The 144,179-nt window shown below is 41.9% G+C and overlaps 1 protein-coding gene across 3 annotated transcripts; it reads left to right on the top strand.

Moving 5' to 3' along the window:
* Positions 1–25,330: 25,330 nt before the first annotated feature.
* Positions 25,331–115,394, top strand: trpm2 (transient receptor potential cation channel, subfamily M, member 2). Of its 3 annotated transcripts, XM_036959447.1 has the most exons (33): positions 25,339–25,542; positions 48,305–48,473; positions 48,699–48,879; positions 69,452–69,618; positions 72,509–72,689; positions 73,052–73,113; positions 73,786–73,986; positions 74,103–74,205; positions 75,469–75,590; positions 77,418–77,789; positions 82,224–82,391; positions 82,858–82,990; positions 89,056–89,201; positions 89,639–89,751; positions 90,278–90,382; positions 90,619–90,700; positions 90,884–91,033; positions 91,215–91,333; positions 92,477–92,609; positions 98,099–98,270; positions 101,549–101,729; positions 102,963–103,144; positions 104,865–104,997; positions 108,221–108,308; positions 108,402–108,489; positions 108,615–108,781; positions 109,346–109,407; positions 109,650–109,679; positions 109,771–109,857; positions 110,640–110,718; positions 110,916–111,017; positions 111,718–111,834; positions 113,666–115,394. In XM_036959447.1, the coding sequence occupies exons 1-33, from the start codon at positions 25,376–25,378 to the stop codon at positions 113,789–113,791; spliced, it is 4,488 nt and encodes a 1,495-aa protein (XP_036815342.1). In that variant the 5' UTR covers positions 25,339–25,375; the 3' UTR covers positions 113,792–115,394. The 3 variants fall into 3 exon arrangements, with proteins under 3 accessions (XP_036815344.1, XP_036815342.1, XP_036815343.1); XM_036959448.1 differs by lacking the exon at positions 77,418–77,789 and having other exon boundaries at positions 25,340–25,542; XM_036959449.1 differs by lacking the exons at positions 108,221–108,308; positions 109,346–109,407; positions 109,650–109,679; ... (3 more) ...; positions 111,718–111,834; positions 113,666–115,394 and having other exon boundaries at positions 25,331–25,542; positions 108,615–108,752.
* The last annotated feature ends 28,785 nt before the right edge of the window (positions 115,395–144,179 follow it).

Here is a 144,179-nt window from a genome sequence, read left to right as displayed (position 1 = left end):
CTCTATTATATTATTACAGACCAGGTAGATCTACTGTCTCTATGTCTCTATTATATTATGACATACCAGCTAGATCTACTGTCTCTATTATATTATGAGAGACCAGCTAGATCTACCGTCTCTATTATATTATGACAGACCAGCTAAATCTACTGTCTCTATTATATTATGACAGACCAGCTAGATCTACTGTCTCTATTATATTATGACAGACCAGCTAGATCTACTGTCTCTATGTCTCTATTATATTATGACATACCAGCTAGATCTACTGTCTCTATTATATTATGACAGACAAGCTAGATCTACCGTCTCTATTATATTATGACAGACGAGCTAAATCTACTGTCTCTATGTCTCTATAATATTATGACATACCAACTAGATCTTCTGTCTCTATTATATTATGACATACCAGCTAGATCTACTGTCTCTATTATATTATGACAGACCAGCTAGATCTACTGTCTCTATTATATTATGACAGACAAGCTAGACCTACTGTCTCGATTGTATTATGACAGACCAGATAAATCTACTGTCTCTATTATATTTTGACATACCAGGTAGATCTACTGTCTCTATTGTATTATGACAGACCAGCTAGATCTACTGTCTCTATTATATTATGACAGACCAGCTAGAACTACTGTCTCGATTGTATTATGACAGACCAGCTAAATCTACTGTCTCTATTATATTTTGACAGACCAGCTAGATCTACTTTGTCTATTATATTATGACAGACCAGCTAAATCTACTGTCTCTGTGTCTCTATTATATTACGACAGACCAGCTAGATCTACTGTCTCGAGTGTATTATGACAGACCAGCTAGATCTACTGTCTCTATTATATTATGACAGACCAGCTAGATCTACTGTCTATATTATGTTAAGACAGACCAGCTAAATCTACTGTCTCTGTGTCTCTATTATATTACGACAGACCAGCTAGATCTACTGTCTCGAGTGTATTATGACAGACCAGCTAGATCTACTGTCTCTATTGTATTATGACAGACCAGCTAGATCTACTGTCTCTATTATATTATGGCAGACCAGCTAGATCTACTGTCTCGATTGTATTATGACAGACCAGCTAAATCTACTGTCTCTATTATATTTTGACAGACCAGCTAGATCTACTGTCTCTGTTATGTTAAGACAGACCAGCTAAATCTACTGTCTCTGTGTCTCTAATATATTACGACAGACCAGCTAGATCTACTGTCTCTATTGTATTATGACAGACCAGCTAGATCTACTGTCTCTATTATATTATGACAGACCAGCTAGATCTACTGTCTCTATTATGTTAAGACAGACCAGCTAAATCTACTGTCTCTGTGTCTCTTTTATATTACGACAGACCAGCTAGATCTACTGTCTCTATTGTATTTTGACAGACCAGCTAGATCTACTGTCTCTATTATATTATGGCAGAACAGCTAGATCTACTGTCTCTATTATGTTAAGACAGACCAGCTAAATCTACTGTCTCTATTATATTTTGACAGACCAGCTAGATCTACTTTGTCTATTATATTATGACAGACCAGCTAAATCTACTCTATCTACGTCTCTATGTCTCTATTATATTATGACAGACCAGCTAGATCTACTGTCTCTGTGTCTCTATTATATTACGACAGACCAGCTAGATCTACTGTCTCGAGTGTATTATGACAGACCAGCTAGATCTACTGTCTCTATTATATTATGACAGACCAGCTAGATCTACTGTCTATATCATGTTAAGACAGACCAGCTAAATCTACTGTCTCTGTGTCTCTATTATATTACGACAGACCAGCTAGATCTACTGTCTCGAGTGTATTATGACAGACCAGCTAGATCTACTGTCTCTATTATATTATGGCAGACCAGCTAGATCTACTGTCTCGATTGTATTATGACAGACCAGCTAAATCTACTGTCTCTATTATATTTTGACAGACCAGCTAGATCTACTGTCTCTGTTATGTTAAGACAGACCAGCTAAATCTACTGTCTCTGTGTCTCTAATATATTACGACAGACCAGCTAGATCTACTGTCTCTATTGTATTATGACAGACCAGCTAGATCTACTGTCTCTATTATATTATGACAGACCAGCTAGATCTACTGTCTCTATTATGTTAAGACAGACCAGCTAAATCTACTGTCTCTGTGTCTCTTTTATATTACGACAGACCAGCTAGATCTACTGTCTCTATTGTATTTTGACAGACCAGCTAGATCTACTGTCTCTATTATATTATGGCAGACCAGCTAGATCTACTGTCTCTATTATGTTAAGACAGACCAGCTAAATCTACTGTCTCTGTGTCTCTTTTATATTACGACAGACCAGCTAGATCTACTGTCTCTATTGTATTTTGACAGACCAGCTAGATCTACTGTCTCTATTATATTATGGCAGACCAGCTAGATCTACTGTCTCGATTGTATTATGACAGACCAGCTAGATCTACTGTCTCTGTTATGTTAAGACAGACCAGCTAAATCTACTGTCTCTGTGTCTCTTTTATATTACGACAGACCAGCTAGATCTACTGTCTCTATTGTATTTTGACAGACCAGCTAGATCTACTGTCTCTATTATATTATGGCAGACCAGCTAGATCTACTGTCTCGATTGTATTATGACAGACCGGCTAGATCTACTGTCTCTATTGTATTATGACAGACCAGCTAGATCTACTTTCTCTATTATATTATGGCAGACCAGCTAGATCTACTGTCTCGATTGTATTATGACAGACCAGCTAGATCTACTGTCTCTATTGTATTATGACAGACCAGCTAGATCTACTGTCTCTATTATATTATGACAGAGCAGCTAGATCTACTGTCTCTATTATGTTAAGACAGACCAGCTAAATCTACTGTCTCTGTGTCTCTTTTATATTACGACAGACCAGCTAGATCTACTGTCTCTATTGTATTTTGACAGACCAGCTAGATCTACTGTCTCTATTATATTATGGCAGACCAGCTAGATCTACTGTCTCGATTGTATTTTGACAGACCAGCTAGATCTACTGTCTCTATTGTATTATGACAGACCAGCTAGATCTACTTTCTCTATTATATTATGACAGACCAGCTAAATCTACTGTATCTATGTCTCTATGTCTCTATTATATTATGACAGACCAGCTAGATCTACTGTCTCTGTTGTATTATGACAGACCAGCTAGATCTACTGTCTCTATTATATTATGGCAGACCAGCTAGATCTACTGTCTCTATTATATTATGACATACCAGCTGGATCTACTGTCTTGATTGTATTATGACAGACCAGCTAGATCTACTGTCTCTATTATATTATGACAGACCAGCTAGATCTACTGTCTCTATTGTATTATGACAGACCAGCTAAATCTACTGTATCTATTTCTCTATGTCTCTATTATATTATGACAGACCAGCTGGATCTACTGTCTTGATTGTATTATGACAGACCAGCTAGATCTACTGTCTCTATTATATTATGACAGACCAGCTAGATCTACTGTCTCTATTGTATTATGACAGATCAGCTAGATCTTCTGTCTCTATTATAATATGGCAGACGAGCTAGATCTACTGTCTCTATTATATTATGACAGACCAGCTAATACTACTGTATCAATGTCTCTATGTCTCTATTATATTATGACAGACCAGCTAGATCTACTGTCTCTATTATATCATGACAGACCAGCTAAATCTACTGTCTCTATGTCTCTATTATATTATGACAGACCAGCTAGATCTGCTTTCTCGATTGTATTATGACAGACCAGCTAGATCTACTGTCTCTATTACATCATGACAGACCAGCTAGATCTACTGTCTCTATTATATTATGACAGACCAGCTAAATCTACTGTATCTATGTCTCTATGTCTCTATTATATTATGACACACCAGCTAGATCTACTGTCTCTATTATATTAAGACAGACCAGCTAAATCTACTTTCTCAATTATATTATGACAGACCAGCTAACTCTACTGTATCTATGTCTCTATGTCTCTATTGTATTATGACAGACCAGCTAGATCTAATGTCTCTATTATATTATGGCAGACCAGCTAGATCTACTGTCTCGAATGTATTATGACAGACCAGCTAGATCTACTGTCTCTATTAAATTATGACAGACCAGCTAGATCTACTGTCTCTATTATATTATGACAGACCAGCTAGATCTACTGTCTCTTTTATATTATGACAGACCAGCTAGACCTACTGTCTCGATTGTATTATGACAGACCAGCTAAATCTACTGTCTCTATTATATTATTACAGACCAGGTAGATCTACTGTCTCTATGTCTCTATTATATTATGACATACCAGCTAGATCTACTGTCTCTATTATATTATGAGAGACCAGCTAGATCTACCGTCTCTATTATATTATGACAGACCAGCTAAATCTACTGTCTCTATTATATTATGACAGACCAGCTAGATCTACTGTCTCTATTATATTATGACAGACCAGCTAGATCTACTGTCTCTATGTCTCTATTATATTATGACATACCAGCTAGATCTACTGTCTCTATTATATTATGACAGACAAGCTAGATCTACCGTCTCTATTATATTATGACAGACGAGCTAAATCTACTGTCTCTATGTCTCTATAATATTATGACATACCAACTAGATCTTCTGTCTCTATTATATTATGACATACCAGCTAGATCTACTGTCTCTATTATATTATGACAGACCAGCTAGATCTACTGTCTCTATTATATTATGACAGACAAGCTAGACCTACTGTCTCGATTGTATTATGACAGACCAGATAAATCTACTGTCTCTATTATATTTTGACATACCAGGTAGATCTACTGTCTCTATTGTATTATGACAGACCAGCTAGATCTACTGTCTCTATTATATTATGACAGACCAGCTAGACCTACTGTCTCGATTGTATTATGACAGACCAGCTAAATCTACTGTCTCTATTATATTTTGACAGACCAGCTAGATCTACTTTGTCTATTATATTATGACAGACCAGCTAAATCTACTGTCTCTGTGTCTCTATTATATTACGACAGACCAGCTAGATCTACTGTCTCGAGTGTATTATGACAGACCAGCTAGATCTACTGTCTCTATTATATTATGACAGACCAGCTAGATCTACTGTCTCTGTGTCTCTATTATATTACGACAGACCAGCTAGATCTACTGTCTCGAGTGTATTATGACAGACCAGCTAGATCTACTGTCTCTATTATATTATGACAGACCAGCTAGATCTACTGTCTATATTATGTTAAGACAGACCAGCTAAATCTACTGTCTCTGTGTCTCTATTATATTACGACAGACCAGCTAGATCTACTGTCTCGAGTGTATTATGACAGACCAGCTAGATCTACTGTCTCTATTGTATTATGACAGACCAGCTAGATCTACTGTCTCTATTATATTATGGCAGACCAGCTAGATCTACTGTCTCGAGTGTATTATGACAGACCAGCTAGATCTACTGTCTCGATTGTATTATGACAGACCAGCTAAATCTACTGTCTCTATTATATTTTGACAGACCAGCTAGATCTACTGTCTCTGTTATGTTAAGACAGACCAGCTAAATCTACTGTCTCTGTGTCTCTAATATATTACGACAGACCAGCTAGATCTACTGTCTCTATTGTATTATGACAGACCAGCTAAATCTACTGTCTCTATGTCTCTATTATATTATGACATACCAGCTAGATCTTCTGTCTCTATTATATTATGACATACCAGCTAGATCTACTGTCTCTATTATATTATGACAGACCAGCTAGATCTACTGTCTCTATTATATTATGACAGACAAGCTAGACCTACTGTCTCGATTGTATTATGACAGACCAGATAAATCTACTGTCTCGATTATATTTTGACATACCAGGTAGATCTACTGTCTCTATTGTATTATGACAGACCAGCTAGATCTACTGTCTCTATTATATTATGACAGACCAGCTAGACCTACTGTCTCGATTGTATTATGACAGACCAGCTAAATCTACTGTCTCTATTATATTTTGACAGACCAGCTAGATCTACTTTGTCTATTATATTATGACAGACCAGCTAAATCTACTGTCTCTGTGTCTCTATTATATTACGACAGACCAGCTAGATCTACTGTCTCGAGTGTATTATGACAGACCAGCTAGATCTACTGTCTCTATTATATTATGACAGACCAGCTAGATCTACTGTCTCTGTGTCTCTATTATATTACGACAGACCAGCTAGATCTACTGTCTCGAGTGTATTATGACAGACCAGCTAGATCTACTGTCTCTATTATATTATGACAGACCAGCTAGATCTACTGTCTCTGTGTCTCTATTATATTACGACAGACCAGCTAGATCTACTGTCTCGAGTGTATTATGACAGACCAGCTAGATCTACTGTCTCTATTGTATTATGACAGACCAGCTAGATCTACTGTCTCTATTATATTATGGCAGACCAGCTAGATCTACTGTCTCGAGTGTATTATGACAGACCAGCTAGATCTACTGTCTCGATTGTATTATGACAGACCAGCTAAATCTACTGTCTCTATTATATTTTGACAGACCAGCTAGATCTACTGTCTCTGTTATGTTAAGACAGACCAGCTAAATCTACTGTCTCTGTGTCTCTAATATATTACGACAGACCAGCTAGATCTACTGTCTCTATTGTATTATGACAGACCAGCTAAATCTACTGTCTCTATGTCTCTATTATATTATGACATACCAGCTAGATCTTCTGTCTCTATTATATTATGACATACCAGCTAGATCTACTGTCTCTATTATATTATGACAGACCAGCTAGATCTACTGTCTCTATTATATTATGACAGACAAGCTAGACCTACTGTCTCGATTGTATTATGACAGACCAGATAAATCTACTGTCTCGATTATATTTTGACATACCAGGTAGATCTACTGTCTCTATTGTATTATGACAGACCAGCTAGATCTACTGTCTCTATTATATTATGACAGACCAGCTAGACCTACTGTCTCGATTGTATTATGACAGACCAGCTAAATCTACTGTCTCTATTATATTTTGACAGACCAGCTAGATCTACTTTGTCTATTATATTATGACAGACCAGCTAAATCTACTGTCTCTGTGTCTCTATTATATTACGACAGACCAGCTAGATCTACTGTCTCGAGTGTATTATGACAGACCAGCTAGATCTACTGTCTCTATTATATTATGACAGACCAGCTAGATCTACTGTCTCTGTGTCTCTATTATATTACGACAGACCAGCTAGATCTACTGTCTCGAGTGTATTATGACAGACCAGCTAGATCTACTGTCTCTATTATATTATGACAGACCAGCTAGATCTACTGTCTCTGTGTCTCTATTATATTACGACAGACCAGCTAGATCTACTGTCTCGAGTGTATTATGACAGACCAGCTAGATCTACTGTCTCTATTGTATTATGACAGACCAGCTAGATCTACTGTCTCTATTATATTATGGCAGACCAGCTAGATCTACTGTCTCGAGTGTATTATGACAGACCAGCTAGATCTACTGTCTCGATTGTATTATGACAGACCAGCTAAATCTACTGTCTCTATTATATTTTGACAGACCAGCTAGATCTACTGTCTCTGTTATGTTAAGACAGACCAGCTAAATCTACTGTCTCTGTGTCTCTAATATATTACGACAGACCAGCTAGATCTACTGTCTCTATTGTATTATGACAGACCAGCTAAATCTACTGTCTCTATGTCTCTATTATATTATGACATACCAGCTAGATCTTCTGTCTCTATTATATTATGACATACCAGCTAGATCTACTGTCTCTATTATATTATGACAGACCAGCTAGATCTACTGTCTCTATTATATTATGACAGACAAGCTAGACCTACTGTCTCGATTGTATTATGACAGACCAGATAAATCTACTGTCTCGATTATATTTTGACATACCAGGTAGATCTACTGTCTCTATTGTATTATGACAGACCAGCTAGATCTATTGTCTCTATTATATTATGACAGACCAGCTAGACCTACTGTCTCGATTGTATTATGACAGACCAGCTAAATCTACTGTCTCTATTATATTTTGACAGACCAGCTAGATCTACTTTGTCTATTATATTATGACAGACCAGCTAAATCTACTGTCTCTGTGTCTCTATTATATTACGACAGACCAGCTAGATCTACTGTCTCGAGTGTATTATGACAGACCAGCTAGATCTACTGTCTCTATTATATTATGACAGACCAGCTAGATCTACTGTCTCTGGGTCTCTATTATATTACGACAGACCAGCTAGATCTACTGTCTCGAGTGTATTATGACAGACCAGCTAGATCTACTGTCTCTATTATATTATGACAGACCAGCTAGATCTACTGTCTATATTATGTTAAGACAGACCAGCTAAATCTACTGTCTCTGTGTCTCTATTATATTACGACAGACCAGCTAGATCTACTGTCTCGAGTGTATTATGACAGACCAGCTAGATCTACTGTCTCTATTGTATTATGACAGACCAGCTAGATCTACTGTCTCTATTATATTATGGCAGACCAGCTAGATCTACTGTCTCGAGTGTATTATGACAGACCAGCTAGATCTACTGTCTCGATTGTATTATGACAGACCAGCTAAATCTACTGTCTCTATTATATTTTGACAGACCAGCTAGATCTACTGTCTCTGTTATGTTAAGACAGACCAGCTAAATCTACTGTCTCTGTGTCTCTAATATATTACGACAGACCAGCTTGATCTACTGTCTCTATTGTATTATGACAGACCAGCTAGATCTACTGTCTCTATTATATTATGACAGACCAGCTAGATCTACTGTCTCTGTTATGTTAAGACAGACCAGCTAAATCTACTGTCTCTGTGTCTCTTTTATATTACGACAGACCAGCTAGATCTACTGTCTCTATTGTATTTTGACAGACCAGCTAGATCTACTGTCTCTATTATATTATGGCAGACCAGCTAGATCTACTGTCTCGATTGTATTATGACAGACCGGCTAGATCTACTGTCTCTATTGTATTATGACAGACCAGCTAGATCTACTTTCTCTATTATATTATGGCAGACCAGCTAGATCTACTGTCTCGATTGTATTATGACAGACCAGCTAGATCTACTGTCTCTATTGTATTATGACAGACCAGCTAGATCTACTGTCTCTATTATATTATGACAGAGCAGCTAGATCTACTGTCTCTATTATGTTAAGACAGACCAGCTAAATCTACTGTCTCTGTGTCTCTTTTATATTACGACAGACCAGCTAGATCTACTGTCTCTATTGTATTTTGACAGACCAGCTAGATCTACTGTCTCTATTATATTATGGCAAACCAGCTAGATCTACTGTCTCGATTGTATTATGACAGACCAGCTAGATCTACTGTCTCTATTATATTATGGCAGACCAGCTAGATCTACTGTCTCTATTGTATTATGACAGACCAGCTAAATCTACTGTATCTATGTCTCTATGTCTCTATTATATTATGACAGACCAGCTAGATCTACTGTCTCTGTTGTATTATGACAGACCAGCTAGATCTACTGTCTCTATTATATTATGGCAGACCAGCTAGATCTACTGTCTCTATTACATTATGACATACCAGCTGGATCTACTGTCTTGATTGTATTATGACAGACCAGCTAGATCTACTGTCTCTATTGTATTATGACAGACCAGCTAAATCTACTGTATCTATTTCTCTATGTCTCTATTATATTATGACAGACCAGCTAGATCTACTGTCTCTATTATATTATGGCATACCAGCTAGATCTTCTGTCTCTATTATATTATGACAGACCAGGTAGAGCTACTTTCTCTATTGTATTATGACAGACCAGCTAGATCTACTGTCTCTATTGTATTATGACAGACCAGCTAGATCTACTGTCTCTATTATATTATGGCAGACCAGCTAGATCTACTGTCTATATTATATTATGACAGACCAGCTAAATCTACTGTCTCTATGTCTCTATGTCTCTATTATATTATGACAGACCAGCTAGATCTACTTTCTCTATTATATTATGACAGACCAGCTAAATCTACTGTATCTATGTCTCTATGTCTCTATTATATTATGACAGACCAGCTAGATCTACTGTCTCTATTGTATTATGACAGACCAGCTAGATCTAATGTCGCTATTATATTATGGCAGACCAGCTAGATCTAATTTCTCTATTATATTATGGCAGACCAGCTAGATCTACTGTCTCTATTACATTATGACATACCAGCTGGATCTACTGTCTTGATTGTATTATGACAGACCAGCTAGATCTACTGTCTCTATTATATTATGACAGACCAGCTAGATCTACTGTCTCTATTGTATTATGACAGATCAGCTAGATCTTCTGTCTCTATTATATTATGGCAGACCAGCTAGATCTACTGTCTCTATTATATTATGGCAGACCAGCTAGATCTACTGTCTCGAGTGTATTATGACAGACCAGCTAGATCTACTGTCTCGATTGTATTATGACAGACCAGCTAAATCTACTGTCTCTATTATATTTTGACAGACCAGCTAGATCTACTGTCTCTGTTATGTTAAGACAGACCAGCTAAATCTACTGTCTCTGTGTCTCTAATATATTACGACAGACCAGCTAGATCTACTGTCTCTATTGTATTATGACAGACCAGCTAGATCTACTGTCTCTATTATATTATGACAGACCAGCTAGATCTACTGTCTCTGTTATGTTAAGACAGACCAGCTAAATCTACTGTCTCTGTGTCTCTTTTATATTACGACAGACCAGCTAGATCTACTGTCTCTATTGTATTTTGACAGACCAGCTAGATCTACTGTCTCTATTATATTATGGCAGACCAGCTAGATCTACTGTCTCGATTGTATTATGACAGACCGGCTAGATCTACTGTCTCTATTGTATTATGACAGACCAGCTAGATCTACTTTCTCTATTATATTATGGCAGACCAGCTAGATCTACTGTCTCGATTGTATTATGACAGACCAGCTAGATCTACTGTCTCTATTGTATTATGACAGACCAGCTAGATCTACTGTCTCTATTATATTATGACAGAGCAGCTAGATCTACTGTCTCTATTATGTTAAGACAGACCAGCTAAATCTACTGTCTCTGTGTCTCTTTTATATTACGACAGACCAGCTAGATCTACTGTCTCTATTGTATTTTGACAGACCAGCTAGATCTACTGTCTCTATTATATTATGGCAAACCAGCTAGATCTACTGTCTCGATTGTATTATGACAGACCAGCTAGATCTACTGTCTCTATTATATTATGGCAGACCAGCTAGATCTACTGTCTCTATTGTATTATGACAGACCAGCTAAATCTACTGTATCTATGTCTCTATGTCTCTATTATATTATGACAGACCAGCTAGATCTACTTTCTCTGTTGTATTATGACAGACCAGCTAGATCTACTGTCTCTATTATATTATGGCAGACCAGCTAGATCTACTGTCTCTATTACATTATGACAGACCAGCTAGATCTACTGTCTCTATTGTATTATGACAGACCAGCTAAATCTACTGTATCTATTTCTCTATGTCTCTATTATATTATGACAGACCAGCTAGATCTACTGTCTCTATTATATTATGGCATACCAGCAAGATCTTCTGTCTCTATTATATTATGACAGACCAGGTAGAGCTACTTTCTCTATTGTATTATGACAGACCAGCTAGATCTACTGTCTCTATTGTATTATGACAGACCAGCTAGATCTACTGTCTCTATTATATTATGGCAGACCAGCTAGATCTACTGTCTATATTATATTATGACAGACCAGCTAAATCTACTGTCTCTATGTCTCTATGTCTCTATTATATTATGACAGACCAGCTAGATCTACTTTCTCTATTATATTATGACAGACCAGCTAAATCTACTGTATCTATGTCTCTATGTCTCTATTATATTATGACAGACCAGCTAGATCTACTGTCTCTATTGTATTATGACAGACCAGCTAGATCTAATGTCTCTATTATATTATGGCAGACCAGCTAGATCTAATGTCTCTATTATATTATGGCAGACCAGCTAGATCTACTGTCTCTATTACATTATGACATACCAGCTGGATCTACTGTCTTGATTGTATTATGACAGACCAGCTAGATCTACTGTCTCTATTATATTATGACAGACCAGCTAGATCTACTGTCTCTATTGTATTATGACAGATCAGCTAGATCTTCTGTCTCTATTATATTATGGCAGACCAGCTAGATCTACTGTCTCTATTATATTATGACAGACCAGCTAATACTACTGTATCAATGTCTCTATGTCTCTATTATATTATGACAGACCAGCTAGATCTACTGTCTCTATTGTATTATGACAGACCAGCTAGATCTAATGTCTCTATTATATTATGGCAGACCAGCTAGATCTAATGTCTCTATTATATTATGGCAGACCAGCTAGATCTACTGTCTCTATTACATTATGACATACCAGCTGGATCTACTGTCTTGATTGTATTATGACAGACCAGCTAGATCTACTGTCTCTATTATATTATGACAGACCAGCTAGATCTACTGTCTCTATTGTATTATGACAGATCAGCTAGATCTTCTGTCTCTATTATATTATGGCAGACCAGCTAGATCTACTGTCTCTATCTTATTATGACAGACCAGCTAATACTACTGTATCAATGTCTCTATGTCTCTATTATATTATGACAGACAAGCTAGATCTACTGTCTCTATTATATTATGACAGACCAGCTAAATCTACTGTCTCTATTATATCATGACAGACCAGCTAGATCTACTGTCTCTATTATATTATGACAGACCAGCTAAATCTACTGTATCTATGTCTCTATTATATTATGACATACCAGCTAGATCTACTGTCTCTATTATATTATGACAGACCAGCTAGATCTACTGTCTCTATTGTATTATGACAGACCAGCTAGATCTACTGTCCTGGTTGTATTATGACAGACCAGCTAGATCTACTGTCTCTATTATATTATGACAGACCAGCTAAATCTACTGTATCTATGTCTCTATTATATTATGACATACCAGCTAGATCTACTGTCTCTATTATATTATGACAGACCAGCTAGATCTACTGTCTCTATTGTATTATGACAGACCAGCTAGATCTACTGTCCTGGTTGTATTATGACAGACCAGCTAGATCTACTTTCTCTATTATCTTATGACAGACCAGCTAAATCTACTGTATCTATGTCTCTATGTCTCTATTATATTATGACAGACCAGCTAGATCTACTGTCTCTATTATGTTAAGACAGACCAGCTAAATCTAATGTCTCTATGTCTCTATTATATTACGACAGACCAGCTAGATCTACTGTCTCTATTGTATCATGACAGACCAGCTAGATCTACTGTCTCTATTATATTATGGCAGACCAGCTAGATCTACTGTCTCGATTGTATTATGACAGACCAGCTAAATCTACTGTATCTATGTCTCTATGTCTCTATTATATTACGACAGACCAGCTAGATCTACTGTCTCTATTGTATTATGACAGACCAGCTAGATCTACTGTCTCTATTATATTATGGCAGACCAGCTAGATCTACTGTCTCTATTGTATTACGACAGACCAGCTAGATCTACTGTCCTGATTGTATTATGACAGACCAGCTAGATCTACTTTCTCTATTATATTATGACAGACCAGCTAAATCTACTGTATCTATGTCTCTATGTCTCAATTATATTATGACAGACCAGCTAGATCTACTGTCTCTATTATATTAAGACAGACCATCTAAATCTACTGTCTCTATGTCTCTATTATATTACGACAGACCAGCTAGATCTACTGTCTCTATTGTATTATGACAGACCAGCTAGATCTACTGTCTCTATTATATTATGGCAGACCAGCTAGATCTACTGTCTCGATTGTATTATGACAGACCAGCAAGATCTACTGTCTCTATTATATGTTGACAGACCAGCTAGATCTACTTTCTCTATTATATTATGACAGGCCAGCTAAATCTACTGTATCTATGTCTCTATGTCTCTATTATATTATGACAGACCAGCTAGATCTACTGTCTCTATTATATTATGACAGACCAGCTAGACCTACTGTCTCGATTGTATTATGATACACCAGCTAAATCTACTGTCTCTATTATATTTTGACAGACCAGGTAGATCTACTGTCTCTATTGTATTACGACAGACCAGCTAGATCTACTGTCCTGATTGTATTATGACAGACCAGCTAGATCTAATGTCTCTATTATATTATGGCAGACCAGCTAGATCTAATGTCTCTATTATATTATGGCAGACCAGCTAGATCTACTGTCTCTATTACATTATGACATACCAGCTGGATCTACTGTCTTGATTGTATTATGACAGACCAGCTAGATCTACTGTCTCTATTATATTATGACAGACCAGCTAGATCTACTGTCTCTATTGTATTATGACAGATCAGCTAGATCTTCTGTCTCTATTATATTATGGCAGACCAGCTAGATCTACTGTCTCTATTATATTATGGCAGACCAGCTAGATCTACTGTCTCGAGTGTATTATGACAGACCAGCTAGATCTACTGTCTCGATTGTATTATGACAGACCAGCTAAATCTACTGTCTCTATTATATTTTGACAGACCAGCTAGATCTACTGTCTCTGTTATGTTAAGACAGACCAGCTAAATCTACTGTCTCTGTGTCTCTAATATATTACGACAGACCAGCTAGATCTACTGTCTCTATTGTATTATGACAGACCAGCTAGATCTACTGTCTCTATTATATTATGACAGACCAGCTAGATCTACTGTCTCTGTTATGTTAAGACAGACCAGCTAAATCTACTGTCTCTGTGTCTCTTTTATATTACGACAGACCAGCTAGATCTACTGTCTCTATTGTATTTTGACAGACCAGCTAGATCTACTGTCTCTATTATATTATGGCAGACCAGCTAGATCTACTGTCTCGATTGTATTATGACAGACCGGCTAGATCTACTGTCTCTATTGTATTATGACAGACCAGCTAGATCTACTTTCTCTATTATATTATGGCAGACCAGCTAGATCTACTGTCTCGATTGTATTATGACAGACCAGCTAGATCTACTGTCTCTATTGTATTATGACAGACCAGCTAGATCTACTGTCTCTATTATATTATGACAGAGCAGCTAGATCTACTGTCTCTATTATGTTAAGACTGACCAGCTAAATCTACTGTCTCTGTGTCTCTTTTATATTACGACAGACCAGCTAGATCTACTGTCTCTATTGTATTTTGTATCTATGTCTCTATGTCTCTATTATATTATGACAGACCAGCTAGATCTACTGTCTCTGTTGTATTATGACAGACCAGCTAGATCTACTGTCTCTATTATATTATGGCAGACCAGCTAGATCTACTGTCTCTATTACATTATGACATACCAGCTGGATCTACTGTCTTGATTGTATTATGACAGACCAGCTAGATCTACTGTCTCTATTGTATTATGACAGACCAGCTAAATCTACTGTATCTATTTATCTATGTCTCTATTATATTATGACAGACCAGCTAGATCTACTGTCTCTATTATATTATGGCATACCAGCTAGATCTTCTGTCTCTATTATATTATGACAGACCAGGTAGAGCTACTTTCTCTATTGTATTATGACAGACCAGCTAGATCTACTGTCTCTATTGTATTATGACAGACCAGCTAGATCTACTGTCTCTATTATATTATGGCAGACCAGCTAGATCTACTGTCTATATTATATTATGACAGACCAGCTAAATCTACTGTCTCTATGTCTCTATGTCTCTATTATATTATGACAGACCAGCTAGATCTACTTTCTCTATTATATTATGACAGACCAGCTAAATCTACTGTATCTATGTCTCTATGTCTCTATTATATTATGACAGACCAGCTAGATCTACTGTCTCTATTGAATTATGACAGACCAGCTAGATCTAATGTCTCTATTATATTATGGCAGACCAGCTAGATCTAATGTCTCTATTATATTATGGCAGACCAGCTAGATCTACTGTCTCTATTACATTATGACATACCAGCTGGATCTACTGTCTTGATTGTATTATGACAGACCAGCTAGATCTACTGTCTCTATTATATTATGACAGACCAGCTAGATCTACTGTCTCTATTGTATTATGACAGATCAGCTAGATCTTCTGTCTCTATTATATTATGGCAGACCAGCTAGATCTACTGTCTCTATTATATTATGACAGACCAGCTAATACTACTGTATCAATGTCTCTATGTCTCTATTATATTATGACAGACCAGCTAGATCTACTGTCTCTATTGTATTATGACAGACCAGCTAGATCTAATGTCTCTATTATATTATGGCAGACCAGCTAGATCTAATGTCTCTATTATATTATGGCAGACCAGCTAGATCTACTGTCTCTATTACATTATGACATACCAGCTGGATCTACTGTCTTGATTGTATTATGACAGACCAGCTAGATCTACTGTCTCTATTATATTATGACAGACCAGCTAGATCTACTGTCTCTATTGTATTATGACAGATCAGCTAGATCTTCTGTCTCTATTATATTATGGCAGACCAGCTAGATCTACTGTCTCTATCTTATTATGACAGACCAGCTAATACTACTGTATCAATGTCTCTATGTCTCTATTATATTATGACAGACAAGCTAGATCTACTGTCTCTATTATATTATGACAGACCAGCTAAATCTACTGTCTCTATTATATCATGACAGACCAGCTAGATCTACTGTCTCTATTATATTATGACAGACCAGCTAAATCTACTGTATCTATGTCTCTATTATCTTATGACATACCAGCTAGATCTACTGTCTCTATTATATTATGACAGACCAGCTAGATCTACTGTCTCTATTGTATTATGACAGACCAGCTAGATCTACTGTCCTGGTTGTATTATGACAGACCAGCTAGATCTACTTTCTCTATTATCTTATGACAGACCAGCTAAATCTACTGTATCTATGTCTCTATGTCTCTATTATATTATGACAGACCAGCTAGATCTACTGTCTCTATTATGTTAAGACAGACCAGCTAAATCTACTGTCTCTATGTCTCTATTATATTACGACAGACCAGCTAGATCTACTGTCTCTATTGTATCATGACAGACCAGCTAGATCTACTGTCTCTATTATATTATGGCAGACCAGCTAGATCTACTGTCTCGATTGTATTATGACAGACCAGCTAAATCTACTGTATCTATGTCTCTATGTCTCTATTATATTACGACAGACCAGCTAGATCTACTGTCTCTATTGTATTATGACAGACCAGCTAGATCTACTGTCTCTATTATATTATGGCAGACCAGCTAGATCTACTGTCTCTATTGTATTACGACAGACCAGCTAGATCTACTGTCCTGATTGTATTATGACAGACCAGCTAGATCTACTTTCTCTATTATATTATGACAGACCAGCTAAATCTACTGTATCTATGTCTCTATGTCTCTATTATATTATGACAGACCAGCTAGATCTACTGTCTCTATTATATTAAGACAGACCATCTAAATCTACTGTCTCTATGTCTCTATTATATTACGACAGACCAGCTAGATCTACTGTCTCTATTGTATTATGACAGACCAGCTAGATCTACTGTCTCTATTATATTATGGCAGACCAGCTAGATCTACTGTCTCGATTGTATTATGACAGACCAGCTAGATCTACTGTCTCTATTATATGTTGACAGACCAGCTAGATCTACTTTCTCTATTATATTATGACAGGCCAGCTAAATCTACTGTATCTATGTCTCTATGTCTCTATTATATTATGACAGACCAGCTAGATCTACTGTCTCTATTATATTATGACAGACCAGCTAGACCTACTGTCTCGATTGTATTATGATACACCAGCTAAATCTACTGTCTCTATTATATTTTGACAGACCAGGTAGATCTACTGTCTCTATTGTATTACGACAGACCAGCTAGATCTACTGTCCTGATTGTATTATGACAGACCAGCTAGATCTAATGTCTCTATTATATTATGGCAGACCAGCTAGATCTAATGTCTCTATTATATTATGGCAGACCAGCTAGATCTACTGTCTCTATTACATTATGACATACCAGCTGGATCTACTGTCTTGATTGTATTATGACAGACCAGCTAGATCTACTGTCTCTATTATATTATGACAGACCAGCTAGATCTACTGTCTCTATTGTATTATGACAGATCAGCTAGATCTTCTGTCTCTATTATATTATGGCAGACCAGCTAGATCTACTGTCTCTATTATATTATGGCAGACCAGCTAGATCTACTGTCTCGAGTGTATTATGACAGACCAGCTAGATCTACTGTCTCGATTGTATTATGACAGACCAGCTAAATCTACTGTCTCTATTATATTTTGACAGACCAGCTAGATCTACTGTCTCTGTTATGTTAAGACAGACCAGCTAAATCTACTGTTTCTGTGTCTCTAATATATTACGACAGACCAGCTAGATCTACTGTCTCTATTGTATTATGACAGACCAGCTAGATCTACTGTCTCTATTATATTATGACAGACCAGCTAGATCTACTGTCTCTGTTATGTTAAGACAGACCAGCTAAATCTACTGTCTCTGTGTCTCTTTTATATTACGACAGACCAGCTAGATCTACTGTCTCTATTGTATTTTGACAGACCAGCTAGATCTACTGTCTCTATTATATTATGGCAGACCAGCTAGATCTACTGTCTCGATTGTATTATGACAGACCGGCTAGATCTACTGTCTCTATTGTATTATGACAGACCAGCTAGATCTACTTTCTCTATTATATTATGGCAGACCAGCTAGATCTAATGTCTCGATTGTATTATGACAGACCAGCTAGATCTACTGTCTCTATTGTATTATGACAGACCAGCTAGATCTACTGTCTCTATTATATTATGACAGAGCAGCTAGATCTACTGTCTCTATTATGTTAAGACAGACCAGCTAAATCTACTGTCTCTGTGTCTCTTTTATATTACGACAGACCAGCTAGATCTACTGTCTCTATTGTATTTTGACAGACCAGCTAGATCTACTGTCTCTATTATATTATGGCAAACCAGCTAGATCTACTGTCTCGATTGTATTATGACAGACCAGCTAGATCTACTTTTTCTATTATCTTATGACAGACCAGCTAAATCTACTGTATCTATGTCTCTATGTCTCTATTATATTATGACAGACCAGCTAGATCTACTGTCTCTATTATGTTAAGACAGACCAGCTAAATCTACTGTCTCTATGTCTCTATTATATTACGACAGACCAGCTAGATCTACTGTCTCTATTGTATCATGACAGACCAGCTAGATCTACTGTCTCTATTATATTATGGCAGACCAGCTAGATCTACTGTCTCGATTGTATTATGACAGACCAGCTAAATCTACTGTATCTATGTCTCTATGTCTCTATTATATTACGACAGACCAGCTAGATCTACTGTCTCTATTGTATTATGACAGACCAGCTAGATCTACTGTCTCTATTATATTATGGCAGACCAGCTAGATCTACTGTCTCTATTGTATTACGACAGACCAGCTAGATCTACTGTCCTGATTGTATTATGACAGACCAGCTAGATCTACTTTCTCTATTATATTATGACAGACCAGCTAAATCTACTGTATCTATGTCTCTATGTCTCTATTATATTATGACAGACCAGCTAGATCTACTGTCTCTATTATATTAAGACAGACCATCTAAATCTACTGTCTCTATGTCTCTATTATATTACGACAGACCAGCTAGATCTACTGTCTCTATTGTATTATGACAGACCAGCTAGATCTACTGTCTCTATTATATTATGGCAGACCAGCTAGATCTACTGTCTCGATTGTATTATGACAGACCAGCTAGATCTACTGTCTCTATTATATGTTGACAGACCAGCTAGATCTACTTTCTCTATTATATTATGACAGGCCAGCTAAATCTACTGTATCTATGTCTCTATGTCTCTATTATATTATGACAGACCAGCTAGATCTACTGTCTCTATTATATTATGACAGACCAGCTAGACCTACTGTCTCGATTGTATTATGATACACCAGCTAAATCTACTGTCTCTATTATATTTTGACAGACCAGGTAGATCTACTGTCTCTATTGTATTACGACAGACCAGCTAGATCTACTGTCCTGATTGTATTATGACAGACCAGCTAAATCTACTTTCTCTATTATATTATGACAGACCAGCTAAATCTACTGTATCTATGTCTCTATGTCTCTATTATATTATGACAGACCAGCTAGATCTACTGTCTCTATTATATTAAGACAGACCAGCTAAATCTACTGTCTCTATGTCTCTATTATATTACGACAGACCAGCTAGATTTACTGTCTCTATTGTATTATGACAGACCAGCTAGATCTACTGTCTCTATTGTATTATGACAGACCAGCTAGATCTACTGTTTCGATTGTATTATGACAGACCAGCTAGATCTACTGTCTCTATTGTATTATGACAGACCAGCTAGATCTACTGTCTCTATTGTATTATGACAGACCAGCTAGATCTACTGTCTCTATTATATTATGACAGACCAGCTAGATCTACTGTCTCGATTGTATTATGGCAGACCAGCTAGATCTACTGTCTCTATTGTATTATGACAGACCAGCTAGATCTACTGTCTCGATTAAATTATGACAGACCAGGTAAATCTACTCTCTATGTCTCGATTATATTTTGACAGACCAGGTAGATCAACTGTCTCTATTGTATTATGACAGACCAGCTAGATCTACTGTCCTGATTGTATTATGACAGACCAGCTAGATCTACTTTCTCTATTATATTATGACAGACCAGCTAGATCTTCTGTCTCTTTGTCTCTATTATATTTTGACAGACCAGGTAGATCAACTGTCTCTATTGTATTATGACAGACCAGCTAGATCTACTGTCTCGATTGTATTATGACAGACCAGCTAGATCTACTGTCTCTATTGTATTATGACAGACCAGCTAGATCTACTGTCTCGATTGTATTATGACAGACCAGCTAAATCTACTGTATCTATGTCTCTATGTCTCTATTATATTATGACAGACCAGCTAGATCTACTGTCTCTATTATGTTAAGACAGACCAGCTAAATATACTGTCTCTATTATATTATGACAGACCAGCTAGACCTACTGTCTCGATTGTATTATGACAGACCTGCTAAATCTACTGTCTCTATTATATTTTGACAGACCAGGTAGATCTACTGTCTCTATTGTATTATGACAGACCAGCTAGATCTACTTTCCTGATTGTATTATGACAGACCAGCTAGATCTACTTTCTCTATTATATTATGACAGACCAGCTAAATCTACTGTATCTATGTCTCTATGTCTCTATTATATTATGACAGACCAGCTAGATCTACTGTCTCTATTATATTAAGACAGACCAGCTAAATCTACTGTCTCTATTTCTCTATTATATTATGACAGACCAGCTAGATCTACTGTCTCTATTGTATTATGACAGACCAGCTAGATCTACTGTCTCTATTATATTATGGCAGACCAGCTAGATCTACTGTCTCGATTGTATTATGACAGACCAGCTAGATCTACTGTCTCTATTGTATTATGACAGACCAGCTAGATCTACTGTCTCTATTATATTATGACAGACTAGCTAGATCTTCTGTCTCTACTATATTATGACAGACCAGCTAGATCTACTGTCTCTATTATATTATGACAGACCAGCTAGATCTACTGTCTCTATTGTATTATGACAGACCAGCTAGATCTACTGTCCTGATTGTATTATGACAGACCAGCTAAATCTACTTTCTCTATTATATTATGACAGACCAGCTAAATCTACTGTATCTATGTCTCTATGTCTCTATTATATTATGACAGACCATCTAGATCTAATGTCTATTATGTTAAGACAGACCAGCTAAATCTACTGTCACTATGTCTCTATTATATTTCGAAAGACCAGCTAGATCTACTGTCTCTATTGTATCATGACAGACCAGCTAGATCTACTGTCTCTATTATATTATGGCAGACCAGCTAGATCTACTGTCTCGATTGTGTTATGACAGACCAGCTAGATCTACTGCCCTGATTGTAATATGACAGACCAGCTAGATCTACTGTCCTGATTGTATTATGACAGACCAGCTAGATCTACTGTCTCTATTGTATTATGACAGACCAGCTAGATCTACTGTCTCTATTATATCATGGCAGACAAGCTAGATCTACTGTCTCTGTTATATTATGACAGACCAGCTAAATCTGCTGTCCCTATGTCTCTATTATATTATGACATACCAGCTAGATCTACTGTCTCTATTATATTATGACATACCAGCTAGATCTACTGTCTCTATTATATTATGACAGACCAGCTAGATCTACTGTCTCTATTATACTATGAAAGACCAGCTAGACCTACTGTCTCGATTGTATTATTACAGACCAGCTAGATCTACTGTCTTTATTATGTTATGACAGACCAGCTAGATCTACTATATCTATTGTATTATGGCAGACCAGCTAGATCTACTGTCTCTATTGTATTATGACAGACCAGATAGATCTACTGTCTCTATTGTATTATGACAGACCAGCTAGATCTACTCTCTATGTCTCTATTCTATTTTGACAGACCAGGTAGATCTACTGTCTCTATGTCTCTATTATATTATGACATACCAGCTAGATCTACTGTCTCTATTATATTATGACAGACCAGCTAGATCTACTCTCTATGTCTCTATTCTATTTTGACAGACCAGGTAGATCTACTGTCTCTATGTCTCTATTATATTATGACATACCAGCTAGATCTACTGTCTCTATTTTTTTATGGCAGACCAGCTAGATCTACTGTCTCTATTGTATTATGACAGACCAGCTAGATCTACTGTCTCTATTGTATTATGGCAGACCAGCTAGATCTACTGTCTCTATTATATTATGACAGACCAGGTAGATCTACTGTCTCTACTGTATTATGGCAGACCAGCTAGATCTACTTTCTCTTTGTCTTTATTATATTATGACATACCAGCTAGATCTACTGTCTCTATTATATTATGACAGACCAGCTAGATCTACTGTCTCTATTATATTATTACACACCAGCTAAATCTACTGTCTCTATCTCTCTATTATATTATGACATACCAGCTAGATCTTCTGTCTCTATTATATTATGACATACCAGCTAGATCTACTGTCTCTATTATATTATGACAGACAAGCTAGATCTACTGTCTCTATTATATTATGACAGACGAGCTAGACCTTCTGTCTCGATTGTATTATGACAGACCAGCTAAATCTACTGGCTCTATTATATTTTGACAGACCAGATAGATCTACTGTCTCTATTGTATTATGACAGACCAGCTAGATCTACTGTCCTGATTGTATTATGACAGACCAGCTAGATCTACTTTAACTATTATATTATGACAGACCAGCTAAATCTACTGTATCTATGTCTCTATGTCTCTATTATATTATGACAGACCAGCTAGATCTACTGTCTCTATTATATTATTACATAACAGCTAGATCTACTGTCTCGATTGTATTATGACAGACCAGCTAGATCTACTGTATCTATGTCTCTATGTCTCTATTATATTATGACAGACCAGCTAGATCTACTGTCTCTATTATATTTTGACAGACCAGGTAGATCTACTGTCTCTATTGTATTATGACAGACCAACTAGATCTACTGTCCTGATTGTATTATGACAGACCAGCTAGATCTACTGTCTCTATTATATTATGGCAGACCAGCTAGATCTACTGTCTCTATTATATTATGACATACCAGCTAGATCTACTGTCTTGATTGTATTATGACAGACCAGCTAGATCTACTGTCTCTATTGTATTATGACTGACCAGCTAGATCTTCTGTCTCTATTATATTATGGCAGACCAGCTAGATCTACTGTCTCTATTATATTATGACAGACCAGCTAATACTACTGTATCTATGTCTCTATGTCTCTATTATATTATGACACACCAGCTAAATCTACTGTCTCTATGTCTCTATTATATTATGACATACCAGCTAGATCTTCTGTCTCTATTATAACCCGGAGAGGGAATTAAGGCCTTTAGGCCTGTATGTGTCCTCTCATGCCCAGAGAGAGGCCTGTAACCCGGAAATTCGAGTGATGACCTTTAGGCCTGTATGTGTCCTCTCATGCCCGGAGAGAGAGGCCTGTTCCCAGATAGGGAGTTAAGGCCTTTAGGCCTGTATGTGTCCTCTCATGCCCGGAGAGAGAGAGGCCTGTAACCTGGGTAGTGTGTGTGGGCCAATAGGCTTGTGTGTGTAAAGTCATGCCCAGATAGAGGCCTGTTCCTGGATATTGAGTGATGACCTTTAGGCCTGTATGTGTCCTCTAAAGGGTAGGGTTAGGGGTAAGGGTAAGGGTAGGGGTAGGGTAGGGGTAAGGGTAGGGTTAGCGGTAGGGGTGGGGTTATGGTTAGGGTAAGGGTAGGGGTAGGGTTATGGTTAGGGGTAGGGGTAGGGTTAGGGGTACTAAAATAAATATAATAAAACTATTCTACAGTAGCATACTGTAGCTGCCTCCTGTCCTGTATAGTAGCATATTGTACTTTAGCTGCTTGGTGTGATTTCAGCATTATCCTGTATAGTACTGTAGCTGCTTGGTGTGATTTTAGCATTATCCTCTATAGTACTGTGGCTGCTTGGTGTGATTCCAGCATTCTCCTGTATAGTACTGTAGCTTCTTGTTGTGATTCCAGCATTATCCTGTATAGTACTATAGCTGCTTGGTGTGAATCCAGCATTATCCTGTACAGTACTGTAGCTGCTTGGTGTGATTCCAGCATTATCCTGTACAGTACTGTATCTGCTTGGTGTGATTTTAGCATTATCCTCTATAGTACTGTGGCTGCTTGGTGTGATTCCAGCATTCTCCTGTATAGTACTGTAGCTGCTTGGTGTGAATCCAGCTTTATGCAGCATCACCACCACTATAGTCTAGCTGTAGTGACATCACTAATGCAGTGCTGAGAGCTAGGCTGGAGGCACAGTAGCGGACTGCAGAAGCTCTCTCCTCTCTCCCAGCCCCAGCCGACAGTGAGCTGTTTCCTTGCCTCGCTGTCTTCTCTCTCAGGATGGGGGAGTCTCTGCTGCTGGAGCCCAGCTTGGCTCAGACTCTGGCCGTCAGCGCAGCTAAAACCTCGAAGCTCTCTCTCTCTACATCCACCCAGCGCTCCCTTGCCGCCTGGATCAAAGACAACATCAGGAAGAAGGAGTGTTGCTTCTACGTCGACGATGACAGGTAAAGTAGGCTACGGTACAATGGGTTAGAGGAAAATACTGTACTGTACTATGCACTGGGTGATAGTGATAGGGGAAAAATCTATGCAGTTACGTATCAGGATATTATTTCTGACAATATATGGTATCGTATTGTTTGAGAATAATATTAGTTTTGAACTGGCTGGCTGTAGCTGCACCAAAACTCCAGTATTTTTCCTTCATAGCTTGTTCTCCATCTTATTTTTAAAAAGGGAGGCTTTTTACAATGTTATTTCCAATGACTGATGAAAACTAATGTGCTCATGGCTCGCTTGTCCCTCTGCAACAGACATGTGGTGAGCAATATGTTTGGAACTCCAAATTGCGATAAAATCACAGTATCGAGTCACAATACATATACAGGGGTTGTATGTACAGTGGCCATCAGTAGGTATTCACACCCTTTGACCTTATCCACATTCAGTTGTTAAAGCCTGTATTTAAATGGATTACATTTAGATGTTTTGTCACTGGCCTACACACAATACACCAAAATGTCGAAGTGGAATTATGTTTTTAGAAATATTTACAAATTAATAAAAAATGTGAAGTTTAAATGTCTTGAGTCAATCAGTTTTCAAGCCCTTTGTTACAGCAAGCCAAAATGAAGTAAGGAGTAAGCATTTGTTTAACAAGTCACATAATTGCATGGACTCACTCTGTGTGCAATAATAGTGTTTAGCATTATTTTTTAAATGACTACCTCATCTCTATATCCCACACATGCAATTATCTGTAAGGTCCCTCAGTCAAGCAGGGAATTTCAAACACAGATTCAACCACAAAGATGGGTCAACAACATGGTAGTTACTCCACAACCTAAATGACAGAGTGAAAAGAAAGACACCTGTACAGAATAATGTCACTAAAATAAAATTGCAAACAATGTGGCAAGCGATTAACTTTTTGTCCTGAATGCAAAGTGTTATGTTTGGGGCAAATTCAATACAACACATTACTGAATACCACTCTCCACTTTTGACTTAAATTTGCCTAAATATCTATGGCAAGACCTGAAAATGGTTGCCTAGCAATGATCAATAAACAATTTCACAGAGCTTGAAGAATTTAGAAAATAAAAACTTACCCAGAAAGACACAGCTATAAATCACTGCCAAGGGTGATTGTAACATATATTGACTCAGGAGGTTGAATACTTAAAGAAAATAGTGTTTATTTTTCATAAATGTTTTACAAATGTTAAAAATGTTCTTCCACTTTGACATTAGTCTTTTTTGTAAATTGTTAACAAAAATATAGATTTAAATCAATTTTTATCCCACTTTGTAACAAAACAAATACTTTTTGGAAAAGTCAATGGATGTGAATACTTTTTGAAGGCACAGTAGAATTGTGAGAATCGTATACATATCGTATCGTGGGTTAGAGTTAGAGGATTATACTGTACACTGGGTTAGAGGATTATACTGTACTGTACACTGGGTTAGAGGATTATACTGTAAACTGGGTTAGAGGATTATACTGTACACTGGGTTAGAGGTTTATAGTGTACACTGGGTTAGAGGATAATACTGTACACTGGGTTAGAGGTTTATAGTGTACACTGGGTTAGAGGATTATACTGTACACTGGGTTAGAGGATTATACTGTACACTGGGTTAGAGGATTATACTGTACACTGGGTTAGAGGATTATACTGTACACTGGGTCAGAGGACTATACTGTACACTGGGTCGGAGGATTATACTGTACACTGGGTTAGAGGATTATACTGTACACTGGGTTAGAGGATTATACTGTACACTGGGTTAGAGGATTATACTGTACACTGGATTAGAGGATTATACTGTACACTGGGTTAGAGGATTATACTGTACACTGGGTTAGAGGATTATACTGTACACTCGGTTGGAGGATTATACTGTACACTGGGTTAGAGGATTATAATGTACTGTACACTGGGTTAGAGGATTATACTGTACTGTACACTGGGTTAGAGGATTATACTGTACACTGGGTTAGAGGATAATACTGTACACTGGGTTAGAGGATTATAATGTACACTGGGTTAGAGGATTGTACTGTACACTGGGTTAGAGGATTATACTGTACACTGGGTTAGAGGATTATACTGTACACTGGGTTAGAGGATTACACTGTACACTGGGTCAGTGGATTATACTTTACACTGGGTTAAAGGATTATACTGTACACTGGGTCGGAGGATTATACTGTACACTGGGTTAGAGGATTATACTGTACACTGGGTTAGTGGATTATACTGTACACTGGGTTAGAGGATTATACTGTACACTGGGTTAGAAGATTATACTGTACACTGGGTTAGAGGATTATACTGTGCACTGGGTTAGAGGATTATACTGTACACTGTGTTAGAGGATTATACTGTACACTGGGTTAGAGGATTATACTGTACACTGGATTAGAGGATTGTACTGTGCACTGGGTTAGAGGATTGTACTGTACACTGGGTTAGAGGATTATACTGTACACTGGGTTAGAGGATTATACTGTTCACTGGGTCGGAGGAGTATACTGTATTGTACACTGGGTCAGAGTATTATACTGTACTGTACACTGGGTTAGAGGACTATACTGTACTGTACACCGGGTCGGAAGATTATACTGTACACTGGGTCGGAGGATTATACTGTAACCTGGGTTAGAGGATTATACTGTACACTGGGTTAGAGGATTATACTGTACACTGGGTTAGAGGATTATACTGTACTGTACACTGGGTTAGAGGATTATACTGTACACTGGGTTAGAGGATTATACTGTACACTGGGTTAGAGGATTATACTGTACACTGGGTTAGAGGATTATACTGTACACTGGGTTAGAGGATTATACTGTACACTGGGTTAGAGGATTATACTGTACACTGGGTTAGAGGATTATACTGTACACTGGGTAAAAGGATTATACTGTACACTGGGTTAGAGGATTATACTGTACTCTGGGTCGGAGGATTATACTGTACACTGGGTTAGAGGATTGTACTGTACACTGGGTTAGAGGATTGTACTGTACTGTACACTGGGTTAGAGGATTATACTGTACACTGGGTTAGAGTATTATACTGTACACTGGGTTAGAGGATTATACTGTACTGTACACTGGGTTAGAGGATTATACTGTACTGTACACTGGGTTAGAGGATTGTACTATACACTGGGTTAGAGGATTATACTGTACACTGGGTTAGAGGATTGTACTGTACACTGGGTTAGAGGATTGTACTGTACTGTACACTGGGTTAGAGGATTATACTGTACTGTACACTGGGTTAGAGGATTGTACTATACACTGGGTTAGAGGATTATACTGTACACTGGTTCGGAGGATTGTACTGTACACTGTGTTAGAGGATTGTACTGTGCACTGGGTTAGAGGATTATACTGTACACTGGGTTAGAGGATTATACTGTACACTGGGTTAGAGGATTGTACTGTACACTGGGTTAGAGGATTATACTACACACTGGGTTAGAGGATTATACTGTACACTGGTTCGGAGGATTGTACTGTACACTGTGTTAGAGGATTGTACTGTGCACTGGGTTAGAGGATTATACTGTACACTGGGTTAGAGGATTATACTGTACACTGGGTTAGAGGATTGTACTGTACACTGGGTTAGAGGATTATACTATACACTGGGTTAGAGGATTGTACTGTACACTGTGTTAGAGGATTGTACTGTACACTGGGTTAGAGGATTATACTGTACACTGGGTTAGAGGATTGTACTATACACTGGGTTAGAGGATTGTACTGTACACTGTGTTAGAGGATTGTACTGTGCACTGGGTTAGAGGATTGTACTGTACACTGGGTTAGAGGATTATACTGTACTATACACTGGGTTAGAGGATTGTACTGTACACTGGGTTAGAGGATTATACTGTACACTGGGTTAGAGGATTATACTGTACACTGGGTTAGAGGATTATACTGTACACTGGGTTAGAGGATTATACTGTACACTGGGTTAGAGAATTATACTGTACACTGGGTTAGAGGATTATACTGTACACTGGGTCAGTGGATTATACTTTACACTGGGTTAAAGGATTATACTGTACACTGGGTCGGAGGATTATACTGTACACTGGGTTAGAGGATTATACTGTACACTGGGTTAGTGGATTATACTGTACACTGGGTTAGAGGATTATACTGTACACTGGGTTAGAAGATTATACTGTACACTGGGTTAGAGGATTATACTGTGCACTGGGTTAGAGGATTATACTGTACACTGTGTTAGAGGATTATACTGTACACTGGGTTAGAGGATTATACTGTACACTGGATTAGAGGATTGTACTGTGCACTGGGTTAGAGGATTATACTGTACACTGGGTTAGAGGATTATACTGTACACTGGGTTAGAGGATTATACTGTTCACTGGGTCGGAGGAGTATACTGTATTGTACACTGGGTCAGAGTATTATACTGTACTGTACACTGGGTTAGAGGACTATACTGTACTGTACACCGGGTCGGAAGATTATACTGTACACTGGGTCGGAGGATTATACTGTAACCTGGGTTAGAGGATTATACTGTACACTGGGTTAGAGGATTATACTGTACACTGGGTTAGAGGATTATACTGTACTGTACACTGGGTTAGAGGATTATACTGTACACTGGGTTAGAGGATTATACTGTACACTGGGTTAGAGGATTATACTGTACACTGGGTTAGAGGATTATACTGTACACTGGGTTAGAGGATTATACTGTACACTGGGTTAGAGGATTATACTGTACACTGGGTTAGAGGATTATACTGTACACTGGGTAAAAGGATTATACTGTACACTGGGTTAGAGGATTATACTGTACTCTGGGTCGGAGGATTATACTGTACACTGGGTTAGAGGATTGTACTGTACACTGGGTTAGAGGATTGTACTGTACTGTACACTGGGTTAGAGGATTATACTGTACACTGGGTTAGAGTATTATACTGTACACTGGGTTAGAGGATTGTACTGTACTGTACACTGGGTTAGAGGATTATACTGTACTGTACACTGGGTTAGAGGATTATACTGTACACTGGGTTAGAGGATAATACTGTACACTGGGTTAGAGGATTATAATGTACACTGGGTTAGAGGATTGTACTGTACACTGGGTTAGAGGATTATACTGTACACTGGGTTAGAGGATTATACTGTACACTGGGTTAGAGGATTATACTGTACACTGGGTCAGTGGATTATACTTTACACTGGGTTAAAGGATTATACTGTACACTGGGTCGGAGGATTATACTGTACACTGGGTTAGAGGATTATACTGTACACTGGGTTAGTGGATTATACTGTACACTGGGTTAGAGGATTATACTGTACACTGGGTTAGAAGATTATACTGTACACTGGGTTAGAGGATTATACTGTACACTGGGTTAGAGGATTATACTGTACACTGTGTTAGAGGATTATACTGTACACTGGGTTAGAGGATTATACTGTACACTGGATTAGAGGATTGTACTGTGCACTGGGTTAGAGGATTGTACTGTACACTGGGTTAGAGGATTATACTGTACACTGGGTTAGAGGATTATACTGTTCACTGGGTCGGAGGAGTATACTGTATTGTACACTGGGTCAGAGTATTATACTGTACTGTACACTGGGTTAGAGGACTATACTGTACTGTACACCGGGTCGGAAGATTATACTGTACACTGGGTCGGAGGATTATACTGTAACCTGGGTTAGAGGATTATACTGTACACTGGGTTAGAGGATTATACTGTACACTGGGTTAGAGGATTATACTGTACTGTACACTGGGTTAGAGGATTATACTGTACACTGGGTTAGAGGATTATACTGTACACTGGGTTAGAGGATTATACTGTACACTGGGTTAGAGGATTATACTGTACACTGGGTTAGAGGATTATACTGTACACTGGGTTAGAGGATTATACTGTACACTGGGTTAGAGGATTATACTGTACACTGGGTAAAAGGATTATACTGTACACTGGGTTAGAGGATTATACTGTACTCTGGGTCGGAGGATTATACTCTACACTGGGTTAGAGGATTGTACTGTACACTGGGTTAGAGGATTGTACTGTACTGTGCACTGGGTTAGAGGATTATACTGTACACTGGGTTAGAGTATTATACTGTACACTGGGTTAGAGGATTATACTGTACTGTACACTGGGTTAGAGGATTATACTGTACTGTACACTGGGTTAGAGGATTGTACTATACACTGGGTTAGAGGATTATACTGTACACTGGGTTAGAGGATTGTACTGTACACTGGGTTAGAGGATTGTACTGTACTGTACACTGGGTTAGAGGATTATACTGTACTGTACACTGGGTTAGAGGATTGTACTATACACTGGGTTAGAGGATTATACTGTACACTGGTTCGGAGGATTGTACTGTACACTGTGTTAGAGGATTGTACTGTGCACTGGGTTAGAGGATTATACTGTACACTGGGTTAGAGGATTATACTGTACACTGGGTTAGAGGATTGTACTGTACACTGGGTTAGAGGATTATACTACACACTGGGTTAGAGGATTATACTGTACACTGGTTCGGAGGATTGTACTGTACACTGTGTTAGAGGATTGTACTGTGCACTGGGTTAGAGGATTATACTGTACACTGGGTTAGAGGATTATACTGTACACTGGGTTAGAGGATTGTACTGTACACTGGGTTAGAGGATTATACTATACACTGGGTTAGAGGATTGTACTGTACACTGTGTTAGAGGATTGTACTGTACACTGGGTTAGAGGATTATACTGTACACTGGGTTAGAGGATTGTACTATACACTGGGTTAGAGGATTGTACTGTACACTGTGTTAGAGGATTGTACTGTGCACTGGGTTAGAGGATTGTACTGTACACTGGGTTAGAGGATTATACTGTACTATACACTGGGTTAGAGGATTGTACTGTACACTGGGTTAGAGGATTATACTGTACACTGGGTTAGAGGATTATACTGTACACTGGGTTAGAGGATTATACTGTACACTGGGTTAGAGGATTATACTGTACACTGGGTTAGAGAATTATACTGTACACTGGGTTAGAGGATTATACTGTACACTGGGTTAGAGGATTATACTGTACACTGGGTTAGAGGATTATACTGTACACTGGGTTAGAGGATTATACTGTACACTGGGTTAGAGAATTATACTGTACACTGGGTTAGAGGATTGTACTGTACACTGGTTCGGAGGATTATACTGTACTGTACACTGTGTTAGTGGATTATACTGTACACTGGGTTAGAGGATTATACTGTACACTGGGTTAGAGGATTATACTGTACACTGTGTTAGAGGATTGTACTGTACACTGGGTTAGAGGATTATACTGTACTGTACACTGTGTTAGAGGATTGTACTGTACACTGGGTTAGAGGATTATACTGTACTGTACACTGGGTTAGAGGATTGTACTGTACACTGGGTTAGAGGATTATACTGTACACTGGGTTAGAGGATTATACTGTAAACTGGGTTAGAGGATTATACTGTACACTGGGTTAGAGGATTATACTGTACACTGGGTTAAATGATTATACTGTACACTGGGTTAGAGGAGTATACTGTACTGTACACTGTGTTAGAGGATTGTACTGTACACTGGGTTAGAGGATTATACTGTACACTGGGTTAGAGGATTATACTGTACACTGGGTTAGAGGATTGTACTGTACACTGGTTCGGAGGATTATACTGTACTGTACACTGTGTTAGAGGATTGTACTGTACACTGGGTTAGAGGATTATACTGTACACTGGGTTAGAGGAGTATACTGTACTGTACACTGTGTTAGAGGATTGTACTGTACACTGGGTTAGAGGATTATACTGTACACTGGGTTAGAGGATTATACTGTACACTGGGTTAGAGTATTATACTGTACACTGGGTTAGAGGATTATACTGTACACTGGGTTAGAGGATTATACTGTGCACTGGGTTAGAGGATTATACTGTACACTGGGTTAGAGGATTATACTGTACACTGGGTTAGAGGATTATACTGTACAGTGGGTTAGAGGATTGTACTGTACACTGGGTTAGAATATTATACTGTACACTGGGTTAGAGGATTATACTGTACACTGGGTTAGAGGATTATACTGTGCACTGGGTTAGAGGATTATACTGTACAGTGGGTTAGAGGATTATACTGTACTGTACACTGGGTTAGAGGATTGTACTGTACACTGGGTTAGAGGATTATACTGTACACTGGGTTAGAGGATTATACTGTAAACTGGGTTAGAGGATTATACTGTACACTGGGTTAGAGGATTATACTGTACACTGGGTTAAATGATTATACTGTACACTGGGTTAGAGGAGTATACTGTACTGTACACTGTGTTAGAGGATTGTACTGTACACTGGGTTAGAGGATTATACTGTAGACTGGGTTAGAGGATTATACTGTACACTGGGTTAGAGGATTGTACTGTACACTGGTTCGGAGGATTATACTGTACTGTACACTGTGTTAGAGGATTGTACTGTACACTGGGTTAGAGGATTATACTGTACACTGGGTTAGAGGAGTATACTGTACTGTACACTGTGTTAGAGGATTGTACTGTACACTGGGTTAGAGGATTATACTGTACACTGGGTTAGAGGATTATACTGTACACTGGGTTAGAGTATTATACTGTACACTGGGTTAGAGGATTATACTGTACACTGGGTTAGAGGATTATACTGTGCACTGGGTTAGAGGATTATACTGTACACTGGGTTAGAGGATTATACTGTACACTGGGTTAGAGGATTATACTGTACAGTGGGTTAGAGGATTGTACTGTACACTGGGTTAGAATATTATACTGTACACTGGGTTAGAGGATTATACTGTACACTGGGTTAGAGGATTATACTGTGCACTGGGTTAGAGGATTATACTGTACAGTGGGTTAGAGGATTGTACTGTACACTGGGTTAGAATATTATACTGTACACTGGGTTAGATGATTATACTGTACACTGGGTTAGAGGATTATACTGTACACTGGGTTAGAGGATTATACTGTGCAGTGGGTTAGAGGATTATACTGTACACTGGGTTAGAGGATTATACTGTACTGTACACTGGGTTAGAGGATTATACCTTACACTGGGTTAGAGGATTGTACTGTACACTGGATTAGAGGATTATACTGTACACTGGGTTAGAGGATTATACTTTACACTGGGTTAGAGGATTATACTGTACACTGGATTAGAGGATTATACTGTACACTGGATTAGAGGATTGTACTGTACACTGGGTTAGAGGATTATACTGTACACTGGGTTAGAGGATTATACTGTACACTGGGTTAGAGTATTATACTGTACACTGGGTTAGAGGATTATACTGTACACTGGGTTAAATGATTATACTGTACACTGGGTTAGAGGATTATACTGTACACTGGGTTAGAGGATTATACTGTACACTGGGTTAGAGGATTGTACTGTACACTGGGTTAGAGGATTGTACTGTACACTGGGTTAGAGGATTGTACTGTACACTGGGTTAGAGGATTATACTGTACACCGGGTTAGAGGATTGTACTGTACACTGCGTTAGAGGATTATACTGTACACTGGGTTAGAGGATTGTACTGTACACTGGGTTAGAGGATTATACTGTACTGTACACTGGGTTAGAGGATTATACTGTACACTGGGTTAGAGGATTATACTGTACACTGGGTTAGAGGATTGTACTGTACACTGGTTCGGAGGATTATACTGTACTGTACACTGTGTTAGTGGATTATACTGTACACTGGGTTAGAGGATTATACTGTACACTGGGTTAGAGGATTATACTGTACACTGTGTTAGAGGATTGTACTGTACACTGGGTTAGAGGATTATACTGTACTGTACACTGTGTTAGAGGATTGTACTGTACACTGGGTTAGAGGATTATACTGTACTGTACACTGGGTTAGAGGATTGTACTGTACACTGGGTTAGAGGATTATACTGTACACTGGGTTAGAGGATTATACTGTAAACTGGGTTAGAGGATTATACTGTACACTGGGTTAGAGGATTATACTGTACACTGGGTTAAATGATTATACTGTACACTGGGTTAGAGGAGTATACTGTACTGTACACTGTGTTAGAGGATTGTACTGTACACTGGGTTAGAGGATTATACTGTACACTGGGTTAGAGGATTATACTGTACACTGGGTTAGAGGATTGTACTGTACACTGGTTCGGAGGATTATACTGTACTGTACACTGTGTTAGAGGATTGTACTGTACACTGGGTTAGAGGATTATACTGTACACTGGGTTAGAGGAGTATACTGTACTGTACACTGTGTTAGAGGATTGTACTGTACACTGGGTTAGAGGATTATACTGTACACTGGGTTAGAGGATTATACTGTACACTGGGTTAGAGTATTATACTGTACACTGGGTTAGAGGATTATACTGTACACTGGGTTAGAGGATTATACTGTGCACTGGGTTAGAGGATTATACTGTACACTGGGTTAGAGGATTATACTGTACACTGGGTTAGAGGATTATACTGTACAGTGGGTTAGAGGATTGTACTGTACACTGGGTTAGAATATTATACTGTACACTGGGTTAGAGGATTATACTGTACACTGGGTTAGAGGATTGTACTGTACACTGGGTTAGAGGATTATACTGTACACTGGGTTAGAGGATTATACTGTACACTGGGTTAGAGGATTGTACTGTACACTGGGTTAGAGGATTGTACTGTCAACTGGGTTAGAGGATTGTACTGTACACTGGGTTAGAGGATTATACTGTACACTGGGTTAGAGGATTGTACTGTACACTGCGTTAGAGGATTATACTGTACACTGGGTTAGAGGATTGTACTGTACACTGGGTTAGAGGATTATACTGTACTGTACACTGGGTTAGAGGATTATACTGTACACTGGGTTAGAGGATTAGAACTTGTTTTGGAATAGTTTTACTGTGTACAGGCTTCCCTCTTTTCAGTCTGTCATTTGGGTCATTTAGACATTTCCACCTGACCTAATTAAAGTGTTCGGGCCCAGCTGTGCAAGTGGCCATGAATTAAAGATTCCACTAACTCCATGGGCCATTCTTCATGAATTAAAGGGTAATTCCACTAACTCCATGGGCCATTCTACATGAATTAAAGGGTGATTCCACTAACTCCATGGGCCATTCTTTTGCCAACCCGGAATGTGTTGAATTCCACACTCTTCAAAAGGCTCATCGCTCCATCTCAGGGAGAGGAATTAGTTAGTTAGTTACTTTACACTGGGTTAAAGGATTATACTGTACACTGGGTCGGAGGATTATACTGTGCACTGGGTTAGAGGATTATACTGTACACTGGGTCGGAGGATTATACTGTACACTGGGTTAGAGGATTATACTGTACACTGGGTTAGTGGATTATACTGTACACTGGGTTAGAGGATTATACTGTACACTGGGTTAGAAGATTATACTGTACACTGGGTTAGAGGATTTTACTGTACACTGGGTTAGAGGATTATACTGTACACTGGGTTAGAGGATTATACTGTACACTGGATTAGAGGATTGTACTGTGCACTGGGTTAGAGGATTGTACTGTACACTGGGTTAGAGGATTATACTGTACACTGGGTTAGAGGATTATACTGTTCACTGGGTCGGAGGAGTATACTGTATTGTACACTGGGTTAGAGGACTATACTGTACTGTACACCGGGTCGGAAGATTATACTGTACACTGGGTCGGAGGATTATACTGTAACCTGGGTTAGAGGATTATACTGTACACTGGGTTAGAGGATTATACTGTACACTGGGTTAGAGGATTATACTGTACACTGGGTTAGAGGATTATACTGTACACTGGGTTAGAGGATTATACTGTACACTGGGTAAAAGGATTATACTGTACACTGGGTTAGAGGATTATACTGTACACTGGGTTAGAGGATTATACTGTACTCTGGGTCGGAGGATTATACTGTACACTGGGTCGGAGGATTATACTGTACTGTACACTGGGTTAGAGGATTATACTGTACACTGGGTTAGAGGATTATACTGTACACTGGGTTAGAGGATTATACTGTACTGTACACTGGGTTAGAGGATTATACTGTACTGTACACTGGGTTAGAGGATTGTACTATACACAGGGTTAGAGGATTATACTGTACACTGGGTTAGAGGATTGTACTGTACTGTACACTGGGTTAGAGGATTGTACTGTACTGTACACTGGGTTAGAGGATTATACTGTACTGTACACTGGGTTAGAGGATTGTACTATACACTGGGTTAGAGGATTATACTGTACACTGGGTTAGAGGATTATACTGTACACTGGGTTAGAGGATTGTAATGTACACTGGTTCGGAGGATTGTACTGTACACTGTGTTAGAGGATTGTACTGTGCACTGGGTTAGAGGATTATACTGTACACTGGGTTAGAGGATTATACTGTACACTGGGTTAGAGGATTGTACTGTACACTGTGTTAGAGGATTGTACTGTGCACTGGGTTAGAGGATTGTACTGTACACTGGGTTAGAGGATTATACTGTACTATACACTGGGTTAGAGGATTATACTGTACACTGGGTTAGAGGATTATACTGTACACTGGGTTAGAGGATTATACTGCACACTGGGTTAGAGGATTATACTGTACACTGGGTTAGAGAATTTTACTGTACACTGGGTTAGAGGATTGTACTGTACACTGGGTTAGAGGATTATACTGTACACTGGGTTAGAGGATTATACTGTACTGTACACTGTGTTAGAGGATTGTACTGTACACTGGGTTAGAGGATTATACTGTACACTGGGTTAGAGGATTATACTGTACACTGGGTTAGAGGATTATACTGTACACTGGGTTAGAGGATTATACTGTACACTGGGTTAAAGGATTATACTGTACACTGGGTCAGAGGATTATACTGTACACTGGGTTAGAGGATTGTACTGTACACTGGGTTAGAGGATTATACTGTACACTGGGTTAGAGGATTATACTGTACACTGGGTTAGACGATTATACTGTACACTGGGTTAGTGGATTATACTGTACACTGGGTTAGAGTATTATGCTGTACACTGGGTTAGAGGATTATACTGTACAGTGGGTTAGAGGATTGTACTGTACACTGGGTTAGAATATTATACTGTACACTGGGTTAGAGGATTATACTGTACACTGGGTTAGAGGATTATACTGTGCACTGGGTTAGAGGATTATACTGTACACTGGGTTAGAGGATTATACTGTACTGTACACTGGGTTAGAGGATTATACTTTACACTGGGTTAGAGGATTGTACTGTACACTGGATTAGAGGATTATACTGTACACTGGGTTAGAGGATTGTACTGTACACTGGGTTAGAGGATTGTACTGTACACTGCGTTAGAGGATTATACTGTACACTGGGTTAGAGGATTGTACTGTACTGTACACTGGGTTAGAGGATTATACTGTACTGTACACTGGGTTAGAGGATTATACTGTACACTGGGTTAGAGGATTAGAACTTGTTTTGGAATAGTTTTACTGTGTACAGGCTTCCCTCTTTTCAGTCTGTCATTTAGGTCATTTAGACATTTCCACCTGACCTAATTAAAGTGTTCGGGCCCAGCTGTGCAAGTGGCCATGAATTAAAGATTCCACTAACTCCATGGGCCATTCTTCATGAATTAAAGGGTAATTCCACTAACTCCATGGGCCATTCTACATGAATTAAAGGGTGATTCCACTAACTCCATGGGCCATTCTTCATGAATTAAAGGGTGATTCCACTAACTCCATGGGCCGTTCTTCATGAATTAAAGGGTAATTCCACTAACTCCATGGGCCATTCTATAGCCAACCCGGAATGTGTTGAATTCCACACTCTTCAAAAGGCTCATCGCTCCATCTCAGGGAGAGGAATTAGTTAGGCAACTGGCCAGTTTCTTTACCTGGATCTCCACTGATTTCGCACGGCTGTCTGTCCCAGGCATGGTCTTGGTAATATGGCCCACCGCCAGGAAGCTTGAGGCAGTTAAGGGTCCACTATCATTACTACTTGGTCAGTGTCTAGGCTGGCCATTTCTCTCTGCCATTTCCCTCTGTGCTGTAGGCTTGGTAGGTAATCCCGAATGAATCGTGTCTAGAAATGGTCAGCCAAGATCTGGCTATGCCGCCACTGGCGTCTGCCTATGAGGTTAGTATCAGCATACATGGCTTGAGGAATTGAGGCGTCTCATCCAGAGCAGATTTGATCTGACTGGATCTGGGTCAGCGATGTCTGAAGAGAGATATCCCAAGGGTTTGGAGTTCAGTATCCCTTCCACCTTTATCAGGACAGTCTGCAAGACAGTTTCAGTGACAGTTTGATCCCTTGGGAAGACTCACAAGGCCGTCTCCCATGTTCCTCCAAAATGAGGAGCTCCTTGAGTGATGAATTTGAATGAGATTTTTGGTCCATCAGTTGATCCTGGAGGGTTGGTTCCATGGCTTAGAAGGCTTAATCCAACCTGGCATCTCCTGCCTTGAAGTTTGTGCCCCTGTCAGCCAGGATCTCCTAGGGTTTCCCCCATCAGGAGATAAACCGCCGTAGGGCCAAGAGGAAGGCTTCAGTATCCAAACTCTCCAGTAGGTCCGGGTGGACGCATCTAGTTGTCAAGCACTGGAAAAGAATGCCTCAGGTCTTCTCTACTTGACGACTTTGCTTGATCGTAAAAGGGCCTAAAGCAATCTACTCCTGTTGACCAGATGGGGGGTTTGAGGAAGCGCAAGCGAGCAGGGGTCAAATCTGCCATTTTGGGCACAGTTGCTCCAGCCGCCATCTCTGACATTCCATGCAGGCGTATTGGTGGGGGCTCCTCGTCCTCCAAATATCCAGTACTTCCGCCTCATCTCCCCATAACTCTTGATGAGGAGGTTGGTAATAGGGAGTCTGGAGTCAAGAATAATTGGATGGATAGCATCGGGATCCAAGATTCCTGCTTGGTGCAGCCTCCCTCTGACTCTGGTCACTTTGAATATTTGGTCATACTCTGAGACAAAAGAGAGAAGACGCATGTCCTTCGCCACTTCTTTACCTGCTTTCAGCGCTTTAAGCTCCTCAGGGAAGCTGACTGATTGTGCATGCTGTAGGAGTAGTGTCCCTGCAGCGAGGGAGGTGGGTATGGAAGCCACCCCATCTGAGGTCTGGGTGGCGGCGATCAGATCCTGCAGTGTTTGGGATTGTGCTAGTGCCCTTCATTATTACAGTATACTCCTCTTAGCCATTGTACAGTATAATTGTAGAAAAGGCCAATCTCAGCAACAGTCTCTGGCGTAAAGAAGGTGTGAACGCAAGGAGGGTCATTAAAGGCTGAATCCCACGACCATGTACTTAAATAGAGAAGCCGGGGAGGAAACCGGAAGGGAGGAACCCAGGAGGAAGATCTCTCTCAAGAGCAAGAACATCAAATTCCAGCCCTACTGCGCCTATTGCATAGTACATTGGTTTAGATTATTCTACTTTTCTGTACACTGGGTTAGAGGATTAAACTGTACTGTATTTGTATTTATTATGGATCCCCACCTGCCAAGGTAGCAGGTACTCTTCCTGGGGTTTATTATGGATCCCCATTAGTTCCTGCCAAGGCAGCAGCTACTCTTCCTGGGGTTTATTATGGATCCTCATTAGTTCCTGCCAAGGCAGCAGCTACTCTTCCTGGGGTTTATTATGGATCCCCATTAGTTCCTGCCAAGGTAGTAGCTACTCTTCCTGGGGTTTATTATGGATCCCCACCTGCCAAGGTATCAGCTACTCTTCCTGGGGTTTATTATGGATCCCCATTAGTTTCTGCCAAGGTAGCAGGTACTCTTCCTGGGGTTTATTATGGATCCCCATTAGTTCCTGCCAAGGTAGTAGCTACTCTTCCTGGGGTTTATTATGGATCCCCATTAGTTCCTGCCAAGGCAGCAGCTACTCTTCCTGGGGTCCGGCAAAATTAAGCCAGTTATACAATTTTAAAATCATTGCAATACATTATTTACAGAATTCACGACACACTAAGTGTGTGCCCTCAGGCCCATACTCCACTATCACATATCTATATCACAAAATCCATGTGTACGTGTGCGTATTGTCGTGGAAATCCTAATCAAGTAAGGGAGAAGAGTCTTTCAATTTCTTCAAACAATCAACCTTTAAGTATCAATTAATTATATTATTTCCAAGATGGCGTAGCAGTGCAGACGTGGTTTGTCGTCCTCTCTTTTACTTTTTGTATTTTTTCGTCTTTTTTGTATATATTTAAATTTATTTTCAATCTCTCACTATTTTAAATTAACCCTAACCCTCACTCAATGAGACATGGATCTGCTATTTCTTTTAGACCTTATAGCCAGAACCTCCATCAGAAGCTAACCAGCTAATTAGCTACTAGCTATTTAGTCATTGTTAGCCACTGCTAGTGGTCTTTACCTTCTGCACAGGCACCAACCCTTTTTTTTAGCCTGGATAATACCTAACAGCCTCGGACTGTTTTTCTCCACTATAACGCCGGATTCCTGCCGTAAACCCTGGACCATTACTCCTGATCATCACAGCTAGCTAGCTGCCACCGAGTGACCCAGCCCCTAAGCTAGCCCTGAGCCAGGCCCACCTCCCAGCCAACTCTGTGATCACCCGGCTACCCAGCCGATGCCTCCCGAACACGGCTACTCCACCGGATACTTGCCGTAAGCTCTGGACCTTTGCAACGCCTCATCGCTGCTAGCTAGCTGCTACCGAGTGGCTATAGTGGCTAATGCTCCTGCCCCGAAGCTAGCACCAGTTAGCCGTGAGCCAGGCGCATCTAGTAAACTAAATTACTACAACTACAATACCTCTTTCGTCATCTGGCCCGGCCCCTCTGTCAACACAACGCCCCGCCGTACCACCACGACTGGTCCGCAGACGTAAGTCCATCCATTGTGCCCTCAACCGGCCGTTGCCAGACATCGGAGCAGACGCTTCTAATTACCCCGGCCTGCTAACTTTAAACGCTGTGTCTCCCGCATGCTAGCGTAGTAACGAGTACGCCGCGGCTTCCCTGCTCCATCTATTGCTGTTCACTGGACCCTATGATCACTTGGCTACATAGCTGATGCCTACTGGACTGTTCATTAATCACGGTACTCCTTTCTGTTTATTCCTTGTTTATCTGTCGGCCCCAGCCGCGAACTCAGGCCCTGTGTGTAGTTAACCGACCCTCTCTGCCCATTCACTGCCATTTTACCTGTTGTTGTCTTAGCTGATTTAGCTGATGTTGTCTCACCTGTTGTTGTCTTAGCTAGCTCTCCCAATCAACACCTGTGATTACTTTATGCCTCGCTTTATGTCTCTCTGAAATGTCAATATGCCTTGTATACTGTTGTTTAGGATAGTTATCATTGTTTTAGTTCCCAGTGGAGCCCCTAGTCCCAGTCTACATGCTTCAGATTCCTCCTTTGTCCCACCCCACACATGTGGTGACCTCACTCAGTATAACCAGCATGTCCAGAGATGCAACCTCTCTTGTCATCACTCAGTGCCTGGGCTTACCTCCACTATACCCGCACCCCACCATACCCCTGTCTGCACATTATGCCCTAAATCTATTCTACCACGTCCAAAAAATCTGCTCCTTTTATTCTCTGTCCCCAACACATGAGACGACCAGTTTTGATAGCCTTTAGCCGTACCCTCATCCTACTCCTCCTCTGCTCCTCGGGTGATGTGGAGGTAAATCCAGGCCCTGTGTGTCCCCAGGTGCTCTCATTTGTTGAACCAAAAAGCCTTGGTTTCATACATGTCAACATCAGAAGCCTCCTCCCTAAGTTTGTTTTACTCACTGCTTTAGCACATTCTGCCAACCCTGATGTCCTTTCCATGTCTGAATCCTGGTTTAGGAAGGCCACCAAAAATCCTGAGATTTCCATACCCAACTACAACATTTTCATCAAGATAGAACTGCCAAAGGGGCAGGAGTTGCAATATACTGCAGAGATAGCTTGCACAGTTGCCGCCTGTTATAGACCCCCCTCAGGTCCCAGCTGTGCCCTGGTCACCATATGTGAATGGATTGCCTCTCATCTATCTTCAGAGTTTGTTCTGTTAGGTGACCTAAACTGGGATATGCTTAACACCCCGGCAGTCCTACAATCTAAGCTAGATGCCCTGAATCTCACACAAATCATCAAGGAACCCACCAGGTACAACCGTAATCTGTAAACATGGGCACCCTCATAGATATTATCCTGACCAACTTGCCCTCCAAATACACCTCTGCTGTTTTCAATCAGGATCTCAGCGATCACTGCCTCATTGCCTGTATCCCGTATGGGTCCATGGTCAAACGACCAGCCCTCATCACTGTCAAACGCTCCCTAAAACACTTCTGCGAGCAGGCCTTTCTAATCGACCTGGCCTGGGTATCCTGGAAGGATATTGACCTCATCCCGTCAGTTGAGGATGCCTAATCGTTCTTTAAAAGTAATTTCCTCACCATCTTAAATAAGCATGCACCTTTCAAGAAATGTAGAACTAAGAACAGATATAGCCCTTGGTTCACCCCAGAACTGACTGCCCTTGACCAGCACAAAAACATCCTGAGGTGGTCTACACTAGCATCGAATAGTCCCCGCAACATGCAACTGTTCAGCGAAGTCAGGAACCAACACAATCAGTATTGTAAAGCAAAGGCTAGCTTTTTCAAACAGAAATTTGCATCCAGTAGCTCTAACTCCAAAAAGTTTTGGGACACTAAAGTCCATGGAGAACAAGAGTATCTCCTCCCAGCTGTCCACTGCACTGAGGCTAGGTAACACTGCCGCCACTGATAAATCCATGATAATCGAAAATTTCAATAAGCATTTCTCTACGGCTGGCCATGCTTTCCTCCTGGCTACCCCAGCCCCGGCCAACAGCCCCCCCCCCCCCCCCCCCGCAGCTACTAGCAGAAGAATCTTAACCTAAGTGGTTGTTGGCTAAATATCAACCTACACATTCTCGCTGTTCTATAATGACTACTTCTCTAATGAATGGTTCTGTAATGACTGCTTCTATTATGAATGGTTCTATATTGACTGGTTCTTTAATGACTGGTTATATTTTGAATGGTTCTATGATGTCGGGTTCTATAATGACTGGTTCTATAATGACTGGTTCTTTAATGACTTGTTCTCTAATGACTTGTTCTCTAATGACATGTTCTGTAATCACTGGTTCTATAATGACTGCTTCTATAATGAATGGTTCTGTAATGACTGGTTCTATAAATACTGGATCTCAAATGACTGGTTCTATAATGACTGTTTCTGTAATGACTGCTTCTCTAATGAATGGTTCCATAATGAATGGTTCTATAATGACTGGTTCTATTATGAATGGTTCTATAGTGACTGGTTATTTAATGACTGGTTCTCTAATGAATGGTTGTGTAATGACTGGTTCTATAATGACGGGTTCTATAATCACTGGTTCTATAATGACTGGTTCTATAATCACTGGTTCTAAAATGACTGGTTCTATTATGAATGGTTCTATATTGACTGGTTCTTTAATGACTGGTTCTCTAATGAATGGTTCTATCATGACTGGTTCTATAATGAATGGTTCTATAATGACATGTTCTACAATGACTGGTTCTTTAATGACTGGTTCTCTAATGACTACTTCTATCATGACTGGTTCTATCATGATTGGTTCTATAATGACTGGTTCTATAATGACTGGTTTTTTAATGACTAGGTTCTATTATGAATGGTTCTATATTGACTGGTTCTTTAATGACTGGTTCTCTAATGAATGGTTGTGTAATGACTGGTTTTATAATGACTGGTTCTATAATCACTGGTTCTATAATGACTGGTTCTATAATGACTGGTTCTATTATGAATGGTTCTATAGTAACTGGTCATTTAATGACTGGTTCTCTAATGACTTGTTCTTTAATGAATGGTTCTATTATGAATGGTTCTATAATGACTGTTTCTATTATGAATGGTTCTATAGTGACTGGTTCTTTAATGACTGGTTCTCTAATGAATGGTTGTGTAATGACTGGTTCTATAATGACTGGTTCTATAATCACTGGTTCTATAATGACTGGTTCTATAATCACTGGTTCTAAAATGACTGGTTCTATTATGAATGGTTCTATATTGACTGGTTCTTTAATGACTGGTTCTCTAATGAATGGTTGTGTAATGACTGGTTCTATCATGACTGGTTCTATAATGAATGGTTCTATAATGACATGTTCTACAATGACTGGTTCTTTAAAGACTGGTTCTCTAATGACTACTTCTATCATGACTGGTTCTATCATGATTGGTTCTATAATGACTGGTTCTCTAATGAATGGTTGTGTAATGACTGGTTTTATAATGACTGGTTCTATAATCACTGGTTCTATAATGACTGGTTCTATAATGACTGGTTCTATAATGAGTTGTTCTATTATGACTGGTTCTATAATGACTTGTTCTCTAATGAATGGTTATATTTTGACTGGTTCTATTTTGACTGGTTCTTTAATGACTGTTTCTCTAATGAATGGTTGTGTAATGACTGGTTCTATAATGACTGGTTCTATAATGAGTTGTTGTATAATGACTGGTTCTATATTGACTGGTTCTGTAATGACTGGTTCTCTAATGAGTTGTTCTATAATGACTGGTTCTATATTGACTGGTTCTGTAATGACTGGTTCTCTAATGACATGTTCGCTAATGATGGGTTCTCTATTGACTGGTTCTATAATGAATGTTTGTGTAATGAATGGTTGTGTAATGACTGGTTCTATAATGAATGGTTCTATAATGACTAATTCTCTAATGAATGGTTCTGTAATGACTGGTTCTTTAATGACTGGTAATTTTTTTAATGGTTCTATAATGACGGGTTCTATAATGACTGGTTCTTTAATGACTTGTTCTCTAATGACTTGTTCTGTAATCACTGGTTCTATAATGACTGCTTCAATAATGAATGGTTCTGTAATGACTGGTTCTATAAATATTGGCTCTCAAATGACTGGTTCTATAATGACTGGTTCTGTAATGACTGGTTCTCTAATGACTGATTCTCTAATGACTGCTTCTCTAATGAATGATTCTATAGTGACTGGTTCTATAATGACTGGTTCTCTAATGACTTGTTCTTTAATGAATGGTTCTATTATGAATGGTTCTATAATGACTGTTTCTCTAATAAATGGTTGTGTAATCACTGGTTCTATAATGACTGCTTCAATAATGAATGGTTCTGTAATGACTGGTTCTATAAATATTGGCTCTCAAATGACTGGTTCTATAATGACTGGTTCTGTAATGACTGGTTCTCTAATGACTGATTCTCTAATGACTGCTTCTCTAATGAATGGTTCCATAATGAATGATTCTATAGTGACTGGTTCTATAATGACTGGTTCTCTAATGACTTGTTCTTTAATGACTGTTTCTAATATGAATGGTTCTATAGTGACTGGTTCTATAATGACTGGTTCTCTAATGACTTGTTCTTTAATGAATGGTTCTATTATGAATGGTTCAATAATGACTGGTTCTCTAATGACTTGTTCTTTAATGAATGGTTCTATTATGAATGATTCTTTAATGACTGTTTCTATTATGAATGGTTTTATAGTGACTGCTTCTCTAATGACATGTGCGCTAATGACTGGTTCTATAATGACTGGTTCTATAATGAGTTGTTCTATAATGACTGGTTCTGTAATGACTGGTTCTCTAATGAATGGTTTTATAATGACTGTTTCTATAATGAATGGTTCTATAATGACTGGTTCTATAATGAGTTGTTCTATAATGACTGGTTCTATAATGACTGGTTCTGCAATGACTGGTTCTCTAATGAATGGTTTTATAATGACTGTTTCTATAATGAATGGTTCTCTAATGACTGTTTCTATTATGAATGGTTCTATAGCGACTGGTTCTATAATGACTGTTTCTCTAATGAGTGGATGTGTAAAAACTGGTTCTCTAATGACTTGTTCTCTAATGACTGGTTCTATTATGAGTTTTTCTTTAATGAGTGGTTCTATAATGACTGGTTCTATAATGACTAGTTCTATAATGACTGTTTCTCTACTGACTAGTTCTATATTGACTGGTTCTATAATGACTGGTTCTATAATGACTGGTTCTCTAATTAATGGTTCGCGAATTATGGTTTCTATATTGACTATTTCTATAGTGACTGGCTCTTTAATGACGTGTTCTATAATGACTGGTTCTATAATGACTGGTTCTCTAATGACTGGTTCTCTAATGACTGTTTCTCTACTGACTGGTTCTATAGTGACGTGTTCTATAATGACTGGTTCTATAATGACTAGTTCTATAATGATGTGTTCTATAATGACTGGTTCTATAATGACAGTTTCTACGTTGACTGGTTCTATAATGACTGGTTCTATAATGACTAGTTCTATAATGATGTGTTCTATAATGACTGGTTCTATAATGACAGTTTCTACGTTGACTGGTTCTATAATGACTGGTTCTATATTGACTGGTTATCTAAGGAAATGTTCTCTAATGATTTGTTCTCTAATGAAATTTTCTCTAATGAAATGTTCTATAATAACCTGTTTTTTAATGAGAGTTTATCTAATGACTTGTTGTCAAATTATTTTTTTTGTACTGTTTGCCTGCCACAGTAAGGGGATCTGTAAGTGTGGTCACCAGAGGATCCACCATGTTGATGACTCTATCAAACCCGAGAACTACCTGGGAGAGACATGGGACAGACACAGACACGTACACGAGGTCCCTACTGACGCTTATGGAGACATCTGGTTCGGTGGCCTTGGACAGAAGATTGGCAAGGTATAAATATCTGAATTTCTGTCAATCCTTGTTAAGATTTATTCATTGTGTTATTTTGTGTGTTAATACATGGATGTGTCTGTCTGTCTGTCTGTCTGTCTGTCTGTGCCGTTCTGTGTCTGTCTGTCTCTCTGTCGGTCTGTCTGTTGTCTGTCTGCTGTCTGTGCCCTTCTGTGTGTGTCTGTGTGTCTGTCTGTCTTCTGTGCCGTTCTGTCTGTTCTCCAGTACGTGCGTGTCTCCTCAGACACTTCTCCAGACCTGCTGTACCAGCTGCTGACAGAACAGTGGAAGCTCCCTCCTCCCAATCTGCTCATCTCTGTCACCGGAGGGGCCAAGAACTTCTACATGAAACCTCACCTCACAGCACTGTTCCGCAGGGGCCTCATTAAAGTGGCACAGACTACAGGTACAGTACTGACCTGACTACAGGTAACAACAGACTCGCCTGACTGCCTGACTCTAAACTACAGGTACAAGATAGGTCCTGCAATATTTGATCGGAATTGTATTTAGTTTAGGCCACAGTAAGCCTCAAAGAAAATAAAAAACTTCACACTGCTCTTGCAAGTATCACTTACATGTTGACCTGTTGGCCTTATAGGTGCAGTAAGCCTGAACGTATTATCTTCCCGGTAGCAGACTTTTGGTTCTGTCTTCTGTTGGTTTTGGGTGGCGAGTGCTGTTGTGTGTAGAATGTCCCTGGTTCGAGCCCTGCTCTGGGCACACCTAGACAGAAGCTGTACTGTTGCAGAAGCTGCTTTAGTTTTTTGTCAGTACCTGTTGTCATGGCCTGTGGCCTGTTGTTGTGGTCTGTTGTTATGGCCTCTTTTAAGATCGCTGTCCCCATCTGACGTAGCATCTTTAATAAAGAGTCCTACCAGAGCCATGTCATCCACGTACTTAAAAAGGCTCACATTGTTTCCTCGGATATTAATCTCATTAGTGTAGATAGAGAACAACAGTGAAAGGACACAACCCCTGGGGGCCCCCTGTTTTCAGGGTCAGAGAGAGGACACGTCCCTGGGGGCCCCCTGTTTTCAGGGTCAGAGAGAGGACACGTCCCTGTGTTCAGGTCGGTTCATCAGAGAGAGGACACGTCCCCGGGGGGCCCCTGTGTTCAGGTCAGTTCATCAGAGAGAGGACACGTCCCCGGGGGGCCCCTGTGTTCAGGTCAGTTCATCAGAGAGAAGACACGTCCCCGGGGGGCCCCTGTGTTCAGGTCGGTTCATCAGAGAGAGGACACACCCCTGGGGGGCCCCTGTGTTCAGGTCAGTTCATCAGAGAGAGGACACACCCTCTGTGGGCTGTCAGTTATAAAGTCCTTGATCCAACCTGCCAGGCCTCCGTTGACATTCAGGTCTAGTAGTCGTTTCAGCAGTGTGTGGATTTGCATTGTATTGAAAGCTGAATAAAATGTGATGATATGATTTAGCACGTTGAAGGTGACTAGCCACCATGTTCACCAAGGTCAGGGTAGCATCCCGAGTCCCCCTCTGTGCCTTATAGGCCAACTGTAATGGGTCCAGATGATCTGCTATGGACAGGGTGAGGTGCTTACTAACAGATCACATATGTCACAGGCCGCCTCATAGCCTGTGGCAAAAATGAGGGGACACGAACAACAGGTATAGGCCAATCAAAAAGGTTATTTGTTATAAACCAAAAACTATTGACTTTAAACAAAAAAAAAGGTGTGAAAGTATCATAATGTAGGGTATATGTAAAGTGCAGGGATGCGTGAATCTGTGTGTGTGAATGACTGAGTGAAAACTATGTAAAACTACAAAGGAACAGACAAAACAGGATCATACCTGGAGGAGCAGAGAGAGAGAGACAAGAGTGTTGAGTGAAGCAGTTTAAATACCCTGAGCCCAGGTGGCTCCAATCACTAACGACCCTCCTCTGGGAACCGCCCCTGCACTGCAGAGGGGCCGTGACACCCCCCTCCTTAAAATGAGGGTCCCACCCTCAACCCAAATTCCAGCCCAACATATTCAAAACAATCCAAAGTTCCCCAAAAAGAAGAAGAAAAAAAGGATACCAGTCCCGGCTCCTAGCAGTAGCCCCGTGTCCCCCAGCTGACTGTCCGCCCCTCAAACTCGGCAGCCCTGTTACCTGGGGAGCAATTTAAGAGGAAAGAGGCGCAGACAGCCCATAGGGGTCAGCAGAGAGAAGATACAAACTAGGTTAAAGGAGCACGGGAAAGAGCATCAGCAATGATATTATCCTTACCACTAATGTGTCTAATATCAAGGTTGAATGGTTGCAAGAACAAAGCCCAACGCATCAGGCGCTGGTTGGGATTTTGCAAGGACCTCAGAAAAATAAGTAGGTTGTGGTCAGTGAACACAGTTAAAGGGGTCAAACCAGAACCAACAGACCTCGAAGTGCTGTAATGCCCAAATAAGACCTAAAGCCTCCTTTTCAATTACAGAATAGTTTTTCTGATAATTATTATATTTCCAGGAGAAGAAACTGACTGGACACTCAACATAGTTATCATTCTCCTGTAGAAGCACAGCCCCAGCACCGATTTGACTGGCGTCTACCTGCAATTTGAAAGGTTTCCCAAAATTTGGTGCTGCCAACACAGGTGCCAAACACAAGAGCCATAAAACCTCTTATGGATAGGGAGACGCTAGCGTCTCAACTAGCCAATAGCTGGGGGAAATGCAGAGCGCCAGATTCAAATAAAATGCTATAAAATTCAAACTTTCATTAAATCACACATGTAAGATACTCAATTAAAGCTACACTCGTTGTGAATCCAGCCAACATGTCAGATTTTAAAAATGCTTTTCGGCGAAAGCATAAGAAGCTATTATCTGATAGCATGCACCATCTGCACTAGCAGTAAACAAATGAACTAGCATAGCAGGCGCTAAACAAAATGCTGAAATAAAATATAAAACATGCATTACCTTTGACGCACTTGTTTTGTTGGCACTATATGTCCAATATATCTCCCATAAACATCAGAATTGGTACTTTTGTTTGATTAATTCCGTCCATATATATAGAAAATGTCCATTTATAAAGCGCGTTTGATCCAGAAAAAAACAGCTTACAAAAACGCAACGTCACTACAAAATATTTCAAAAGTTGCCTATAAACTTTGCCAAAATATTTCAAACTACTTTTGTAATCGATCAAATTGTAGACGGGGCAATCTGTATTCAATACAGGAAAGAAAAGAAACCAGCACTGCTTTTCACGTAGCAAATCACAAAAGTGTCCCCAGTTCCGAGTTGGCCTACTTCTACTACTTCATAGCACAAAGGAATAACCTCAACCATATTCCAAAGACTGGCGACATCCAGTGGAAGCGGTAGGAACTGAAAATAGGTTCCTATTAAATACTCAATGGCAAAGACAATATAGGGAACAGAGAGGGGCAAAAAATAAAATAAATTCTGAACAGTTAGTCCTCTGGGTTTTGCCTGCTACATAAGTTCTGTAATACTCACAGACATGATTCAAACAGTTTTATCAACTTCAGAGTGTTTTCTATCCAAATCTATGAATAATATGCATATCTTATATTCTTGGCATGAGTAGCAGGAAGTTGAAATTGGGCATGCTATTTATCCAAAAGTGAAAATTCTGTCCCCTAGCTTTAAGAGGTTTTAACTGCATCAAATGCCTCTTGACACTGGGTGGACCAGATACATTCAGCCTTGGCCTTCAACAGATTGGTCAGGGGGGGACACTACTACCGAAAAGTTTACAGAAAACACGGTAGTACCCTGCCATTCCCAGGAAGCGCATCAGTTCTTTCTTTGTGGAGGGCTGTGGGAACTGCTTCACAGCCTGGACCTTGGCTTCCACGGGACAGACAAAACCCTGACCAACAACCTTGCCTAGGTATGTGACTGTAGCTTTGGCAAACTCACATTTTGCCAAATTGATAGTCAACCTGGCCAACACCAGTCTTTCGAACAGGGCTTGCATTCTACAAACATGCTCCTCCCGATGACCACGTCGTCCAAATACACGACATAACCTTCCAGACCTGAGACCACCCGATTCATTAGCCTCTGGAAGGTGGCTGGAGCATTCCGCAAGCCGAAAGGCATCACTGTATAAGAGAACAAACCAGATGGAGTTATAAAGGCAGCAATCTCACAAGCTCTTTTGGTAAGGGGTACTTGCCAATATCCCTTTAAAATATCAAATTTGCTAACATACTTTGCTGACCCAATTTGATCAATACAGTCCTCCATCCTAGGAAGAGGGTAAAGGTCTGCTTTAGTAACTTTTCTATAATCAGTGCAAGGTCTGAAAGTGGAATCAGACTTTTTGACCAAAAGACCAGGTGAAGCCCAATTTGAACAACATGGCTCCGCAATACCATTGTCCAACATATACTGCACCTCTGTTTCCAGGTTCAATCTTTTCTCCTCAGATACACAATAAAATCTCTGTTTGATAGAATTAGCATCTCCGATGTCTATATCATGCTCGATTAAGTGGGTTTGCGATAGAGCGTCAGAAAACAAAACAGGGTAGTTTCTAATAAGAGCAACCAATTCCTCACGTTTCTCAGAGTCTAAATGATCTACCAAAACCCCAAGGTTTTGCAAAGCCTGGGAGTTTTTCAACCGACCTTGTAAGACCTCATCCGAAACCCTAACTTCCTCCTCTTCTCCCCCCTCCACCAAATTAAAGCCACAAGATGCAGTGACTGGAGCAGCAGTCAACGCTGACCTCACCGCTGGAGTGCCTTCTACTTTGCTTAGATCCCGGGAGTGATAACATTTTAACAGGCTCACATGGCATAATTTAGAGGACTTCCTATGACTAGGGGTTTCAAGAAGATAGTTCAAATCTGACACTTTACACAACACAGTGAAAGGACCACAGTATTTTGCCTGAAAATATGAACTTACAAGAGGCAGAAGAGCAAGTACCCGATCACCGGACGAAACTCACGCAGCTCAGCTTGTCCGTCATATTTCAGTTTCAGAGACTTAACTTTACGTTCATTCATGTATGTAGCAACCTGGTCAGACACAGAATTTTTTAACTGTTCTAACACAATCATATTAGACAGACCCTCAAAAGTACTAACTTCAGAAGCTGTACACCAACGATTAAATGCAGAAGTCAAATCACGAACAAACTAAGAATAGGTTTGTGAATCTATCTTTTTCCTGTAACGAAAACGTTGACAATATGCCTCTGGCACAAGCTCGTAGACCTTCCGAACTGCTGATTTAACTTTAGCAAAAACTTTACTGTCAGCTACAGTCAGTGCTGCAAAAGCCTCACTTGCTTTACCTGTAAGTACACATTGCTACAACATAGTCATGTCCAAATCTGACCAAGCTCTAGCTTCTGCAATATGCTCAAATAAAGCAAAGTATGTGTCTGGATCTGACTCATCAAATTTAGGCAACAAACGAAGATTCTGTGAAACATCAAACTGTAGTAGTCCTTCTGGTCTATTAGCATTTCTCAATCTCGCATTTGCAACAGCTCCCTCTGCTGCTCAAAAGTTAATGAAGGGCTAGACTGAAAACTTGCACCCTGACTACTAGCAGACTGACCCCAAAAAACACCCATTTCCCTAAGACCCTGCTTTAATCTAGTTTTAACAGTCTAGTCCTGGTCTTCGTGCAGTCACATGTGGTGGGGTGTTATGCTCACAAAACCAGTGGCGTGGAAAAGACAACCAGAAACAGGCGGCTCCCCCCATAACCACGGAGGTGCTCCCGAGCCGATGTAGGGGAAAAGGGAAAGGGATGCTCTACCCACGTTCACTGCCACCTAAAACAATAACACCACGAGCCTCCTATTGATACTCGCTGATAAGCCTGAACAGGAGAGGACTCCCACCTGAACAAAACCCAGAAAACCCCAGAGTGAATTGCTAACCAAATTTAGCTACCAAGCTAACTGAACCAAAAGAACACATGGCTCTCAACGCTCTCTTCAACAATATTGGCCAAACCAAAACATCCCCTCAAACAAAAAAATGTGGCAATCTGAATTAAACTAACCCAAGTTAACTACAAAACAATAATCAAATAAGCCAAATTACAAACAAACAAATCATATCAATAATAAGACAAAGACAATCTAGACAAAACCTTAACCAACTATAACAAAATGTTAAAGTAAACTAAAATACTAAAGTAAGACTAAAGTACAATTAACTTTAACTTACGGATGAGCCCCCACTTGTCACAGGCCGGCTCATAGCCTGTGGCAAAAATGAGGGGACACGAACAGGTATAGGCCAATCAAATAGGTTCTTTATTATAAACCAAAAACTATTGACTTTAAACAAAGAAAAAGGTGTGAAAGGTGTGAAAGTGTGAAAGTATCATAATGTAGGGTGTATGTAAAGTGCAGGGATGCGTGAATCTGCTGAGTGAAAACTACGTAAAACTACAAAGGAACAAACAAAACAGGATCATACCTGGAGGAGCAGAGAGAGAGAGATTAGTGAAGCAGTTTAAATACCCTGAGCCCAGGTGGCACCAATCACTAACGACCCTGCACTGCAGAGGGGCCGTGACACATACCATAGGTCATGATAACAGATCACAGGTCATGACCACAGACCACAGGCCATGACAACAGACCATAGGCCATGTCATTGTCTGTGGTCTGTTCTCATGGCATGTGGTCTGTTGTTATGGCCCGTGGCCTGTGTTCTGTTGTCATGGCCTGTGGTCTGTTGTCATGGTCTGTGTTCTGTTGTCATGGCCTGTGGTCTGCTGTCGTGGCCTGTGGTCTAAGGGGTTTTGTCGTGGTCTGTGGTCTACTGCCATTGCCTGTGGTCTGTTGTCATGGCCTGTGGTCTGTTGTCATGGTCTTTGGTTTGTTGTCATGGCCTGTGGCATGTGGTCTGTTGTCATGGCCTGTGGTCTGTTGTTATGGCTTGTGGTCTGTTGTCATGTCCTGTAGCCTGTGGTCTATTGTCGTGGCCTGTGGTCTGTTGTCATGGTATGTGGTCTGTTGTCATGGCCTGTGGTGTGTGGTCTGTTGTCATGGTCTGTGGTCTGTTGTCATGGCCTGTGATCTGTGGTCTGTTGTCATGGCCTCTTGTCTGTTGTCATGGTCTGTGGTCTGTTGTCGTGGCCTCTTGTCTAATGGCATGGTCTATGGTCTGTTGTCATGGCCTCTTGTCTGTTGTCATTGTCTGTGGTCTGTTTTCATGGCCTCTTGTCTGTTGTCATGGCAGGTGGTCTTTTGTCACAACCTGTGGTCTTTGGTTTGTTGTCATGGCCTGCGGTCTGTTTTCATGGCCTGTGGTCTGTTGTCATTGTCTTTGGTCTGTTGTCATTGCCTGTGTTCTGTTGTCATGGTCTGTGGTCTGTTGTCTTGGCCTCTTGTCTGTTGTCATATTCTGTGGTCTGTTTTCATGTCCTGTGGTCTGTTTTCATGGCCTGTGGTCTGTTTTCATGTCCTGGGGTCTGTTTTCATGTCCTGTGGTCTGTTTTCATGTCCTGTGGTCTGTTTTCATGTCCTGTGGTCTGTTTTCATGTCCTGTGGTCTGTTGTCATGGCCTGTGGCCTGTTTTCATGTCCTGGGGTCTGTTTTCATGTCCTGTGGTCTGTTTTCATGTCCTGTGGTCTGTTTTCATGGCCTGTGGTCTATGGTTTGTTGTCATGTCCTGTGGTCTGTTGTCATGGCCTGTGGCCTGTGGTCTGTTGTCATGGTCTGTGTTCTGTTGTCATGGTCTGGGTTCTGTTGTCATGGTCTGTGTTCTGTTGTCATGGTCTGTGTTCTGTTGACATGGTCTGTGTTCTGTTGTCATGGTCTGTGTTCTGTTGTCAGGGTCTGTGTTCTGTTGTTATGGCCTGTTGCCTGTGTTCTGTTTTCATGGTCTGTGGTGTGTTGTCATGGCCTGTGGTTTGTTGTCATGGTCTGTGGTTTGTTGTCATGGCCTGTGGTCTGTTGTCATTGCCTGTGGTCTGTTGTCATTGTCTGTGGTCTTTGGTTTGTTGTCATGATATATGGTCTGTTTTCATGTGTGGTGTGTTGTCATGGCCTGTGTTCTGTTGTCATGGCCTGTGTTCTGTTGTCATGGTCTGTGGTTTGTTGTCATGGCCTGTGGTCTGTTGTCATTGCCTGTGGTCTGTTGTCATTGTCTGTGGTCTTTGGTTTGTTGTCATGTCCTGTGGTCTGCGGTCTGTTGTCATGGCCTGTGGCCTGTGGTCTGTGGTCTGTGGTCTGTGGTCTGTTGTCATGGCCTGTGTTCTGTTGTCATGATCTTTGTTTGTTGTCATGGCCTGTGGCCTGTGTTCTGTTGTCATGGCCTGTAGTCTGTTGTCATTGTCTGTGGTCCTTGGTCTGTTGTCATGGCCTGTGGTCCTTGGTCTGTTGTCATGGCCTGTGGCCTGTGGTCTGTTGTCATGGCCTGTTGTCTGTTGTAATGGCTTGTGGTCTGTTGTCATGGCCTGTAGCCGGTGGTCTATTGTTGTGGCCTGTGGTCTGTTGTCATGGCCTGTGGTTTGTTGTCATGGCCTGTGGTCTGTTGTCTGTTGTCATGGCCTGTGGTCTGTTGTCTGTTGTCATGGCCTGTGCTATGTTGTCATTGTCTTTGGTATGTTGTCTGTTGTCATGGTCTCTGGTCTATTGTCATGTCCTGTGGTCTGTTGTCATGTCCTGTGGTCTGTGGTCTGTTGTCATGGCCTGTGGTCTGCTGTCATGGCCTGTGGTCTGTTGTTATGGCCTGTGGCCTGTGTTCTGTTGTCATGGTCTGTGGTTTGTTGTCATGGCCTGTGGTCTGTTGTCATGGCCTGTGGTCTGTTGTCATTGTCTGTGGTCTTTGGTTTGTTGTCATGTCCTGTGGTCTGTGGTCTGTGGTCAGTTGTCATGGCCTGTGGTCTGTTGTCATGGCCTGTGGCCTGTGGTCTGTTGTCATGGCCTGTTGTCTGTTGTAATGGCTTGTGGTCTGTTGTCATGGCCTGTAGCCGGCGGTCTATTGTTGTGGCCTGTGATCTGTTGTCATGGTCTGTGGTTTGTTGTCATGGCCTGTGGCATGTGTTCTGTCTGTTGTCTGTTGTCGTGGCCTGTAGTCTGTTGTCATAGCCTGTGGTCTGTTGTCATTGTCTGTGGTCTTTGGTTTGTTGTCATGTCCTGTGGTCTGTTGTCATGGCCTCTTGTCTGTTGTCATGGTCTGTGATCTGTTGTCATGGCCTCTTGTCTGTTGTCATGGCCTGTGGTCTGTTGTCATGGCCTCTTGTTTCTGGTCTATTGTCATGTCCTGTGGTCTGTTGTCATTGTCTTTGGTATGTTGTCTGTTGTCAAGGCCTGTGCTCTGTTGTCATTGTCTTTGGTATGTTGTCTGTTGTCATGGCCTGTGGCCTGTGTTCTGTTGTCATGGTCTGTGGTTTGTTTTCATTGCGTGTGGCATGTGGTCTGTTTTCATGGCCTCTTGACTGTTGTCATGGTCTGTGATCTGTTGTCATGGCCTCTTGTCTGTTGTCATGGCCTGTGGTCTGTTGTCATTGTCTTTGGTATGTTGTCTGTTGTCAAGGCCTGTGCTCTTTTGTCATTGTCTTTGGTATGTTGTCTGTTGTCATGGTCTCTGGTCTATTGTCATGTCCTGTGGTCTGTTCTCATGTCCTGTGGTCTGTGGTCTATTGTCATGCCCTGTTGTCTGCTGTCATGGCCTTTGGTCTGTTGTCGTGGCCTGTGCTCTGTTGTTATGGCCTGTGACCTGTGTTTTGTTGTCATGGCCTGTTGCCATGTTCTGTGGTCTGTTGTCATGGTATGTGGTCTGTTGTCATGTCCTGTGGCGTGTGGTATGTGGTCTGTTGTCATGGTCTTTGGCATGTGTTCTGTTGTCATGGTCTGTTGTCTGTTGTCGTGGCCTGTAGTCTGTTGTCATAGCCTGTGGTCTGTTGTCATTGTCTGTGGTCTTTGGTTTGTTGTCATGTCCTGTGGTCTGTGGTCTGTGGTCTGTGGTCTGTTGTCATGGCCCGTGGTCTGTGGTCTGTTGTCATGGTCTGTTGCCTGTGGTCTGTTGTCTTGGCCTGTTGTCTGTTGTAATGGCTTGTGGTCTGTTGTCATAGCCTGTAGCCAGCGGTCTATTGTTGTGGCCTGTGGTCTGTTGTCATGGTCTGTGATTTGTTGTCATGGCCTGTGGCATGTGGTCTGTTTTCATAGCCTCTTGTCTGTTATCATGGTCTATGGTTTGTTGTCATGGCCTGTGGCCTGTTGTCATGGACTGTGTTCTGTTGTCATGGTATGTGGTCTGTTTTCATGGTCTGTGGTGTGTTGTCATGGCCTGTGTTCTGTTGTCATGGTATGTGGTTTGTTTTCATGGTCTGTGGTGTGTTGTCATGGCCTGTGTTCTGTTGTCATGGCCTGTGGTCTGTGGTCTATTGTCATGTCCTGTGGTCTGCTGTCATGGCCTTTGGTCTGTTGTCGTGGCCTGTGATCTGTTGTTATGGCCTGTGAACTGTGTTTTGTTGTCATGGCCTGTTGCCATGTTCTGTGGTCTGTTGTCATGGTATGTGGTCTGTTGTCATGTCCTGTGGCGTGTGGTATGTGGTCTGTTGTCATGGTCTGTGGCATGTGTTCTGTTGTCATGGTCTGTTGTCTGTTGTCGTGGCCTGTGGCATGTGGTCTGTTTTCATGGTCTGTGGCATGTGGTCTGTTGTCATGGCCTTTGGTCTGTTGTCGTGGCCTGTGATCTTTTGTTATGGCCTGTGACCTGTGTTTTGTTGTCATGGCCTGTTGCCATGTTCTGTGGTCTGTTGTCATTGTCTGTGGTCTGTGGTCTGTCATGGCCCGTGGTCTGTGGTCTGTTGTCATGGTCTGTGGCATGTGGTCTGTTTTCATGGCCTCTTGTCTGTTGTCATGGTCTGTGATCTGTTGTCATGGCCTCTTGTCTGTTATCATGGTCTATGGTTTGTTGTCATGGCCTGTGGCCTGTTGTCATGGTCTGTGTTCTGTTGTCATGGTATGTGGTCTGTTTTCATGGTCTGTGGTGTGTTGTCATGGCCTGTGTTCTGTTGTCATGGTATGTGGTTTGTTTTCATGGTCTGTGGTGTGTTCTCATGGCCTGTGTTCTGTTGTCATGGCCTGTGTTCTGTTGTCATGGTATGGGGTTTGTTTTCATGGTCTGTGGTGTGTTGTCATGGCCTGTGTTCTGTTGTCATGGCCTGTGGTCTGTTGTCATTGTCTGTGGTCTGTGGTCTGTTGTCATGGCCTGTGGCCTGTGGCCTGTGGTCTGTTGTCATTGCCTGTAGCCGGCGGTCTATTGTTGTGGCCTGTGGTCTGTTGTCATGGTCTGTGGTTTGTTGTCATGGCCTGTGGCATGTGGTCTGTTTTCATGGCCTCTTGTCTGTTGTCATGGTCTGTGATCTGTTGTCATGGCCTCTTGTCTGTTGTCATGGCCTGTGGTCTGTTGTCATGGCCTGTGGTCTGTTGTCATGGCCTCTTGTCTGTTGTCATGGTCTGTGATCTGTTGTCATGGCCTCTTGTCTGTTGTCATGGCCTGTGGTCTGTTGTCATGGCCTCTTGTTTGTGGTCTATTGTCATGTCCTGTGGTCTGTTGTCATTGTCTTTGGCATGTTGTCTGTTGTCAAGGCCTGTGCTCTGTTGTCATTGTCTTTGGTATGTTGTCTGTTGTCATGGCCTGTGGCCTGTGTTTTGTTGTCATGGCCTGTTGCCATGTTCTGTGGTCTGTTGTCATGGTATGTGGTCTGTTGTCATGGCCTGTGGCCTGTGTTCTGTTGTCATGATCTGTGGTTTGTTGTCATGGCCTGTGGTCTGTTGTCATGGCCTGTGGTCTGTTGTCATTGCCAGTGGTCTTTGGTTTGTTGTCATGTCCTGTGGTCTGTGGTCTGTGGTCTGTTGTCATGGCCTGTGGCATGTGGTCTGTTGTCATGGCCTGTTGTCTGTTGTCATTGTCTTTGGTATTTTGTCTGTTGTCATGGTCTCCGGTCTGTTGTCATGTCCTGTGGTCTGTTGTCATGGCCTGTGGTCTGTGGTCTATTGTCATGTCCTGTGGTCTGTTGTCATGTCCTGTGGTCTGTGGTATGTTGTCATGTCCTGTGGTCTGTTGTCATGTCCTGTGGTCTGTTGTCATGGCCTGTGGTCTGTGGTCTATTGTCATGTCCTCTGGTCTGTTGTCATGGCCTGTGGTCTGTGGTCTATTGTCATGTCCTGTGGTCTGTTGTCATGGCCTGTGGTCTGTTGTCATGGCCTCTTGTTTGTGGTCTATTGTCATGTCCTGTGGTCTGTTGTCATTGTCTTTGGTATGTTGTCTGTTGTCAAGGCCTGTGCTCTGTTGTCATTGTCTTTGGTATGTTGTCTGTTGTCATGGCCTGTGGCCTGTGTTCTGTTGTCATGGTCTGTGGTTTGTTTTCATTGCGTGTGGCATGTGGTCTGTTTTCATGGCCTCTTGACTGTTGTCATGGTCTGTGATCTGTTGTCATGGCCTCTTGTCTGTTGTCATGGCCTGTGGTCTGTTGTCATTGTCTTTGGTATGTTGTCTGTTGTCAAGGCCTGTGCTCTTTTGTCATTGTCTTTGGTATGTTGTCTGTTGTCATGGTCTCTGGTCTATTGTCATGTCCTGTGGTCTGTTGTCATGTCCTGTGGTCTGTGGTCTATTGTCATGCCCTGTTGTCTGCTGTCATGGCCTTTGGTCTGTTGTCGTGGCCTGTGCTCTGTTGTTATGGCCTGTGACCTGTGTTTTGTTGTCATGGCCTGTTGCCATGTTCTGTGGTCTGTTGTCATGGTATGTGGTCTGTTGTCATGTCCTGTGGCGTGTGGTATGTGGTCTGTTGTCATGGTCTTTGGCATGTGTTCTGTTGTCATGGTCTGTTGTCTGTTGTCGTGGCCTGTAGTCTGTTGTCATAGCCTGTGGTCTGTTGTCATTGTCTGTGGTCTTTGGTTTGTTGTCATGTCCTGTGGTCTGTGGTCTGTGGTCTGTGGTCTGTTGTCATGGCCCGTGGTCTGTGGTCTGTTGTCATGGTCTGTTGCCTGTGGTCTGTTGTCTTGGCCTGTTGTCTGTTGTAATGGCTTGTGGTCTGTTGTCATAGCCTGTAGCCAGCGGTCTATTGTTGTGGCCTGTGGTCTGTTGTCATGGTCTGTGATTTGTTGTCATGGCCTGTGGCATGTGGTCTGTTTTCATAGCCTCTTGTCTGTTATCATGGTCTATGGTTTGTTGTCATGGCCTGTGGCCTGTTGTCATGGACTGTGTTCTGTTGTCATGGTATGTGGTCTGTTTTCATGGTCTGTGGTGTGTTGTCATGGCCTGTGTTCTGTTGTCATGGTATGTGGTTTGTTTTCATGGTCTGTGGTGTGTTGTCATGGCCTGTGTTCTGTTGTCATGGCCTGTGGTCTGTGGTCTATTGTCATGTCCTGTGGTCTGCTGTCATGGCCTTTGGTCTGTTGTCGTGGCCTGTGATCTGTTGTTATGGCCTGTGAACTGTGTTTTGTTGTCATGGCCTGTTGCCATGTTCTGTGGTCTGTTGTCATGGTATGTGGTCTGTTGTCATGTCCTGTGGCGTGTGGTATGTGGTCTGTTGTCATGGTCTGTGGCATGTGTTCTGTTGTCATGGTCTGTTGTCTGTTGTCGTGGCCTGTGGCATGTGGTCTGTTTTCATGGTCTGTGGCATGTGGTCTGTTGTCATGGCCTTTGGTCTGTTGTCGTGGCCTGTGATCTTTTGTTATGGCCTGTGACCTGTGTTTTGTTGTCATGGCCTGTTGCCATGTTCTGTGGTCTGTTGTCATTGTCTGTGGTCTGTGGTCTGTCATGGCCCGTGGTCTGTGGTCTGTTGTCATGGTCTGTGGCATGTGGTCTGTTTTCATGGCCTCTTGTCTGTTGTCATGGTCTGTGATCTGTTGTCATGGCCTCTTGTCTGTTATCATGGTCTATGGTTTGTTGTCATGGCCTGTGGCCTGTTGTCATGGTCTGTGTTCTGTTGTCATGGTATGTGGTCTGTTTTCATGGTCTGTGGTGTGTTGTCATGGCCTGTGTTCTGTTGTCATGGTATGTGGTTTGTTTTCATGGTCTGTGGTGTGTTCTCATGGCCTGTGTTCTGTTGTCATGGCCTGTGTTCTGTTGTCATGGTATGGGGTTTGTTTTCATGGTCTGTGGTGTGTTGTCATGGCCTGTGTTCTGTTGTCATGGCCTGTGGTCTGTTGTCATTGTCTGTGGTCTGTGGTCTGTTGTCATGGCCTGTGGCCTGTGGCCTGTGGTCTGTTGTCATTGCCTGTAGCCGGCGGTCTATTGTTGTGGCCTGTGGTCTGTTGTCATGGTCTGTGGTTTGTTGTCATGGCCTGTGGCATGTGGTCTGTTTTCATGGCCTCTTGTCTGTTGTCATGGTCTGTGATCTGTTGTCATGGCCTCTTGTCTGTTGTCATGGCCTGTGGTCTGTTGTCATGGCCTGTGGTCTGTTGTCATGGCCTCTTGTCTGTTGTCATGGTCTGTGATCTGTTGTCATGGCCTCTTGTCTGTTGTCATGGCCTGTGGTCTGTTGTCATGGCCTCTTGTTTGTGGTCTATTGTCATGTCCTGTGGTCTGTTGTCATTGTCTTTGGCATGTTGTCTGTTGTCAAGGCCTGTGCTCTGTTGTCATTGTCTTTGGTATGTTGTCTGTTGTCATGGCCTGTGGCCTGTGTTTTGTTGTCATGGCCTGTTGCCATGTTCTGTGGTCTGTTGTCATGGTATGTGGTCTGTTGTCATGGCCTGTGGCCTGTGTTCTGTTGTCATGATCTGTGGTTTGTTGTCATGGCCTGTGGTCTGTTGTCATGGCCTGTGGTCTGTTGTCATTGCCAGTGGTCTTTGGTTTGTTGTCATGTCCTGTGGTCTGTGGTCTGTGGTCTGTTGTCATGGCCTGTGGCATGTGGTCTGTTGTCATGGCCTGTTGTCTGTTGTCATTGTCTTTGGTATTTTGTCTGTTGTCATGGTCTCCGGTCTGTTGTCATGTCCTGTGGTCTGTTGTCATGGCCTGTGGTCTGTGGTCTATTGTCATGTCCTGTGGTCTGTTGTCATGTCCTGTGGTCTGTGGTATGTTGTCATGTCCTGTGGTCTGTTGTCATGTCCTGTGGTCTGTTGTCATGGCCTGTGGTCTGTGGTCTATTGTCATGTCCTCTGGTCTGTTGTCATGGCCTGTGGTCTGTGGTCTATTGTCATGTCCTGTGGTCTGTTGTCATGGCCTGTGGTCTGTTGTCATGGCCTCTTGTTTGTGGTCTATTGTCATGGCCTCTGCTCTGTTGTCATTGTCTTTGGTATGTTGTCTGTTGTCAAGGCCTGTGCTCTGTTGTCATTGTCTTTGGTATGTTGCCTGTTGTCATGGTCTCTGGTCTGTTGTCATGTCCTGTGGTCTGTTGTCATGGCCTGTGGTCTGTGGTCTATTGTCATGTCCTGTGGTCTGTTGTCATGGCCTCTTGTTTGTGGTCTATTGTCATGGCCTCTGCTCTGTTGTCATTGTCTTTGGTATGTTGTCTGTTGTCAAGGCCTGTGCTCTGTTGTCATTGTCTTTGGTATCTTGTCTGTTGTCATGGTCTCTGGTCTGTTGTCATGTCCTGTGGTCTGTTGTCATGGCCTGTGGTCTGTGGTCTATTGTCATGTCCTGTGGTCTGTTGTCATGTCCTGTGGTCTGTGGTATGTTGTCATGGCCTGTGGTCTGCTGACATGGCCTGTGGTCTGTTGTCTTGGCCTGTGGTCTGTTGTTATGGCCTGTGACCTGTGTTCTCTTGTCATGGTCTGTTGCCATGTTCTGTGGTCTGTTGTCATGGTATGTGGTATGTTGTCATGTCCTGTGGCGTGTGGTATGTGGTCTGTTGTCATGGCCTGTGGTCTGTGGTCTATTGGCATGGCGTGTGGTCTGTCGTCATGGCCTGTGGCATGTGGTATTTGGTATGTTGCCATGGCCTGTGGTCTGCAGTCATGGCATGTGGTCTGTTGTCGTGACCTGTGGTCAGTTGTTATGGCCTGTGACCTGTGTTCTGTTGACATGGCCTGTTGCCATGTTCTGTGGTCTGTTGTCATGGTATGTGGTCTGTTGTCATGGCCTGTGGTCTGTGGTCTATTGGCATGGCGTGTGGTCTGTCGTCATGGTCTGTGGTCTGTTGTCATGGCCTGTGGCATGTGGTATTTGGTATGTTGCCATGGCCATTGGTCTGCTGTCATGGCCTGTGGTCTGTTGTCGTGGCCTGTGGTCAGTTGTTATGGCCTGTGACCTATGTTCTGTTGACATGGCCTGTTGCCATGTTCTGTGGTCTGTTGTCATGGTATGTGGTCTGCTGTCATGGCCTGTGGTCTGTGGTCTATTGGCATGGCGTGTGGTCTGTCGTCATGGTCTGTGGTCTGTTGTCATGGCCTGTGGCATGTGGTATTTGGTATGTTGCCATGGCCTGTGGTCTGCTGTCATGGCCTGTGGTCTGTTGTCGTGGCCTGTGGTCAGTTGTTATGGCCTGTGACCTGTGTTCTGTTGTCATGGCCTGTGGCATGTGGTATTTGGTATGTTGCCATGGCCTGTGGTCTGCTGTCATGGCCTGTGGTCTGTTGTCGTGGCCTGTGGTCAGTTGTTATGGCCTGTGACCTGTGTTCTGTTGTCATGGCCTGTAGCCTGTGGTCTGCTGTCGTGGCCTGTGGTCAGTTGTTATGGCTGGTGACCTGTGTTCTGTTGTCATGGCCTGTTGCCATGTTCTGTGGTCTGTTGTCATGGTATGTGGTCTGTTGTCATGTCTTGTGGCATGTGGTCTGTTGTCATGGCCTGTGGTCTGTGGTCTATTGGCATGGCGTGTGGTCTGTTGTCATGGCCTGTGGCATGTGGTATTTGGTATGTTTGCATGGCCTGCGGTCTGTTGTCATGGCCTGTGGTCTGTTGTCATGGCCTGTGGCATGTGGTCTGTTGTCATGGCTTGTGGTCTGTTGTCACGGCATGTGGTCTGTTGTCGTGGCCTGTGGTCTGTTGTCATGGCATGTGGTCTGTCGTCTATTGTCATGGCCAGTGGTCTGTTGTCATGGCCTGTGGCATGTGGTCTGTTGTCATGGCCTGTGTTCTGTTTGTCATGGTCTGTGGTTTGTTTTCATGGCCTGTGGTCTGTTGTCATGGCCTGTGGTCTGTTGTCATTGCCAATTGTCTGTTGTCATGGCCTGTGACCTGTGGTTTGTTGTCATGGCGTCTTGTCTGTTGTTATAGCTTGTGGTCTGTTGTCATGGCCTGTAGTCTGCGTTCTATTGTCGTGGCCTGTGGTCTGTTGTCGTGGCCTGTGGTCTGTTGTCATGGTCTGTGGTTTGTTGTCATGGCCTGTGGCCTTTGTCCTGTTGTCATGGTTTGTGGTTTGTTTTCATTGCCTGTGGCATGTGGTCTGTTTTCATGGCCTCTTGTCTGTTGTCATGGCCTCTTGTCTCTTGTTATGGCCTGTGGTCTGTTGTCACTGCATGTGGTTTGTTGTCGTGGCCTCTTGTCTATTGTCATGGCCTGTGTTCTGTGGTCTGTTGTCATGACCTGAGGTCTGTTGTCATGGCCTGTGGTCTGTTGTCATGGTCTGTGGTCTTTTGTCATGGCCGGTGGCATGTGGTATTTTTTCTGTTGTCATGGAATGTAATCTGTTGTCATGGTCTGTGGTTTGTTGACATGGCATGTGGCCTGTGGTCTGTTGTCATGGTATGTGGTCTGTTGTCATGACCTGTGGTCTGTTGTCATGGCCTGTGGTCTGTTGTAATGGCCTCTTGTTTGTGGTCTATTGTAATGTCCTGTGGTCTGTTGTCATGGCCTGTTGTCTGTGGTCTGTTGTGATGGTCTGTGGTCTATTGTCATGGCCTGTGGTCTGCTGTCATGGCCTCTTGTCTATTGTCATGGTCTCTTGTCAATTGTCATGGCCTGTGGTCTGTTGTTGTGGCCTGTGGTCTGTTGTTATGGCCTGTAGCCATGTTCTGTGTTCTGTTGTCATGGTATGTGGTCTGTTGTCATGTCCTGTGGTCTGTCGTCTATTGGCATAGCGTGTGGTCTGTTGTCATGGTTTGTTGACTGTTGTCATGGCCTATTGTCTGTTGTCATGGTCTGTGGTCTGTTTTCATGGCTTGTGGTCAGTTGTCATTTCCTGTGGCCTGTGTTCTGTTGTCATGGCCTGTTGTCATGGTCTGTGGAATGTTGTCATGGTCCGTTTTCATGGCCTGTGGTCTGTTGTAATGGTCTGTGGTCTGTTGTCATGGCTTTTGGCCTGAGGTCTGTTGTCACAGCCTGTGGTCTGTGGTCTGTTGTCATGGCTTGTGGCCTGTGGTCTGTTGGCATGGCCTGTGGTCTGTTGACATGGCCTTGTGGTCTGTTGTCATGGCCTGTTGTCAATGGCCTGTGGTTTGTTGTCATGGCCTGTGGCCTGTGGTCTGTTGTCATGGCCTATTGTCTGTTGTCATGGTCAGTGGTCTGTTTTCATGGCTTGTAGTCAGTTGTAATTTCCTGTGGCCTGTGGTCTGTTGTCATGGGCTGTTGTCATGGTCTGTGGATTGTTGTCACGTTCCGTTGTCATGGCTTGTGGTCTGCTGTTGTGGCCTGTGGTCTGTTGTTATGGCCTGTGGCCTGTGTTCTGTTGTCATGGCCTGTTGCCATGTTCTGTGGTCTGTTGTCATGGTCTGTGGTCTGTTTTCATGGCCTGTAGTCAGTTGTCATTTCCTGTGGCCTGTGGTCTGTTGTCATGGGCTGTTGTCATGGTCTGTGGTCTGTTGTCATGGCCTGTGGCCTGTGGTATTTGGTCTGTTGTCATGGCCTGTTTGCCTCTGGTCTTTGGTTTGTTGTCATGGCCTGTGGTCTGTTGTCACAGCCTTTGGTCTGTTGTCATGGCTTGTGGCCTGTGGTCTGTTGTCATGGCCTGTGGTCTTTGGTTTGTTTTCATGGCCTGTGGTCTGTTGTCACGGCATGTGGTCTGTTGTCTATTGGCTTATATAAATACATTTGATTTAGATTTTTTTTTTTTTTGATTTGTCGTGGCCTCTTGTCTATTGTCATGGCCTCTTGTCTATTGTCATGGCTTGTGTTCTGTGGTCTGTTGTCATGACCTGAGGTCTGTTGTCATGGCCGGTGGCATGTGGTATTTTGTCTGTTGTCATGGCATGTAATCTGTTGTCATGGTCTGTGTTTTTTTTTACATGGCCTGTGGCCTGTGGTCTGTTGTCATTGTATGTGGTCTGTTGTCATGGCCTCTTGTTTGTGGTCTATTGTAATGTCCTGTGGTCTGTTGTCATGGCCTGTGCTCTGTTGTCATTGTCTTTGGTTTGTTGTCTGTTGTCATGGTCTCTTGTCTATTGTCATGGCCTGTTGTCTGTTGTTGTGGCCTGTGGTCTGTTGTTATGGCCTGTAGCCATGTTATGTGTTCTGTTGTCATGGTATGTGGTCTGTTGTCATGTCCTGTGGTCTGTCGTCTATTGGCATAGCGTGTGGTCTGTTGTCATGGTCTGTAGTCTGTTGTCATGGCCTATTGTCTCTTGTCATGGTCTGTGGTCTGTTTTCATGGCTTGTGGTCAGTTGTCATTTCCTGTGGCCTGTGGTCTGTTGTCATGGCCTGTTGTCATGGTCTGTGGAATGTTGTCATAGTCCGTTATCCTGGCCTTTAGTCTGTTGTATGGTCTGTGGTCTGTTGTCATGGCTTGTGGCCTGAGGTCTGTTGTCACAGCCTGTGGTCTGTGGTCTGTTGTCATGGCTTGTGGCCTGTGGTCTGTTGGCATGGCCTGTGGTCTGTTGACATGACCTTGTGGTCTGTTGTCATGGCCTGTTGTCAATGGCCTGTGGTTTGTTGTCATGACCTGTGGCCTGTGGTCTGTTGTCATGGTCTGTGGTCTGTTTTCATGGCTTGTAGTCAGTTGTAATTTCCTGTGGCCTGTGGTCTGTTGTCATGGGCTGTTGTCATGGTCTGTGGATTGTTGTCACGGTCCGTTGTCATGGCCTGTGGTCTGTTGTTGTGGCCTGTGGTCTGTTGTTATGGCCTGTGGCCTGTGTTCTGTTGTCATGGCCTGTTGCCATGTTCTGTGTTCTGTTGTCATGGTCTGTGGTCTGTTTTCATGGCTTGTAGTCAATTGTCATTTCCTGTGGCCTGTGGTCTGTTGTCATGGGCTGTTGTCATGGTCTGTGGATTGTTGTCATGGTCTGTTGTCATGGTCTGTGGTCTGTTGTCATGGCATGTGGTCTGTTGTCATGGCCTGTTGCCTGTGGTCTTTGGTTTGTTGTCATGTCCTGTGGTCTGTTGTCACAGCCTTTGGTCTGTTGTCATGGCTTGTTGCCTGTGGTCTGTTGTCATGGCCTGTGGTCTTTGGTTTGTTTTCATGGCCTGTGGTCTGTTGTCATGGCCTGTGGTCTGTGGTCTGTTGTCATGGCCTGTGATCTGTGGTCTATTGTCATGGCCTGTGATCTGTGGTCTGTTGTCATGGCCTGTGGTCTGTGGTCTATTGTCATGGCTTTTTGCCTGTGGTCTGTTGTCATGGCTTGTTGCCTGTGGTCTGTTGTCATGGCCTGTGGTCTTTGGTTTGTTTTCATGGCCTGTGGTCTGTTGTCATGGCCTGTGGTCTGTGGTCTGTTGTCATGGCCTGTGATCTGTGGTCTATTGTCATGGCCTGTGATCTGTGGTCTGTTGTCATGGCCTGTGGTCTGTGGTCTATTGTCATGGCTTTTTGCCTGTGGTCTGTTGGCATGGCCTGTGGTCTGTTGACATGACATTGTGGTCTGTTGTTGTGGCCTATGTTATGTTGACATGGCCTGTGCTTTGTTGTCATGGTCGGTGGTCTGTTGTCATGGTCGGTTGTCTGTTGTCATGGTCTGTGGTCTGTTGTCATGGCATGTTGTGTGTTGTCATCGTCTGTGGTATGTTGTCGTGGTCTGTTGTCTGTTGTCATGGTCTGTGGTCTGTTGTCATGATCTGTGGCCTGTTGTCATAGCCTGTGATCTGTTGTCATGCCTGTTGCCTGTTGTCATGGCCTGTTGTCATGGCCTGTTGTCATGGCCTGTGGTCTGTGGTCTGTGCTGGAGCATAGTTAATCTGTAACTTGTTAACCTGTGTTCGTTATAGGTGCCTGGATCATTACAGGTGGCACCCATGCAGGTGTGATGAAGCATGTAGGCCAGGCGGTGAGGGAATATGTCCTCAGTAGTGGCTCTATGGAGGGGCAAATCGTGGCCATTGGAGTGGCGACCTGGGGAGCCATACACAACAGGAGACCCCTGGTACACCTTGAGGTAAGGACTGGAGAAAGAGTTATTTTGTTTAAGACAAGGATGTGGCCCTGAGATAATTATGAACTGGAGAGAGAGTGAGAGAGAGCTCTTTTTATGATGGTCGCCTTCTCCCTGTCATGGATGCCATGCCATGGTTGCCCTTAGTTTGAAGATGTAATCCAGAGACAGGTGTTTCCTCCATGTCTTTAGCTATCATACTCTAATTCAACTGGTTTAAAAACTTGATCCTCCAGAAAGTGGAGAGCAACACTTATGCAGCTCCACTACACATTTAAAGAAAGCCGGGATCGACAAGATTACCAACACAGACTGACGAGCTCAGATAGACAGAAGCCTTCTGTATGGTAGACCAATCCGAACTCTTCTCTCGGCATGTCCTGCACACTCATAATCTCAGCCAATCATGTCTAGTGGGAAATACCACAGTGTGCAATCACAGCAGCAATATTTGTGACCTGTTGCCACAAGAAAAGGGCAACCAGTGAAGAACAAACACCATTGCAAATCCACCCATATTTATGTTTATTTATTTTTCCTTTTGTTCTTTAACTATTTGTTCATAATGTCTTTCTTATTTTGTAACTTTTGTGAATGTAATGTTTACTGTTCATTTTTTACTGTTTATTTCACTTTTGTCTATTATCTACTTCACTTTCTTTGGTAATGTTAACATACGTTTCCCATGCCAATAAAGCCCTTAAATTGAATTGAAATTGAATTGAGTTATACAGCTGAGATATGAGTTGACGAGAGAGCGAGAGAGTTGTAGAGTAGCTCCCAAATCACTCTCTACCCTTCCTTTAGGTCCTAACCTTTCGATGGTTAGAGCCACGCAGACAATATGGTGGAATCTAATCACCTCTTATCCAGACACTTCAAAGGCCAAGAGGACAGACACACTGTCTGATACAAGTTGTCTCCATTCAACCCTCCTCCTATAACACCTCCCTACCATTAACCCTCCCTAACCCAAACCCCAAACCACTACTGTACTCTCCAGGGGCTGTTCTACCCTTAACCCTCCCTAACCCAAACCTCTACTGTACTCTCCAGGGGCTGTTCTACCCTTAACCCTCCCTAACCCCAAACCCTCTACTGTACTCTCCAGGCGCTGTTCTACCCTTAACGCTCCCTAACCCAAACCCCACACCTCTACTTTACTCTGCAGGGGCTGTTCTACCCTTAACCCTCCCTAACCCAAACCCCAAACCTCTATTGTACTCTCCAGGGGCTGTTCTACCCTTAACCCTCCCTAACCCAAAACTCTACTTTACTCTGCAGGGGCTGGTCTACCCTTAACCCTCCCTAACCCAAACCCCAAACCTCTACTGTACTCTCCAGGGGCTGTTCTACCCTTAACCCTCCCTAACCCAAACCTCTGCTGTACTCTCCAGGGGCTGTTCTACCCTTAACCCTCCCTAACCCCAACCCTCTACTGTACTCTCCAGGGGCTGTTCTACCCTTAACCCTCCCTAACCCAAACCTCTGCTGTACTCTCCAGGGGCTGTTCCACCCTTAACCCTCCCTAACCCGAAACCTCTACTGTACTCTCCAGGGGCTCTTCAACCCTTAACCCTCCCTAACCCCAAACCTCTACTGTACTCTCCAGGGGCTGTTCTACCCTTAACCCTCACTAACCCCAAACCTCTACTGTACTCTCCAGGGGCTGTTCTACCCTTAACCCTCCCTAACCCCAAACCTCTACTGTACTCTCCAGGGGCTGTTCTACCCTTAACCCTCCCTAACCCCAAACCTCTACTGTACTCTCCAGGGGCTGTTCTACCCTTAACCCTCACTAACCCCAAACCTCTACTGTACTCTCCAGGGGCTCTTCAACCCTTAACCCTCCCTAACCCCAAACCTCTACTGTACTCTCCAGGGGCTGTTCTACCCTTAACCCTCCCTAACCCCAAACCTCTACTGTACTCTCCAGGGGCTGTTCTACCCTTAACCCTCACTAACCCCAAACCTCTACTGTACTCTCCAGGGGCTGTTCTACCCTTAACACTCCCTAACCCAAACCCCAAACCTCTACTATACTCTCCAGGGGCTGTTCTACCCTTAACCCTCCCTAACCCAAACCTCTACTGTACTCTCCAGGGGCTGTTCTACCCTTAACCCTCCCTAACCCCAACCCTCTACTGTACTCTCCAGGGGCTGTTCTACCCTTAACCCTCCCTAACCCAAACCTCTACTGTACTCTCCAGGGGCTGTTCTACCCTTAACCCTCACTAACCCAAACCCTCTACTGTACTCTCCAAGGGCTGTTCTACCCTTAACCCTCCCTAACCTTAAACCTCTACTGTACTCTCCAGGGGCTGTTCTACCCTTAACCCTCCCTAACCCCAAACCTCTACTCTACTCTCCAGGGGCTGTTCTACCCTTAACCCTCCCTAACCCAAACCCCAAACCTCTACTGTACTCTCCAGGGGCTGTTCTACCCTTAACCCTCCCTAACCCAAACCCCAAACCTCTACTGTACTCTCCAGGGGCTGTTCTACCCTTAACCCTCCCTAACCCAAACCTCTGCTGTACTCTCCAGGGGCTGTTCTACCCTTAACCCTCCCTATCCCTAACCCCAAACCTCTACTGTACTCTCCAGGGGCTGTTCTACCCTTAACCCTCCCTAATCCAAACCCAAAACCTCTACTATACTCTCCAGGGGCTGTTCTACCCTTAACCCTCCCTAACCCTTACCCCAAATCTCTACTGTACTCTCCAGGGGCTGTTCTACCCTTAACAGTCCCTAACCCTAACCCCAAACCTCTACTGTACTCTCCAGGGGCTGTTCTACCCTTAACCCTCCCTAACCCCAAACCTCTACTGTACTCTCCAGGGGCTGTTCTACCCTTAACCCTCCCTAACCCCAAACCTCTAATGTACTCTCCAGGGCCGGTTCCCAGCCCACTACTCTCTGGACATGCAGTCTCAGGGTCACCTCTCCTGTCTGGACAACAACCACTCCCACTTCCTGCTGGTGGATGATGGAACACACGGATGCTACGGAGTCGAGATAGAACTACGCTCCCGGCTAGAGAGACTAATCTCCCAGCAGCCTCTGGGAAACAGAGGTACGACTTGAGGGGCTCTGATTGTGATCGATATCTCTCTCTCTTTCTCTCTCTAATCTTTCTGTGCTTGTGTCCTTGTTAAAGAAACATGAGAATCACATCAACCGTTTGTCAGTAATTCACAGTGCTGTCTGCTGTCAGTCCCCCGTCTGTGTCTGTGTTTGTGTGACTCTGTCTATCAAATCAAATCAAATCAAAATGTCCACATGCACCGAATACCATGAAATGCTTTACTTACAAGCCCTTAACCAACAATGCAGTTCAAGAAACAGAGTTAAGCAGAGTACCTCTGTCTGTCTGTCTGTCTGTCTGTCTGTCTGTCTGTCTGTCTGTCTGTCTGTCTGTCTGTCTGTCTCCTCCAGAGAGTGGAGTGAGGATCCCAGTGGTGTGTGTGGTGCTGAATGGGGGACCAGGCACTCTCAGTGTGAGTATCATGTGTGTGGTGCTGAATGGGGGATCAGGCACTCTCAGTGTGAGTATCATCAGTCTGTGGTGCTGAATGGGGGACCAGGCACTCTCAGTGTGAGTATCATCAGTCCGTGGTGCGGAATGGGGGACCAGGCACTCTCAGTGTGAGTATCATCAGTCTGTGATACTGAATGGGGGACCAGGCACTCTCAGTGTGAGTATCATCAGTCTGTGGTGCGGAATGGGGGACCAGGCACTCTGTGTGAGTATCATCAGACTGTGTTACTGAATGGGGGACCAGGCACTCTCTGTGTGGTGCTGAATGGGGGACCAGGCACTCTCAGTGTGAGTATCATGTGTGTGGTGCTGAATGGGGGACCAGGCACTCTCAGTGTGAGTATCATGTGTGTGGTGCTGAATGGGGGACCAGGCACTCTCAGTGTGAGTATCATGTGTGTGGTGCTGAATGGGGGACCAGGCACTCTCAGTATGAGTATCATGTGTGTGGTGCTGAATGGGGGACCAGGCACTCTCAGTGTGAGTATCATGTGTGTGTTGCTGAATGGGGGACCAGGCCAGTAGTTGAATCATTCCTTTAGTTTCTTCAGCGTATTCTTCTGACTGGATGGTCTCGTGCACCGTGACCTTAGACCCCTGACCTCTCATCTCACGCATCACCCCACCTCAGACCATCTACGGTGCCATGCTGAACAGGACCCCCTGTGTCATCCTGGAAGGGTCAGGGAGACTTGCGGACGTCGTCGCCCATGTGGCTGGTCTCCCCGTTACCAAGGTTACCCTGTCTGTCATCCACCAGCTAATGAAACAGTTCTTCGGTCCGGAGTATGACTCCTTCACAGAGCTCAAGATCATAGAATGGACAAAGAAGGTAACACATAGCCTTGTTAAACCAGCCGGTCATTCTGGTTTCACATGGTTAGTAAATACATGGAGCTCCTTCTTAAAGGGAATACTTTATAATGAAGTTTCATTCCTTTATTCCAGATTCAGGACATCATCAGGATGCCTCAGCTACTGACAGTGTTCCGTATGAGTGAAGACAACCACGATGATGTTGATGTGGCCATTCTCCAGGCGCTGCTCAAAGGTAACAACCAGGCCTTGTGGCTTCTCAGAATAACAGGCTCTTCTGCTGAGTCACAGAGTAACAATACTAATGCTGAGCACCTCAGAATAACAGGCTCTTCTGCTGAGTCACAGAGAAACATTATTAATGCTGAGTCCCACAGAATAACAAGCTCTTCTACTGAGTCACAGAGAAACATTACTAATGCTGAGTACCTCAGAATAACAGGCTCTTCTGCTGAGTCACAGAGAAACATTACTAATGCTGAGTACCTCAGAATAACAGGTTCTTCTGCTGAGTCACAGAGAAACATTACTAATGCTGAGTACCTCAGAATAACAGGCTCTTCTGCTGAGTCACAGAGAAACATTAGTAATGCTGAGTACCTCAGAATAACAAGCTCTTCTGCTGAGTCACAGAGAAACATTACTAATGCTGAGTACCTCAGAATAACAGGCTCTTCTGCTGAGTCACAGAGAAACATTACTAATGCTGAGTACCTCAGAATAACAGGCTCTTCTGCTGAGTCACAGAGAAACATTACTAATGCTGAGTACCTCAGAATAACAGGCTCTTCTGCTGAGTCACAGAGTAACATTACTAATGCTGAGTACCTCAGAATAACAGGCTCTTCTGCTGAGTCACAGAGAAACATTACTAATGCTGAGTACCTCAGAATAACAGGCTCTTCTGCTGAGTCACAGAGTAACATTACTAATGCTGAGTACCTCAGAATAACAAGCTCTTCTGCTGAGTCACAGAGAAACATTACTAATGCTGAGTACCTCAGAATAACAGGTTATTCTGCTGAGTCACAGAGTAACATTACTAATGCTGAGTACATGAGCAGCACTTTGTCCGCTTGGTTTCCAGACAGTGTGTTAATGTTGAAAGCTTAGACTCTTCTTGACACTTCCTGAAGTAGATGATTGAGTTTAGGATGTCTCTCAGACTGAGACGTTCTGTAAATAGTCTCATTCGTCGCCATCTAGAAGAATCTGAGTGCCTCATCTGGACATTCTGATGCATCACGGGGTCACATATTACCAGACTAATGCTGTCTCATATTAAGCTCTAAGGATTCGCATTACGGCTAAATTATGCAGAGTAAGTCACTTTCTAAATTCCACATTGGAAGAATGGTTTCCATATCAGTTTAGAACTGCACACGCAACCTGATCAGCACCAGGTTGCCTTGGTTATAAGGTCTAGACTTCCGGGAAACACCACAGCCCTAGTTCTAATCCAGGTTTATCTCTCTCTCTTCTCCTCTTCCCCTCCCAGCCAACAGGAGCAGTGAGTCTGTTGGGATGGAGCGCTGGGAGAGACAACTGGAGCTAGCCGTAGCCTGGAACAGAGTGGACATCGCTAAGACTGACATCTTCACTGAGGATAGCCAGTGGAAGGTAGGTTCGACTAACTTTCAATCAGAGCCGTGTGTAAAAGAAGCAGTGAGGCTCTTCCAAGCCCTTTGGGGAGTTACTGCAATGATAGAAGGTCATAACTATAGAATTGGATACCATTTGATCTAAAAAATAAATAAAATTAGATACACAGTTGTTATGCGAGTGAAGTCATACTGTCACAGCTGTGATGGAAACAGGAAGTTTCGGTACAATTGTATAAATATGTTCATTTGACATGTTGGGATCTTTTTGTGTCAGTAAAATTAATAATGTGAGAAATGGAAATCCTTTATATACAAATGTTGATATAATAATAATATATATATTATTAAATATCATAATATAATAACCAGCATAGGGAAGTAAAGTCACGAGATGATATGTTGTGTGGTCCTCCCACTACAACTTGTTTGGGGAAACCATGCAGTTTATTAGGCTACAGATGAAATAACTGATGAACTTCACAGGGTGGTGATATTGCACAGTGATGGGCTTGATGAACTTCACAGGGTGGTGATAGTGCACAGTGATGGGCTTGATGAACTTCACAGGGTGGTGATAGTGCACAGTGATGGGCTTGATGAACTTCACAGGGTGGTGATAGTGCACAGTGATGGGCTTGATGAACTTCACAGGGTGGTGATAGTGCACAGTGATGGGCTTGATGAACTTCACAGGGTGGTGATAGTGCACAGTGATGGGCTTGATTAACTTCACAGGGTGGTGATAGTGCACAGTGATGGGCTTGATGAACTTCACAGGGTGGTGAAAGAGCACAGTGATGGGCTTGATGAACTTCACAGGGTGGTGATAGTGCACAGTGATGGGCTTGATGAACTTCACAGGGTGGTAGTGCACGGTGATCGGCTTAATGATCCAGTCCTTTCTAATCAATATCAAGGGTCTTATTCTGGTGACATGACGATTGACGCTTGCCGTTTGACAAATACCAATATTCTTATCAATAATAATGTTGTCATGTATACTAGCCTACCTGGACAGCCTACCTGCATGGTCTACCTGCACAGCCTACCTGCATGGTCTACCAGCACAGCCTAGCAGCACAGCCTACCTGCACAGTCTACCTGCATAGTCAACCTGCACAGCCTACCAGCACAGCCTACCTGTATAGTCGACCTGCATAGTCTACCTGCACAGCCTACCTGCATAGTCTACCAGCAAAGGCTACCTGCACAGCCTACCTGCATAGTCTCCCTGCATACTCTACCAGCACAGCCTAGCAGCACAGCCTACCTGCATAGTCTACCTGCACAGCCTACCAGCACAGCCTACCTGCATAGTCTACCTGCATAGCCTACCAGCACAGTCTACCAGCACAGTCTACCTGCATACTCTACCAGCACAGCCTACCTGCATAGTCTACCAGCACAGTCTACCAGCACAGTCTACCTGCATAGTCTACCAGCACAGTCTACCAGCACAGCCTACCTGCATAGTCTACCAGCACAGTCTACCTGCATAGTCTACCTGCATAGTCTACCAGCACAGTCTACCAGCACAGTCTACCTGCATAGTCTACCAGCACAGTCTACCTGCACAGTCTACCTGCATAGTCTACCTGCATAGTCTACCAGCACAGTCTACCTGCATAGTCTACCTGCATAGTCTACCAGCACAGTCTACCTGCACAGTCTACCTGCATAGTCTACCTGCACAGCCTACCTGCACAGCCTACCTGCATAGTCTACCTGCACAGTCTACCTGCACAGCCTGAGTCAATGGTAATAGACAAAATGTAATATTTTAAAAGGTAATTCCAAGATTACAGTATTATCATGTTGAAGAAATCACTCTTCTCCTGTCCAGTCCAGTGACCTGCATCAGGCCATGTTCTCAGCCCTGCTGGGCCACAAGCCGCAATTTGTCCGGCTGCTCCTGGAGAACGGAGTGTGTCTGAGAGAGTTCCTGGGGGACCAGACCACTCTGTGTGACCTCTACACCCAGCTGCCCACTTCCTGCTTCTTCCTACGCCGCCTAGCCAAGCGCATCCAGACCGAGAAGAGTCGACGTAGTCAGACCCTGAGTCCTCGGGGTGCTGCAGGGAGGACCATCTCTCTCAGTCACGTCTCGGATGAGATACGCCACCTACTGGGCAGTTTCACCCAGCCCCTCTACCCCCTGCCTGGCCTGCACTCCACCAGGTACCCAAAGGAGCCCAAGGAGGATGTCGCTGTCACAGTGAGTATCAAACTGTGTCAGACAGCATCACCATGGTGACAGAAGCAGTGGATCTGGTGTGGGGTCATAATATCGTGGCCAGTTATTTAGATGTCTCGTGTAGCTGCCAGCTAGATATACCTTATAGAGACTATATGTCTATGGTTTCTGTAGCAGCTAGCTAGATATACCTTATAGAGACTATATGTGACCCGTTTCAGAAAACTAGGCGTATGTCGCAAGTAATGACTTCACAAGAGAGCCATTTGAATGTTTTTTAAATGTATATTTTATCAAAAAAATGCCTTCTGGAACATGTGAACTTTCATGTGCCTTAATATCAAAGTTGTATGCCATCTGTAAATACGAATAAAATTGTTAAATGACGAGCCTTGTTGGTTAAGCCACAGAAAAAGACAACAACGTTCTCACTAGCCATGATTGGCTGAGATTATGAGTGTGCTGGACATGCCGAGAGAAGTTCGGATTGATCTGCCATACAGAAGGCTTCTGTCTATTTGAGCTAGTCAGTCTGTATTGGTAATCCTGTCAAACGTGGCTTTAAAAAAAATGTATTGTGTAGTGGAGCTGTATAAGTGTTGCTCTCCACTTTCTGGAGGATCAAGTTTTTAAATCAGTGGAATTAGATTATGATAGCTAAAGACATGGAGGAAACACATGTCTCTGGAATTACATCTTCAAACTAAGGGCAACCATGGCATGGCATCCATGACAGGGAGACGCGTCCATCATGCACGATGATGTATAAAGGTAAGATAGTCTAGCGTTAGCTAGTTACATTTTCAGATATTACACGTTTATAATTTTGACAAAGTGGTTTCATTTCAAGCTAAAGTGTGCCGTTAGCTAGCTAGCTGATGTTAGCTGGCTGGCTCCCTAGCTAACGTTGTGTATGATGTTATTTTTCGTATCCCAGAACCGGTTGCTTTGCTAGTTAGAGCCTAATGTTAGCTAGCTAACATTGAACCTGGTTGGTTAGTTCTCTGCAGATTCATGTAAGATAGTAACGACATGATTTGGCACTATGTTCATTGTTGTTTAACTAGCTAACGTAAACTGGCTGGCTCATTAGCTAACGTTACGTGACGTGTGTGATCTTACACGTTATTTACCTAGTTAGGCTCATTGTTTACCTAGCTAGCTAGCAACATGTTTTAAGCTAAAGTGTATTGTTAGCTAGCTAGCTAACATTAGCTGGATGGCTCCCTAGCTAACGTTGTGTATGATGTTATTATTCGTATCCTGGAGCCGTTCGCTTTGCTAGTTAGAGCCTAATGTTAGCTAGCTAACATTGAACCTGGTTGGTTAGCTCCCAGCAGATTCATGCAGTGTAGTCAATACGTGATTTGGCACTATGTTCATTATTGTTTAACTAGATAACGTTAGCTGGCTGGCTCGTTAGCTAATGTTACGTGACGTGTGTGATCTCACACGTTGTTTGCCTAGCTAGGTTCATTGTTTACCTAGCTAGGTAGCTACACGTCTTAAGCTAAAGTGTACAACAACCATTGAATATGGCCGGTGTCAGTAAACGTCGGCAAAAAAGAGTAATGAAATTGTTGCCAGCAGAGCTGGTTAGGCTGTTTTCCTGTTATCCAGAGGTAAACAAATCATCGGCCAGAGCGTCGAGTGTGCCCTTCGAGAGCGAAACAAGATGGGTTGGGCTAAAGCTTAAGGGGGTTTGAACAATGCTGAATGGGTGTAGACAAAGAAGAGCTCGGTAGCTCACTAGGTATCAAAACATTCAAAGGCCATTTTCTCAAAAGTGTGTTTACAAGTTGATCAACATTCAAAGCAGAATTACTTTCCCATTGTTCATCAAACGCAGTGTATGGTATACCATTTTGTAGCTGAGTCTCTACTTTTATCCAATGTAAAAAAACACAATTTCAAAGACCGAATCCAGCTGGTGAGTCACATGTCTCTGATTTCTGTAGCTGCCGGCTAGATATACTTTATAGAGACTATATGTGTCTGGTTTCTATAGCTGTCCACCTAATCAAATCAAAATCAAATGAAATTGTATTGGTCCATACACATATTTAACAGATTTGATTGGTCCATACACATATTTAACAGATGTGATTGGTCCATACACATATTTAACAGATGTTATCTGTCCATACACATATTTAACAGATGTGATTGGTCCATACACATATTTAACAGATGTTATCTGTCCATACACATATTTAACAGATGTGATTGGTCCACACATATTTAACCGATGTGATTGGTCCATACACATATTTAACAGATGTTATCTGTCCATACACATATTTAACAGATGTGATTGGTCCATACACATATTTAACAGATGTTATCTGTCCATACACATATTTAACAGATGTGATTGGTCCACACATATTTAACCGATGTGATTGGTCCATACACATATTTAACAGATGTTATCTGTCCATACACATATTTAACAGATGTTATTGGTCCATACACATATTTAACAGATGTTATTGGTCCATATTTAACAGATGTTATTGGTCCATACTCATATTTAACAGATGTTATTGGTCCATATTTAACAGATGTGATTGGTCCATACACATATTTAACAGATGTTATTGGTCCATACACATATTTCACAGATTTGATTGGTCCATACACATATTTAACAGATATGATTGGTCCATACACATATTTAACAGATGTGATTGCGGGTGTAGCATAAAGCTTGTGTTCCTAGCTCCAACAGTTCAGTAAAATAATCTGAAAAGTAAAAGAATGGAATTAAAAAATAGAGACCCTGTCAGAGACAGGAGTGATATATTTTTATGTACATACACACACTACTGTTCAAACGTTTGGGGTCACTTACAAATGTCCTTGTTTTTGAAAGAAAAACTTGTTTTTTTGTCCATTAAAATAACATCAAATTGATCAGAAATACAGTGTAGACATTGTTAATGTTGTAAATGACTATTGTAGCTGGAAACGGCAGATTTTTTATGGAATATCTACATAGGTGTACAGAGGCCCATTAACAGCAACAATCACTCCACGTTGTGTTAGTTAATCCAAGGTGAACATTTTAAAAGGCTAATTGATGAACTCTGCCTAGAAGGCCTGCATCCCGGAGTCGCCTCTTCACTGTTGACATTGAGACTGGTGTTTTGCATGAGTAGCAAAGGTTGAGAGTTTTTGAGGCACCAGTAGCGCAGGCGATGTTTTGATAAAATTTCTGTAGCATTTACTCAGATCTGCTTTGTTAAAGTTCCCCGCTACAATAAGTACGTCCTCGGGATATACGGTTTCCAGTTTGCACAAAGCCCAGTGTAGTTCCTTGAGAGATGTCGTGGTATCGGCTTGAGGAGAAATATACACGGCTGTGACGTTGACCGAAGATAATTATTTCGGAAGGTGTTGCGGTCAGCATTTGATGGTGAGGTATTCCAGGTCAGGTGAACTAAAGGACTTGAGTTCCTGTACATTACCACAACCACACCATGAGCAGTTAATCATAAAACATACATCTCCACTTATCTTTTTCCCGGAGACTTCTTTCTTCCTGTCCGCGCGATGTACATAGAACCTAGCTGGATATATGGACGGGGACAGTATATCTGGAGAGAGCCATGATTCCGTGAAACAGAATATGTTACTAACCTAACATATCTATCTAACTTACCTAACTAACATATCTAACTAACCTAACTAACCTACTAACTAACTAACTAACTAACTAACTAACTAACTAACCCAACTAACTAACCTAACTAACTAACCTAACTAACTAACTAACCAACCTAACTAACTAACCTAACTAACTAACTAACCTAACTAACCTATCTAACTAACCCAACTAACTAACTAACTAACCTAACTAACTAACCTAACTAACTAACCCACCTATCTGTTCTGTGCTGTCTACTGACCCAACTATCTGTGCTGTGCTGTCTACTGACCCACCTATCTGTTCTGTGCTGTCTACTGACCCACCTATCTGTGCTGTGCTGTCTACTGACCCACCTATCTGTTCTGTGCTGTCTACTGACCCACCTATCTGTTCTGTGCTGTCTACTGACCCACCTATCTGTTCTGTGCTGTCTACTGACCCACCTATCTGTGCTGTGCTGTCTACTGACCCACCTATCTGTTCTGTGCTGTCTACTGACCCACCTATCTGTTCTGTGCTGTCTACTGACCCACCTATCTGTTCTGTGCTGTCTACTGACCCACCTATCTGTTCTGTGCTAGTTGTCTACTGACCCACCTATCTGTTCTGTGCTAGCTGTCTACTGACCCACCTATCTGTTCTGTGCTGTCTACTGACCCACCTATCTGTTCTGTGCTAGCTGTCTACTGACCCACCTATCTGTTCTGTGCTGTCTACTGACTCACCTATCTGTTCTGTGCTGTCTACTGACCAACCTATCTGTTCTGTGCTGTCTACTGACCCACCTATCTGTTCTGTGCTAGCTGCCACCTAAAGAGCAGCTGGAGCTCCAGGCCTCACCAGACCCAGACAGAGGACCAGGGAGAGATTCAGAAAGGGGAGAGGAGACTTTCAGAGACCCAGGCGGAGACCTTTTCCTCTGGGCCATCCTGCAGAACCAGAAAGAGCTGGCTGAGATCGCCTGGGAGCAGGTAGAGTAGGTTAGGAACCAGTGCAGGGCAGTCTAAATATGGAACTGACTGTATGGTGTAGGTATCCAGTTAACCAGTTATCTAGTTATCTAGTTATCCAGTTATCCAGTTATCCAGTTATCCAGTTATCTTGTTATCTAGTTATCTAGTTATCCAGTTATCTAGTTATCCAGTTATCCAGTTATCCAGTTATCCAGTTATCCAGTTATCTAGTTATCCAGTTATCTAGTTATCCAGTTATCCAGTTATCCAGTTATCCAGATATCTAGTTATCCAGTTATCCAGTTATCTAATTATCTAGTTATCCAGTTATCTAGTTATCCAGTTATCCAGTTATCTAGTTATCCAGTTGTCCCAAAGTATTCATTCTGCAGTTAAAGCAAAATGCTTGAAACAGACTAAATAAGAATATATGATTAGAGAAATAAATATTATTACTCTTAACATGTTTGTTCATTGTGTGCAGTCCCGGGACTGTACGTCAGCAGCTCTAGCCGCTAGTAAGATCCTGAAGAAGCTGGCTGAGGAAGGAGCGGAAGAGGAGGATGAGGCGGAGGAGATGAGAGAACTGGCCAAACACTATGAGAGACACGCCATCGGTACAGTAGCCGACACAATAGTATATACTGTCCTTATTAACCATCGCTACAGTAGCCGACACAATAGTATATACTGTCCTTATTAACCATCGCTACAGTAGCCGACACACTAAGACATACTGTCCATATTAACATTTGCCCCAGTCTGAGGTCCTGAGCGCTCTGGAGCAGGTTTTCATCATGGATATCTCTGTACTTTGCTACGTTCATCTTTCCCTTGATCCTGCTAGTCTCCCAGTCCCTGATGCTGAAAAAATAACCACAGCATGATGCTGCCACCATCATACATCTGTGGGATGCTGCCTGGTTTCCTCCGGATGTGGCATTCAAGCCAAAGAATTCAATCTTGGTTTCATCAGATCAGAGAATCTTGTTTCTCATGGTCTGTCATGTGCCTTCTACTGAGGAGTGGCTTCCGTTTGGCCCCTCTACCATGAAGGCCTGATTGTCGGAGTGCTGCAGAGATGGTTTTTCTTCTGGAATGTTCTCCCATCTCCACAGAGGAACTCTGGAGCTCTGTCAGAGTGACCAACAGGTTCTTGGTCACCCCCCTGACCAAGGCCATTCTTCCCTGATTGCTCAGTTTGGCTGAGTGACCAGCTCTAGGAAGAGCCTTGGTGCTTTCAAACTTCTTCCATTTAAGAATGATGGAGGCAACTGTGTTCTTGGGGACCTTCAATGCTGCATAGTTTTTTTGGTACCCTTCCCCAGATCTGTGCCTCGACACAATCCTGCCTCTAAGCTCTACGGACAATTTCTTCGATCTCATGGCTTGGTTTTTGCTCTGACATGCACTGTCAACTGTGGGACCTTACATAGACAGGTGTGTGCCTTTCTAAATCATGTCCAATCAATTGAATTACCACAGGTGGACTCCAATCAAGTCGTAGGAACATCTCACAGATGATCAATGGAAAGAGGATGCACCTGAGCTCAATTTAGAGTCTCATAGCAAAGGGTCTAAATACTTATGTAAATAATATTTAATGTTTTAAAAATATGCTACATTTTGAAAAACCTGTTTTCGCTTTGTCATTATGGAGTATTGTGAATACATTTTTAGGATTATTTTTGATTGAATCAATTTTAGAATAAGGCTGTAATGTAACAAAATGTGGAAAAAGTCAAGGGGTCTGAATAGTTTCTGAATTAACTGCATGAGCCCTTAACCAACAATGCAGTTTTTTTTAAATAAAAAACATTTGCAAAATAAACTAAAGGAAAAATAGTAACACAATAAGATAACAATAACAAGTAGTCAGTGCAAAGAATAAATCCGAATAAAATAAGGGGGCCAATGCAAGTAGCCATTCCATAACTGTTCAGCAGTCTTATGGCTTGGGGGTAGAAGCTGTTATTAATTAAGGAGCCTTTTGGTCTTGGCGTTCCGGTATTGCTTTCCGTGCGATAGCATAATGAACAGTCTATGACTTGGGTGGCTGGAATCTTTGACAATTTTGACACCGCCTGGTATAGAGGTCCTGGATGGCAGGAAGCCCCAGTGATGTACACACTACCCTCCTGTAGCTACTTACGGTCCAATAAGCAGTCTCCAATAACACCTGTACACACATAGTTACGCAGTGCAGGTTTAATCTGTATATTTTGAACCTAGCATTTACTTTGTGCTTTGCGCCTATGGGTACACTCGCAATGGCCGCCGGTCCACCCATTATGCCATCATTAACGTGAATGGGGACGCCCATTCTATTGATTCTATTTCTATCACTGAGACATACTGTCTGTATGAACCAATGGTATAGTGCAACACAGACACACAATACAGCACTGAGACATACTGTCTGTATTAACCGATGATATAGTGCAGCACAGACACACAATACGGCACTGAGACATACTGTCTGTATGAACCGATGGTATAGTGCAGCACAGACACACAATACGGCACTGAGACATACTGTCTGTATGAACCGATGGTATAGTGCAGCACAGTGTAGTGGAAATTCATGTACACTGAGAGAGATTTGGACAATTATTCAAACAATCAATCTTTATTTAACATTGATTCATTATTGCAATAATTGTCACGCCCTGATCTGTTTCACCTGTCCTTGTGCTTGTCTCCACCCGCTCCAGGTGTCGCCCATCTTCCCCACTTATCCTCTGGGTATTTATGTGTTTTCTGTCTGTCTGTGCCAATTCGTCTTGCTTGTTCAAGTCAACCAGCGTTTTCTCAGCTCCTGTTTTTCCCCAGTGTCTCTTTTTCTTGTCCTCCTGGTTTTGACCCTTGCCTGTCCTGACTCTGAGCCCGCCTGCCTGACCACTCTGCTCCTGACCCTGCCTGCCGTCCTGTACCTTTGCAGCACTCTGGATTATCGACCCCTGCCTGTCTTGACCTGTCGTTTGCATGCCCCTGTTGTTGCAATAAACATTGTTACTTCAACACAGTCTGCACTTGGGTCTCACCTGAAACCTGATAGTACGAACTGGCCATGACTGACACAGCAGACTTGGACCAGCTCCGCATTGCCATCTCTTCCTAAGGAGCCATCAATAATAGACACAAGGAGTTGCTTCGCTGTTAATGGAAGGGTTCAGGCCGAACGTCATGACTTTACATCGGACGCATTGCAGGACCAATTCCATGGGTTGCCTACCAACACCGTCATCCCGGTTTCCCGGGACCCTCTTACTTCCCCCGGAGCACTACGATGGAGATTCCAAAACCTGCTGGGCCTTTCTCTCCCAGTGCCCACTTGGTTTCGAGCTGCAGCCTTCTTCATTCCCCTTGGACTGCTCGAAGATAGTGTACATTATTACGCTGATGTCCGGGAGGGCACTCGCCTGGTGGTGTGGGAGCAACAATCCGCCGTCTGCCTCTGTCTGGAGGTATTCGTGGCGGAGGTGAGTTAAGTTTGAGACTCCAGTGTCCGGGAGAGAGGCTACCCGGAAGTTACTTCGGCAGGACTCCCTCAGGCAGACTATGCGGTGGAGTTCCGCACGCTAGCAGAGTAGTAACCTGGAACCTGTTCGACCCAGAAGCATTGTTTTGATCGATGGTCGGCTACGGGAACGTAGGAGAAGAGATCAGATTGTGGTTCCAATCCCTCAATCAGGGATCCCACCTTGCATCTGATGAAGTCCTTGTCGTCTACGTCCTCAAGATGATCCGACCTTACCCGAGTCCCTCCAAGAGCCTCCGGAGACTGCCAATTTCCCTCTTCTCGAGCCGATGCAGCTCGACAGGGCTAGGCCGGCACAACCAAGACAGGAAGACCATGTCAGTGACTCAACCCGCTCAAGTGACGCACCCCTCCTCGGCACGGCATAGAAGAGCACCAGTAAGCCAGTGACTCAGCCCCTGTAATAGGGTTAGAGGCAGAGAATCCCAGTGGAGAGAGGGGAACTGGCCAGGCAGAGACAGCAAGGGCATTTCTTTGCTCCAGTACCTTTCCGTTCACCTTCACAATCCTGGGCCAGACTACACTCAATCATAGGACCTACTGAAGAGATGAATCTTCAATAAAGACTTAAAGGTTGAGACCGAGTCTGCGTCTCTCACATGGGTAGGCAGACCATTACATAAAAATTGAGCTCTATAGGAGAAAGCCCTGTCTTGACCTGTCGTGTGCCTTCCCCTGTTGTTGCAATAAACATTGTTACTTCAAAACAGTCTGCACTTCAAAACAGTCTGCACTTGGGTCTTACCTGAAGCCTGCTAATAATTAAGCTGGTCGACCATCTGTAGTGTGTGTTGTGGTATTGGGATTGGAACATAGCTTAACCTCCCAGAGGAATCCTGGTTCTTATATAGCATAAAAAATGTTCGGTCATGGCTGGTTCCACCCCTCCCATGCAGATCAGGGGGCATCACAAGTCACTTTGGGTTAATCTCGTGGTTATCTGCACCTAGTGTTGTTTTAACCCCTAACCCGGCCAGGATGATTAGGAACAATGAGAGTTTTGTTCTACTCCTCCACGCTCTCTCTATCTCAGTTAGACCCACCACATCTTGTCTATGGAAGGCAGTCTTTAGGTTTTATCACCAAGTCAACTGTCAGTTCAAGCCCCAGAGGCCCAACTCAGTCCCGTAGACACAGATGAGAGAGTACTCATCATACCTATTCTATGCATAAACAGTTTTAAACATTGTTGTAATTTTTCTACCACAATCCCCCATTTTGAGACTTCTCTCAACTTAAAAGAAAATTACAAGCTTTAATAAGACATTAAAATATTGTTAAGAAATTCTCAGCAATTTAAGTCAGAGCACATTTTTCATCAGTACGAAACAAATCATGTTGAAACTGAACATACTCCCATTGGTTAGCATGGTGGAAACAGCCATTTCCATCCCTATAGCACCATCTGTCGAAACTAATATTAGCATATCTTGTTGGATAAATCCAGGTAGTGACTCCAGGTTTAATAAGATTTATTCCTTTTAGTGCCTAATGAACATGACCCAGGACAAGCATCATGATCTCACTATTTATAAGGCAATGCCCATGGACTCTATGTCTCATTAGCATAAACTTGCTACAGTTCCTGAGTATTATCATTATCATCAAAAATTGCAATTTGGATATAGGTCAGTTTCACTCTCAGGATCAGAGTTCGCCCTCTTCATTCACCAGGACATGCTGAGAAAGTGTCAATGTCTTTGGTACACAAATTCTTTACCCATGTCACCATTAGCATAACAACAATCAAAACAATCAATCCATAATACATGAATTGTTCCACTCATGTAGTTATTAAGGTAATTCCTTCCTTCTTGATTCTACTTGAGACGCAGATGTCTCAAGTAGACACCTGGAAATGCAAATGCGCTACGCTAAATGCTAAATGTACTCGTTACAACTCAAACCTTGATCAAAATTCACAAGCAGGGTATTGAATTAAAGCTACACTCGTTGTGAACCTAGCCAGCAAGTCAGATTTTTTAAATGCTTTTCGGCGAAAGCATGAGAAGGTATTATCTGATAGCATGCACCACCTGAAAATGCCTGAATGCGACGTAAACAGAGACTCCGCTTATCCGACGCAGCACAAAACGCAGAAATAAAATATAAAACATTCATTACCTTTGACGAGCTTCTTTCTTGGCACTCCTATATGCCCCATAAACATCACTATTGGGTCTTTTTTTCGTTTAAATTGGTCCATATATACCCAAAATAGCTTTGTATGGAAGCTGTGTCATTCAGAAAAAAACATCGTTTTTAAACGCTGCGTAATTTTTTTAAATTAAAAAAGTTGACGATAAACTTTCACAAAACACTTCGAAATCCTTTTGTAATCCAACTTTAGGTATTAGTAAACGTTTATAATCTATCAAAATGATTACAGGGCGATGTCTATTCAATAGCTCCTTGTTTGCAAATCAATGGCTGCCAATGTCTACATTAACAACATCCGGGTGAAGACTGGAAGAAACGGATGCCAGATAGATGGATTTTCCAACAATTAATTCAATTGAAAATGACGACAATGGCGACATCGTGTGGAATTTGTATGAATTGCATGCAGGTCGTTATTAAATTTTGTCCTCTTTTAACAACTCGTGGAAGTGACTTATGGAAATTATTTTTAGCTTTCAGAGAGCAGTTTTTCTTGCGTTTTTCAATGAAACACACGATCTGTTATAGTCACTGCCGTGATTTAACCAGTTTTAGAAACTTCAGAGTGTTTTCTATCCACACATACTAATCATATGCATATACTATATTCCTGGCATGAGTAGCAGGACGCTGAAAAGTTGCGCGATTTTTAACAGAATGTTCGAAAAAGGAGGGGGTAGAAGTAAGAGGTTTTTAAGGTAAACTCTGAAGGGTTTTATGCAACTGGGCCCTGCACCTAAATATACATTTTACCGGCACCAAAAATGAGTACTGACATCTATTTCAGTCCAAGTCAAGCACTGGAAATTAATGAGCAGACTTTGTTATTTTACAAATTATTCTCCCATCTGTCAGTCCTGTTATCTTGTGGTGAGACTGAGTGACCAAGTCCTGTCTCTCTTAGGTGTGTTCCGTGAGTGGTCTTGTCCTGTCTGTCAGGTGTGTTCAGTGTATGTCCTGTGTGCGTGTGTGTTGTCGCAGGTGTGTTCAGTGAGTGCCACTGCTGTGATGAGGAGCGTGCCCAGAGGATGCTAATCCGGATCTCTTCATCCTGGGGTCAAACCACTTGTCTGAGGCTGGCTCTGGAGGCTGATGACAAGAGCTTTGTTGCTCACTCTGGGGTTCAGGTAGGTCAAAGGTCATTATGGGGTTCAGGTAACTCCAGTTATATTATCACTAGCCTTTTGAATTGTATTTAATTAATTACACTTCTCTCAAATATTTTCCTTACACTGCCTCACGTCTTGTGAGATCTAGTGGAGTAGAAGTGGATTAAACGGTTTCTAAAGCAGGTGTTCCCTTATGCGTGTTGTGTAGCACTGTTTCTGTGATTGGTCCTGAGTCGTCTGTTCTGTCTCCTCCAGGCTCTCCTGATCCAGAACTGGTCCTGAGTCGTCTGTTCTGTCTCCCCCAGGCTCTCCTGATCCAGAACTGGTTCTGAGTCGTCTGTTCTGTCTCCCCCAGGCTCTCCTGATCCAGAACTGGTCCCGAGTCGTCTGTTCTGTCTCCCCCAGGCACTCCTGACCCAGATCTGGTCCTGAGTCTTCCGTTCTGTTTCCCGCAGGCTCTCCTGACCCAGATCTGGTGTGGGGAGCTGGCGGCGGACAATCCTCTGTGGAGGGTGCTGCTATGTATGCTGTTCTTCCCTCTCATTTACACTGGCTTCCTGGGATTCAGGTAACTAATCTCTGATCCCTAACCTTGCCCCTAAGCCCTAACCTCTATCACAGGCCCCTAACCGTGGCCCCTAACCCTGTCCCCTAACCCCGGCCCCTAACCCCTAACCCTGTCCCCTAACCCTTATGTGAAGGGTGCTACTCTGTGCTGTTCTTCCTGCTCATCTACACTGGCTTCCTGGGATTCAGGTAACTAACCTCTGTCCACTAACCCCTCTGTGGAGGGTGCTACTCTATGCTGTTCTTCCTGCTCATCTACACTGGCTTACTGGGATTCAGGTAGGTACTGCTGGCCACAGCTCTGTAACAATGTAGTGGTTTACCAGAGATAGGAGGACAGAGTCTGGGTGAGGAGAGAGATTGTCGTAAAACCTCAGGCACACCACATGGCTGCAGCAACACCCAATGGTAGAAGACTGAACTGCCATCTTGCTCACTCAGGGAAGTGAATCTAACTGGATGTATAAATGACTAAACACTGAACATGTTCTGGGTCTGGATGAGTAATATCCTCTCTAATCCCCCAGGCGTGATGAGTCCATCCAGAGAGAGGCAGAGAGGAGTGCTGAGCTGCTCACCATGGAGTCATTAACAGGAAGCCAGGCCTGCACCAGGAGGAAGTATCCTGTACAGTGAGTCTGATTATACACTGAGAGTCTGTCCCAGATGGCCCCTCTTCCCTATAATAGTAGACTGGGGGTCTTTCCAAGATGGCCCCCTATTCCCTATTAAAGTAGTGCACTAGAAGGACAAAGGCTGACATTTCTGATGCAAATTGAGTTACATTCTGCAGCTATAAACACTTACCTGACACCTCACCCCTGACCTCTCCCTCCTGACATCTCACCTTTGCCGTCTGCCCCCTCAGTGACCTCCCTGCCAGGATCCCTCTGGGTCTGAAGCCGTTGACAGTCTCCACCCGGCTGGTCAGCCTCTTCACCTCTCCTCAGGTAAACCCTTACCCAACCCCTCAACACTAACCTCTGTTCATCTTTCTCCAGGTGAAGTTCAACTGTTGCTGTTAACCCTTACCTGACCCCTGACCTATGTTGATGTCTCCCCATACAGGTGAAGTTCTACTGTTGTTGTTAAACCTTACCTGGTCCCTGACCTCTGTTGACCTCTCCCCACAGGTGAAGTTCTACTGGAACATCTTGTCCTACTTCAGCTTCCTGCTGCTGTTTTCTGTGGTGCTGATGATCGACTTCCAGACCACGCCCTCCTGGAGGGAGGGGCTTCTCTATGTCTGGCTCATCTCATTGGTCTGTGAGGAGGTCCGACAGGTGAGACACAATGTCCTGTGCACGCACGCACGCACACACACACACACACACACACACACACACACACACACACACACACACATCCTATTCTACTTAAAGTCTAAATAAATTGGCCAAACGAGTATGACGTTAGAAGATGAATGTGTCTACAGTATTAACTATGTGTTGTTTGTGCCATCAGCTGTTCCATGACCCAGATGGGTTTGGGTTCCGTAAGAAGGCTGATATGTACATTAATGACATGTGGAACATTCTAGACTTTCTGTCCATACTGCTCTTCATCATCGGCCTGGCCTTCAGGTGAGCTGCCTCCTCTTCCTCATGTTCTTCTTCCTCTAACGCTCGCTAAGATGAACTCCACTGTAGGGAATGGTAGCTAACATTTGCGATGGACCCTGCTGTAGGGAACGCTGGCTAGCGTTAAAGGTGGACTCCGCTGTAGGGAATGCTAGTTAGACTCCACTGTAGGGAATGGTAGCTAGCATTAAAGATGGACTCCGCTGTAGGGAACGCTAGCTAACATTAAAGATGGACTACACTGTAGGGAACGCTGGCTAGCGTTAAAGTTGGACTCCATTGTAGGAAACACTAGCTAGCGTTAAAGATGGACTCCGCTGTAGGGAACGCTGGCTAGCGTTAAAGTTGGACTCCACTGTAGGAAACGCTAGCTAGCGTTAAAGATGGACTCCACTGTAGGGAACGCTAGCTAGCGTTAAAGATGGACTCCGCTGTAGTAAACGCTAGCTAGCGTTAAAGGTGGACTCCACTGTAGGGTTACGCTAGCTAGCGTTAAAGATGGACTCCACTGTAGGGAACGGTAGCTAGCGTTAAAGGTGGACTCCACTGTAGGGTTACGCTAGCTAGCGTTAAAGATGGACTCCACTGTAGGGTTATGCTAGCTAGCGTTAAAGATGGACTCCACTGTAGGGAACGGTAATTAGCGTTAAAGGTGGACTCCACTGTAGGGTTACGCTAGCTAGCGTTAAAGATGGACTCCGCTGTAGGAAACGCTAGGTAGCGTTAAAGATGGACTCCACTGTAGGGTTACGCTAGCTAGCGTTAAAGATGGACTCCACTGTAGGGAACGGTAACTAGCTTTAAAGGTGGACTCCACTGTAGGGTTACGCTAGCTAGCATTAAAGATGGACTCTGCTGTAGGAAACGCTAGGTAGCGTTAAAGATGGACTCCACTGTAGGAAACGCTAGCTAGCGTTAAAGATGGACTCCACTGTAGGAAACGCTAGCTAGCGTTAAAGATGGACTCCACTGTAGGAAACGCTAGCTAGCGTTAAAGATGGACTCCACTGTGGGGAAACAGCTCCATGTGCAGTAGCAATGTAACACAGCAAATGGCCGTGGCAGTTTCACCATTAAGGATTCCAGTGTTAATGTCTATCAAGAGATGATCTCATACTACTGATCTACTGTATATTTCACTTGCAGACTGACCACCAGGTTGTTCTATGCAGGGAAGGTCATCCTGTGTATCGACTTCATCATCTTCTGTCTTCGTCTCATGGCCATATTCATCATCAGTAAAACTCTGGGCCCCAAGATCATCATCGTCAGGAGAATGGTGAGAGGATGGATTGATACACATTAACTTCATGTTATTGTGTTCTCTTCTTACAGACAGAGAGTTTACATCCTACATTTTATACAGACTACAATGATGAGTCCTAAAATATTCCCCTGTGATAAAACATAATACTGAATGGTAGATTGCAACCAAGGGTTTTAGGTTGTGCAGCATATAAACAATACCACCAAAATCCAATACAGGGAGAAGCGTGGTTTGAACAATCTTTCTTCTATATTTAATACTAACACGGAACCCAAAACGGCTGCGCGCGTGCGCCATCGTGCATACAATTATTTTGTCCCCCTACACCAAACGCGACCACAACACGCAGATTCAAATATCAAAACCAACTCTGAACCAATTACATTAAATTTGGGGACAGGTCGAAAAGCATTAAACATTTATGGCAATTTAGCTAGCTAGCTTGCACTTGCTAGCTAATTTGTCCTATTTAGCTAGCTTGCTGTTGCAAGCTAATTTGTCCTGGGATATAAACATTGAGTTGTTATTTTACCTGAAATACACAAGGTCCTCTACTCTGGCAATTAATCCGCACATAAAACGGTCAACCGAATTCTTTATAGTCATCTCTCCTCCTTCCAGGCTTTTTCATCTTTGTACTTACATGGTGATCGGCATCTAAACTTTCATAGTATTACTACGACGACCGGCAACACAGTTCATCTTTCAATCACCCACGTGGGTATAACCAATGAGGAGATGACACGTGGGTACGTGCTTCTATAAACCAATGAGGAGAGGCAGGACTTGCAGCGCGATCTGCATCAGAAATAGAAAGGACTTCTATTTTATCCTTTGGCAACGCAGACACTCGTTGACGCGTGCAAGCAGTGTGGGTGCAATAATTGAGTAACATAGATTTCTAAATTTATTTTGCAACTCTCGTGCACGCGACGCAAGCGGTGTAGTCTGGGTATAAGGCATGATTTATTTCGATATAAAAAAACAATCTTAGCTTCTTAGTCAGGTGTTTTATATGCATTACAAAGGACAACTTGTCATCAATCCAGACAACCAGGTACTTATATTGAGAAACCAGCTCAATGTGGCCTCCATTCATAGAACAGATATGCAGGTCCTCAGGGTCAACATTCCGTGACCTAGAGAAAAGCATGAGCTTGGTTTTACTTATATTTAACACTAATTTAAGATCTGTAAGTGATTTCTGAATTGAATTAAAGTCATGCTGAAGTTCACAAATGGCCTGCTGCACCGAGGTGGCACAGGAATACATAACTCTGCATAGAGATGAATGTTACAAGTTTTAACAGTGTTTCCTATGTCATTAATATACAACGTGAACAATAATAGACCCATTATCGAACCCTGAGGAACACCTTTTGAATCTCAAGAAATTCTGATTTAACCCTATCTATCAAGATGGCCTGAGTTCTGTCGCGAAGATAATTCAGATTAAACCCCATCTATCAAGATGGCCTGAGTTCTGTTGCTAAAATTATTCAGATTTAACCCCATCTATCAAGATGGCCTGAGTTCTATCGCAAAGATAATTCAGATTAAACCCCATCTACCAAGGTGGCCTGAGTTCTGTCGCTAACATAATTCAGGTTTATCCCCATCTATCAATATGGCCTGAGTTCTGTCACTAAGGTAATTCTGAAACCATAAATAGGCTGTATATCCCAGGCCTACTCTTGATAATGATCAACAGTGTCGAATGCCTTCCTGATAACAATGTTAAATAAAAAATGTTGGCTACTGATCCAGTAATAAGGGATGCTCCAAATGATCAGCCCCTGGGGATTTTATCATGTCTAATGTTAACAAAGCATCCAGGACTTCTTTATCAGTGAATTTTCACCATCTACATCCAAACTACTCTTTTCAAGAGCTGGCTTTGAAATACATTGAAATATAAAGCCTGCAGAGATAAAATGATGATTAAATGCATTAATGATATACATTTTGTCAGTAATTGGGCCAGAATCGAAATTAATTTATTATGGGAGAGAAGAGGAGACACATCACTTCAGTGATTTAACAGCTTTCCAGAATTTAGCTGGGTTCCCTGTACATTCAGATACTGTATTAACATAATAATCTGATTTAGCTTTTTTAACTAGTTCCCAAAAGAGTGTTAAATAAATCAAAATATATTTTATATTTGAGATTCTTCCCTTTGCTCTGATGACATCTTTGCACACTCTTGGCATTCTCTCAACCAGCTTCACCTGGAATGAATTTCCAACTGTCTTGAAGGAGTTTCCACATGTGCTGAGCACTTATTGGCTGCTTTTCCTTCACTCTGCGGTCCAACTCATCCCAAACCATTTCAATTAGGTTGAGGTCAGGTGATTGGGGAGGCCACTTACATCACTCTCCTTCTTTTTAAAATATCCCTTACACAGCCTGGAGGTGTGTTGGGTCATTGTCCTGTTGAAAAACAAATGATAGTCCCACTAAGCGCAAACCAGATGGGATGGCGCATAGCTGCGCATCGCTGCAGAATGCTGTGGTAGCCATGCTGGTTAAGTATGCCTTGAATTCTAAATAAATCACAGACAGTGCCTCCAGCAAATCACCCCCACACCATCACATCTCCTCCTCCATGCTTCACGGTGGGAACCACACATGCGGAGGTCATCCATTCACCTATTCTGCGTCTTACAAAGACAGCGCTTGGAACCAAAAATTTCACATTTGGACTCATCAGACCAAAGGGCAGATTTCCACCTGTCTAATGTCCATTGCTCAGGTTTCTTGGCCCAAGGAAGTCTCTTCTTCTTATTGGTGTCCTTTAGTCGTGGCTTCTTTGCATCAATGTGACCATGACGGCCTGATTCACTCAGTCTCCTCAACAGCTGATGTTGAGATGTGTCTATTTCTTGAACTTGAACTCTGTGAAGCATTTATTTGGGCTTCTATTTCTGAGGCTGGTAACTCTAATGAACTTATCCTCTGCAGCAGAGGTAACTCTGGGTCTTCCTTTCCTGTAGCGGTCCTCATGAGAGCTAGTTTCAACATAGCACTTGATTGTTTTTGCGGAAGAAATGTTCAAAGTTCTTGATATCGGCCTGGACGGATAAACATGGATAAACCTTTGAGATATTATATGTCCAGTGGTGTAAAAGTACTTTAAAATACTACTTAAGTCGTATTTTGGGATATCTTCACTTTACTTGACTATTTATATATTTTTTTACTTAACTACATTCTGTAACGGATTTCTTGTGTCGAAGGAGAGGCGGACCAAAATGCAGCGTGGTTATTATTCATGGTTATTTATTAAAGAACAGCGCGAGGAGTACTGGATATGGGAGGATGAGTTGGATGGAAAAGGACCCTGGGCACAGCCTGGAGAATATCGCCGCCCCAAAGAAGAGCTGGGAGGCGGCGAAGGCGGAGAGGCGCTGGTATGAGCAGGCAGCACGGCGGCGTGGATGGAAGCCCGAGAGTCAGCCCCAAACATTTCTTGGGGGGGAGGCACACAGGATGTGTGGCGAAGCCAGGTAGGAGACCTGCGCCAACTTCCTGTGCTTACTGGGGGGCGAGAGAGACCGGGCAGGCACCGTGTTATACGGTGGAGCGCACGGTGTCCCCAGTGCGGGTGCATAGCCCGGTGCGGTACATACCAGCTCCGCGTATCGGCAGGGCTAGAGTGAGCATCGAGCCAAGTGCCATGAAGCCGGCTCTACGCATCTGGTCTCCAGTGCGTCTCCTTGGGCCGGCTTACATGGCACCAGCCTTGCGCATGGTGTCCCCGGTTCGCCTGCATAGCCCAGTGCGGGCTATTCCACCTCGCCGCACTGGCAGGGCGACCGGGCGCATTCAACAGGGGAAGGTTGGGCAGGATCGGTACTCAAGAGCTCCAGTGCGCGGTCTATCCAGTACCACCTCCAGACGGTCCGGTCTATCCAGTACCACCTCTACGCACCAGCCCTCCGGTGGCAGCTCCCCGCACCAGGCTTCCTGTGCGTGTCCTCGGCCCAGTACCACCAGTGCCAGCACCACGCATCAGGCCTGCAGTGCGCCTCGCCTGTCCAGCGCTGCCGGAGCCTTCCTCCTCTCCAGCGCTGCCGGAGTCTCCCGCCTGTCCAGCGCTGCCTTAGCCTTCCTCCTCTCCAGCGCTGCCGGAGTCTCCCGCCTCTCCGGCGCTGCTAGAGCCTTCCTCCTCTCCAGCGCAGCCGGAGTCTCCCGTTCGGCGCTGCCAGAGCTCCCGCCCCTCAGTCTAGAGCCCCTCATTCCAGAGGCGCCAGAGCTACTCAGTCCAGCGCTGCCAGAGCCTTCCTCTCCAGCGTTGCCGGGTGCAGTGGCATGTGCCTGTAATCCAAGTCACTGGAAGGCTGAGGTTGGTGGATCAAGTGAGCTGAGGAGCTCTGGGCTGCAGCACGCTATGTCAAACGGGTGTCGACGCTAAGTCCTGTATCGATATGTTGTTCCTGTCTCTGTGTTTGCACCAGATAGGGCTGTTTTGTTTTTTTCACATTTCTTATTTGTTAGTCTATTCATGTATAGTTTCTTTATTAAAGAACCGTGAATAATAACCACGCTGCGTTTTGGTCTGCCTCTCCTTCGACTCAAGAAAACCGTTACACATTCCTAAAGAAAAAAGAAAAAGAGGGCAAAAATTGTATATTTGTTCGTCGACATAATCTTGTTAGGAGGCCGCCTCGCCTGCCTCTTTTTCACCACCACCACTTCCTCTTAGGATGGATTAGGGCCTGGTCCGGTGTAAAGCAGGACGCCCAGAGCTGCTGACTAGTTCAACCAAATCGAGGTTAGTGGTTTTCTGATGTCCAGAAGCTGTTATTGTTAATAGGAAAATATGGTGGAGACATGATGTACAAAAAAAGTTAAGATCAACATAAAAAACAACTACACTAAATAGCAGAATTGGTCAGTAAAACGGCCGCTGTAGTGTCATCTTCTTCTAGATGATTCTGAGTTTGGGCATGTAAAGTTTTAATGTTCAAACTTTTTTCTGAGATACATACTTTTTAATTTCCCGAACCCACTTCCTTGTTTAGCCCATTACTTGCTCTGATCGCTCTTTGAAATCCACAAAGAGTTGGAGGTTCTAGAAGATGGTGATGGACTGAGAGATCAGCCAATAAACAACAACATCTGTTTTTGCCGCTCCTGCCATAGACTGCCATTCAAGTTCTGTTCTGACGGTCTCTGAAACCAGACGTTTTAACAGAGAGAGAGACAGCAGAGGTGTGTTCAGTACGCTTGAACGTTTCCTACGCCTTTGAATGGTTTGCAACAACACGTTTCCACAGAATGTTCCTGTACAACCCAACCAACCACTTTTTTAAACTGGTCGTTCAGTAAAGCACCGTTTGCGTTCAATTGAACATTCCAGTATGTAAAAACATACTGAATGCATCCCTTAAAAACAACATTTATGGCTCATTTTACTTGAATACCCCTCGTAAAATTGACTGCTATGGACCATCATGTAGTGTTAAACTACTTGTTATCTCTCTCCTCTCCTCCAGATGTTGGACATGTTCTTCTTCATGTTCCTGCTGAGTATCTGGGTGGTAGCATACGGCGTTGCTAAGCAGGGCATCCTCATCCACAACGAGGACAGACTGGACTGGATCGTCCGGGGCGTCATCTACGAACCATACCTTATCATCTTCGGGAATATGCCCTCTAACATCGACAGTAAGTCAACTGATCAATCAATTAATCAATCAAATATATTTATATCCTTCTTACATCAGCTGATGTCACAAAGTGCAGTACAGAAACCCAGCCTAAAACCCCAAACAGCAAGCAATGCAAATGTAGAAGCACGATCAAATTATGTGCGAGATGAATAGGAACCGTCCTATCGTCTATGCAGCTGTCTTTCTATTTTAAAATGTCTTTCTATTTTTTATGTTTTTCTATTTGTGCTCCTGTTTGAGTAGCCTGGTCCAGATGTGTTTGTGCTCCTGTTTGAGTAGCCTGGTCCAGGTGTATTTGTGCTCCTGTTTGAGTAGCCTGGTCCAGGTGTATTTGTGCTCCTGTTTGAGTAGCCTGGTCCAGGTGTATTTGTGCTCCTGTTTGAGTAGCCTGGTCCAGGTGTATTTGTGCTCCTGTTTGAGTAGCCTGGTCCAGGTGTGTGTGTGCTCCTGTTTGAGTAGCCTGGTCCAGGTGTATTTGTGCTCCTGTTTGAGTAGCCTTGTCCAGGTGTATTTGTGCTCCTGTTTGAGTAGCCTGGTCCAGATGTGTTTGTGCTCCTGTTTGAGTAGCCTGGTCCAGGTGTATTTGTGCTCCTGTTTGAGTAGCCTGGTCCAGGTGTATTTGTGCTCCTGTTTGAGTAGCCTGGTCCAGGTGTATTTGTGCTCCTGTTTGAGTAGCCTGGTCCAGGTGTGTGTGTGCTCCTGTTTGAGTAGCCTGGTCCAGGTGTATTTGTGCTCCTGTTTGAGTAGCCTGGTCCAGGTGTGTGTGTGTGCTCCTGTTTGAGTAGCCTGGTCCAGGTGTGTTTGTGCTCCTGTTTGAGTAGCCTGGTCCAGGTGTGTGTGTGCTCCTGTTTGAGTAGCCTGGTCCAGGTGTATTTGTGCTCCTGTTTGAGTAGCCTGGTCCAGGTGTATTTGTGCTCCTGTTTGAGTAGCCTGGTCCAGGTGTGTGTGTGCTCCTGTTTGAGTAGCCTGGTCCAGGTGTGTTTGTGCTCCTGTTTGAGTAGCCTGGTCCAGGTGTGTGTGTGCTCCTGTTTGAGTAGCCTGGTCCAGGTGTATTTGTGCTCCTGTTTGAGTTGCCTGGTCCAGGTGGGTTTGTGCTCCTGTTTGAGTAGCCTGGTCCAGGTGTGTGTGTGTGCTCCTGTTTGAGTAGCCTGGTCCAGATGTGTGTGTGTGCTCCTGTTTGAGTAGCCTGGTACAGGTGTATTTGTGCTTCTGTTTGAGTTGCCTGGTCCAGGTGTGTTTGTGCTCCTGTTTGAGTAGCCTGGTCCAGGTGTGTTTGTGCTCCTGTTTGAGTAGCCTGGTCCAGGTGTGTGTGTGCTCCTGTTTGAGTAGCCTGGTCCAGATGTGTGTGTGTGCTCCTGTTTGAGTAGCCTGGTACAGGTGTATTTGTGCTCCTGTTTGAGTAGCCTGGTCCAGGTGTGTGTGTGCTCCTGTTTGAGTAGCCTGGTCCAGGTGTGTGTGTGCTCCTGTTTGAGTAGCCTGGTCCAGGTGTGTGTGTGCTCCTGTTTGAGTAGCCTGGTCCAGATGTTTGTGCTCTTGCCAACTCCATTGCCAAACATGACAATTCCATAAGAAGTTGGACGTAGAACTCAGTGGTTTCTCCATGCAGCGGCGCGATTGGATAAAGGAGGCCTCGGGCAAGTCCAAAGGGGGAGGGGTGTGCCTCTTCATAAACAACATCTGGTGCCCTGCTTCCAGTGTGAAAGAAATCTGGAGCTTTTGCCTGTAGACTCTTTTATCTACCAAGAATGTTCTCATCTGTAATTATCACAGCTGTCTACATCTCTCCACAAGCCAACACCACTTTGGCTTACAAACAAGAAACCTCTCACCCAGAGGCAGCATTTCTGGTGGGCGGAGACTTAAAACCATTCTACCTCATTTTTACTAACGTCTCCTGCAACACTAGACCACTTTTATTCTACCCACAGAATTGCATACAAGGCCTTCCCTCCTCCCTTCGGCAAATCTGACCATGATGAATCAGCTCAATCCGATGAAGCAGACGCGAGTCTACAAGACTGATTTGCTAGTACAGACTGGAATATGTTCTGGGATTGGTCTGATAGCATTGAGGTGTTTACAACATCAGTCACAGGCTTCATCAATAAGTGCATAGATGATGTTGTCCCCACAGTGACTATAACAACGTATTTATACCAAAAACCATAGATTACAGGCAATATCACACTGGACTGAAGGCTACCGCTTACAAGGACGGAAACATGGACATGGACACATGCAAGAAAGCTGAGACATCAAACATGCAGAAGGATAATACAGGAGGAAGGTGGAATCCAATTACACCGGCTCCGACGCTTGTAGATGATATTGGATTATAAAGGGAAACCCAGCCGTGAGTTGCCCAGCGATGCAGAACTCCCAAACTAGCCAAGTGCCTTTTATGCTCGCTTCATGGAATATAACACTGTGCCTTGTGTGAAAGCCCCTGTTTTTTTCCATAGGGCTGTATGATGGGGCGGCAGGGTATCCTAGTGGTTAGAGTAACCGGAAGGTTGCAAGTTCATATCCCCGAGCTGACAAGGTACAAATCTGTCGTTCTGCCCCTGAACAGGCAGTTAACCCACTGTTCCTAGGCCGTCATTGAAAATAAGAATTTGTTCTTTAACTGACTTGCCTGGTTAAATAAAGGTAAAATTAAAAAATGATCTCCATCCCAAAATGTTTAGAGTCTACTAACTTGTTGGATGCATTTGCTGTTTGTTTTGGTCTCAGATTATTTTGTGCCCAATGGAAATCAATGGTAAATAACACTTCTACATTAATGTGGATGCTACCATGATTATCCTTTACGGGGTAGGTGTTCCCCCCGCGGGACGGTTGAGCTGATATAGGCTAATGTGGACCAGGCTACTCAAGTAACTAGAACATTTCCTAGGACATAGACATATCTGATATGGGCAGAAATGATGAGAGTTTAGCATGTCTTGGGGGTACGATATAAAATGCTAACCTCCCCTGTTATTGTAATGGTGAGAGGTTAGCATGTCTTGGGGTTATGATATCAATGCTAACCTCCCCTCTTATTGTAATGATGAGACGTTAGCGTGTCTTGAGGGTATGATATAAAATGCTAACTTCCCCTGTTATTGTAATGGTGAGAGTTTAGCATGCCTTCGGGGTATGATATTTGTACACCTGTAACTTTCTGGTGACAAATAAAAGTTGATTTGATTTGAGGAGAGACAAAACAGACTGACACACTTGATGTTGATCGATGTAATTGATCCATGTTGGGTCCTCTATCTGCTTCAGATGCCCTGTTTGACATCAAGGCCTGCAGTGTAAATGGTACAGAGTCTCAAAAGCCTAAATGTCCTATTCTTAACGAGGACAAGATGCCTGCCTTCCCTGAGTGGCTGACTATAATCCTACTGTGTGTCTACCTGCTGTTTGCCAACATACTGCTGCTCAACCTGCTCATAGCAATCTTCAAGTAGGTTCCAATCATCAATCAATCAATCAAACGATCAATCAATCCATCCATCCAGCTACTCATCCACCCACCCAGCCAGCCAGCCATCCATCCATCCATGTATCCATCCATGTATCCATCCATGTATCCATCCATCCATCCATCCATCCATCCATCCATCCATCCATCCATCCATCCATCCATCCATCCATCCATCCATGTATCCAGCCAGCCAGCCAGCCAGCCAGCCAGCCAGCCAGCCAGCCAGCCAGCCAGGTAGCCAGCCAGCCAGCCATCCATCCATGTATCCATCCATGTATCCATCCATGTATCCATCCAGCCATCAATCCATCCATCCATCCATCCATCCAGCCATCAATCCATCCATCCAGCCATGTATCCATTCCTCCATCCATCCATTCCCCCATCCATCCACCCACCCACCCACCCACCAAACCCATTTCTCTATCCACCCATTCCTCCATTCCTCCATCCATCCATCCATCCATCCCTGCATCCCTTCCTCCATCCATGTATCCAGCCATCAATCCATCCATCCAGCCATCAATCCATCCATCCAGCCATGTATCCATTCCTCCATCCATCCATTCCCCCATCCATCCACCCACCCACCCACCCACCAAACCCATTTCTCTATCCATCCATGTATCCATCCATCCATCCATCCATCCATCCATCCATGTATCCAGCCAGCCAGCCAGCCAGCCAGACAGCCAGCCAGCCAGCCAGCCAGCCAGCCAGCCAGCCAGCCAGCCAGCCAGGTAGCCAGCCAGCCAGCCATCCATCCATGTATCCATCCATGTATCCATCCATGTATCCATCCAGCCATCAATCCATCCATCCATCCATCCATCCATCCATCCATCCATCCATCCATCCAGCCATCAATCCATCCATCCAGCCATCAATCCATCCATCCAGCCATGTATCCATTCCTCCATCCATCCATTCCCCCATCCATCCACACACCCACCCACCCACCCACCAAACCCACCCACCCACCCACCGACCCATTTCTCTATCCATCCATTCCTCCATTCCTCCATCCATCCATCCATCCATCCCTGCATCCCTTCCTCCATCCACCCTTTCCTCCATCCATCCATCCACCATCCATCCATCCATCCATCCTTTCAATAATCAATCTCTGCACTTTCTATCATCTTTCTATCATATTGTCTGTGTTTCACTCTTCTTCTTTTCTTCCTCTTCCCCTTCCTCTCCACCCTCCAGCTATACTTTCCAGGAGGTTCAGGATAACACAGACACCATCTGGAAATTCCAGCGGTATGAACTGATCAAGGAGTACCACAGCCGACCCGCTGCCCCCCCTCCACTCATCCTCCTCTCCCACATCTTCCTCTTCATCAGACGCATAGTGCTGCAGAGACCCCCCAATAGTTACAGAGCCTTCAGTGAGTCCTGAAATATATAAAATCCAAATGAAGCCTAGTCCTGGACTAAAAGTCACTTTCAAGACAAGGCTTCGTCTGTGTCCAGGAAACCTGCCTTCAAACTGTTAAGCTGGTTAGCTCTTTCTTCTGTCCTAAATATATTATACAGTCTATTCTATTTCATATGGTCTCTCCTCTCCTCCTCTCTCCTTTTCACTCCCCTCATCTCTCCTCTTCCCTCTCCTCTTCATTCTCCTCCTCTCCTCTCCACTCTCCTCCTCTCTCCTCTTCACTCTCCTCTCTTCCTCTCATTATCACTCTCCTCCTCTCTCCTCTCCTCTCCACACACCTCCTCTCCTCTCCACTCTCTTCTGCACCCTCTCCTCTCCACTCTCCTATTCACTCACCTCCTCTCCACTATACTCATCTCCTCTCGTCTCTCCTCCTCTCCACTGTTTTTTCCACTCTCCTCTTCACTCTCCCACTCTCCACTCTCCTTGTCTCCCCCTCTCCACTCTCCTCCTTTCCTCTCTCATCTCCTCCTCTCCTCCACTCTCATCTCCCCTCTACTCTCCTCTCCACTCTCCTCCTCTCCACTCTCTCCTCCTCTCATCTCTCCTCTCCACTCTCTCCTCTCCACTCTCTCCTCTCCACTCTCCTTCTCTCCTCCTCTCCTCTGTTCTTCCCACTCTCCTCTCTCATCACCACTCTCCTGCTCTCCTCACTCCTCTCCACTCTCCTACTCTCCACTCTCATCATCACACACCTCCTCTCCTCTCCACTCTCCTCCTATCCTCTCCACCATTCTCCTTTCCTCTCCTATCCACTCTCCTCCTCTTCTCACTCCTCTCCACTATCTTCTCCACTCTCCTCCTCTCCTCTCTTTTCTACTCCTCTCCACTCTCCTCCTATCCTCTCCACTCTCCTCCTCTCCTCACTCCTCTCCCCTCTCCTCTTTGTGACTCTCCTCTCCACACACCTTCTCTCCTCTCCTCTTGACTCTCCTCTCCACACACCTTCTCTCCTCTCCTCTTGACTCTCCTCTTGACTCTCCTCTCCACACACCTCCTCTCCACTCCACTCTCCTCCTATCCTCTCCACCATTCTCCTTTCCTCTCCTATCCACTCTCCTCCTCTTCTCACTCCTCTCCACTATCTTCTCCACTCTCCTCCTCTCCTCTCTTTTCTACTCCTCTCCACTCTCCTCCTATCCTCTCCACTCTCCTCCTCTCCTCACTCCTCTCCCCTCTCCTCTTTGTGACTCTCCTCTCCACACACCTTCTCTCCTCTCCTCTTGACTCTCCTCTCCACACACCTTCTCTCCTCTCCTCTTGACTCTCCTCTTGACTCTCCTCTCCACACACCTCCTCTCCTCTCCACTCTCCTCCTATCCTCTCCACCATTCTCCTTTCCTCTCCTATCCACTCTCCTCCTCTTCTCACTCCTCTCCACTATCTTCTCCACTCTCCTCCTCTCCTCTCTTTTCTACTCCTCTCCACTCTCCTCCTATCCTCTCCACTCTCCTCCTCTCCTCACTCCTCTCCCCTCTCCTCTTTGTGACTCTCCTCTCCACACACCTTCTCTCCTCTCCTCTTGACTCTCCTCTTGACTCTCCTCTCCACACACCTTCTCTCCTCTCCTCTTGACTCTCCTCTCTCCTCATCTCCACTCTTCTCCCTTCTTCTCCACTCTCTTCCTTTCCTTTCTTCTCTCCTCTCCACTCTCCTCCTCTCTTTTCCAGAGGAGAGGCTGCCTGAGGTGGAGGAGGAAGAGTTATTATCGTGGGAATCCTTTATGAAGGATAACTACCTTCTCTCCTGCAGACAGCAGCAGAGCCAGAGCATGGAGCAACGTACCACAGACACCGCTGACAAGTAACTTATTGCTCTGTTTTTATGAAGTGTCTTTTCTGCAATACATGACCAACCTGGGTACTACTCTGTTCCAACTGCAGCCCAACTGGTCTTGTCTGGCCTGTTGAATGCGCAAACAGCCTGACACGTAGGGTTGAAAATGAGGACTTCTCCAGTGATTCTGTCCCCCCCCACCCCCCAGGGTTAGGATCTATGTGATTCAGTGTCGTCGTCCCCCACTCCCCAGGGTTAGGATCTGTGTGATTCAGTGTCCCCCCCAGGGTTAGAATATGTGTGATTCAGTGTCCCCCCCAGGGTTAGGATCTGTGTGATTCAGTGTCCCCCCCAGGGTTAGGATCTGTGTGATTCAGTGTCCCCCCAGGGTTAGGATCTGTGTGATTCAGTGTCTCCCCAGGGTTAGGGTCTGTGTGGTTCTGTGTCCCCCCCCCACCCCCCAGGGTTAGGATCTATGTGATTTAGCGTCCCCCCCAGGGTTAGGATCTGTGTGATTCAGAGTCTCCCCCAGGGTTAGGATCTGTGTGATTCAGTGTCTCCCCCAGGGTTAGGGTTTGTGTGATTCTGTGTCCCCCCCACCCCCCAGGGTTAGGATCTATGTGATTTAGTGTCTCCCCCAGGGTTAGGATCTGTGTGATTCAGTGTCTCTCCCAGGGTTAGGGTCTGTGTGATTCTGGGACCCCCACACCCCCCAGGGTTAGGATCTATGTGATTTAGTGTCCCCCCCAGCGTCAGGATCTATGTGATTTAGTTTCCCCCCCATGGTTAGAATCTGTGTGATTCAGTGTCTCCCCCAGGGTTAGGGTCTGTGTGATTCAGTGCCCCCCCCAGGGTTAGGGTCTGTGTTATTCTGTTCAACCTCTCTTTCGTATCGTCCAAGATCCCTAAAGATTGGAAAGCTGCCGCAGTCATCCCCCTCTTCAAAGGGGGAGACACTCTAGACCCAAACTGCTACAGACCTATATCTATCCTACCCTGTCTTTCTAAGGTCTTTGAAAGCCAAGTTAATAAACAGATCACTGACCATTTCGAATCCCACCGTACCTTCTCCGCTGTGCAATCCGGTTTCCGAGCCTGTCACGGGTGCACCCACTGGCTCCAGGTCATCTATAAGTCGATGCTAGGTAAAGCTCCGCCTTATCTCAGTTCACTGGTCACGATGGCAACACCCACCCGTAGCACACGTTCCAGCAGGTATATCTCACTGATCATCCCCAAAGCCAACACCTCATTTGGCCGCCTTTCCTTCCAGTTCTCTGCTGCCAGTGACTGGAACGAATTGCAAAAATCGCTAATGTTAGAGACTTTTATTTCCCTCACCAACTTTAAACATCAGCTATCTAAGCAGCTAACCGATCGCTGCAGCTGTACATAGTTCACCTGTAAATAGCCCATCCAATCTACCTACCTCATCCCCATACTGTTTTTATTGATTTACTTTTCTGCTCTTTTGCACACCAGTATCTCTACCTGCACATGTTCATCTGATCATTTATCACTCCAGTGTTAATCTGCTAAATTGTAATTATTCGCTCCTATCGCCTATTTATTGCCTCCCTCCTCATTCCTTTTGCACACAATGTATATAGACTTTCTTTTCTCTACTGTGTCATTGACTTGTTTATTGTGTTATTGGCTTGTTTATTGTTTATTCCATGTGTAACTCTGTGTTGTTGTTTTTTGTCGCACTGCTTTGCTTTATCTTGGCCAGGTCACAGTTGTAAATGAGAACTTGCTCTCAACTGGCCTACCAGGTTAAATAAAGGTGAAATAAATCAATTTAAAAAATCAGTGTCCCCCCAGGGTTAGGATCTGCGTGATTCAGTGTCTTCGTCCTCAGGGTTAGGATCTGTGTGATTCAGTGTCTTCGTCCTCAGGGTTAGGATCTGTGTGATTCAGTGTCTTCGTCCCCAGGGTTAGGATCTGTGTTATTAATTGTCACCCCTCAGGGTTAGGATCTGTGTGATTCAGTGTCTTCGTCCCCAGGGTTAGGATCTGTGTGATTAATTGTCACCCCTCAGGGTTAGGATCTGTGTGATTCATTGTCACCCCTCAGGGTTAGGATCTGCGTGATTCAGTGTCTTCGTCCTCAGGGTTAGGATCTGTGTGATTCAGTGTCTTCGTCCCCAGGGTTAGGATCTGTGTTATTAATTGTCACCCCTCAGGGTTAGGATCTGTGTGATTCAGTGTCTTCGTCCTCAGGGTTAGGATCTGTGTGATTCAGTGTCTTCGTCCTCAGGGTTAGGATCTGTGTGATTCATTGTCACCCCTCAGGGTTAGGATCTGCGTGATTCAGTGTCTTCGTCCTCAGGGTTAGGATCTGTGTGATTCAGTGTCTTCGTCCCCAGGGTTAGGATCTGTGTTATTAATTGTCACCCCTCAGGGTTAGGATCTGAGTGATTCAGTGTCTTCGTCCCCAGGGTTAGGATCTGTGTGATTAATTGTCACCCCTCAGGGTTAGGATCTGTGTGATTCAGTGTCTTCGTCCCTAGGGTTAGGATCTGTGTGATTCAGTGTCTTCGTCCTCAGGGTTAGGATCTGTGTGATTCAGTGTCTTCGTCCCCAGGGTTAGGATCTGTGTTATTAATTGTCACCCCTCAGGGTTAGGATCTGTGTGATTCAGTGTCTTCGTCCCCAGGGTTAGGATCTGTGTGATTAATTGTCACCCCTCAGGGTTAGGATCTGTGTGATTCAGTGTCTTCGTCCTCAGGGTTAGGATCTGTGTGATTCAAGGTCTTCGTCCCCAGGGTTAGGATCTGTGTGATTCATTGTCACCCCTCAGGGTTAGGATCTGTGTGATTCAATGTCTTCGTCCACAGGGTTAGGATCTGTGTGATTCGGTGTCTTCGTCCCCAGGGTTAGGATCTGTGTGATTCGGTGTCTTCATCCCCAGGGATAGGATCTGTGTGATTCAGTGTCTTCGTCCCCGGGGTTAGGATCTGTGTGATTCAGTGTCTTCGTCCCTAGGGTTAGGATCTGTATGATTCAGTGTCTTCGTCCCCAGGGTTAGGATCTGTGTGATTCAGTGTGTGTGTGTGTCCCTGGGTTAGGATCTGTGTGATTCAGTGTTATCGTCCCGAGGGTTAGGATCTGTGTGATTCAGTGTTATCGTCCCGAGGGTTAGGATCTGTGTGATTCAGTGTCTTCGTCCTCAGTGTTAGGATCTGTGTGATTCAGTGTCTTCGTCCCCAGGGTTAGGATCTGTGTGATTCAGTGTCTTCGTCCCCAGGGTTTGCACCATAACAGAGCTGCTACAGAGGGAGGAGGCCACAGGGTCGGTTGCTTTAGTGAATAGATTGACCAGACTGGAGGAGCAGGTATTGACCCCCACATCACTTTACCCATCACTCTGACTTACTGTGTTTATAACGGTTTAAACACATTCAGGACTATTGTTATCACTTCTCCAGGTCTCCCAGTCAGCCAGAGCTCTCCAGTGGATCATGGACACCCTCAAAGCTCAGGGTCTACACTCTAAAGAGGAGGCTCCACAGCTGGGTGAGGTCCTGATTTCTGGAGTAGAACATTATTCCCCTTCTCACTGGACTCTGTTTCCGTATATACAGTAAATACTGTAGATAGATAGCTGTATTTACATGTTGTCCTATGTGTAATCTATCTAGCCTCACCTGGTAAGCTGAAGAGGTCTGAAAGTGAACCCAATGAACCCCATAGACAGGAGAAGACAGAGAGAGAGAAGACATTTTACCATGTCAACGCCCGGCGTCTGGACTACCCTGACAGTACCATCCCTCGCTTCCCTGTTCTTGAGGAGAAGGTGCCCTGGGAGGTGCCTGACTAATATTATAACTCCTAGAGCAAAAGGTGCCCTGGGAGGTGCCTGACTTAAATTACCTAATAGGAGAAGGTGCCCTGGGAGGTGCCTGACTAATATTATTACTCCTAGAGGAGAACGTTCCCTTGGTGGTTCCTGACTAATATTATAACTCCTAGAGGAGAAGGTGCCCTGGGAGGTGCCTGACTAATAGTATTACTCCTAGAGGAGAAGGTTCCCTTGGAGGTTCCTGACTAATATTATAACTCCTAGAGGAGAAGGTACCCTGGGAGGTGCCTGACTAATATTATAACTCCTAGAGGAGAAGGTGCCCTGGGAGGTGCCTGACTAATATTACCTATATACTTATTATGTTACCTCACAGTAGAGTTACTAAGGCTGTGTTTGAAATCGCACCCTGTTCCTATAGTTCACTTCTTTTGACCAGAGCACATATGGCACTGTACAGGAATATGAGCTATTTCAGACACAGCTGAGTTACTGCAGTTGAACATATCATTCTAATGATATTGTTATGTGTTTATAATGGTTTCAGTAAATACATCTCCTCTGTTCCAGGTTGACTTCATCCTTTACAATCCTCCTGTTCTGAATGGAGACAGCCAGGATCAGACAGATGGGTGAGTTGTTTGGGCCAGGATCAGACAGATGGGTGAGTTGTTTGGGCCAGGATCAGACAGATGGGTGAGTTGTTTGGGTCAGGATCAGACAGATGGGTGAGTTGTTTGGGTCAGGATCAGACAGATGGGTGAGTTGTTTGGGTCAGGAGCAGATAGATGAGGAATCCACAGTGTAATTCTTCCTCTGGGACCACATTACATTATTTGTGTCTTTTGTATCCCACTCTGCTTTCCGCCCTCAGATCAGAACCTGATTCTGTAAAGCGTTACAGGTATGAAGACATAACACGTAGAAACAGCTTATAACCATCTTTTAATCAATGTGTTTTGTTGCCTAATATCAGTCATATCTAACGTGTGTAGAAACCCAGGAGGCAGGACAGGCATGAAAGGAAGAGGAGCACTGACCTGTCTGGGTCCAAACCTGATCCTGGACCCTGTCCTCACACGGTACGAGGCTCCACAGATAGATAACAGCTTATCATGCATTCCAAATGGCACCCTTTTCCCTAAATGGTGCACTACATTTAACTAGAGCCCTATGGGCCCTGGTCAATAGTAGTGCACTACATTTAACTAGAGCCCTATGGGCCCTGGTCAATAGTAGTGTACTACATTTAACTAGAGCCCTATGGGCCCTGGTCAATAGTAGTGCACTACATTTAACTAGAGCCCTATGGGCCCTGGTCAATAGTAGTGCACTACATTTAACTAGAGCCCTATGGGCCCTGGTCAATAGAAGTGCACTACATTTAACTAGAGCCCTATGGGCCCTGGTCAATAGTAGTGCACTACATTTAACTAGAGCCCTATGGGCCCTGGTCAATAGTAGTGCACTACATTTAACTAGAGCCTTATGGGCCCTGGTCAATAGTGGTGCACTACATTTATCTAGAGCCCTATGGGCCCTGGTCAATAGAAGTGCACTACATTTAACTAGAGCCCTATGGGCCCTGGTCAATAGTAGTGCACTGCATAGGGAATAGGGTGCCATTTGGGAAAGAGTCGTAGTTTAGTTAGCTAGAGGATAAAAATCTCTGAGGAGAATAAACCATGTGTAGCTGATGGATAGTGTGTGGATGGATAGAGTGTTGTTTCAGTGTGTTGTTGATCTACTGAGAGCTCTGCTTTAATAGTTTATAATATTATAATAACCTGTTGTTGTTGATCTACTGAGAGCTCTGCTTTAATAGTTTATAATATTATAATAACCTTTTGTTGATGATCTACAGGTGGAGAGACAGTGGGAGATCTGCTCTGGAGTTCCTGGCGGTCTGGGACCAGGAGGATGGGCTCTGGACACTACCTGGGGTGAGTACAGAATGGACAGAATGTACAGTATGTGGACTCTTGTGTGCTTTGATAAATATCCTTTTACCTAGTCGACAAATAATGAAATAATCATCTTTATGCTCTATTTGAGGATGCTTGGAGATCGAGGTTCTATGACATGAACTTAAATCCGAGAGTGTTGATTCCTACTGACAAACTCTTCTGTTTCCTTCAAGGGTCCTGTCCAATCAGACGAGCCCCTGCCAGACAGATTACTGAGGATTATGGGACAGAAGATCTATGACAGGATAAAAACTAACGTGGTAGAGGTAACCAAGGTACACCTGACTGGCTCCTCAAGCTTAATAAAAGCCCTATAGCTACTGTCAGTGGTAGTTGTGGTACCATGAAACATGACCACAGATTCTACTGTATACTACAAGCACCAAACCGTTAATGTAATAAATATATTACTTTACAATGACAGTCTCTCATGTTACTATTCTAGTTAGTAGCTGTGCTAGTCAAATCAAATTCAAACAAGTCCAAGTGTATTTGTCATGTGCACAGGATACAGCAGGTGGATACAACACGGTGGAATGCACTAACACTGAGGGCTCTATTCAATCAATCTATTACAGCACTAAAACTGAGGGCTCTATTCAATCAATCTATTACAGCACTAAAACTGAGGGCTCTATTCAATCAATCTATTACAGCACTAAAACTGAGGGCTCTATTCAATCAATCTATTACAGAACTAACACTGAGTGCTCTATTCAATCTGTATTGCTGAAGCGTTTCCGCCTTAGAAATGAAAAGGTCATTTCAGAATGAGCTGACAAATGCAGCATTTACCGTGAATGCAGTCTCCGCTAACGTGGGAATAATGCCTTTAAAAGCTGTAATGACTATAACCAGCGATCTGATTGAATCCTGGCCTAAGTCAGAAAACAGCGAAAACACTATATACTGGTCAATACCAGTGCAGGGATACTGGTGATAGCTGAGGTCAGTTGCTGTACCTGTGTCCTGCAGGTCCATGAGGGCTACGTAGACGACGTCAGGAACACAGACGATGCCTGGGTAGAAACTACAGTCCTGAACATCCATCTAGACAGGAGAAGTCTACTGATGGCTGATATCAACCGCATGGTGAGAACACACACACGGCACCACTTCCCCTATAACATGCTATATCCTATCCTTCCAGAACACCATACTCCACAACACTTCCCCTATAACATGCTATATCCTATCCTTACAGAACACACACACGGCACCACTTCCCCTATAACGTGCTATATCCTATCCTTACAGAACACACACACGGCACCACTCCCCTATAACATGCTATATCCTATCTTTACAGAACACACACACGACACCACTTCCCCTTTAACATGCTATATCCTATCCTTACAGAACACACACACGACACCACTTCCCCTTTAACATGCTATATCCTATCCTGACAGAACACCATATTCCACAACACTTCCCCTATAACATGCTATATCCTATCCTTACAGAACACCAAACTCCAAAACACTTCCCCTAAAACATGATATATCCTATTCTTCCAGAACACACACATGGCACCACTTCCCCTAAAACATGCTATATCCTATCCTTCCAGAACACCATACTCCACAACACATCCCCTACAACATGCTATATCCTATCCTTACTTCCCCTGGTGTTGTGTTAGAGTTAGTAGTCTGGGCTGTGGTGCTGGTCCAGTGGGTGAGAGTTAGTAGTCTGGGCTGTGGTGCTGGTCCAGTGGGTTAGAGTTAGTAGTCTGGGCTGTGGTGCTGTTCCAGTGGGTTAGAGTTAGTAGTCTGGGCTGTGTGGTGCTGGTCCAGTGGGTTAGAGTTAGTAGTCTGGGCTGTGGTGCTTGTCCAGTGGTTTAGAGTTAGTAGTCTGGGCTGTGGAGCTGTTCCAGTGATTTAGAGTTAGTAGTCTGGGCTGTGTGGTGCTGGTCCAGTGGGTTAGAGTTAGTAGTCTGGGCTGTGGTGCTGGTCCAGTGGGTTAGAGTTAGTAGTCTGGGCTGTGTGGTGCTGGTCCAGTGGGTTAGAGTTAGTGGTCTGGGCTGTGTGGTGCTGGTCCAGTGGGTTAGAGTTAGTAGTCTGAGCTGTGGTGCTGGTCCAGTGGGTTAGAGTTAGTAGTCTGGGCTGTGGTGCTGGTGCAGTAGGTTAGAGTTAGTAGTCTGGGCTGTGTGGTGCTGGTCCAGTGGGTTAGAGTTAGAAGTCTGGGCTGTGTGGTGCTGGTCCAGTGGGTTAGAGTTAGTTGTCTGGGCTGTATGGTGCTGGTCCAGTGGGTTAGAGTTAGTAGTCTGGGCTGTGGTGCTGGTCCAGTGGGTTAGAGTTAGTTGTCTGGGCTGTGGTGCTGGTCCAGTGGGTTAGAGTTATTAGTCTGGGCTGTGGTGCTTGTCCAGTGGTTTAGAGTTAGTAGTCTGGGCTGTGTGGTGCTGATCCAGTGGGTTAGAGTTAGTAATCTGGGCTGTGGAGCTGGTTCAGGGATTTAGAGTTAGTAGTCTGGGCTGTGGAGCTTGTCCAGTGGTTTAGAGTTAGTAGTCTGGGCTGTGTGGTGCGGGTCCAGGGGTTTAGAGTTAGTAGTCTGGGCTGTGTGGTGCGGGTCCAGTGGTTTAGAGTTAGTAGTCTGGGCTGTGTGGTGCTGATCCAGTGGGTTAGAGTTAGTAATCTGGGCTGTGGAGCTGGTTCAGGGATTTAGAGTTAGTAGTCTGGGCTGTGGAGCTTGTCCAGTGGTTTAGAGTTAGTAGTCTGGGCTGTGTGGTGCGGGTCCAGTGGTTTAGAGTTAGTAGTCTGGGCTGTGTGGTGCGGGTCCAGTGGTTTAGAGTTAGTAGTCTGGGCTGTGTGGTGCTTGTCCAGTGGTTTAGAGTTAGTAGTCTGGGCTGTGTGGTGCTGGTCCAGTGGGTTAGTACTGTAACGTGTAGTATGAATACTATATGTTTTCTCCCCTCCAGGCTGAGAATACCGTGGGCTGTGTGGAGCTGGTCCGGTGGACGGAGGTGAATAGCAGGACCAGGATGTGTTCTTACCAGAGAGATGCTCTGAGACGGGTGGCCGAGCTGCACCAGAGGACCTTCTAACTTCACAAGAGGACCTTCCAGCTGCATCAGAGGACCTTCTAGCTGCACCAGAGGACCTTCTAGCTGCACCAGAGGACCTTCTAGCTGCACCAGAGGACCTTCTAGCTGCACCAGAGGACCTTTTAGCTAGAAAGAGGACCCACAATGTACTGTTTAGGGTACTGTTGAGATACACTGCACTGTTTAGAGTACTGTTGAGATACACTGTACTGGTTAGAGTACTGTTGAGTTATAATAATGTATGAGACATGTAGGAGGACTATATATAAATCACATTTTATTGGTCACATACACGTGTTTAGCAGATGTTACTGCGGATGTAGCGAACTGTTTGTAAATATGTCTTCCTTCACTGTGAGATACTATATGTATATATTTGATAGGCCTTAATAGTACATATACCGTAATGTAGTGTATACTGTGGAAGTTCAGATTAAAAGAGGACAGAATGTTGTGGTAGATTAATTTCCTGTATTACCAAATGAGGAGAGTTACAAACCACACACCAGTCAGAGTTATACTTAAACTTCACCTTTAATAATACTTACTAAGCTTTTGCAATAGCATTTGACTTTCAACGATTCTCTAATGAAAAGTTGAGAGTGTCAACATAATGGCAACTGAGATCTTTTATAGCAAAGATCCACCCCTCTCAATTACATGACAAACCACTCTTCACAAAGGGCTTTTTATTTTAGAAAGGAGTATCCCATAGCCAGATAGCATTAGCTATAAATTATTGTTCAGTTTGTTCTCTAAGACGAGGTTCTAATCTCGTTCCTGCTACTTCATAGTACAAAAACACCAACTCATCCAATGGCATATATCAATTGTCAACTCTAGATACTCCCATCTCAAGAATCCCCCACTCCTGGACAAGCTCACTGAGGGGAGTGAGCCTCTAGGTCATATACTAGGTCAAGATAAGGGCAACATCAGAGGGGACATACAATGGTTCCAGACACTGCCATACTCCTCCCCCAATGGGAAAAGGAGAGAGTGACTGGCGTACAGACATTGTGGAGACAATTAATTGGTTCCCCATTAATCACGCCATCCCTTCACATGGTTTAAGAAGAAGAAGACAATGTTCCATTCTGTCCTCCTCCCCTTCTGATATTCTGCATAGCACCAGATGGTTTAACAGATACATTCACATATGAAGACAAGCCTGATCTCTCCCCTCTCTGGGCCCCAAGTGACTGAGCCCTAGCTGAGAAGTGCAACTGCCAACCCTATAGTCCAAAGGGAAACATTCTAATGACAAGTATCTCGAATAAGCATATTATGTAAATAAAACATATTTATGTTACCCAACTAATTCTGATTCATCCACCACAATGTACTGACGTATCAGATATAAGCAAGCAAACTCGATTAGACCAGTTAGCCCATAATGAAAACATATGCACATAGTCAAGGTGGGAATTATGGGGGGCTCAGCGATGTTAACTCCCCTAAATTCTGATGTCAAATGTCAAACTATGGGGAGGGGAATTCTCTAAATAATGCTAATTCAATATTCTCCTATTTCTTTCAAATGCAGTGGTAAATATGTTTTACAGTGGTAAATATGAAAATAAAAGCTTCCAAATGAGAGAAACACCCCGTATTTCTGTGGCATCACGATCCACGCAGTAGTGTTGAATCATTTAAGCTTGACCCCAATATAAATAGTCAACTAGACTACAGCTAGATACCAATATCACTAGACAACTAGTCTACAGCTAGACACCAATATCTCTAGACAACTAGCCCACAGCTAGACACCAATATCACCGGACATCTAGTCTACAGCTAGACACCAATATCTCTAGACAACTAGCCTACAGCTAGACACCAATATCTCTAGACATCTAGCCCACAGCTAGACACCAATATCAATATACAACAAGCCAACAGCTAGACACCAATATCTCTAGACAACTAGCCCACAGCTAGACACCAATATCTCTAGACAACAAGCCAACAGCTAGACACCAATATATCTAGAAGACTAGCCTACAGCTAGACACCAATATCTCTAGACAACTAGCCTATAGCTAGACACCAATATCTCTAGACAACTAGCCCAAAGCTAGACACCAATATCACCAGACAACTAGTCTACAGCTAGACACCAATATCTCTAGACAACTAGCCCACAGCTAGACACCAATATCAATATACAACAAGCCAACAGCTAGACACCAATATCTCTAGACAACTAGCCCACAGCTAGACACCAATATCTCTAGACAACAAGCCAACAGCTAGACACCAATATCACTTGACAACTAGCCTACAGCTAGACACCAATATCTCTAGACAACAAGCCAACAGCTAGACACCAATATCACTTGACGACTAGCCTACAGCTAGACACCAATATCACTAGACAACTAGACACCAATATCACTAGACAACTAGCCAAGAGCTAGACACCAATATCACGAGACAACTAGCCTACAGCTAGACACCAAAATCGCTAGACAACTAGACACCAATATCACTAGACAACTAGCCAAGAGCTAGACACCAATATCACTAGACAACTAGCCAACAGCTGGACACCAATATCACTTGACGACTAGCCTACAGCTAGACACCAATATCACTAGTCAACTAGCCTACAGCTAGACACCAATATCACTAGCCAACTAGCCTACAGCTAGACACCAATATCACTAGACAACTGCCCTACAGCTAGACACCAATATCACTAGACAACTAGCCTACAGCTAGACACCAATATCGCTAGACAACTAGTCTACAGCTAGACACCAATATCACCAGACAACTAGCCTACAGCTAGACACCAATATCACTAGACACCAATATCACTAGACAACTAGACACCAATATCACTAGACAACTAGCCAAGAGCTAGACACCAATATCACGAGTCAATTAGCCTACAGCTAGACACCAAAATCGCTAGACAACTAGACACCAATATCACTAGACAACAAGCCTACAGCTAGACACCAATATTACTAGACAACTAGCCTACAGCTAGACACCATTTTCACTAGACAACTAGTCTACAGCTAGACACCAATATCACCAGACAACTAGCAATACAGCTAGACGCCAATATCTCTAGTCAACTAGCCTACAGCTAGACACCAATATCACTAGACACCAATATCACTAGACAACTAGCCTGCAGCTAGACACCAATATCACTAGACAACTAGACACCAATATCACTAGACACCAATATCACTAGACAACTAGCCCATAGCTAGACACCAATATCACTAGACATCTAGCCGACAGCTAGACATCAGTATCACTAGACAACTAGCCCACAGCTAGACACCAATATCACTAGACAACTAGCCCACAGCTAGACACCAATATCACTAGACAACTAGCCAACAGCTAGACACCAATATCACTTGACGACTAGCCTACAGCTAGACACCAATATCACTAGTCAACTAGCCTACAGCTAGACACCAATATCACTAGCCAACTAGCCTACAGCTAGACACCAATATCACTAGACAACTAGCCTACAACTAGACACCAATATCACTAGACAACTAGCCCACAGCTAGACACTGGTCTGTCATAATATAATAGAGACAGTAGATCTAGCTGGTCTGCCAAAATATAATAGAGACAGTAGATCTAGCTGGTCTGTCATAATACAATAGAGACAGTAGATCTAGCTGGTCTGCCTTAATATAATAGAGACAGTAGATCTAGCTGGTCTGTCATAATACAATAGAGATAGTAGATCTAGCTGGTCTGTCATAATATAATAGAGACAGTAGATCTAGCTGGTCTGTCGTAATACAATCGAGACAGTAGGTCTAGCTGGTCTTTCATAATATAATAGAGACAGTAGATCTAGCTGGTCTGTCATAATATAATAGAGACAGTAGATCTAGCTGGTCTTTCATAATACAATCGAGACAGAAGGTCTAGCTGGTCTGTCATAATATAATAGAGACAGTAGATCTAGCTGGTATGTCGTAATATAATAGAGACATAGAGACAGTAGATTTAGCTGGTCTGTCATAATATAATAGAGACATAGAGACATAGATACAGTAGATTTAGCTGGTCTGTCATAAAATAATAGAGAAAGTCGATCTAGCTAGTCTGTCATAATACAATCAGGACAGTAGATCTAGCTGGTCTGTCATAATACAATAGAGACAGTAGATCTACCTGGTCTGTCAAAATATAATAGAGACAGTAGATTTAGCTGGTCTGTCACAATACAATCGAGACAGTAGGTCTAGCTGGTCTGTCATAATATAATAGAGACAGTAGATCTAGCTGGTCTGTCATAATATAATAGAGACAGTAGATCTAGCTGGTATGTCATATTATAATAAAGACAGAAGATCTAGCTGGTATGTCATAATATAATAGAGACATAGAGACAGTAGATTTAGCTGGTCTGTCATAATATAATAGAGACAGTAGATCTAGCTGTTCTGCCATAATATAATAGAGACAGTAGATCTAGCTGGTCTGTCATAATACAGTAGAGACAGTAGAGATAGCTGGTCTATCATAATATAATAGAGACATTGAGACAGTAGATCTAGCTGGTATGTCAAAATATAATAGAGACATAGAGAGTAGATTTACCTGGTCTTTCATAATTTAATAGAGACATAGAGACATAGAGACAGTAGATTTAGCTGGTCTGTCATAATATAATAGAGACATAGAGACATAGATACAGTAGATTTAGCTGGTCTGTCATAATATAATAGAGAAAGTAGATCTAGCTGGTCTGTCACAATACAATCAGGACAGTAGATCTAGCTGGTCTGTCATAATACAATAGAGACAGTAGATCAACCTGGTCTGTCAAAATATAATAGAGACTGTAGATTTAACTGGTCTGTCACAATACAATCGAGACAGTAGGTCTAGCTGGTCTGTCATAATATAATAGAGACAGTAGATCTAGCTGGTATGTCATAATATAATAGAGACAGAAGATCTATCGGTATGTCATAATATAATAGAGACATAGAGACAGTAGATCTAGCTGGTATGTCATAATTTAATCGAGACAGTAGATCTAGCTGGTCTGTCATAATATAATAGAGACAGTAGATCTAGCTGGTATGTCATAATATAATAGAGACAAAGAGACAGTAGATTTAGCTGGTCTGTCATAATACAATAGAGACAGTAGATCTAGCTGGTCTGCCATAATATAATAGAGACAGTAGATCTAGCTGGTCTGTCATAATACAATAGAGACAGTAGATCTAGCTGGTCTGTCATAATACAATAGAGACAGTAGATCTAGCTTGTCTGTCATAATACAATAGAGACAGTAGATCTAGCTGGTCTGCCATAAAACAATAGAAACAGTAGATCTAGCTGGTATGTGATAATATAATAGAGACATAGAGACATTAGATCTACCTGGTCTGTCAAAATATAATAGAGACATAGAGAGTAGATCTAGCTGGTCAGTCATAATATAATAGAGACAGTAGATCTAGCTGGTCTGTCATAATACAATAGAGACAGTAGATCTAGCTGGTCTGTCATAATATAATAGAGACAGAAGGTCTAGCTGGTATGTCATAATATAATAGAGACAGTAGATCTAGCTGGTCTGTCATAATATAATAGAGACAGTAGATCTAGCTGGTATGTCATAATATAATAGAGACAGTAGATCTAGCTGGTATGTCGTAATATAATAGAGACATAGAGACAGTAGATTTAAGTGGTCTGTCATAATATAATAGAGACAGTAGATCTAGCTGGTCTGCCAAGATATAATAGAGACAGTAGATTCAGCTGGTCTGTCATAATACAATAGAGACAGTAGATCTAGCTGGTCTGTCATAACACAATCGAGACAGTAGGGCTAGCTGGTCTGTCATAATATAATAGAGACAGTAGATCTAGCTGGTCTGTCATAATACAATAGAGACTGTAGATCTAGCTGGTCTGTCATAATACAATCAAGACAGTAGATTTAGCTGGTCTGTCATAATATAATAGAGACAGTAGATCTAGCTGGTCTGTCATAATACAATCATACAGACATAGAGAGTAGATTTACCTGGTCTTTCATAATTTAATAGAGACATAGAGACATAGAGACAGTAGATTTAGCTGGTCTGTCATAATATAATAGAGACATAGAGACATAGATACAGTAGATTTAGCTGGTCTGTCATAATATAATAGAGAAAGTAGATCTAGCTGGTCTGTCACAATACAATCAGGACAGTAGATCTAGCTGGTCTGTCATAATACAATAGAGACAGTAGATCAACCTGGTCTGTCAAAATATAATAGAGACTGTAGATTTAACTGGTCTGTCACAATACAATCGAGACAGTAGGTCTAGCTGGTCTGTCATAATATAATAGAGACAGTAGATCTAGCTGGTATGTCATAATATAATAGAGACAGAAGATCTATCGGTATGTCATAATATAATAGAGACATAGAGACAGTAGATCTAGCTGGTATGTCATAATTTAATCGAGACAGTAGATCTAGCTGGTCTGTCATAATATAATAGAGACAGTAGATCTAGCTGGTATGTCATAATATAATAGAGACAAAGAGACAGTAGATTTAGCTGGTCTGTCATAATACAATAGAGACAGTAGATCTAGCTGGTCTGCCATAATATAATAGAGACAGTAGATCTAGCTGGTCTGTCATAATACAATAGAGACAGTAGATCTAGCTGGTCTGTCATAATACAATAGAGACAGTAGATCTAGCTTGTCTGTCATAATACAATAGAGACAGTAGATCTAGCTGGTCTGCCATAAAACAATAGAAACAGTAGATCTAGCTGGTATGTGATAATATAATAGAGACATAGAGACATTAGATCTACCTGGTCTGTCAAAATATAATAGAGACATAGAGAGTAGATCTAGCTGGTCAGTCATAATATAATAGAGACAGTAGATCTAGCTGGTCTGTCATAATACAATAGAGACAGTAGATCTAGCTGGTCTGTCATAATATAATAGAGACAGAAGGTCTAGCTGGTATGTCATAATATAATAGAGACAGTAGATCTAGCTGGTCTGTCATAATATAATAGAGACAGTAGATCTAGCTGGTATGTCATAATATAATAGAGACAGTAGATCTAGCTGGTATGTCGTAATATAATAGAGACATAGAGACAGTAGATTTAAGTGGTCTGTCATAATATAATAGAGACAGTAGATCTAGCTGGTCTGCCAAGATATAATAGAGACAGTAGATTCAGCTGGTCTGTCATAATACAATAGAGACAGTAGATCTAGCTGGTCTGTCATAACACAATCGAGACAGTAGGGCTAGCTGGTCTGTCATAATATAATAGAGACAGTAGATCTAGCTGGTCTGTCATAATACAATAGAGACTGTAGATCTAGCTGGTCTGTCATAATACAATCAGGACAGTAGATTTAGCTGGTCTGTCATAATATAATAGAGACAGTAGATCTAGCTGGTCTGTCATAATACAATCGAGACAGTAGATCTAGCTGGTCTGCCATAATATAATAGAGACAGTAGATCTAGCTGGTCTGTCATAATACAATAGAGACAGTAGATCTAGCTGGTCTGTCGTAATATAATAGAGACATAGAGACAGTAGATCTAGCTGGTCTGTCATAATATAATAGAGTCATAGAGACATAGATACAGTCGATTTAGCTGGTCTGTCATAATATAACAGAGAAAGTAGATCTAGCTGGTCTGTCATAATACAATCAGGACAGTAGATCTAACTGGTCTGTCATAATTCAATAGAGACAGTAGATCTACCTGGTCTGTCTAAATATAATAGAGACAGTAGATTTAGCTGGTCTGTCATAATATAATAGATACAGTAGATCTAGCTGGTATGTCATAATATAAAAGAGACATAGATACAGTAGATCTAGCTGGTCTGTCATAATATAAAAGAGACATAGAGACAGTAGATCTAGCTGCTCTGTCATAATATAATAGAGACAGTAGATCTAGCTGGTCTGTCATAATACAATAGAGACAGTAGATCTAGCTGGTCTGTCATAATACAATCAGGACAGTAGATCTAGCTGGTCTGTCATAATACAATAGAGACAGTAGATCTACCTGTTCTGCCATAATATAATAGAGACAGTAGATCTAGCTGGTCTGTCATAATACAGTAGAGACAGTAGATGTAGCTGGTCTGTCATAATACAATAGAGACAGTAGATCTAGCTGGTCTGTCATAATACAATAGAGACAGTAGATCTAGCTGGTCTGTCATAATACAATATAGACAGTAGATGTAGCTGGTATGTCATAATATAATAGAGACATAGAGACAGTAGATCTAGCTGGTCTGTCATAATACAATAGAGACAGTAGATCTAGCTGGTCTGCCATAATACAATAGAGACAGTAGATCTAGCTGGTATGTCATAATATAATAGAGACAGAAGATCTATCGGTATGTCATAATATAATAGAGACATAGAGACAGTAGATCTAGCTGGTATGTCATAATTTAATCGAGACAGTAGATCTAGCTGGTCTGTCATAATATAATAGAGACAGTAGATCTAGCTGGTATGTCATAATATAATAGAGACAAAGAGACAGTAGATTTAGCTGGTCTGTCATAATACAATAGAGACAGTAGATCTAGCTGGTCTGCCATAATATAATAGAGACAGTAGATCTAGCTGGTCTGTCATAATACAATAGAGACAGTAGATCTAGCTGGTCTGTCATAATACAATAGAGACAGTAGATCTAGCTTGTCTGTCATAATACAATAGAGACAGTAGATCTAGCTGCTCTGTCATAATATAATAGAGACAGTAGATCTAGCTGGTCTGTCATAATATAATAGAGACATAGAGACATAGATACAGTAGATTTAGCTGGTCTGTCATAAAATAATAGAGAAAGTCGATCTAGCTAGTCTGTCATAATACAATCAGGACAGTAGATCTAGCTGGTCTGTCATAATACAATAGAGACAGTAGATCTACCTGGTCTGTCAAAATATAATAGAGACAGTAGATTTAGCTGGTCTGTCACAATACAATCGAGACAGTAGGTCTAGCTGGTCTGTCATAATATAATAGAGACAGTAGATCTAGCTGGTCTGTCATAATATAATAGAGACAGTAGATCTAGCTGGTATGTCATATTATAATAAAGACAGAAGATCTAGCTGGTATGTCATAATATAATAGAGACATAGAGACAGTAGATTTAGCTGGTCTGTCATAATATAATAGAGACAGTAGATCTAGCTGTTCTGCCATAATATAATAGAGACAGTAGATCTAGCTGGTCTGTCATAATACAGTAGAGACAGTAGAGATAGCTGGTCTATCATAATATAATAGAGACATTGAGACAGTAGATCTAGCTGGTATGTCAAAATATAATAGAGACATAGAGAGTAGATTTAACTGGTCTTTCATAATTTAATAGAGACATAGAGACATAGAGACAGTAGATTTAGCTGGTCTGTCATAATATAATAGAGACATAGAGACATAGATACAGTAGATTTAGCTGGTCTGTCATAATATAATAGAGAAAGTAGATCTAGCTGGTCTGTCACAATACAATCAGGACAGTAGATCTAGCTGGTCTGTCATAATACAATAGAGACAGTAGATCAACCTGGTCTGTCAAAATATAATAGAGACTGTAGATTTAACTGGTCTGTCACAATACAATCGAGACAGTAGGTCTAGCTGGTCTGTCATAATATAATAGAGACAGTAGATCTAGCTGGTATGTCATAATATAATAGAGACAGAAGATCTATCGGTATGTCATAATATAATAGAGACATAGAGACAGTAGATCTAGCTGGTATGTCATAATTTAATCGAGACAGTAGATCTAGCTGGTCTGTCATAATATAATAGAGACAGTAGATCTAGCTGGTATGTCATAATATAATAGAGACAAAGAGACAGTAGATTTAGCTGGTCTGTCATAATACAATAGAGACAGTAGATCTAGCTGGTCTGCCATAATATAATAGAGACAGTAGATCTAGCTGGTCTGTCATAATACAATAGAGACAGTAGATCTAGCTGGTCTGTCATAATACAATAGAGACAGTAGATCTAGCTTGTCTGTCATAATACAATAGAGACAGTAGATCTAGCTGGTCTGCCATAAAACAATAGAAACAGTAGATCTAGCTGGTATGTGATAATATAATAGAGACATAGAGACATTAGATCTACCTGGTCTGTCAAAATATAATAGAGACATAGAGAGTAGATCTAGCTGGTCAGTCATAATATAATAGAGACAGTAGATCTAGCTGGTCTGTCATAATACAATAGAGACAGTAGATCTAGCTGGTCTGTCATAATATAATAGAGACAGAAGGTCTAGCTGGTATGTCATAATATAATAGAGACAGTAGATCTAGCTGGTCTGTCATAATATAATAGAGACAGTAGATCTAGCTGGTATGTCATAATATAATAGAGACAGTAGATCTAGCTGGTATGTCGTAATATAATAGAGACATAGAGACAGTAGATTTAAGTGGTCTGTCATAATATAATAGAGACAGTAGATCTAGCTGGTCTGCCAAGATATAATAGAGACAGTAGATTCAGCTGGTCTGTCATAATACAATAGAGACAGTAGATCTAGCTGGTCTGTCATAACACAATCGAGACAGTAGGGCTAGCTGGTCTGTCATAATATAATAGAGACAGTAGATCTAGCTGGTCTGTCATAATACAATAGAGACTGTAGATCTAGCTGGTCTGTCATAATACAATCAGGACAGTAGATTTAGCTGGTCTGTCATAATATAATAGAGACAGTAGATCTAGCTGGTCTGTCATAATACAATCATACAGACATAGAGAGTAGATTTACCTGGTCTTTCATAATTTAATAGAGACATAGAGACATAGAGACAGTAGATTTAGCTGGTCTGTCATAATATAATAGAGACATAGAGACATAGATACAGTAGATTTAGCTGGTCTGTCATAATATAATAGAGAAAGTAGATCTAGCTGGTCTGTCACAATACAATCAGGACAGTAGATCTAGCTGGTCTGTCATAATACAATAGAGACAGTAGATCAACCTGGTCTGTCAAAATATAATAGAGACTGTAGATTTAACTGGTCTGTCACAATACAATCGAGACAGTAGGTCTAGCTGGTCTGTCATAATATAATAGAGACAGTAGATCTAGCTGGTATGTCATAATATAATAGAGACAGAAGATCTATCGGTATGTCATAATATAATAGAGACATAGAGACAGTAGATCTAGCTGGTATGTCATAATTTAATCGAGACAGTAGATCTAGCTGGTCTGTCATAATATAATAGAGACAGTAGATCTAGCTGGTATGTCATAATATAATAGAGACAAAGAGACAGTAGATTTAGCTGGTCTGTCATAATACAATAGAGACAGTAGATCTAGCTGGTCTGCCATAATATAATAGAGACAGTAGATCTAGCTGGTCTGTCATAATACAATAGAGACAGTAGATCTAGCTGGTCTGTCATAATACAATAGAGACAGTAGATCTAGCTTGTCTGTCATAATACAATAGAGACAGTAGATCTAGCTGGTCTGCCATAAAACAATAGAAACAGTAGATCTAGCTGGTATGTGATAATATAATAGAGACATAGAGACATTAGATCTACCTGGTCTGTCAAAATATAATAGAGACATAGAGAGTAGATCTAGCTGGTCAGTCATAATATAATAGAGACAGTAGATCTAGCTGGTCTGTCATAATACAATAGAGACAGTAGATCTAGCTGGTCTGTCATAATATAATAGAGACAGAAGGTCTAGCTGGTATGTCATAATATAATAGAGACAGTAGATCTAGCTGGTCTGTCATAATATAATAGAGACAGTAGATCTAGCTGGTATGTCATAATATAATAGAGACAGTAGATCTAGCTGGTATGTCGTAATATAATAGAGACATAGAGACAGTAGATTTAAGTGGTCTGTCATAATATAATAGAGACAGTAGATCTAGCTGGTCTGCCAAGATATAATAGAGACAGTAGATTCAGCTGGTCTGTCATAATACAATAGAGACAGTAGATCTAGCTGGTCTGTCATAACACAATCGAGACAGTAGGGCTAGCTGGTCTGTCATAATATAATAGAGACAGTAGATCTAGCTGGTCTGTCATAATACAATAGAGACTGTAGATCTAGCTGGTCTGTCATAATACAATCAGGACAGTAGATTTAGCTGGTCTGTCATAATATAATAGAGACAGTAGATCTAGCTGGTCTGTCATAATACAATCGAGACAGTAGATCTAGCTGGTCTGCCATAATATAATAGAGACAGTAGATCTAGCTGGTCTGTCATAATACAATAGAGACAGTAGATCTAGCTGGTCTGTCGTAATATAATAGAGACATAGAGACAGTAGATCTAGCTGGTCTGTCATAATATAATAGAGTCATAGAGACATAGATACAGTCGATTTAGCTGGTCTGTCATAATATAACAGAGAAAGTAGATCTAGCTGGTCTGTCATAATACAATCAGGACAGTAGATCTAACTGGTCTGTCATAATTCAATAGAGACAGTAGATCTACCTGGTCTGTCTAAATATAATAGAGACAGTAGATTTAGCTGGTCTGTCATAATATAATAGATACAGTAGATCTAGCTGGTATGTCATAATATAAAAGAGACATAGATACAGTAGATCTAGCTGGTCTGTCATAATATAAAAGAGACATAGAGACAGTAGATCTAGCTGCTCTGTCATAATATAATAGAGACAGTAGATCTAGCTGGTCTGTCATAATACAATAGAGACAGTAGATCTAGCTGGTCTGTCATAATACAATCAGGACAGTAGATCTAGCTGGTCTGTCATAATACAATAGAGACAGTAGATCTACCTGTTCTGCCATAATATAATAGAGACAGTAGATCTAGTTGGTCTGTCATAATACAGTAGAGACAGTAGATGTAGCTGGTCTGTCATAATACAATAGAGACAGTAGATCTAGCTGGTCTGTCATAATACAATAGAGACAGTAGATCTAGCTGGTCTGTCATAATACAATATAGACAGTAGATGTAGCTGGTATGTCATAATATAATAGAGACATAGAGACAGTAGATCTAGCTGGTCTGTCATAATACAATAGAGACAGTAGATCTAGCTGGTCTGCCATAATACAATAGAGACAGTAGATCTAGCTGGTATGTCATAATATAATAGAGACAGAAGATCTATCGGTATGTCATAATATAATAGAGACATAGAGACAGTAGATCTAGCTGGTATGTCATAATTTAATCGAGACAGTAGATCTAGCTGGTCTGTCATAATATAATAGAGACAGTAGATCTAGCTGGTATGTCATAATATAATAGAGACAAAGAGACAGTAGATTTAGCTGGTCTGTCATAATACAATAGAGACAGTAGATCTAGCTGGTCTGCCATAATATAATAGAGACAGTAGATCTAGCTGGTCTGTCATAATACAATAGAGACAGTAGATCTAGCTGGTCTGTCATAATACAATAGAGACAGTAGATCTAGCTTGTCTGTCATAATACAATAGAGACAGTAGATCTAGCTGCTCTGTCATAATATAATAGAGACAGTAGATCTAGCTGGTCTGTCATAATACAATAGAGACAGTAGATCTAGCTGGTCTGTCATAATACAATCAGGACAGTAGATCTAGCTGGTCTGTCATAATACAATAGAGACAGTAGATCTACCTGTTCTGCCATAATATAATAGAGACAGTAGATCTAGCTGGTCTGTCATAATACAGTAGAGACAGTAGATGTAGCTGGTCTGTCATAATACAATAGAGACAGTAGATCTAGCTGGTCTGTCATAATACAATAGAGACAGTAGATCTAGCTGGTCTGTCATAATACAATATAGACAGTAGATGTAGCTGGTATGTCATAATATAATAGAGACATAGAGACAGTAGATCTAGCTGGTCTGTCATAATACAATAGAGACAGTAGATCTAGCTGGTCTGCCATAATACAATAGAGACAGTAGATCTAGCTGGTATGTCATAATATAATAGAGACAGAAGATCTATCGGTATGTCATAATATAATAGAGACATAGAGACAGTAGATCTAGCTGGTATGTCATAATTTAATCGAGACAGTAGATCTAGCTGGTCTGTCATAATATAATAGAGACAGTAGATCTAGCTGGTATGTCATAATATAATAGAGACAAAGAGACAGTAGATTTAGCTGGTCTGTCATAATACAATAGAGACAGTAGATCTAGCTGGTCTGCCATAATATAATAGAGACAGTAGATCTAGCTGGTCTGTCATAATACAATAGAGACAGTAGATCTAGCTGGTCTGTCATAATACAATAGAGACAGTAGATCTAGCTTGTCTGTCATAATACAATAGAGACAGTAGATCTAGCTGGTCTGCCATAAAACAATAGAAACAGTAGATCTAGCTGGTATGTGATAATATAATAGAGACATAGAGACATTAGATCTACCTGGTCTGTCAAAATATAATAGAGACATAGAGAGTAGATCTAGATGGTCAGTCATAATATAATAGAGACAGTAGATCTAGCTGGTCTGTCATAATACAATAGAGACAGTAGATCTAGCTGGTCTGTCATAATATAATAGAGACAGAAGGTCTAGCTGGTATGTCATAATATAATAGAGACAGTAGATCTAGCTGGTCTGTCATAATATAATAGAGACAGTAGATCTAGCTGGTATGTCATAATATAATAGAGACAGTAGATCTAGCTGGTATGTCGTAATATAATAGAGACATAGAGACAGTAGATTTAAGTGGTCTGTCATAATATAATAGAGACAGTAGATCTAGCTGGTCTGCCAAGATATAATAGAGACAGTAGATTCAGCTGGTCTGTCATAATACAATAGAGACAGTAGATCTAGCTGGTCTGTCATAACACAATCGAGACAGTAGGGCTAGCTGGTCTGTCATAATATAATAGAGACAGTAGATCTAGCTGGTCTGTCATAATACAATAGAGACTGTAGATCTAGCTGGTCTGTCATAATACAATCAGGACAGTAGATTTAGCTGGTCTGTCATAATATAATAGAGACAGTAGATCTAGCTGGTCTGTCATAATACAATCGAGACAGTAGATCTAGCTGGTCTGCCATAATATAATAGAGACAGTAGATCTAGCTGGTCTGTCATAATACAATAGAGACAGTAGATCTAGCTGGTCTGTCGTAATATAATAGAGACATAGAGACAGTAGATCTAGCTGGTCTGTCATAATATAATAGAGTCATAGAGACATAGATACAGTCGATTTAGCTGGTCTGTCATAATATAACAGAGAAAGTAGATCTAGCTGGTCTGTCATAATACAATCAGGACAGTAGATCTAACTGGTCTGTCATAATTCAATAGAGACAGTAGATCTACCTGGTCTGTCTAAATATAATAGAGACAGTAGATTTAGCTGGTCTGTCATAATATAATAGATACAGTAGATCTAGCTGGTATGTCATAATATAAAAGAGACATAGATACAGTAGATCTAGCTGGTCTGTCATAATATAAAAGAGACATAGAGACAGTAGATCTAGCTGCTCTGTCATAATATAATAGAGACAGTAGATCTAGCTGGTCTGTCATAATACAATAGAGACAGTAGATCTAGCTGGTCTGTCATAATACAATCAGGACAGTAGATCTAGCTGGTCTGTCATAATACAATAGAGACAGTAGATCTACCTGTTCTGCCATAATATAATAGAGACAGTAGATCTAGCTGGTCTGTCATAATACAGTAGAGACAGTAGATGTAGCTGGTCTGTCATAATACAATAGAGACAGTAGATCTAGCTGGTCTGTCATAATACAATAGAGACAGTAGATCTAGCTGGTCTGTCATAATACAATATAGACAGTAGATGTAGCTGGTATGTCATAATATAATAGAGACATAGAGACAGTAGATCTAGCTGGTCTGTCATAATACAATAGAGACAGTAGATCTAGCTGGTCTGCCATAATACAATAGAGACAGTAGATCTAGCTGGTCTGCCATAAAACAATAGAAACAGTAGATCTAGCTGGTATGTGATAATATAATAGAGACATAGAGACAGTAGATCTAGCAGGTCTGCCATGATATAATAGAGACAGTAGATCTAGCTGGTCTATCATAATACAATAGAGACAGTAGATCTAGCTGGTCTGTCATAATACAATCGAGACAGTAGGTCTAGCTGGTCTGTCATAATATAATAGAGACAGTAGATCTAGCTGGTCTGTCATAATACAATAGAGACAGTAGATCTAGCTGGTCTGTCATAATACAATAGAGACAGTAGATTTAGCTGGTCTGTCATAATATAATAGAGACAGTAGATCTAGCTGGTCTGTCATAATACAGCGAGACAGTAGATCTAGCTGGTATGTCATAATATAATAGAGACAGTAGATCTAGCTGGTCTGTCATAATACAATCGAGACAGTAGATCTAGCTGGTCTGCCATAATATAATAGAGACAGTAGATCTAGCTGGTCTGTCATAATACAATAGAGACAGTAGAGCTAGCTTTTCTGTCGTAATATAATAGAGACATAGAGACAGTAGATCTAGCTGGTCTGTCATAATATAATAGAGTCATAGAGACATAGATACAGTAGATTTAGCTGGTCTGTCATAATATAATTGAGAAAGTAGATCTAGCTGGTCTGTCATAATACCATAGAGACAGTAGATCTAGCTGGTATGTCATAATATAATAGAGACTGAAGATCTAGCTGGTGTGTCATAATATAATAGAGACATAGAGACAGTAGATTTAGCTGGTCTGTCATAATATAATAGAGACAGTAGATCTAGCTGGTCTGTCATAACATAATAGATACAGTAGATCTAGCTGGTATGTCATAATATAATAGAGACATAGATACAGTAGATCTAGCTTGTCTGTCATAATATAATAGAGACATAGAGACAGTAGATCTAGCTGGTCTGTCATAATATAATAGAGACAGTAGATCTAGCTGGTCTGTCATAATACAATCAGGACAGTAGATCTAGCTGGTCTGTCATAATACAATAGAGACAGAAGATCTACCTTGTCTGTCAAAATATAATAGAGACAGTAGATTTAGCTGGTCTGTCATAATACAATCGAGACAGTAGGTCTACCTGGTCTGTCATAATATAATAGAGACAGTAGATCTAGCTGGTATGTCATAATATAATAGAGACAGAAGATCTAGCTGGTATGTCATAATATAATAGAGACATAGAGACAGTAGATTTAGCTGGTCTGTCATAATATAATAGAGACACTAGTTCTAGCTGGTCTGATATGATATAATAGATACAGTAGATCTAGCTGTTATGTCATAATACAATCAGGACAGTAGATCTAGCTGGTCTGTCATAATACAATAGAGACAGTAGATCTACCTGGTCTGTCGTAATATAATAGAGACATAGAGACAGTAGATCTAGCTGGTCTGTCATAATATAATAGAGTCATAGAGACATAGATACAGTCGATTTAGCTGGTCTGTCATAATATAACAGAGAAAGTAGATCTAGCTGGTCTGTCATAATACAATCAGGACAGTAGATCTAACTGGTCTGTCATAATTCAATAGAGACAGTAGATCTACCTGGTCTGTCTAAATATAATAGAGACAGTAGATTTAGCTGGTCTGTCATAATACAATCGAGACAGTAGGTCTAGCTGGTCTGTCATAATATAATAGATACAGTAGATCTAGCTGGTATGTCATAATATAATAGAGACATAGAGACAGTAGATTTAGCTGGTCTGTCATAATATAATAGAGACAGTAGATCTAGCTGGTCTGTCATAATATAATAGATACAGTAGATCTAGCTGGTATGTCATAATATAAAAGAGACATAGATACAGTAGATCTAGCTGGTCTGTCATAATATAAAAGAGACATAGAGACAGTAGATCTAGCTGCTCTGTCATAATATAATAGAGACAGTAGATCTAGCTGGTCTGTCATAATACAATAGAGACAGTAGATCTAGCTGGTCTGTCATAATACAATCAGGACAGTAGATCTAGCTGGTCTGTCATAATACAATAGAGACAGTAGATCTACCTGTTCTGCCATAATATAATAGAGACAGTAGATCTAGCTGGTCTGTCATAATACAATAGAGACAGTAGATCTAGCTGGTCTGTCATAATACAATCAGGACAGTAGATCTAGCTGGTCTGTCATAATACAATAGAGACAGTAGATCTACCTGTTCTGCCATAATATAATAGAGACAGTAGATCTAGCTGGTCTGTCATAATACAGTAGAGACAGTAGATGTAGCTGGTCTATCATAATATAATAGAGACATAGAGACAGTAGATCTAGCTGGTATGTCATAATATAACAGAGACATAGAGACAGTAGATCTAGCTTGTCTATCATAATACAATAGAGACAGTGGATCTAGCTGGTCTGCCATAATACAGTAGAGACAGTAGATCTACCTGGTCTGTCAAAATATAATAGAGACATAGAGAGTAGATTTACCTGGTCTGTCATAATTTAATCGAGACAGTAGATCTACCTGGTCTGTCATAATATAATAGAGACAGTAGATCTAGCTGGTATGTCATAATATATTAGAGACAAAGAGACAGTATATTTAGCTGGTCTGTCATAATACAATAGAGACAGTAGATCTAGCTGGTCTGCCATAATATAATAGAGACAGTAGATCTAGCTGGTCTGTCATATTACAATAGAGACAGTAGATCTAGCTGGTCTGTCATAATACAATAGAGACAGGAGATCTAGCTGGTCTGTCATAATACAATATAGACAGTAGATGTAGCTGGTATGTCATAATATAATAGAGACATAGAGACAGTAGATCTAGCTGGTCTGTCATAATACAAAAGAGACAGTAGATCTAGCTGGTCTGCCATAATATAATAGAGACAGTAGATCTAGCTGGTCTGCCATAATATAATAGAGACAGTAGATCTAGCTGGTCTGTCATAATACAATAGAGACAGTAGATCAAGCTGGTCTGTCATAATACAATAGAGACAGTAGATCTAGCTGGTCTGTCATAATACAATAGAGACAGTAGATCTAGCTGGTCTGCCATAAAACAATAGAAACAGTAGATCTAGCTGGTATGTGATAATATAATAGAGACATAGAGACAGTAGATTTAGCTGGTCTGTCATAATATAATAGAGACAGTAGATCTAGCAGGTCTGCCATGATATAATAGAGACAGTAGATCTAGCTGGTCTGTCATAATACAATAGAGACAGTAGATCTAGCTGGTCTGTCATAACACAATCGAGACAGTAGGTCTAGCTGGTCTGTCATAATATAATAGAGACAGTAGATCTAGCTGGTCTGTCATAATACAATAGAGACAGTAGATCTAGCTGGTCTGTCATAATACAATCAGGACAGTAGATCTAGCTGGTCTGTCATATTACAATCAGGACAGTAGATCTAGCTGGTCTGTCATTACACAATCGAGACAGTAGGTCTAGCTGGTCTGTCATAATATAATAGAGACAGTAGATCTAGCTGGTCTGTCATAATACAATAGAGACAGTAGATCTAGCTGGTCTGTCATAATACAATCAGGACAGTAGATCTAGCTGGTCTGTCATAATACAATAGAGACAGTAGATCTAGCTGGTCTGTCATAATACAATAGAGACAGTAGATTTAGCTGGTCTGTCATAATATAATAGAGACAGTAGATCTAGCTGGTCTGTCATAATACAGCGAGACAGTAGATCTAGCTGGTATGTCATAATATAATAGAGACAGTAGATCTAGCTGGTCTGTCATAATACAATCGAGACAGTAGATCTAGCTGGTCTGCCATAATATAATAGAGACAGTAGATCTAGCTGGTCTGTCATAATACAATAGAGACAGTAGATCTAGCTTTTCTGTCGTAATATAATAGAGACATAGAGACAGTAGATCTAGCTGGTCTGTCATAATATAATAGAGTCATAGAGACATAGATACAGTAGATTTAGCTGGTCTGTCATAATATAATTGAGAAAGTAGATCTAGCTGGTCTGTCATAATACAATCAGGACAGTAGATCTAGCTGGTCTGTCATAATACAATCGAGACAGTAGGTCAAGCTGGTCTGTCATAATATAATAGAGACAGTAGATCTAGCTGGTCTGTCATAATATAATAGAGACAGTAGATCTAGCTGGTATGTCATAATATAATAGAGACTGAAGATCTAGCTGGTGTGTCATAATATAATAGAGACATAGAGACAGTAGATTTAGCTGGTCTGTCATAATATAATAGAGACAGTAGATCTAGCTGGTCTGTCATAATATAATAGAGACAGTAGATCTAGCTGGTCTGTCATAATACAATCAGGACAGTAGATCTAGCTGGTCTGTCATAATACAATAGAGACAGAAGATCTACCTTGTCTGTCAAAATATAATAGAGACAGTAGATTTAGCTAGTCTGTCATAATACAATCGAGACAGTAGGTCTACCTGGTCTGTCATAATATAATAGAGACAGTAGGTCTAGCTGGTCTGTCATAATATAATAGAGACAGTAGATCTACCTGGTCTGTCATAATATAATAGAGACAGTAGATCTAGCTGGTATGTCATAATATAATAGAGACAGAAGATCTAGCTGGTATGTCATAATATAATAGAGACATAGAGACAGTAGATTTAGCTGGTCTGTCATAATATAATAGAGACAGTAGATCTAGCTGGTGTGACATAATATAATAGATACAGTAGATCTAGCTGGTATGTCATAATACAATCAGGACAGTAGATCTAGCTGGTCTGTCATAATACAATAGAGACAGTAGATCTACCTGGTCTGTGAAAATATAATAGAGACAGTAGATTTAGCTGGTCTGTCATAATACAATCGAGACAGTAGGTCTAGCTGGTCTGTCATAATATAATAGAGACAGTAGATTTAGCTGGTCTGTCATAATATAATAGAGACTGTAGATCTAGCTGGTATGTCATAATTTAATAGAGACAGAAGATATTGCTGGTCTTTCATAATATAATAGAGACAGTAGATCTAGCTGGTCTGTCATAATACAATAGAGACAGTAGATCTAGCTGGTCTGTCATAATACAATCGAGACAGTAGATCTAGCTGGTCTGCCATAATATAATAGAGACAGTGGATTTAGCTGGTCTGTCATAATATAATAGAGACAGTAGATCTAGCTGGTATGTCATAATATAATAGAGACAGTAGATCTAGCTGGTCTGTCATAACATAATAGATACAGTAGATCTAGCTGGTATGTCATAATATAATAGAGACATAGATACAGTAGATCTAGCTGGTCTGTCATAATATAATAGAGACATAGAGACAGTAGATCTAGCTTGTCTGTCATAATATAATAGAGAAAGTAGATCTAGCTGGTCTGTCATAATACAATAGAGACAGTAGATCTACCTGGTCTGTCAAAATATAATAGAGAATGTAGATTTAGCTGGTCTGTCATAATACAATCGAGACAGTAGGTCTAGCTGGTCTGTCATAATATAATAGAGACAGTAGATCTAGCTGGTCTGTCATAATATAATAGAGACAGTAGATCTAGCTGGTCTGTCATAATACAATAGAGACAGAAGATCTACCTTGTCTGTCAAAATATAATAGAGACAGTAGATTTAGCTAGTCTGTCATAATACAATCGAGACAGTAGGTCTACCTGGTCTGTCATAATATAATAGAGACAGTAGGTCTAGCTGGTCTGTCATAATATAATAGAGACAGTAGATCTAGCTGGTATGTCATAATATAATAGAGACAGAAGATCTAGCTGGTATGTCATAATATAATAGAGACATAGAGACAGTAGATCTAGCTGGTCTGACATAATATAATAGATACAGTAGATCTAGCTGGTATGTCATAATACAATCAGGACAGTAGATCTAGCTGGTCTGTCATAATACAATAGAGACAGTAGATCTACCTGGTCTGTGAAAATATAATAGAGACAGTAGATCTAGCTGGTCTGTCATAATACAATAGAGACAGTAGATCTAGCTGGTCTTTCATAATACAATCGAGACAGTAGATCTAGCTGGTCTGCCATAATATAATAGAGACAGTGGATTTAGCTGGTCTGTCATAATATAATAGAGACAGTAGATCTAGCTGGTATGTCATAATATAATAGAGACAGTAGATCTAGCTGGTCTGTCATAACATAATAGATACAGTAGATCTAGCTGGTATGTCATAATATAATAGAGACATAGATACAGTAGATCTAGCTGGTCTGTCATAATATAATAGAGACATAGAGACAGTAGATCTAGCTTGTCTGTCATAATATAATAGAGAAAGTAGATCTAGCTGGTCTGTCATAATACAATAGAGACAGTAGATCTAGCTGGTCTGTCAAAATATAATAGAGAATGTAGATTTAGCTGGTCTGTCATAATACAATCGAGACAGTAGGTCTAGCTGGTCTGTCATAATATAATAGAGACAGTAGATCTAGCTGGTCTGTCATAATATAATAGAGACAGTAGATCTAGCTGGTCTGTCATAATACAATAGAGACAGTAGATCTACCTTGTCTGTCAAAATATAATAGAGACAGTAGATTTAGCTAGTCTGTCATAATACAATCGAGACAGTAGGTCTACCTGGTCTGTCATAATATAATAGACAGTAGGTCTAGCTGGTCTGTCATAATATAATAGAGACAGTAGATCTACCTGGTCTGTCATAATATAATAGAGACAGTAGATCTAGCTGGTATGTCATAATATAATAGAGACAGAAGATCTAGCTGGTCTGTCATAATATAATAGAGACATAGAGACAGTAGATTTAGCTGGTCTGTCATAATATAATAGAGGCAGTAGATCTAGCTGGTCTGACATAATATAATAGATACAGTAGATCTAGCTGGTATGTCATAATACAATCAGGACAGTAGATCTAGCTTGTCTGTCATAATACAATAGAGACAGTAGATCTACCTGGTCTGTGAAAATATAATAGAGACAGTAGATTTAGCTGGTCTGTCATAATACAATCGAGACAGTAGGTCTAGCTGGTCTGTCATAATATAATAGAGACAGTAGATTTAGCTGGTCTGTCATAATATAATAGAGACAGTAGATCTAGCTGGTATGTCATAATATAATAGAGACAGAAGATATTGCTGGTCTTTCATAATATAATAGAGACAGTAGATCTAGCTGGTCTGTCATAATACAATAGAGACAGTAGATCTAGCTGGTCTGTCATAATACAATCGAGACAGTAGATCTAGCTGGACTGCCATAATATAATAGAGACAGTGGATTTAGCTGGTCTGTCATAATATAATAGAGACAGTAGATCTAGCTGGTATGTCATAATATAATAGAGACAGAAGATATTGCTGGTCTTTCATAATATAATAGAGACAGTAGATCTAGCTGGTCTGTCATAATACAATAGAGACAGTAGATCTAGCTGGTCTGTCATACTACAATCGAGACAGTAGATCTAGCTGGTCTGCCATAATATAATAGAGACAGTAGATCTAGCTGGTCTGTCATAATATAATAGAGACATAGAGACATAGATACAGTAGATTTAGCTGGTCTGTCATAATATCATAGAGAAAGTAGATTTAGCTGGTCTGTCATAATATAGAAGAGACAGTAGATCTAGCTGGTCTGTCATAATACATCGAGACAGTAGATCTAGCTGGTATGTCATAATATAATAGAGACAGTAGATCTAGCTGGTCTGTCATAATACAATTGAGACAGTAGATCTAGCTGGTCTGCCATAATATAATAGAGACAGTAGATCTAGCTGGTCTGTCATAATACAATAGAGACAGTAGATCTACCTGGTCTGTCAAAATATAATAGAGAATGTAGATTTAGCTGGTCTGTCATAATACAATCGAGACAGTAGGTCTAGCTGGTCTGTCATAATATAATAGAGACAGTAGATCTAGCTGGTCTGTCATAATATAATAGAGACAGTAGATCTAGCTGGTCTGTCATAATACAATAGAGACAGAAGATCTACCTTGTCTGTCAAAATATAATAGAGACAGTAGATTTAGCTAGTCTGTCATAATACAATCGAGACAGTAGGTCTACCTGCTCTGTCATAATATGATAGAGACAGTAGGTCTAGCTGGTCTGTCATAATATAATAGAGACAGTAGATCTACCTGGTCTGTCATAATATAATAGAGACAGTAGATCTAGCTGGTATGTCATAATATAATAGAGACAGAAGATCTAGCTGGTATGTCATAATATAATAGAGACATAGAGACAGTAGATTTAGCTGGTCTGTCATAATATAATAGAGACAGTAGATCTAGCTGGTCTGACATAATATAATAGATACAGTAGATCTAGCTGGTATGTCATAATACAATCAGGACAGTAGATCTAGCTGGTCTGTCATAATACAATAGAGACAGTAGATCTACCTGGTCTGTGAAAATATAATAGAGACAGTAGATTTAGCTGGTCTGTCATAATACAATCGAGACAGTAGGTCTAGCTGGTCTGTCATAATACAATCGAGACAGTAGGTCTAGCTGGTCTGTCATAATATAATAGAGACAGTAGATCTAGCTGGTCTGTCATAATATAATAGAGACAGTAGATCTAGCTGGTCTGTCATAATACAATAGAGACAGAAGATCTACCTTGTCTGTCAAAATATAATAGAGACAGTAGATTTAGCTAGTCTGTCATAATACAATCGAGACAGTAGGTCTACCTGCTCTGTCATAATATGATAGAGACAGTAGGTCTAGCTGGTCTGTCATAATATAATAGAGACAGTAGATCTACCTGGTCTGTCATAATATAATAGAGACAGTAGATCTAGCTGGTATGTCATAATATAATAGAGACAGAAGATCTAGCTGGTATGTCATAATATAATAGAGACATAGAGACAGTAGATTTAGCTGGTCTGTCATAATATAATAGAGACAGTAGATCTAGCTGGTCTGACATAATATAATAGATACAGTAGATCTAGCTGGTATGTCATAATACAATCAGGACAGTAGATCTAGCTGGTCTGTCATAATACAATAGAGACAGTAGATCTACCTGGTCTGTGAAAATATAATAGAGACAGTAGATTTAGCTGGTCTGTCATAATACAATCGAGACAGTAGGTCTAGCTGGTCTGTCATAATATAATAGAGACAGTAGATTTAGCTGGTCTGTCATAATATAATAGAGACAGTAGATCTAGCTGGTATGTCATAATATAATAGAGACAGAAGATATTGCTGGTCTTTCATAATATAATAGAGACAGTAGATCTAGCTGGTCTGTCATAATACAATAGAGACAGTAGATCTAGCTGGTCTGTCATAATACAATCGAGACAGTAGATCTAGCTGGTCTGCCATAATATAATAGAGACAGTGGATTTAGCTGGTCTGTCATAATATAATAGAGACAGTAGATCTAGCTGGTATGTCATAATATAATAGAGACAGAAGATATTGCTGGTCTTTCATAATATAATAGAGACAGTAGATCTAGCTGGTCTGTCATAATACAGTAGAGACAGTAGATGTAGCTGGTCTGTCATAATACAATAGAGACAGTAGATCTAGCTGGTCTGTCATAATACAATAGAGACAGTAGATCTAGCTGGTCTGTCATAATACAATATAGACAGTAGATGTAGCTGGTATGTTATAATATAATAGAGACATAGAGACAGTAGATCTAGCTGGTCTGTCATAATACAATAGAGACAGTAGATCTAGCTGGTCTGCCATAATACAATAGAGACAGTAGATCTAGCTGGTCTGCCATAAAACAATAGAAACAGTAGATCTAGCTGGTATGTGATAATATAATAGAGACATAGAGACAGTAGATCTAGCTGGTCTGTCATAATATAATAGAGACAGTAGATCTAGCTGGTCTGTCATAATACAATAGAGACAGTAGATTTAGCTGGTCTGTCATAATATAATAGAGACAGTAGATCTAGCTGGTCTGTCATAATACAGCGAGACAGTAGATCTAGCTGGTATGTCATAATATAATAGAGACAGTAGATCTAGCTGGTCTGTCATAATACAATCGAGACAGTAGATCTAGCTGGTCTGCCATAATATAATAGAGACAGTAGATCTAGCTGGTCTGTCATAATACAATAGAGACAGTAGATCTAGCTTTTCTGTCGTAATATAATAGAGACATAGAGACAGTAGATCTAGCTGGTCTGTCATAATATAATAGAGTCATAGAGACATAGATACAGTAGATTTAGCTGGTCTGTCATAATATAATTGAGAAAGTAGATATAGCTGGTCTGTCATAATACAATCAGGACAGTAGATCTAGCTGGTCTGTCATAATACAATAGAGACAGTAGATCTACCTGGTCTGTCAAAATATTATAGAGAATGTAGATTTAGCTGGTCTGTCATAATACAATCGAGACAGTAGGTCTAGCTGGTCTGTCATAATATAATAGAGACAGTAGATCTAGCTGGTCTGTCATAACATAATAGAGACAGTAGATCTAGCTGGTATGTCATAATATAATAGAGACTGAAGATCTAGCTGGTGTGTCATAATATAATAGAGACATAGAGACAGTAGATTTAGCTGGTCTGTCATAATATAATAGAGACAGTAGATCTAGCTGGTCTGTCATAACATAATAGATACAGTAGATCTAGCTGGTATGTCATAATATAATAGAGACATAGATACAGTAGATCTAGCTGGTCTGTCATAATATAATAGAGACATAGAGACAGTAGATCTAGCTGGTCTGTCATAATATAATAGAGACAGTAGATCTAGCTGGTCTGTCATAATACAATCAGGACAGTAGATCTAGCTGGTCTGTCATAATACAATAGAGACAGAAGATCTACCTTGTCTGTCAAAATATAATAGAGACAGTAGATTTAGCTAGTCTGTCATAATACAATCGAGACAGTAGGTCTACCTGGTCTGTCATAATATAATAGAGACAGTAGGACTAGCTGGTCTGTCATAATATAATAGAGACAGTAGATCTAGCTGGTCTGTCATAATATAATAGAGACAGTAGATCTAGCTGGTATGTCATAATATAATAGAGACAGAAGATCTAGCTGGTATGTCATAATATAATAGAGACAGTAGATCTAGCTGGTCTGTCATAATACAATCAGGACAGTAGATCTAGCTGGTCTGTCATAATACAATAGAGACAGAAGATCTACCTTGTCTGTCAAAATATAATAGAGACAGTAGATTTAGCTGGTCTGTCATAATATAATAGAGACACTAGTTCTAGCTGGTCTGACATGATATAATAGATACAGTAGATCTAGCTGGTATGTCATAATACAATCAGGACAGTAGATCTAGCTGGTCTGTCATAATACAATAGAGACAGTAGATCTACCTGGTCTGTCGTAATATAATAGAGACATAGAGACAGTAGATCTAGCTGGTCTGTCATAATATAATAGAGTCATAGAGACATAGATACAGTCGATTTAGCTGGTCTGTCATAATATAACAGAGAAAGTAGATCTAGCTGGTCTGTCATAATTCAATAGAGACTGTAGATCTACCTGGTCTGTCTAAATATAATAGAGACAGTAGATTTAGCTGGTCTGTCATAATACAATCGAGACAGTAGGTCTAGCTGGTCTGTCATAATATAATAGATACAGTAGATCTAGCTGGTATGTCATAATATAATAGAGACATAGAGACAGTAGATTTAGCTGGTCTGTCATAATATAATAGAGACAGTAGATCTAGCTGGTCTGTCATAATATAATAGATACAGTAGATCTAGCTGGTATGTCATAATATAAAAGAGACATAGATACAGTAGATCTAGCTGGTCTGTCATAATATAAAAGAGACATAGAGACAGTAGATCTAGCTGCTCTGTCATAATATAATAGAGACAGTAGATCTAGCTGGTCTGTCATAATACAATAGAGACAGTAGATCTAGCTGGTCTGTCATAATACAATCAGGACAGTAGATCTAGCTGGTCTGTCATAATACAATAGAGACAGTAGATCTACCTGTTCTGCCATAATATAATAGAGACAGTAGATCTAGCTGGTCTGTCATAATACAGTAGAGACAGTAGATGTAGCTGGTCTATCATAATATAATAGAGACATAGAGACAGTAGATCTAGCTGGTATGTCATAATATAACAGAGACATAGAGACAGTAGATCTAGCTTGTCTATCATAATACAATAGAGACAGTGGATCTAGCTGGTCTGCCATAATACAGTAGAGACAGTAGATCTACCTGGTCTGTCAAAATATAATAGAGACATAGAGAGTAGATTTACCTGGTCTGTCATAATTTAATTGAGACAGTAGATCTACCTGGTCTGTCATAATATAATAGAGACAGTAGATCTAGCTGGTATGTCATAATATATTAGAGACAAAGAGACAGTATATTTAGCTGGTCTGTCATAATACAATAGAGACAGTAGATCTAGCTTGTCTGCCATAATATAATAGAGACAGTAGATCTAGCTGGTCTGTCATATTACAATAGAGACAGTAGATCTAGCTGGTCTGTCATAATACAATAGAGACAGGAGATCTAGCTGGTCTGTCATAATACAATATAGACAGTAGATGTAGCTGGTATGTCATAATATAATAGAGACATAGAGACAGTAGATCTAGCTGGTCTGTCATAATACAATAGAGACAGTAGATCTAGCTGGTCTGCCATAATATAATAGAGACAGTAGATCTAGCTGGTCTGCCATAATATAATAGAGACAGTAGATCTAGCTGGTCTGTCATAATACAATAGAGACAGAAGATCTAGCTGGTCTGTCATAATACAATAGAGACAGTAGATCTAGCTGGTCTGTCATAATACAATAGAGACAGTAGATCTAGCTGGTCTGCCATAAAACAATAGAAACAGTAGATCTAGCTGGTATGTGATAATATAATAGAGACATAGAGACAGTAGATTTAGCTGGTCTGTCATAATATAATAGAGACAGTAGATCTAGCAGGTCTGCCATGATATAATAGAGACAGTAGATCTAGCTGGTCTGTCATAATACAATAGAGACAGTAGATCTAGCTGGTCTGTCATAATACAATCAGGACAGTAGATCTAGCTGGTCTGTCATATTACAATCAGGACAGTAGATCTAGCTGGTCTGTCATAACACAATCGAGACAGTAGGTCTAGCTGGTCTGTCATAATATAATAGAGACAGTAGATCTAGCTGGTCTGTCATAATACAATAGAGACAGTAGATCTAGCTGGTCTGTCATAATACAATCAGGACAGTAGATCTAGCTGGTCTGTCATAATACAATAGAGACAGTAGATCTAGCTGGTCTGTCATAATACAATAGAGACAGTAGATTTAGCTGGTCTGTCATAATATAATAGAGACAGTAGATCTAGCTGGTCTGTCATAATACAGCGAGACAGTAGATCTAGCTGGTATGTCATAATATAATAGAGACAGTAGATCTAGCTGGTCTGTCATAATACAATCGAGACAGTAGATCTAGCTGGTCTGCCATAATATAATAGAGACAGTAGATCTAGCTGGTCTGTCATAATACAATAGAGACAGTAGATCTAGCTTTTCTGTCGTAATATAATAGAGACATAGAGACAGTAGATCTAGCTGGTCTGTCATAATATAATAGAGTCATAGAGACATAGATACAGTAGATTTAGCTGGTCTGTCATAATATAATTGAGAAAGTAGATCTAGCTGGTCTGTCATAATACAATCAGGACAGTAGATCTAGCTGGTCTGTCATAATACAATAGAGACAGTAGATCTACCTGGTCTGTCAAAATATTATAGAGAATGTAGATTTAGCTGGTCTGTCATAATACAATCGAGACAGTAGGTCTAGCTGGTCTGTCATAATATAATAGAGACAGTAGATCTAGCTGGTCTGTCATAATATAATAGAGACAGTAGATCTAGCTGGTATGTCATAATATAATAGAGACTGAAGATCTAGCTGGTGTGTCATAATATAATAGAGACATAGAGACAGTAGATTTAGCTGGTCTGTCATAATATAATAGAGACAGTAGATCTAGCTGGTCTGTCATAATATAATAGAGACAGTAGATCTAGCTGGTCTGTCATAATACAATCAGGACAGTAGATCTAGCTGGTCTGTCATAATACAATAGAGACAGAAGATCTACCTTGTCTGTCAAAATATAATAGAGACAGTAGATTTAGCTAGTCTGTCATAATACAATCGAGACAGTAGGTCTACCTGGTCTGTCATAATATAATAGAGACAGTAGGTCTAGCTGGTCTGTCATAATATAATAGAGACAGTAGATCTACCTGGTCTGTCATAATATAATAGAGACAGTA

The sequence above is a fragment of the Oncorhynchus mykiss genome, chromosome 22 (genome assembly GCF_013265735.2).
Source record: "Oncorhynchus mykiss isolate Arlee chromosome 22, USDA_OmykA_1.1, whole genome shotgun sequence".
Lineage (NCBI taxonomy): Eukaryota > Metazoa > Chordata > Actinopteri > Salmoniformes > Salmonidae > Oncorhynchus > Oncorhynchus mykiss.
Note: the sequence above shows the minus strand (reverse complement) of the source record. Positions and strands in the feature narration are given on the sequence as shown.

Excerpts from the sequence above, each read along its gene's own strand:
- trpm2 (XM_036959447.1), top strand. The coding sequence starts at position 25,376 with ATGGGGGAGTCTCTGCTGCTGGAGCCCAGCTTGGCTCAGACTCTGGCC. Across the intron at positions 73,114-73,785 it reads GGGGACCAGGCACTCTCAGT|ACCATCTACGGTGCCATGCT; the intron begins GTGAGTATCATG and ends ACCCCACCTCAG. Across the intron at positions 90,701-90,883 it reads GCCTCTTCACCTCTCCTCAG|GTGAAGTTCTACTGGAACAT; the intron begins GTAAACCCTTAC and ends CTCTCCCCACAG.